This window comes from Patagioenas fasciata, chromosome Z (genome assembly GCF_037038585.1).
Source record: "Patagioenas fasciata isolate bPatFas1 chromosome Z, bPatFas1.hap1, whole genome shotgun sequence".
In the NCBI taxonomy this organism is placed as follows: Eukaryota; Metazoa; Chordata; class Aves; order Columbiformes; family Columbidae; genus Patagioenas; species Patagioenas fasciata.
In genome coordinates this window covers 7,204,120-7,326,015 of record NC_092560.1, presented here as the reverse complement: position 1 = coordinate 7,326,015, position 121,896 = coordinate 7,204,120, and the positions used below count along the sequence as shown (strand labels likewise).

Here is a 121,896-nt window from a genome sequence, read left to right as displayed (position 1 = left end):
TAGTCTTAACACTCATTTTATGCAGGGACACAGTCAGCTCCACCACAGGAATTAACTGTTGCAAATTCACACCGTAACTTACCCTCCAGTGACTTGTCCATGTGTTCATAACCCAAGGCAATCTGGCTCAAGACAGTGTCATACGGAGACCCTTATTGTCCCGAAATGGAGATGAATGACTTCCTAGCCATCGAAACAAGAGCCAATTTTGTAAAATCAGGTTCTGCTATAGGCGTATATAGGAATAAATGTTTTAGTGGATGTAAAGCTGGGTCATAGTAGAGTCTCAGCTTGAGAAACCCAAGTCACATGCACCAACAAATCTAATTGAAAGAGTATGCCTCCACAGTAGGTATTTTTCAGCAGATGAAAGTGACCACACAGTTTGAAACAATTCATTAATTTGCAAGTTCTTCTTAGTTCAAAACAAACATAGGTGTATCATTTAGGGATTAGATCTCCTGTTCTCTTTGGTTCTTTAATGTGTGTCAGTACTCACTAGAATTGGAAGTTTCAAATAAAAGTTCAAGTAACCGTCAGTAAAGATGTGTCGTAATCTGCGTAATATCTGTCTTTATCTTACTTGTTTATTCTCAGATTGAGTGAAGATGCGGAAACTGAGGTTTTATATCTCTTTCTGTACATGTTTGTTTTAGTTTATCTATTATGGTTTTGAGTGTTCTTGCTTCTCATAATAAAAATTGCTTTCTTTTGTAGCCTGGAAACTACTTGACCTCAGTTATCTATTGTGGCAATGCGTTCCCTCATCTAAAATCATGTGGTTTGACAAAATGTTTTCTTTCATTGGTAGCAAATTTGTAAAATTTCCTTTTCAGCGACTGTTCCACTGTCCTTATGTATCAAGCAGTGGGAACAGAAGCTCTCCATCTTTTTTTCTGCAACAGATCATGAAGTCAGCATTGGCATAGCAAGTAAGGACAGAACAATCCTTATGCAGATATAACTATCCAAAATGCTGCCCGGCTACTGCCAGTAGGTCATAAATCTTTTGGAAACAGTATCTTAAAATGATTGATTTTCAGTTATGACTAAATCTTAGAGGCTCAGGAAAAACACTGCAGTACAGACTCATAAGGGGTCCTATGCTCCCCCGTGACTTTTCAGTTGTGCTGTGCTAGTTTCTAATGGTGTAACATGAAGAATTGTTTGGCTTTGGGTGTTAGGACAGCCTACATGCAACTCCTCATACCTACACCCTCCTTAATCTGCACATGGAGGTTCTTGCTTACAGACTGATCTGCAGGTTCCTGTAGGACCACTGCCTTCTCCCAGCATTATCAAAAAGACATGGCAAAAACCTCCTCCAAATCTAAAACCGAAACAGTACATGTCATAGCTTGTCTCTAGCCAGCCTGAGACTGAAAATGCTCTTTCTTTCCAACTCCCAGTTCCCAAATTCAGGCTTTTGATATGCTAGGTCATCGTGCTGTAGCATTAAGCCTTAGGAGTGAATGGTTTCTTCTCATGGACTTCAGGATCTTTGGAGTCCTTGGAGAGCTTCTTGGAGGTTCTGGATCAAACTCTTCTCTGACTGAACTCCAGGTATTGTTCCAAGTTCCTTGTTATTTGCACATGAGAAAAACTTGGACATAGAGCAGATAAATGCTTGGAAGCTACTTGCGTGAAAAAAAGATGGCTGAAAAAGCCAGGCAGCCAATTCTCATAAACTTCAAATTGAGTGCTTGGAGTAAGCCTCTAAATTTCAAGAACAAATACGTTAATTCTTCTGAGGTTGTAGAAAAACTTGAAAAAAAGAAACGCAACTCAGTTTTGTATAGGTTGCAGTGCCAAGGATTTGGCTCAGGAAAGTCCTTGGTTAGTGCAAACAAAATACTTATAGGTGCTTCATCAGAACTGCAGAATTAAAAACTAAGACTGAATTAGGGTAATGGGTGAATCTGAATTAGAGCAATGGGTGAGTCTGAGATAGAAAGGCTGAATCAGGGTAATGGGCGCCCATCTGTGTGATGTGTGATGGTTAAAGGTAAATAGCTCTGGCCAACACATGTGAAACACCACGGAACTTAATGGGAAATCTGAACTGATACTTCAGCATCTGGATTTCATGTCACTCATTCTTTGGAAAGAGAAGAGTTAATGTTGGTATATGTGTGTGTGTCTAGTCAAAGAGCTGTCTTTTTTGGATAGCAAAAAATCAGGCATTAATTAGCAGCAAGTAGTGGAGTTGGGCAAAGAGCTGTGTGGAGAATATAGCTGAAAGAGCAAAGTGGACCAGTCGAGAAAAAGCAGCAGACAGAGCAGAGTTCACAGAATGATATAAAGCGATAGGCTGGAATAGTGAACCATCCTGGACAGGGAATTAAGGAAGAAATGAAATAGGCGAGCATGCCAGGAGGCAGCAGGGCTTACTGGACAGCTCTGATTTTAATGAGTCTCTCACAAGCCGTGTTTGCAGGATGTCAATAGTACTCATGCTACATTTATTTTATTTATGAATAGACATCTCTGTGGTGACGGTGAATGCATAAATATTCCAAAGACACATACCAGTCGATACAACACCTTCACATGATGGAACTGTGTCACAACACGGCAAAACGTGTCATGACATTAAGTGGCGGCTGGCGCGGTGTTGAAGCATCAGGACACTGCAGTTAACAGCAACTGCAACTCTGCAGATAGTGGGGCTGATCTGATGTGCATTAAATGTGAGCAGCCTTCTCTAAAAACAAGACTGACGCCAACATTACCGCTCCCCAACATGACATTCTGCCCAGTTTCCCTAAGAACAGGTGCTTCAAGGTTGGTGCTGCTGGACCCTGGTCCTCAAAAGGTGCTGAGCAGCTGGGTCAGTGGGAATTGTTAAGCTTTTAAATTCAAAATGGGCCTCTGAGCACGTACCCAGAAAATTAGTTTTGGAACGCAAACCGCCGTGCTTTCCCTCGGTGCCGCGCAGCAGCTCAGCCCTGCCGGGGCCGGACCCACCGCAGCCCGCCTGCGGGAGACCTGCGCTGGGACTCGGCCGCGGGCGGAGCGGGGACGGGGCTCACGGCCAGAAGGGCCTCCGGGCCGTGCGGCGCCCACGCTGAGGCACCGCGGGGGGTGTGAGGGAGGACAGACCGGGGACCCAGCGGGGTGGGCGCTCCCCCGGCACCGGGCCGGGAAGTCAGCCCGGGGCGGGGGGCACCGGCCGCCCCGAACTTGTGGGCGGGGAGCGGGGTCCGGCGGAGGGCGGGCTGGGTGCCCGGCAGCCCGCTCCGGGCAGCGGTCTGCAGCAGGCATCAGCCACCGCCAGCAGATGCGGCGCCGGCCCTGCGCTTGCCAGGCTCCGTGAGGAGGGAGAGGGGGAAAACAAACCCCCGCTGCCCCCTCGCCCCTCTGCCTCCCCCGGCTCCCACCCGCCGGGGCCGCCCGCCCCCCGCGGCCGGGCCGGCTGGAGCCGGGCTCCCGCTCCCACTTCGTCTTGGCCGGGCACCGCCATCAGACGGAGTGGGAGGAAGAAACATTAACTCCAGCAGCTGTTTCTTGACCCCGGCTGTCAGCCTGCCCGAGAACACGTTCGGGGTGCTTTTATTTATTTTATTTTAAATTCGGAGAGTCCTACTGGGGTGGGGGGGGGGGACAGGGACCGGGAGGGTTTATGGAGGGGGGGGCAAAGTTTGGCGCCCCCGTTCTCGCCCCTCTCTCCTCCGCCGGCTCGGCGGCAACTCCGAGCTGCCGCCCGGCGCGCGCGGGCACACGCGCACGCACACACCGCCTCGCACACACCGCCTCACACACACACACACACACACACACACACGCACACACAGCCAGCGCTAACAGCCGTAGCTAGACTACAGTAATTCCCCAGCATGGGCGGCTTGAAACTGCTCGGGCTGAATAGCATTTGCTGTTCCGTCCCCGCGGCCGCCTCCCGCCGGCCCCGCGCGGCGCTGCCTCCTCTCCTCCTCCCGCTCAAGTTGTGCTGACACAGGCGGCTGCCGCACCAAGTTTGTCAACAGCCCCGCGCGCTCCTCCCGCCGGCGGGAACGGGGACACCGAAGTGTCCCCTCAGCGAGGGGTGCACCCCCGGCAGTGTGTGTGCGGGTGGGGGGTGTCCCGTGTGGGGTTGCTGTGGTGGGGTGTCTTGTGAGGTGAAGTGAGAGGCAGCTGGTGAACAGCGGCCCAGCAGGGTGGGAGGAAGGCAGGCTGGGTTTGCCTATTCGTATTTTGGAGGGTTTAACTTTTTTTAATTTTTTTTAGTACGTGGGGAAAGTGACAGGGCTCCCCACTGCGTGGCTTGGCCAGGGTGGCCTGGCAGAGAGCCGGGGAGGGGTTCATGTGGAGGCCGCTGCTCCCACCGCGTCCGTTCCTCAGACAAAGAGACGTGCCAAAAATGCCCATCCTCGGCTCTCCAAACCCAGCAGACCTGAGGAATGCCGAGTGCACGAGCACACGTGTGCAGACGAGCAGGTATGCCCGCACCTTCGTTGTCGGGCAGGCTGGAGACTTCAGTCTTCTGCTCGCATCGGACCAAGGTTGCTTCGAGTTGCTTCTACACAATGTTACGGGTTTGGAGGTTTCTGAGGGGTGGTTTTCTGTTGGCTTGGTGCCCTCTGAGTCCTCTGAAGGCTTTGTGAAGGGAGGATTAACTCTTTGCAGGGCTCAAAATGCACATACCACACACATAGCCCTTTGCAGCACTGACCTCTTAACAGTCGTCTTTGGCAAAGCCACAACCTGGCATACCGAAAGGTCTTGGTTGAAGAGGTGGAGAGCAAAGTGGTAGTGCTTTGAACTACTGGTGATGGCTCTTTTCCCTCCCTCTCATTCACTGACTTTTACAGGAGCAGAAAGCATGCAAGCATACCTGCACCACTGCCCTCATCTGCATTGAGAAAGCCTAAAAGCTGGAAAGCTTTGGCCTTCCCGGTGCTGACCATCAGCACGGCTTATGCTGAGGAAGCGCCTGAAGGACATGTTCGCCTTTCTTCAAGTGAGCAGTCCCACTTGCTTCGGAAGCATGTGGACCTGAAAGGGAGGAATCACAGTACTCTCTGTGTAGTAACCCCTATGCTCACGGTGCCCCAAATGCATATTTTCAGTTGAAACCGAGCATCTGTCCACGGTGTTCTTGTGTCTAGTAAGGATGCAGCAGTGGTTTAGTCCTCCCCAGCAACTATAATACGGGAAAAGGAACTCAGAGGAGAAGATGAATATTGAAATTAACATGCCTGTGGGTGTTGTGCGTAGGGAAAGAAGGTGTGAGTGGAGTACTGTGAGGGCTGGCTGAGGGCAACCGATCCATGAGGGACCGAGCAAGATGAGCTTTACTTGCTGTGCTATAGACCACAGGCTTTTAACCCTGATCAACTTCTGCTATGAAATAGTAGTTGTATATTCTGCACTAACCATAAAAAAAAAAATCCCAAACTGATATTTTATAGATGGATTGAAGGGTATTTATCTTAAACTAGCAAATAATAGTTTTCCCATTCAGTTGAGAGGGAATACTTGTATCTTGACTCCTCAGATCTCTTCCTTATTTTGGGATGATTGAAGAGATACATTTTAAGTTCCTATAAACTTAATTTGATTAGAACTGGTAAATAGTAGTTGTTTTTTTTTTTTTTAAATAAAAATTATTGTTATACAAATGGCAAATCAGGGATGCATTTTGAAATGTCTGGAGCTGCCTGAACAAAAAGCAGAGATGCTCTCACAGCTCTTTAAGAAAAAGCTTACGATCCTCTAATAAAGATTCTGGAAAATACTGTGCTAGTGCCTAAGATGATCATGCTGACCTATTTTTATTTTTCCTCCCTTCCCTTCCCTTCCCTTCCCTTCCCTTCCCTTCCCTTCCCTTCCCTTCCCTTCCCTTCCCTTCCCTTCCCTTCCCTTCCCTTCCCTTCCCTTCCCTTCCCTTCCCTTCCCTTCCCTTCCCTTCCCTTCCATTTATTCTTTCTTTTTTCTTTTTTTTCTTTCATTTTCTTTTTTTTTTTTTCCTCCTCTTCCTCCTCTTCCTCTTATTTTTCTTTTTTTCTTTCTTTGCTTTCCTTTTTTTTTTTTTTTGGTGGTGGTGGTGTGGGTATGGACCTTTCTAGTTAGTACTATTGTGCTGGCAAGGAGGAGTTGTAGTTCCTATAGTAACTTACCCAGCATATGCTTCTGCCAGCTGTGGGACGCAGGTGAAACACAAGCAACAGGATGAGTTTCCAAAGACACAGACAAGTAAGTAATTTTCACCAGTCCTTATTTCTAACCACAATAAACTATATGAGCAATGAAAACTGTGCCTAGTTTTTAAAAGCTTCAAAAATCGCTGACTGACTCAGGAAAATAATGAGCATATAACTCTATACATTTGAAATATGCACAGTTTCATATTTTTGCTGTACTTTTACCTGGTTAATTGCATTTTTCTCCAACCCTAATTGCCCAGTCTTTAAGTGAAAAGTATCAGCCTATGTGAAAACTCTGAGCGCTGTACTTAATACTTATAAGTTAAATAATAAATTAATTTGCAGATGTTGGTATCAGATGCCTTAGTCAATGTAGGGCAAAAGTAGGACGCGCAAGTACAGAAGGTACGTGGGGCTGGGTGCTGGGGATATAGAAAATATATTGATAATTGAATATTTTCTTGGAACTTTTTATCACATTTTAAAGCCATGTGTTAATTACAGGTTGTAATTATATTATTTTTATTCCCAAAAGTTTTACTTCAAAAAAAGTTTTGTTTTAAGGCCTATCTTAAGATACCATCAAGTCACGGTACTGATGAGGAATTCACTCAGCTTGGGGATCTTAATATGTACCTTCCGTTTGGAACTACATACCCGTGTGAATCGCAGCTGAGGGATCGTTCCATATGATCCTTCAGATGTATTTGATTTTATGTTGCTCTGATGGGACCAGTATTCTGCTTAAATACCCTGCGAGCTGTTCAGGCCTCTGGCAAAACTGATATTTTTTGTCCTTTTGACCTGTGCTGGAACCAGCAGTGGTCTTTGTGCACAAGGTGATTGGCACGTTGATGGATTGGGCCCTGGGCTCTCCTAAGTCTCTTGCCTCAGTCGACTGCAGTGGGTTTGCCATTAGGAAACTGTGGATAATATAAGGTTTTAGCATTGCGGATAAATAGTGACTTTTGCGTGTTTGGGTTTTTAAATCTTCTTGGAGAGGCACAAATTATCTGATCAAGCTGTTTATCAAACTGTTTGTGCGTGAGGTCTCAAGACACACATTAATCATAGTGAGAAATTTCCTTCTGAGACTTTTAAAGGGTTCCTTCTCTAATCTGTACCTGTAGAAGCATTTTTGTAACTGAAAATGAATGACGAAACGATTTTGTAGTTTCATGCATTCCTATGTAGTACATAATGTCAGTGATTGCTAAGATGACCCATCCTCTAAATTGGCAGAGGCATATTAGAGGCTGTATATGCAAATTTCTCTGAAAATGGCAAATGAATGCCTGTACTCTAGCTCCACACACTCATCAACATTTTCTTTAGAGGGCACAAAACCAGGGGAGCAAAATTTTCACTTCGTACCCACAAGGCGGCATAACTTGTGCCTGCAGGTAGCACACTGAACTAGCAAACATGCAAATTTTCTTGTCATTAGTCACACAGATGCCATGACGAATTTTAGTAAATTTAGTCCAGCTTGAGGTAAACAGGAAAAATAGAAGTGTGGGGCATAAAAGGTAACCGCACTGTGATACCTTGTCTTCAGTAGTCTTACTTGGTAAATTCCCATTGAAGCCCAATTTCACTCCAACGAACTGTGTTTATAAAATATCTGCCTTTATAACAGTGTTGACAGAAGCTGGTCATCAGCTCCAGTGGAGAGCAAATTGACACAGGGTTGACCAGAAGAGCGTAATCATTATTCTCTTGTTCTTGTCAGTAGTTGGCACTTAAGTGCACACTTTTTTATTTTTCATTTATTTAGTGTTTTCATTTAAAACACTGTTTAAGTGTTGAAATAATACCTGGAATTATTGGGATATTTTGATATTGAATTTGATGCTTAGTATTCTCATGCTGTAACTTTTTAACTCTTCTTACAACAAACATCCAGGTACATATATGTTACCACGTCCTTCAGGGTTTGTTTTGTGCATATTTGATAATAACGCAGCTGTAGAGAATGTGTTCCATGAGAACAAAGATAAATCTGGTGCAGCATTGTTCTGCATAAGAAAAATGTGGTGAGGCAGTAGGTACAGCCAAGATAAAAAGAGTTTTTGTGCTGCTGTCCACAGTTAGCTGGTGTAATGGTTTAATACGCAGATGAAATGAAAGTAAATAACTGAAGAAGATAGTATAATCTCTTTAGAGTGCAACCACTGTGTATTCAGTGAAGGCTAAATCCTAAAATCCTAACTCAATTGCAGCTGAGGAAAAACGTCAGAATTGACTGTGTTGTAAATAACTGACTAATATTTTAAAAGAGTCCTCAAAACAGCAGAGGCAACTTATTTTCCTTGTACATTACCCGATGGTAACTAGGTAGTGTCCAAAACTTCTGAAATTAGCTAAGGGGTTATTCTCAGTCTAATCTGAGCTATAACCTGTTCCATGTTTTACACAAAAATTACTGTTATTTTAAATGCCTTGTAACTGTAAGTGCATTGTGTGTATCTTTTTAATCCAAATGCAATATTTACCATTCATGAAGACGGTAGTGTGATATCTGGGCAGAATGGTGATAATCAAAGTTCTTAAAATAAGGTGTATTTGCAGGACCCTAAAACTACTTCCACTGAAGTCAGTGACAAAGTTCCCAGAGATCTCATGGGTACAGGATCACTTTTCTAAAAATATTATGGTAATAAAAATAAACAGAAATAATAGTAAAAGGGGAGAGGAGCAAACAGTTGGAAAAACAAGTTGTTCCATGTCCCATGCAGATTAAATTAATGTTTTTCTGAAGTTTTCATGCTAACATTTTGTTCTTCACTGCAGTTGATAACCATCTCCATGATGTTTTCTGCAAGAGTAATTTTATGTTAGTGTTGTTGCCAGTTTTAACCCAAGAATACCTTGCCTGAAGTTGGAATATGCGGCTGTTTTATAATGTGTATCATGTTTTTACATGCTTAGCAGCAGTGCTAATGAAGGTATGATACGTAGAGGGTGTGCGAATTTTATGTTTAGCTAAAATATGTATAATGCTTAGATTTGAAAATCAAGGTGGTAAAAACCAGATTAATGAGGTCTGGATAAACTGTTGCTAATGGAGTAAATTCTAAAAAAATACTCTGTGTATACTATTATTCTGAAAAAAAATTGCATTGTGTTGTCCAACTGTTAGAGAAATTCTTACCCTAGAAGGAACACATACTGAAAAAAGTAATTTGGTAACTTATATTTATTATCTCTTGAATTACCTTATTTTTTGGATGGCAGTTTATTTATTGGTATGGTGGCTACCAATATTCTCATCATGAATCATGGCAGAGTATTTAAAGTATCCCTATGGACAAAATCTTAAATATTTCCTTCTTATGGCAGAGATTACAAAATGTTTTTGCTTACTGTGCATTAGGAAATTACTTAAATAGTGCACTACATGCCCATTTAGCATGCGGCTTGATTCATAATGGGAACAATAAGAAAACATAAATGCCTGAAGTGTGGATTTAACATTTCAGTGGTGCTCTGAAATGCGAATACCATACTGTCAGCAAATGAGCTCAGTAGAAAACTCAAATCTATGTTTATATCCTGCTAATGATACAGGTCTGAACTACAGAGTAAAGGATGCAAATAGTGACGGCACAATCCTTTATCCAGGAGTCTGTATGTAAGGTAAAACTTTTTGCTTGCTGCCCCGTTAATTACTATTTTCTGGGCAGAGTCTTACTACTATATTAATGATGATGCATAAAACTAATAGATATCCAACTTCTCCTGTTCTTTCTTCATGCACATTATCTGCTTGCGTTTATTTTAGCTCCGGAAGTTAACAATTGTATTAATTTTTTTTTAACAATAAATCCAACAGAAGACAGGAGATAAATACTGGAACTATGAAGATGCAGCTGCTGTCAAGTAAGTTTTTTGACTATTTAAAACATGTCAGTGAGTAACATATGTCCAAAAATTTCTTTCTGAATCCTGTCTTGACTACGAGTGAGTTAGGGTGATGCTTTGGGAATACTTGGTTTCCTCTGATCAGTAGTTAGGGGCCAGATCTTGATTTCAGAGCCATGTTGCACGTCTGTTGCTCAGACACACGTCGTGGCTGAGAAATCTCAGTCCAGTCTTGAAAGAGTTTCTTCCCCGCTGAAAAACGGGGTGATGGTCTGTATGTAGCTGACCTAGAGAAGGGGAACATGTCATTTGGAGGCCTGATGTGAACGTGGCTCCCCTGGAGCCGCCTGGAAAAGGTTGTTTTAGAGTAGTACAAAATGACTATTTCTCTATAGCTGTGTGTGCTAATGCAGCTCCCACAAACTTCAGCTGGAGCTGCACTGTACTACACCAAGGTAAATGGTGTGCCACTTGAAAAGCACTTGCAATTTTTTCGCCTCTCCATTTTTTGAAGGCGTGCTGTGATGCTCTCAGATTGCCTATTGTGTCCCAAAATTAAAATTGTTTTTTGACTGATGATGAGGAAGGCTAAGTCTGTCATCTAAGAGCTGAGTTTGATAATACAAGGATAGGGATCTCAGCTAACAAGCAAATTTAGTATTAGGTTGTTACAAAAATGTACCAACACTTCACAGTACCCAGAGACAGTTTACGAATGTCCCATGAGAGCCAACCTGTTCTCTGTAGCCTTGCAAGCATTAATCTTTGGCTGCCACCCCATTCAACCTTAACTTTCTGTGGCAGTAAAAAGTCGTATCCTGTTAGTTTTGTATACCAGTAGTTACATGTAGCAATGATGTAAAAAGAAATAATTCTCCAAAGTATATTAATGCACACCAGCTTAGGTGCACACCTGCTGACATTAGCTAGTGTAGTAAAAGAATTTTTTTTAATGGACAGAATTAAACTGATCTGCTTGGTACTAGGAAGTGTGTTGATTATATTATTATGTAGCTATTGCAGACTAGCATGCTTGTATTTTTAACTATTCTTTGTTACCACTGTAATTTATGTGGACTGTTTTGTGTGTCCTTCATTTTTTCTGGGTATTTTGGTGGTGGTGGTGGAGGAGAATGGTTACTGTTATTGTTATGCTGTTAAGCCTAGATACTAGTATTTTTGATCAGGGAGAAGAAATGGCTGTGACATCATCAGACTTGTGTAGATCTATGTGAGTATTCTAAAAATGTACGTGTTGTAAATTGGGAAGGAATAATATGAGCACAGAAGACTGCAGCCAGTGTTAAAGAAGCAGATTACTCAGTTGTACAGTGTAAGCTGTATTCCTTCTAGAAAGATTAGCTGAGCAGGGTCCAATAATCACAGACTTGTTTTGGGGAGTTGAGGAAGAAGTGAAACTAAAGCAGTGCTAGTGGTTGAGTTTTTTAAAACAGGGTGTGTGAGGAATTTGGAGAAAGAGAATGTTTGGGCTTTTTTTTTTTCCCCTTAAAACAACAACAACAACAAAAAACAAACAAAAAAACCCCAAACAAACCAAAAAGACAAATTAGTTCCTTTAAGGTGCTTTTTTTGTTTTGTTTTGTTTAGTTTTGCTTTGTTTTTAAAGGGAATAGTTAGAACTTCTGCTCCTTTTCCTAGAAGGGAAAGTCGTCTTGATATGTTAGTAAGTTTTTTCTTGCACATCGAGGAGGACAGCAGTGAGAGAGGGATTGCTGAGGGATTCCTGAGGGGTCCAGGATCCCCCCCCACCACACTAGCCCTGTGTTTTCTTGTGGCTTTGTGCAGGACTGATGATAGCACCAGAAGAGCATTTCCCGGTTTTAGACACCTCTGCTGGAGTCTTCATGCATTTGTGGGTTACAGGAATATTTATCAGAAAGCCATGAGGAGATACTCAGTGATTCAGAGAGACTGGGAATGACAAAACAGCTCCCAAAGTGACGACAGCCTTGCTCCCTCCGTCTCTGAGGCTCTGGTTACACACCAGCTCAGGTTGTACCACTGCTTTTCTGCTGGTCTCATTGCAAAGCTCTGGTGCTTGAACTGCAAAGGAGCTGCTGCAATTCAGTCTCAGGTTGGTTCTCCCTTTAATTTACTCAACATCTTTGTTTCTGTGGTGAAAGTTTCAAGCCAGCCCGTCCTGTGACTAGAAAACCCCTCATCTGTGAGAACTGCCTGCTGTCTCCCATCCCTGGTCCTTGCCTGTACACATCTCTTTGCACCTCTGCTTTCTGAGCTTTGTGTCCTCACCTACTGTGTCACTTCTGTATTTCCCTCTAAGCCAGGCCTAATAGACTCGGTTCATGTGGTCTGGTAATCCTGAGTATTCGATGATTTATTTCAACAATATTTACGTTACTAAAACTTTATTGTAAGTAGTATGGTATGGATAGTAACTTCTTTTTACTGAGACTCACATCTCCTGCCGATACAAGTGTGTTCAGTTGTTCATAACTCCACCAGTCTTCTGGCTGAAGATTTCCAGGCCACCTGCCACACATCCAACTTAAGACACATGAACATGCTTATATATTTGAGCTACATGATCATGGGATCATGTAGCATTTTTCACAGGCACTTTCCTTTTGTCAGCACACAGGGAGACCTACCTGTAGGTGGGCCATGGCTTGTAAGAAAGGAGGATGTTTTCTGTAGGACTTCTAACTCATTTGGTCTGGATGGTAGAAGGTAGTTGGTTGATCAACCAGGATACTGGTAACACAGAAAGGGTGCTTTAATGATTTAAACCATTGAATGCGACTTGAGCAAATCCCAAGACAGGACTCTGTTCCTGTCATGGGATTCATATGTGACATGAAGCAAGTCATTTAACCAAACTTCTCACAAGTGGCCATTATCTCTGCCTTCCTCTTTTTCTGGCTTCCTGACTGGAGGGTCCAGGACCTAATTTGTGGAAGTTGTGGGTGCTCCTGATTCTAAACAAAATCAGCAGGACTGTCCTTGGCACACACAAGTTCTCTGAAAAAAACTGAGGTCCTAGGCATACCAAATTAACAGATGTTTCTGGTTTTCTTCTGTGCACTGCAGTTCTCTCCCATACAACCCTGCATGGTGGTAGGGAGTACTGCCTTATCTCACACAGGAGCTCTGAAGAGTCCTCCACTGAAGTGGAATGCTTTCTTTATGAGATGCCCCAAAAACCGATTAATAATTCAGTCTTGCAAATAGGGTTTAAATCCAGTACAGTAAATAAGACCTGGAACAACATATTAGAGAGTGAGGAAAAGCATAAAAAATGTATAGTTGCTCATTAAAAGAACATAATCTATTCTGTGCCCCCAAAAGGTGGGCAAGTCCTATACAACTCAGTCACTAATTACTAAGCCAGAATGCTGATGTGTAAGGCGGACAAATTGAAGCTTAATTCTGTATTTTGTTACTTTTGAGTGCTTGACTTTGCAAATGTAATAATATTATTTTAACATATTCTTTTGTATGCAATATGTATAAATGCTGGTAGTATTGCTAATATAAATGTTCGTCTTCAGAGGGCCACTTTACTAGTGGGGGGTCACTTAAAGCCCTGGATAAATCCTGATTTTATAAAACCAAAGAAATTAATTAACACAAAAGTACCCAGAGAAATTAGCCTGTATACATATTTTAATCCCTTACTAGTCTTCCTAAAATATTAAAGAGCACTCCTCCTTAATGAGGCAAACACAACCAAAATTGAAGCAAAGATTCAAGTGAAAAGTTCAGCCAAAACAAAGCCAAAAAGAACTGTCAGCTTGTTTTCAAAACAGGATTTTATTTTATATAATTTACCAAAATCTCCTTTAGAAACATATCTGGAAGTGAAAAAGGATGCAATATATTAGGGGGAGTTGGTTTATTACACAGAAGAAGAAGAGGCCAGAGGGGTGAAAATGCTTAAAAACATGTTTATATCAAAAAGCAAATTCTCACCTTATCTGGAAAGTAGCTATTGCAACCTTTTAATGCAAGATCAGCACAAACAGGAAGGTAGAGATAATGCAAAGGTTATAAGACTGGTTTTGCTTCACATGGCAGGTTTTGGAAAGAGAGATGCAGTGATTTTGTATTTGATTGAAAACTGCACCTTTTATGAGGCATTATGTTTTAATTGCATGTTAAACAATTGTACAATAAAACTGAGCTCTGTGACAAAAGTCTTAAGATGTTTGGATATACTGGGTGTTGTTCGGGAGTGTAATCCTTACTGCTCGAGTGCTGATAAACACACTGCCAACACCCTAATTCAGGTCACCAAAACATCTCGTCGTCTTGTAGGATGATCCGTGCTGGGAGAGACCTTGGGAGGTCTCTAGTCCTACCTTCTGCCCAAAGCAGGGTGAGTTATGAGATCAGACCAAGTTGCTCAGGGCTTCTCTTGCTTGAGTCTTTAACAACTCCAGGGCTGGAGACCAGAAAACCTCTCCAGACAACCTTGATTGTCCTCACAATACAATGTTTTCTCCTGTTATCTAAACTAGAACTTATCCTGTTTCAGCCTATGCTCACTGTATTTTTAAAAAGGGTGTTTTAATTGGATTGAAAATGTTATACCTGACTCCTCATTGATAAGATTTTAAATAAATACATAATTTCAGCTGTGGGTGAAACTGATTGACATTAAAACTGATTTTAGTGTGAAGTAGTAAATTTGTATGATTAGAACATTTCAAATTCCAAACAGAATTGTAACACTGAAATATAAAAATCACTGGATGATAAAATATGTTTGTTAGCATCATAAATGTAAATGATGAACTACGCAGGTATTCCCCAGTGGGAGTAAAACTCAGCAAAATGAATCTAAATGAAAAACTAAACAAGCTGAGATTTGTACAAACTTGTCCTGCACATACCTTCAAGATATATTATATACTGTTGCGATCAAAAGGATCATGTGCAGTTTCCATATGATACTATCACTTTATGACTGGCATTTACTGTTACAGCTCATGGATACAAACTTTGAAGAATATTAACAATATCCCATCTAATGACCCTGTGTTTTTTCTGTTCTCTGTCTCGGCATGTCTACTCAGTGAGAGGCTTTCTTCTTTCTAAGAGGCTTCTCCCAGTGCCATTCAAAAGGTTTGTAACACTGTTAGTTCACAGTGACAGAAGACATACCTGGCATTGAAGTGTTGAGTAAATAAACCAAAAAAAGAGCACAGAATGACTAGGAAGGAGGCATTCTCCCATGATACCAAACTTTCCTTACTTGTCCATCCCATTAGGCAGCAGGTCAGGGCTAGAGCAAAGCACATTTAGCACATGTAGGACAGAAAAGTTCCCTTTGTGGAGTATATGCCTTTTCCAACATGCATTTCTCTGAGTAAAATCTGAGTCAGAACATTCCAGTGTTTCAGGCTTTTTAGTGTTTCTTATAAAGCTGCAGGGCAAATAATGTCTAAAACATGCAGTAAGATTTGACTACCTATAGCCAGATGCTATAGATGGTGTAGCCTTAAAAAGACTAAATGCAAATAGTACAGCACAAAGGGATCTATACTTACGAGATGGATACATGCTGCAGAAGTAAGACCAAGTGCCAGTAGCGTCATGAAGTTTATGTTAAGCATTGCACTGTAACCACATGCCCTGGAATGAATTATTGAGCTGCTTAAATGGTCATGCTAATGTTTTTACTTATGAGTTCTTACCTGTAGAGGTATGGTCTCGTAATTACTGTAATTACAAGGCTTATGAGTCTCATCACTCAAATCACCTTGCTCCCTCAAGACATTCTCAAAATTGCTATCTGTCTGATTCCCACACACTAAAAGGGTAATTTTGGAGTGAAGTTTCCACACTGAAAAAACAACCCAGACACTCAGAGGGAATACGCAGATATGTCATTCGGCCCCCTATGTGCTCACAGGTTTCCTTTCTAAATTTCTGCCATGTTGTCCCCGCCATCCTCAGCTGACATACTGACCCCCCTGCCTTGAGCAGGCACACCACAGCACATGCAGTTAGGTTTTGGTGATAAGCACAGTTAGTGTAGATCACATAAATTATATGGCGAAAACTGCTGTGCATAGTTTTCTTAACTGGTGTTGGATTTAATGTCGGGCAAGGGATGGTGATGAAGAAATGTTTATCTGTAATGCCACTCTTGATACTTGTAATGGCCTCAGCTACAACACAGAGAGCTGCACTAAGGGCTGAGCTGGCAAGTGTTCTCAGGATTAAGATTGCTGAATATTTGTTGTTTTGGTTTTGGTTTTTTTCCCTTTAAAATTGTACAATCATAGAACGTTTGGGGTTGGAGGGGACCTTTAAAGATCATCTAGTCCATGGGCAGGGACATCTTTCACTGGATTAGGTTGCTCAAAACCCCATTGAACCTGAACTTGAACACTTCCAATGAGGGAGCATCAACAACATCTCTGGGCAGCCTGTTCCAGTGCCTCGCCACCCTCACTGTATGAAAAGTATTCCTTACATCCAGTTTAAACCTACCCTCTTTCAGTTGAAAACCATTTCATCTTGTCCTGTCACTACAGGCCTTTGTAAAAAGTTTCTCTCTCCCTTCCTTATAAGCTGCCTTTAAGTACTGAAACCCACAGTAGGATCTCACTGGAGCCTTCACTTCTCCAGGGGCCTTTCCTCACAGCAGAGCTGTTCCACCCCTCTGATGATTTCTGTGTTTCCTCCTCTGGCCCCTCTTTAACAGATCCATGTCTGTCCTGTGCTGAGGTCTCCAGAGCGGAGCAGAGGGGCAGAATCACCTCCTTCGACCTGCTCGCTGAGCTCCTTTTAGTGCAGCCCAGGATACGATTTGCCTTCTGGGCTGCAAGTGCACATTGCTGGCTCATGTCCAATCTCTCACCCCCCAGTACCCCCAAGTCCTTCTCCTCAGGGCTGCTCTCAATCCCTTCATCCCCAGCCTGGATTGATACTGGGGGCTGCCCTGACCCAGATGCAGGATATTGCACCTGGCCTTGTGGAACCTCAGGAAGTTCACACGAACCCATTTCTCAAGCTTGTCCGGGTCTCTGGATGGCATCCTGTCCCTCAGGAGCGTCAACTGCATCACTCAGATTGGTGTCATCTGGAAACTTACTGAAGGTGCACTTGATCTCAGTGTCTGCACCATTGATGAAGACATTGAAGAGTACTGGTCCCAGTACAGACCCCTGAGGGACACCACTGGTTACTGGTTTCAACTTGAATGCTGAGCCATTGACTGTAACTACTCGAATGCAGGAATTCAGCCAAGTCCTTCACCATCTAAGAGTCCATCCACCGAAACCATCTTGCACCAATTTAGCGGCAAAGTCTGACTCTAGTTAAGCATCACATAGAGCTATGTAGTTCCCCTGGCTATCATGACAGAAATAATTTAGAATGCAAAAGAAATCTTCTGTTCTACAGGGAATAGCTGTGTGCTTAATTTTTTAAGTTCAGAATTGCCTTATGGCTAAATATGTGCATGTGTGAAATCCTGAATTGGTGGAGATGGTGGCTGTTTAGCCCCAAAATACATAAAAGAAAGCCAGGAGAAAATGTAAGAGAGGAACATTTAGAAATGTACCCTCTTTCACAGTCCCAAAGAATTATAAAAAATGTTTGTCTTTTGAAAGAATACTGGGTAAAATTTGTATCTAAATTAAATTATTAAAGATATCTTAATTCTGCTTTAAGGGCCTAATTAATGCCTCATTGAAACTAATGCAGAGGGGCATCCAATGAAGAGAGAGTACGCTATAAATAGCAATCCCAACTAGAGGGTTGCTACTGGAATGTTTATGATACTGTGTAATCCAAACAAGCAGATAAATTAAGGAAAGTTCAATAAATGAAATGTAGGGTAATATAACTTCCACTCTTTTAGCATTATATCTCATTTATGTCTGACTTTATATCATGCACAGTACAGTTATAGTTAAATCTGATTTGTGGCAACCTGCGCTTTATAAATGTCATCCTTTTAGCCTTTTCTGGATTGAGCTGTATGTACTCCATTTCATGAAGTACTAAATGTTCTCTGAAAAAGAACATTAGTTGCAGAAGAAACATTGGTGCTTTTAGGAGCAGCCAGGGTATTTGAGGGCAATGTGGGTTAGTTTGGACCTTTCACCTCTAATAAATCCTAATATGGTAAATCTTCAGGTACTTTTTGATTACATAATTATTAAAAAGTCTTGCAATTATAATAATCTCATATTGTCTCCAGTAGACCTTTATCTGATGATATAACCAATAATAATAAAACAGTAAGGACCTAAATCTGGATTTACCTTGTTAATGTTGTATTTGCTGGGACTGTGAATATGGTTACAGCATTGAATCCTTAAAATACTATTTTACAGCTTCCTATTTCCAATCATACTGCAACATCTTGTTTCAGATACCAATATGAAAAGAAAAAAAAAAGATGAAGGAGATGAGCATTACTTGCTAGGAAATCCCTCCCTGAGGTCAGTTAAGTGTTCCGCTTTTCACTTATTTAATATCATGTCTCAAAATCCTTCAGTTCCAGTGGTCTGATTATTTCATCATCCTGCCTTCAATTCCCTTTTACTCTAAACAATAATGTACATTTTCATAATAATTATACTTTGATTTTCTATACATGCATGTTTTCACTTGAGTGTCTGAAAAGGCCTTAAGTACTATTGAGATAATCTTCAAAACACCTATCACATTATCATCCTTGTCCTCATTCTGCAGTTAGACGAAAATAACAGCAAGAAGCAAGTAACCTGCCAAAGGTGACAGAGGGAGGTAGTGGCAGAGATGGACCCTCATCACTTGCCTCCAGTAATGCTCCAGGTGATAAAACAGGTTACAGCAGCTGCTTCTCAGTTTCTGTATACCTGTCATCTCCCAGGGTGCTAACCACCATTTCTAGCTGCTTCCGTGTCTAAACATTTTCCTAAAAAAAAATAAGAAGATGTTTACCAGACAGACAACATTCATAAGTGCTGTTGAAAACATATATCAAAAACATATATCAGAATGTTTTTTACATAAACAAAATCATAGAATCATAGAATCACAGAATATTTGGGGTTGGGAGGGACCTTCACAGCTCATCCAGTGCCATGAGCAGTGACATCTTCCCCAGCTCAGGTTGCTCAGGGCCCCGTCCAGCCTGGCCTGGGATGTCTGCAGGGATGGTTCATCCACCACCTTTCTGGACAACCTGGGACAGGATTTCACCACCCTCAGTGTCAAAAAATTCTTCCTCATGTCCAGCCTGAATCTCCCTCCATTAGTTTAAAACCATCACCCCTTGTCCTGTCGTCACAGGCCCTGCTGAAAAGTCTGCCCCCCATTTTGAGTATAGAAATGCTGCAATAATGTCACCCTGGAGCCTTCTCCAGGTTGAACAACCCCAGCTCTCTCATCCTGCCCTCACAGGGGAGGAACAATCCATCCATAACCCCAAATTTCACTGTGAGCAGGTTGGAGAACAAGAAAAATTACGAAGTGTGATAATAAAGGGGATGAAATGACCTGGATTTGTGTCAGCCTGCAGGATGGCAGACAAAAGAAATGGGACTGGGAAAACACTGCACTCCAGTTCACTTCTGCAGGGTGGGTCTCATTTGGACTGGTGCTTGGGGGTACATTCCACTATTGTCACATTTGGAATTACTGCCTCTCTGGCTTCTAAATTATAGTCACATACAATATGTGTACTTTGTACATGGGGGATCCACAATTTAAATTTACATCTTACTTTGGCTTTGCATCTTGAATTTGGCTGTTTTCATGAAAATTCCTAGAAAAGGAAATCTGTCTCTTAAACATGATTTAGTTTGAATCATATCCAGTTAACTCTCAATTATCTGTGGACAATAAGTACCAGATGTGGCCCATTTCACTTTAGAGCAAGCTTATAAGCTACACTTTAGCTATATATCACCTAAACCCTATAATCCATGTTGGCACTGTGCAAATCCAGCCATCATGTCTTGGCATTGTCCTCCAGCTACAAGGACCACAGGGGTGCAGTTGATTTTTTGATTCTGTGTGGACCTCGAGAAGTGGATCCTTATGAACCTCATGACGTTCAACCAGGCCAAGTGCAAGGTCCTGCACCTGGGTCGGGGCAACCCCCAGTATCAATCCAGACTGGGGATTGAGAGCAGCCCTGCTGAGATGGACTTGGGGGAACTGGTGGATGAGGGATTGGACATGAGCTGACGATGTGCACTTGCAGCTCAGAAGGCCAATTGTACTTTGGGCTGCATCAAAAGGAGTGTGGGCAGCAGGTGGAGGGAGGTGATTCTGCCCCTCTGCTCCGCTCTGGTGAGACCCCACCTGGAGTCCTGTGTCCAGCTCTGGAGCCCTCAGCACAGGACACACATGGACCTGTTGGAGAGGGGCCAGAGGAGCCACAGAAATGATGAGAGGCTGGAACAGCTCTGCTGGGAGGACAGGCTGAGAGATTTGGGGTGTTCAGCCCGGAAGAGGGTCCAGGGAGACCTTATTGTGGCCTCTCAGTACTTAAAAGGAGCCCATAAGAAAGAAGGGGAAAGACTTTCTAGCACGGGCTGTTGTGATAGGACAAGGTGATGGTTTTTAAACTAAAGGAGGGGGATTCAGGCTGGACATGATGAAGAAATTTTTTCCAGTGAGGGTGTTGAGAGCCTGGCCCAGGTTGTCCAGAGAGGTGGTGGATGAACCATCCCTGGAGACATCCCAGGCCAGGCTGGACGGGGCTCTGAGCAACCTGAGCTGGTGAAGATGTCCCTGCTCATGGCAGGGGTGGCACTGAGGGAGATTGGAAGGTCCCTTCCAACCCAAACTATTCTGTGATTCTATTCCATTACCTAACTGGCTGATGCTGAGATGGAGCTAGTAAATCCATCTAGGCGCAATCTGATTCCTCCACCTTTGCCCTGTGCTTCTCTGTGCCTGCGGAGGATATGCTCACTCTGCAATGTGTGCTGGGCTGGCAGCACTTTGGAGTTGTGTACAGAAACACCCAGAAGTTCAGCAGAAGTCATTTCACCTCCAGTTCTGGGCCTGCACTAGCCACGCCAGATCTCAGTGATTTCCAAGCATGGTGACATTGATGCTGTCAGCTGTGTGCCACAATACCTGTGTTATCCAGGTTTGTCATTCATCAGGTGGTACAGCCCCACCATTACTCCAGATAATGGAGTGTAATTGCTGGGCTAATTTAACTCTGACATACCTTCATTGACTCTGGTGTAGTTACACAGAGTTTGTGAGTTTGGCCCGTGGATTTCATTGTTACGTTAAGAAGCTGTCAGTGCCGTGTACAGATTAGGGGAGCTGACACGGATAAGCTGGTGAAGCTAAAGTGTGCCATTTCGCACTTTCATTAAATAGATCATGCCAATTTCAGTGACAGTCTGCTCTTCATTCCCTTGTCTTCCTGACTTTCCTTGACTCTTATTGTATGATTTACCTTGTGAAAATGCTGCACGTGGCTAAAGTACAATGGCTGAAGCTCAGGACTGGCAGTGGTTTGGATAACCTCTACGCCTTCCCTGCATGAAATATTCCACCGCACTGCCCCCGCGTTATAGGTAAATACAACCTCAGTGAACAAAGTGGAGTTACAGCCTCTTACGCCAGGGTAGATTTGGTGAGCTGTCTCAGTGCATTTGGGAATTGTACACAAGAAGTAAGAAATTACAAGGTGAGTGTTAGGGGGGGAAAAAAGAGTACAGAGACTGCAGGATAACTGATTTTGAAATCCTACTGACAGCAGTTTGGAGGACTGGACCCCTACAAATCCTTTTTTGTGCTCACTTCTTTTGATGGTAATCATCAGCAGTTTTAGGGCCAGGAAAGTATTCCAGCATCGTTCAAAAGATTGTCTTACTTGATATATGCAATGAAAGTTAAACTTTGTCTGTATAAATGTATTTTTTTTTTTCTGGGGGAAAAAATACAAACTGGATCTGATAATATCTCAGTAAGTTAACAGCTGACTTGAATTTTGAAGGTCTGGTGAACTTCTGGAGTATAATAATTCAAGGGAATTTAAAAAAGCCTTTAGCTTTTTTCAGATAAGGATAAACAAAAGCACGAGTGTCATGTATTAACTAATGTTAGTTGAGAGAATTTTGTGAAGCCTAGTACATGGATGATCTTTTAGCACTTGCTTATCTGCTCGTTTTAAACAGCAGGTCCTTTCTGCAGTGTAAAGAAAAATCCTTTCATTAATAGCTCACTAAGTCGATTGAATGGTCAGTTGCTCACTACTGACTTCATCATTTTATCAGGATGGCTTCTGATTTTTTTCCAGTCTTGGCAGATGACACTTATCTATATTTTTTGGACAACAAGGATTTTTTGAATCCAAACTGACGAAGAAACAAAGTTAGCAGACTGATTTCTACACTCCCTGTTGATTGATATGATGTTATTCCACTGGGCTTCTAAAAATCTTTGTATATCCCAATGAAAACCCCATCATGGGCTGAAATGAAATTTTTGTCTTGCATTCTGAACCACTCAGTAAATTTATGATTTTGGTAGTAAGTCTAGAAAGCAGGAATCATGACTATGAAACATGATGTTTTAGGAATCAGCCTTATTTTCAACATGTAACACATGCTGTATGATGAGAGTAATTTTAGAATTATAATGTTCTTCTAAAGCTGAGGCTATTCACTTGCTAGATTTCTCACAAATGGGAGAAAGAGGTAAACTAAAAATGTTAAGATAGAGGCCACAATCTTATGCTGATGAAGGTAATATAGTTTGGAGCTTTTCTCCAGTGCTTTATGTATAAATACCTATAAATACTATTTTTTTCTTTTTTCCCCATTTCTTGGGCAGGCGCTTCCAAATAAGCATAGGTAGCTATGCCATCCAGAGGGCTGAAAAAGTGAACAGTCCAGCTGTACAAAAAAATAAGAATGAACTGCAGACAAAGTGTTTGAGAGGCGACACTGAGTATGGAATATGGGAGGTGGATTTGGCAGCTATGAAAGGGAATTTACAACAGAAGGTAAAAACCGAAGAGGCAGCCTGGTTGGTGTGACCACGGGCCCATGTAGCTGACTTGTCCGCTCTGGAAACAGCAGCCGGAGAGGCCGTTTCAGAACTTGGCAGCCCCAATTGTTGAGGGTAATAAAACATTAAAAAGCTTTAACATCAGGGAGGAGAGGCCTGAAGGAGAACTGTATAGCTGTCAAGTAAATTTCCAGTGGATCTCACCGAGAACCAGAGCTACGGTGGTTTGTGCAAGGGCTGTGCAAGCGCAAACCCCTACCGTTCCTCGCTGTACACAATGGTGCAGGGTCTGGAAATCCTGTGAACCCGGCACCTTCAGCCTTGGCGTGGACAGAGGGCAGGACACTCAACCTCCTGCTTGGACCAGGGCAACACCCATGAGAGGAGGTGTTGGGAAGGACAGGCAAGGGACACACTGGGCAGCAGACACAATTCTCATTCAGTCTGGTTGCAGTTTTAGGTATTGCTTTCACTGTGGCTTATTAACTTCAAGTTCAGTATTTTAGGTTACTTTGTTTCTGCACCTATTTAGCTTACATTTTCAAAAGTGGCTTTGAACTGGCAACAGAAAGATCATCACCAGGCTAATGTCCTGCACTTGTGGGGTATTTAATAACATGTTTTCCTAGTAAACTTGCAAATTTCTTACAGAAGTATCTCCAATCCACCATTCAGAAACTTGCACTGGTGTTAACAGGGATACTTTCTGACCAGCACAAATCAATATTTTAGCTTCACATTCATAGCCTAACAAATGTTTTTTTAGGATACTGAAGTCCAGAGTCATGTCCACAGCTCTTACCTAGGTGACATCAGAATGTATTTTCACAGCAGCAGCGTGTCTTCAGTCAGCCAAATGCACGCCTCACTTCTGCTGTTCCATTGCTAGGTACGTAGCTGATTTTTCTCTGGGGACCTATGCAGTTACAGAAGGATTTCATGATCTCTAATAAGAGAAATTATTTGTTAATAAAATAACAGGGAGCAGTAATACTCAATGGGTGACAACATTCCTGGGAAAGGCCTCATTTTGCCTGTGAGCTTAAGTGTGAGGGTTCATTACTTTGGTGTCACTGGCCTTGCCATAGTTCCTGCATTGCTGTCCAAAACACTGTCCTGATCGTCCCTCAGGCCTTTACTGAGCTGGAGCACATTGCTCTTTTGTCTGGCCTAACTCTTTTAAGAATGAACTGGAGGCATCTGCAGTGCCTTAGGATCTCCAGAGTGATCCAGGACCTTGCTCAGCTACAAAAGCATTTGTCTCTGAAAGCCATTTATTTCCTTCTTTGGTCCTATAAGGGGAAAATCAGGTAAAATGAAACCTGAGGAACAATCTAATTCCTGGAAGGACAACTGTGATGATCCCCAGATATCCTGAAATCAAACATATAGATCATAGACATCCCTTGTATAGGATGTTGTATGGTTAGAATGCTGTGACATGAATAACATACATTAAGTCACACTTGCTAGGATACAATGTGCACTGAACTGAACATAAATACATTTTAACAGGCATACCTCCCATGATGATGTTGGCTGTACGTTAAACGGTCAGTGGGGGTTCCGAGGCAGGAAAAGGGTTTGGTATGGACTGGAAAACAGCCTTGAAGGGAGTGTTTCAGCCAGCAAAAAGTAGAGTGACTGTAAGGGAAAGTTTGTCTCCCAGACAGCCTGAAATGAGGGTTCTGAGTATGTTCTTGCACCGGTTGAGAATGAAGCACAAAAGAGTCACAGCAATAAACCTCCCCAGATGAGGACGCACACCCCGGTCAGGAATGCCTGGTGACAGACAATGTCACCTCTTGATGTCCTTTCCCACTCAACAATTCCTTAGTAGCTGCACACCAGTCAGATTGGTCAGAAAGAGGAACCCGCAGTCTCTGAGTAAATATGACCAGGTGTTAGACTCATGTTATGACTTCTACCATATTAATTAAAACCTAGCATTTGTTTAATGTGATGTTTTATGCATTTTGGTGGAATTTGAATTTTTGTCACTATTCATTTGTTCAAAAGCATCTGTCTTGTAATGATAGAAATTAATCTGCCATTTTTGACCAATGATCAGTAATATTAAGTGATGTCCACCCCTACTTGTAGTACTTTTTGCTTGGCTTCTACATGGACGATTTCTCCATATCTTTTTCTCTGCAAAGGTGGTAGTGGAGGGTGAAAGCTATTTTCTTTTCTCTTTTCTTTTCTTTTCTTTTCTTTTCTTTTCTTTTCTTTTCTTTTCTTTTCTTTTCTTTTCTTTTCTTTTCTTTTCTTTTCTTTTCTTTTCTTTTCTTTTCTTTTCTTTTCTTTTCTTTTCTTTTCTTTTCTTCTTTTCTTTTCTTTCTTTTTCTTATTTTATTTTTCCTTATTTTATCTTATTTTACCTTATTTTATCTTATTTTACCTTATTTCATTTATTTCATTTATTTTATTCAGTTTGGGATAGTTGTTGAATTGCTTTACAAAAAAATGTACCATCTGTCATTCTTAATTCATGAAGAAATTCCCTTCCATTTGTCAATTCAGTTAGTCTCCTTAAATAACAGAGTTATTAACTGTTACAATAAACATTCAAGTTAAGCCCTACACAAGGTAAATGATAATTGGTCTGCTCTTGCCTGTCATTTCCTGTCCAGCCAGCTTCACTCTTGACCTTTATCATCTGAGGAAAACACTCTCAAAACACAACTTTGCATGTTACATTATATCATTTTGGGTTCCTAATATTTTGGAGGAATCAGAATAAACCCCTGTTTTCCTAGCATCAATCCTGTCTGTCTTTGCTCACTTCAGTGTTAATTATGAGCTGCTAATTTTATATGTGGGCCTGCAGACCTGTACCAGTTGAATAATTAGGATCATTTACTCTGGAGCTTAGCACTAGGATTTATTTACTTTATATGTGTAAAATGCGTCCTAGTTCTGATCTAGCTAAGCATCCTGAATTAAAGTGTTTCACACATTGTACTTTGAACTGGTTTCTGATTTGCTGATTTTAGCAAACTGGACAGTGGTAGCATAGGCTTGCTGGTTTAATACAAGAGATAAAGACAGTAACTTGCTTATTTATTACAACAATATATATTTACTATAGGTTCTAATAGTATTCTTTTATTGTACTTCCATATGATCCTGTGTTATAATGACCTTTTCTCCACCATCTGCAGATATTTTAATGCCACTTTGACCATGAACTTGTAAGCTGATTTAAAAATGTATCACCTTTCTATATCAATTAGACCTCTTCATTATTCTCAACATCCCCTAAATCCAATTTCACTGCTTAGGAGCAACATTTTTGTGGTCTTCAACTGCTATTACCTTTTATATTAATGACCTGACTATTTCACGTGCAGCCTGTTTCAAGTTGATTTCAATAGGTATTGGTCTAATAGGAAATAGAAACAAATAAAACAAGAATGGAACATGAATAACAGTAGCAGAAAGAGAATACAAAACAAATAAAAAAAAATCTGAAGCCTGGAAGAATTATTAAGCTTTTCAATAAGATAAAATAAAATACTGAGAAAGAAGTAGGAAAAATTGCCAAAAACCAAAGGTGGCAACAATTGCTGCATTATGCTAGCACTGTTTTCAGGGCTGCTTGGACGCTGCTGGAGTGGAATAAAAATACTCATGAAAAACATATGCTGTTTGTACACCTCTCAGTTTGTTTGCTTTTGAACTTTCCCTCAGAACAGGGACCAAAAGCAAGGATGTTGAAGGCACAGACAATGCATCTACAAAATTCAGCTCATTTGTGAGCCCAACGCTGTCACCACAGACTCCAACAAGTTACTTATTTCCACTTTTTCTGCCAGCAAAAGGAAAATAATGTTACTTGTCTACTTGATAAGAGCACTGTAATATTACAGTGATTACTGGAAAATAAGGTTTGTTAACAATTTTGAAATAGTAACTCTCCACCTACCAAGTTCTATCAGGGGAATTTCAACTATTAAGTCTCCTAAACAAATGAAGCAGAAGAATGCAGAATATCTTACTTTTAGTTCTTATGTATTATTGGTGCAAAATCTCCATAAGCGCTATTAATTTAATGACAGACAATGAAGAGATTTATATTAAGCAGTCAGCCATGGTGAATGTTTGCTAATATCAATTTTAACTGGAATGAAGTCTAGCATTTCTCTTTTTTTGCAGATATTGCCTGTATATGTAATCCTTCTTAAATGGCAGATATAGTACATTTGCTCCTGGTGTATCAGTACAGCAAATTAAGCTGCTTGTTACTGTACAAATGGTATGTTGGGTTTCAGCAGTCTGTCCGATAGCCTCACAAGACATTTTCACAAGTATTTTGCTTTGTACTGTTATTTCTTGTTTGGCTTACCTGGCAATATGCATTTATTACAAAACTTTGCAACCCAGGTACTGCCAGGCACTGGCAATAATAGATTATTATCTCCTTTTGTTTAACAACGTTGCTCAGCATTAGAAATTAAGAGCAATCCAAAAAAAAAAAGTGGACAAAATAGAATTACTGTGAATTACTCTGGATGTGAACCATACTAAGGAGGATTTGTGAAATTGAATGCACATCATATTAATTCTGTTGTCTGAGAGCTGTAATGTTACCTTTTGTTTTTTTTTTGAGAGTGCAGTGTTGCCTGAACTGCTCATCTGATAAATGGGTTTTGAATGAATGTTTCTTGGGACCAAAAAACAGGATGAAGCGATGAAAAAGACCTTTTAGAGATCACACAGTTCACTGCTGGGCTGGTGAAGGATTATTCTCCATGATCTTTGTTCAGTTCAGCTCTAAAAGTTCCAGCCAACAAAGTTCCTACAACAACTGTTATTTTACTCTTAAAAATTATCAATATGTGATAATACATATTAATGTTATATATTGAAATATGTATATGAATACAAATATATATTAATGCAAACAGATATAAGTATGTATATATTGATATATCTAGAATAAGCCAAACTGGTCTGATGAGCTATTATGTCTATTTCCTTTAACTATATTAACATCTAAGAAGTGACACAGGAACAGGACTACTAATGCCTTTGTAATGCAGAGACGAGATGGAAACCCAAAGCATTTACTCAGAGTACAGGCAAGAGATGGAAGAGAAAGGTGAGAAATGCCCCTGTTGGGACCCCTTCTCACGTAATTTTAGAACTACAGCAAATGTATTTGCCTGGATAAAGAGTCAATCACTGACATGTACTGAAATGCCCTGGCAAAAATGCTGGAGGTGACCAAGCTGATATGAGATGGTGTAAGAGTTTACCATGAGTCTGATCTGCTCTGAAAACAGGCAAAAACTGAAACGGACAGGGAAAACTGAAACTATTAGCCCAAATTTGCCAATAGGATTATTCTAGAGTCCACCTCTAGTAGGTGCAGTATCCTGTCTACATAGACATATATTGTATTTCTGTTTGCATCAACATATGGATACTAAGAGTTTTTCAAAGATCAGTGTTTTAGACCTTAAGTTCTGTAACACGAAGAGTTACTTATGCTCGTCATGTGGAGGCCATGAAGTCCTGAAAAGGCATATTCAGGTAATCAGTTTATTATTTTTAACAATACATAATTACTTAACATTGTACCTGTTGAGTTTAAGGTCCATAGATAATATTGCCTGTTTGCGATACTGCAGCTGTATGGCTAAAGCCTATATAATCTTTAAAAATAATCGCTGGTGTTGAGATCCTAATTACTGGATGTCCTTGATTTTTACAGGGCCTGTGTACTCACAATTTTAAATAAGGTAAATGAACCTGAGTATATGGAAACTATGGCTTAGTTTTCTGGAAACTACCAGTCATGGCAACTCCTTTTGCTAACTTCAATGTAAAATCAGGGCCCTATCAGCCACTTTTAAAATGAGCTATGTCTTAAACCCTATGATTCTTCCCTAAGAAAATCCAGAGAGACAGTAACAAAGCTAAAATTAGAAATCAGGAGCTGTAGCTTCCAAGGCAGTGCACATTACGTGACATTTTTTCAATACCACAGGCATTTTCTGCTAGCAAAAATGGCTTACTGAATATATTCCACAATGTAAAAGCCTTATTTCAAAACTCAGGGCTGGATGACAACATGGTGTTTACTTACCAAATTTCAAACCCCCAACATTTAAAGAAACAGTGAATAACAATATAAATAATTAATTCTGATGATTAAATAATGACTATAGGATCACAACTTGTAGTTATAATGGCGTCACCCAAGCTATGCAAACTGCTTTCAAAAATAAGGATAAGCAGTCAAAATAGTAATCTATGGTGGTATCAAAATCTGTTCAAAGCATATCACATAATTAATCTTTCTCCAGAATACCTTTATGAAACAAAACTTTTCTTATATATATCTAGTGTTGAGAACTACAGACTCAGATGGAACATTTAATTGTTAATAAAGAGCAGTGAAAATTATCTTTAAATATGAGTCATGGCAGATGTTGGAAGAACTAGGCTGCCAACAGCCAAAATCTAGAAAACAGAATTTTGAGAACAAAGAAAAATTGGTTTACCTCAAGAATATTCCAGCAAAAATCTTTGGCCCTTGTGAGCTCTCCACACCCAGCAAATTACAGGCAAATTAGGAATTGCACAAGTTGGAGAATGTCACATTACAACCAGCTACAGCAAAGCACCGTTTGCATGTGGAGGCTCCCCCTGGGCAGCACGGTTTCCAAAGCCAATGGGACAGCTCTTGTTTACTCTTCCTGCAACAGGCCAAAACTCTTTAAAACGGCAGTTCGCAGCTAAATGGGTAAAGCCAACACGTTACATGTCACTTAAGTCTATCCAAATATAGTGCGTTCTGCACATGCTACAGTTTGGATAGCTGAGTCACGCCAGACAAGACCTTACCACTGAAAAATGTATGGTTTAATAGACTCGTAAATTTAAAAATCAGTTCTTCTAACATTTATGTAGCAAAATAGCTGCTGTGCACCTACTGGATTCTCAGATCTAAAAGCAGTTTCTAAGAGAGGGCACAGCTGGGGAACAAAATAAACACTGGCATACGCATCAGGCATCTCCTGGAAATAGCTCAAGCTTACGGTTTTGGTGAGACCCTGTATTTATTCTTATTTTCATGCAGGCTAGTTTGAGTTACTTACCCCTTACATTACCTTACAAGACAGCGCTCAGGTGACATTTTAATTTCACATTCCCCTCTCCTCATGTTCATTAGGGAAAAGTAATAACATTATAAATTTATATTGTTGGGAGAGGAGGATGATTAAGCCTGCAAAACGTTCAGACAACGCTGGCATTTTCGAGCTTCTGGAGGGAGTCCAGACTCGACTCAAAAGATCTCGCACTAACGCTTTATGGGGACGGGAGGAGTGAGCTGACAAGACAGCAGGGCAGAGGGGGGCCCTTCCTGGGGGCGCTCACGTCTCATGGCCCCATAAATCGCCTCAAACACCGTGGATGAAGAGCTGGCGACACCGCCACCCCCACCGTCAGCGCCGCTTCCCGCCAGCAGCTCCGGGCAGGCCCCGCCCCCCGCCCGGGGAGACCCCGCCCCCAGCAGGTCCCGCCCCACCGCCCGGACAGACCCCGCCCCAGAGCAGACCCCGCCCCGCGACTGGGGACCACTCCCGCCGCGCATGCGTATCCCGCCCCACCGCCGGCCGCCGTGCGCTGAGGCCGCGCATGCGTGCCGGTCGGGGCGGTGCGCGGCACGGCGGGCGGAGGCGGGCACGGTACGTGGGACGCCTTGCGGCGGGGCCGTTCCCGCCCGCTCTCCCTCTCGTTTTCCCCGTCGTGCACCCCTCTCTGGGGGCGCGACCCCCTTTCCTTCGTGCGAGGCCTCCGCCGGGCCTCGCCTCACCTCCCCTCACCTCCCCTCACCTCAGGCGTCCCGCGCCTCACCCCGGGCCCGCCGCCGCACTCGCCCCACACACGGCGCCAGGCTGGCCCGGCCGGCAGCCCCCGCCGCAGGGGTCCGAGGGGGCGAGGGCCGCGGTGGGGGAGCCGGCCCAGCGGGGCGGGTCGGGGGGAGAGTGAGTCGGCCCGGCTCGGGGGTACCCGGCTTCGCTGGGGCCCCTGTGCGGATGAGTCTGGGTCTGCTTGTCCCCCTTGTCCAGGGAGCTGGAGAAGGAGATGCGTCCTGCACAGGTGCCAGCAGCCTGGGATCTCTTTGTAGGGGCTGATTTCCCAGAGAATACAGCTCTGCTTGAAGCAGACATGAAAATGCTGTGTCCAGTTCTGGGCCCCTCAGTTCCACAAGGCCAGGGACCTGCTTGGTGAATGTCCACAGGGCAACAAAGATGCTGAAGGGAGTGGAGCATCTCCCGTGTGAGGAAAGGGTGAGGGAGCTGGGGCTCTGGAGCTTGGAGAAGAGGAGACTAAGGGCTGGCCTCATTAATGTTTATAAATATGTGAAGGGTGAGTGTCATGAAGATGGAGCCAGGCTCTTCTCGGTGACAACCAATGATAGAACAAGGGGTAATGGGTACAAACTGGAACACAGGAGGTTTCACTTAAATATGAGAAGAAACTTCTTCTCAGTGAGGGTGTCAGAGCCTGGCCCAGGCTGCCCAGGGAGGTTGTGGAGTCTCCTTCTCTGCAGCCATTCAAACCCGCCTGGACACCTTCCTGTGGAACCTCAGCTGGGTGTTCCTGCTTTGGTGGGGGATTGGACTGGATGAACTTTTGAGGTCCCTTCCAACCCCTGACATTATGGGATTGCAGTGTCTTGTTTTCCATGTTCCCTCTTGACATCCAGGTAGCATGAACAGATTAACAGGGACTTCGTTTAGCTGCCATTGAGAAGAATTTATTTTAAAGCACTAGATAAATAATCTATGTCATGGGCAGACTGGGTAATGTTATTTAGGGCCAGATCCTGAAAAAAATGAATATTTCATGGGGCACCATGTCCTTTATATTTCTTGTTAAAAAATGATCTAGTTCTAATAGTTGCTGAATATTCATATGCAGTGATGCCTGGTGTCTATAAACACATCTAAGTAGCCATCTTTGTGGTACATCCTCTTTGAAAGGGCGGGGAAATCAATCTGGCTATGTTCTCTGAGAGAGTTCTGTTATCTTTAGGACCCTGGGAAGGAAGCATTCATGGCGTAGGTAAAATGCTTATTTGAAGCTTTAATCCCTCAAAACCATGTTGTTGGGCCATTGAGAGCTGTACTGCTGGCATGCACAGGAACAGTTGCTTCAGCTGAACTCTGGTTGCCATCCTGTGGACTCTGTGTCCACGAACGCTACAGTTGTTAACCGTCTGTGGAGTTGCTCAGTTCTCCAAGGAAAAGGTGGTAGGCCCACAGAAGTATCCCATAAGTGAGTTCAAGTTTCTGGTTGCTGGTTAGACAATACTGCTAAGGAAGTGGATCAGAAACAGCAATACCCTGTCCAGCTATGGGCTCCCCAATACAAGAAAGACAAAGTCTTACTGGATGAAGTCCAGTGAAGGACAACAAAGATGATTAAGGGTATTTGACATAGGAGGCAAGGCTGAGAGAACTGGGACTCTTCAGCATGGAGAAGAGAATGGTCAGTGGGTTCTTACACTGTGTATAAATACCTGGTGAGCGGGAACTGGTACATATTTTTTTTATTGATACAGAAGAAAAATTATTAATTGCTATGGTAATTGAACATTGGAACAGGTTCCCTAGAGGAGTTGTGTCATCTCCATCAAAGCCCAACTGGAAATGAGCAACCTGCTCTACCTGACCCTACTGTGAGCAGGGGGATTGGACTAGACAATCTCCAGAGATCCCATCCAGACTCAGCCATTCTATGTATCTGTGATTCTCTAGCATACTTGAAGAAACATGTCTTTTTAAAGAAAGAGGGTTATTTTGCCCCAGTCCTTTGATATTTTACTATTCAATTGCTGTAATTCAGTGGAAGTTTTAAGTGTTTGTTTTGTCTGTCGGTACTAACATCTGGTTTGCTCTGCAGGTGTCCTGTAGCATGGCAGGTGAAGAGGACTTCTTTCTGGAAGAAAGAAGATTCAAGGAGTACTGTGAAGAATTTATTAAACATTCGCAGCAGATAGGAGATGGTTGGGAGTGGAGAACTAGCAAGGTAAAATAATAATAGTGTTAATTTTTAGATAGCCTTGCTGGCCTTTTTGAGCTGTTGACAACCACCATAAGCTGGAACATCCTTTAAGGAGGGTTTACAACACGTGAAATAAATGGCATTTTACACAGCTGGTCCAAGAACAAAATAGTGCATTGTTGGTTTATGAGAGCGTATAGTATTGAATGTATGTACGTGTATTGAATATGGTTCATGAATCCAGAAACAACTGCTGGGATGGTCTAGTGCCACTGGTTGTGTAACAAAGGGATAGAATTACCTGAGATGATATGTGTTTTAATCAGAAATGTCTTTTTTTAAGACATTACAGAGTCTTCGTTTTCAGAATTCCCAATGGTAGGAAAACAGTCACAGTGCTCAACAAGCTATTCGAACGGTTGGCTATGCTTAAAATAGAATTTGAAAAAAACAAACAAACAAGCTGTTACTTTTACTCTTATACTGCCTGGCTTCATCTTCCAGCCATTGGTAGCTGTACCTTGTCTACTAAGCTGAGAACTCTTCTTTTATCAGGACTCCCTGTGTTTTGGTACTTTAGATTTAGATCAATTCATCCCTAACCTTGTCATTGTAAAACCAAAACATGTTGAGCTCCCTGACTATTTGACATGTTTTCCAATATTTTAATAATTCGTGTTGATCTCCTCTGCATCCTTTCCAGTATATAAAAATCCTTTTTCGTCTGTGGGCAGAATTAGACAATGAACGTTGTATCACTCTGAAATTCAAACCTTCCTATTCTTGGCGAGTGCTTGTGGTTATATATTCAAGGATCACTTTAACCTTTTAAGTTGAAATATAACATAGTTTTTTAAAATACGTTAGTTGCATACAGCAACCAGAACAATCTGTGTGAATGATCCATCCTCATGTGCTGCTTCCCTGTAATTTTCAAACCTCACCAATAATAATTATATATTGTTTCTAGGTCATTAATCAAAATTTTAAATAGCACAAGACAAGTCCCACAGGACCCCATTAGAATCACTCCTTTTATGATGATTCCACATTTCTTAAGTTACATTTGAGATCCGTGAGTTAATATTTTCCTCTTTTACTGTGTGTCAGATTAGAGTGGAATTATTTTATTTTTTTAATTTCTGTTCATGGAATCAACAGTTACCTTGTGGAAATCTGAGCCTATATTGTTATGACTTTCATGTTTGTCAACAAAACATGTCTTTTTAAGTTACTCTGAAAAAATCTATTTTTCTTAAAAAATAACTACATTTACTGCATATATTTCTTTAGTGACTGAGTTCTTTGTGACAACTTCTGTTGTTTTGCTTGGGAGGATGTCAAGCTAATATGTGTACAGTTGCACAAATTAGCCCATGTATAAAGATATATGGATACATGCTGGCTTTTTCCAAAGTTCTCTGGAACTTCCACTGTCCTTGAAGACTTAAAGAAAATCAGCAGTTCTTACATACTAATTTAAAAATATCTGATGATAGCCACTTAATGCTAGTGTCCTGCTTAACCACCGCTGAAATGAAATTTTTGTAATAGTTATGGTTTATGGCTACATAATTTGTATTTGTTCTATAATAACAAAAGAAATAGTTCGAATACTTGCTTTTTCTAATTTGAATACTTCTGTTATTTTCCATCTAATAATAAATCCACACTATTCTAGGATTTCCTATAGCTACACTTTTTTTGATGGGTGGGCAATGTAGGATTTCGTATATTCTCTTGCTTCTCTGACTGGTTTTCAATAATGGAGGGCTTGTATTTCTCATTATCTGTGCATTTCTTCTTTCTGCTGTAGAAAATTTACTTCTCTAGCTATTTTTTTTCCTTCCTCTGATGGCTTCAGTGGTTTCCCATGCTGTCATGAATTTTGGGGAGAAGAGGCATGCTTGTACCATTTTGAATTGCAAGAAGTCCTGGAGTAAATGTATGCATCTACATAAGTAATCATACATTGGTATTTGTAACCCTTTCATCATGGATGAAACAGAATTTCAGTAAGAACCCGGGTCTTGGCCTTAGATGAATTCTGTTTAGAAGTTTTTAAGAGAGTGCAAATATTAACCAAGAGTTACAATGCACCCTTTCTTACAGGCAACCATTTGAAACTGTAGATTTCAGTCGAAGGCTATATTTGTGAGGATTTATTCAACAAAGAAAGATGCTCTGAGCTTCTATCGGGAATTTAATACATGGGTCAAAGTTTGAACTTGCTGTGAAATAAGAAGCTTTGCTGGAAATAGCAGAATGAGATAGATTTTTGTTCTCCCATATAAAAAAAAAAAAAGTAAGAGTTCTTTCTTTAATGGGTCAAGTTGGCGACACTGTGATTTCAGTGTGTGATTAAAAACCTGGCCATTGAGACCATCCACTTATAGTATGTAGTCTTATGTAGTCTGGGAAGGAAGCTTTTCATTAACCAGATGTCTCATTGTCTTTTTGCTTTTTTTTACCAATGTATGTGTTGTGGGTAGTTTGGGGCACTCTCATTTTGCTGATGTAATGCACGTGGATCCCATTCCTCGTTCCATACTCACGTGAATAGGCCCATTGATAGCAATAAGACCACACAAGTAATCCAGGCTTGTGGAACTGTGTTCTTGTGTTCCTGTGTTTTCTGCAGAGATTAAATTTAGGTGATGAAATACTCATTGTTTTTGTGGAGCTGACTCTTGTGCCATAAGCTCACATGGCCCAAGCAGAACCCTATATTTATAGCTGTAAGTGAAATGTTCTAAACTATGTTATTTTTATGATCTGTTTTTTTTCCCCTGGAATAAAGCTGTAAAAAATCCAAGAACATCTCTGCTGTAGGACCTGATGGAGCTAAATGTGGATGCTGTTGTTAGTGATGGATAGTTAAAATACTGGCTGTGAAGGCTGCCCCCTGTTTGCTTTCTGCTTTAGGTTTCTTTCCTTTTTAATTAGGTTAATCTAGGTAATAATATCAAAGGCTATATCAGTTTGCTTTTGCTTATAATACTCACAAGACAGCTGGAGTAGAAATGGACTGTTTTCCACTTAAATGGGATCAAAGTCCTGCCAAAGTATTGATTTATTTATAGGGGCAGAAGTGTACAAAATACATAACCCTGCAACAGGAGGGATGTTCCTCTTTCCTGCTGCCTCTCCCCTAGCCCCTCACAGCTGTCAAATACAGAGACTGCCAGCTATCCACAGATAGTTTTTTCGCAGCACTCGAGCACTGCAGAATGCAAAGGCTGTGGAGCTTGGCTCCTTTCTGCTGACAGGAAGAACTGGTTCGGGGAGGTGAATAATCCAGCCCTTCTCTGGCAAAGCTTATTGTGCCTTGGGGCCTTTTACCTCTGTGGGTGGCTCTAGTACTTTCTTTGCTGCTTTTAGGGGGATAAATACTAATGCAGGTAGCTTTATTCCTGCTGGCACTCACAAAATACTCCACAAGGAGAGACTTCGATGTTGAGAGTGAGAGAAGTGACTTTTGTATCACCGCTTCAGGGTTAATGTTTCTGTCACTGTTTTCCCCTGCATGGTTGATTCTTCATTGCACAGGATGCAGTTGGTTCTACAGCTGGGACATCCAGCCAAGTTTGGCGGATTCACGCTCTTCGTGAGATTTAGTGAGAAAATGAGGCATACGGTAGGAGAAGTTATGAGCAAGATAATTGCTGATGGTGTGATTCGTACTTAAAAATTCATGGGCAAAAATAAATGTAGAGAGCACTAGCATTTTTTGTTAGGTGTGAAACTTGATAAAACCAAACAAATAGCTCATAGCAGATTTCAGAGGTACATGTATTCTACAGTGTCCTTGAAAAGAGAATTTATGTGTCAGAATAAAATGTGTTGATTTAAAGGTCAGAACACATGAAATAAACTGTGTCAGCAATGGCAGATTAACTAAAGAGTTAAAATATCGTTACATTTGTGGCCTTGTCAAGCAATTCAATGCTGCATTAATTAATTTTGTAGAGACACTGTTTTGAATAGAATCCTTCTCTATCAGATGTTGCACATATGCTTTCTGTGTTTGTCTAAAATCAAAACAGCTAATAAAACCCCAATTTATTTGTTTCTATTGAAAAATAAGTTCTTAGCATGCAACTACTGTTCTTTGTGTTCTGCATACTCTTTGTCCCTTTCAGCGTGTACATTTTTCCAGTGATCTGTTATTAAACTTCTCTCGTCCTACTTTTAATTAAAAAAAAACAGTGTTGATGTATATATGCAGCTAGTCAGGGCAGCGAGGGCTGAAAGCTCCTAAAACCTCCTGCCACTCTGAAATTGCACAGGGGCCTTGGGGCCTGGAAGCAGAATGATAAAAAGGGAACTGAGAGAAGGTACATCTTTTTCTGTTTCCTGGTACGTTTGGCCCTCAGAGGTGACCAAGAGAAGGGAACAAATTGTAACTTTGCACAATTCAATTCTGAAGTGGTTGGTTTGTTTGTTTGTTTCCAGGACTTTAGGCAAGTTAGAGGGGGAGCAGAGCAAAAATAAACCAATCTGCCAATAATTGGGAGGTTTATTCTGGTGTGAATGCATTGCTTGAAATAGATAGGACAAAATCATTAATAGCTGCTCATCTCCTTGTGACCTTAGTGCACTGTCTTCCAGTTCTTTGGCACTCCTTCTGATCCACAGATAGCAGTTGTCTTAATTAATAGCTGTATTAAATTTTATTTTTTATTGTTCAGATCTTTGACTTCCTGTAATAACAAGAAATAGTGTAAGCTACCTGTGAGAAACTGAAGAGCAATGCAGTCATTGATGCCTATAAAAAGACTGGGATCTTATGCCTAAATACCATGCTCTGTTTATTTTCTAGAGCAGTGACAGCATTTAGCATTTTGGTTACAGAATATTTTTTTCTTTCTTGTTTTCTGAACACAGGACCTTGGTGATTGTTATCTTAGTAAAACACACTTCCAAGTAAGAAATAGGCACATCCCAGCAGATCTCAAGGAGGAAAACAATGATAACGTGGAACAAACGTCATTTTTACATGTTGAAGTAAGTACAGATTTTAAACTTTTGTGTTTATAAAATAAATCATGAACAGGATTTTTTAAAAATACTGTGCTATTTAATTAAGTCCCTCCAGAAAGTTTTCAGATCTTAAGTTACCAGTGGTTTTTAATTGTTCTTCTACAGTTATTCAGGTGTATGATTATATGCGTGATAGAAATTGGGACGAAATGGAAAGGCTCTAGCATCTTTTGTGTATGTATCTTCCTCATGGAAGGATAATGTTTCTTTGCATGTTGATTCACTAACATTAAAGAAACGTTTTTATTTTTGTGGAAAAAGATGAAGCATCAGGATTTAGTTATCTTAGAGGTAAATATTAATTAAAAATAAAACTTTGAGGTTAATATTAATGTAAGTGATATTTACTGAATATTTAGGTTGTGTATAAATAAAATACTGGTATTTTTTTTTTAAACTGGTGCTGAGAAATTACAGTAGATTTGGTGTTCTTGAAGGAGCATAAATTTCTTTCTTCCAGAAAATTAAAACTGTTCATTAAACTCAGAGTGAACTGATCTGAATAATTATTTGCTTGTTTATTTCCTTGTTTGCTTCTGCAATAGACCTCCAGATTATTGACTAATCAAGACATAAACAGTAGAACTTCACTTCCTTATGTTATTACCATAAGTATGAAAAGAAATCTTGGATTATAATTGACTGAAAACCATGTGTTCTGTATATTACCAGCTGTTGAATAGATGGACATGGTATATTTCCCAGTGTCCTTTTTCTGCAGCAGTTCCTTTTGTGTTTTCATCAGCACACTGATTTGTACTTTTTTCTTCTACAGAGACTCTGGTACAGGGTCTGAAATGGGTATTCTTTTGGCCTAGTTTCTAAAGGAAATGGCACTTAAAACAATCATGCTGTTTTCCAGTCTGTGGTGAAAATTTTACAACTCCTTTGCTGATACACCAGCTTTGGTACGAATTGGAATGCACATAATCTTTAGAGTCACATTACTTAGCATTTGTTTGATAAGTACCAATTATAAGCATAGTAAGTAAGTCATCTGAAGGGTAGCTGTAGCTTTTTTATTTTTCCTTTAATTTGAATTCTAGTATTTCTTAAAATGAAGGCTTCAGTGGTCATTACTTAATTGTCATTATGGCAATGGTTGCACTTCAGTCCTGGCTTCTAAGAATAGATTACTGTTTATATTTAAAATTGTTTTTTATGATCATGACTTTCTTTTTTATAATAATTCAAGTCTTCCTTACAAAATGTGTTTTAAAAGTCCTTCTGGAAAGAGGTATCTGTAGAAGAAGTGTCACAACACAAAAAAGGCTTCAAAGCCTGTAACATACTGAAACAGAGCTTTTAATGTACTGAAATATGATTGTAGGCCAAACTCTGGTTTATCAAGGTACGAATATTAGTAATAACCTCTTGAAATATTGTGCAAGATTTCTGTGGTTTGATTCTCAGAAATGTCTATGCTGAAAGGGACCTTGAACAGTAGCTGGTCCTCTTTGAGAAGAAGCCTTTGTTCATGTTGTGTAGTGGCAGTAAAGATAAAGAGTGAAGCAAGAGAAAGGTCTCAGAAAATCATGAGGGTTATAAGACAGGAGGTTATCCACTAGAAAAAAAAAAAGAGTTTCTTTTCCAAAATGTTCACTGCCTGACAGAGATTATGTCAAATTTATATATTCTTCATTGAACTGAAGAGTAATCAGACTGTTAAAGTTATTTAATCTAGAAAATGGCAGAAGCACACCAATAAGTTGGAAAGTGAAATTTGCTATGGATACCTGAAGTAAAGCTATATACTTAACACTAACGGAAAGATGGATGGGATAAATTTGCTCAAGCACAGCAGTGCATGTGTAAGATGCATGTTCTTTTCCACAGATGTTGAATGTGAGAGTTCTTTTGCACTGTTCTACTAGTATGTTATTTACGTAGGTTTTGTTTCTATAAAAACAGATGTTGCACTCCTAAGTCAAATGATGTTATGGACTTACTACAACCTCTTCCAATAAGTTATTGAAATATGTCCTGATTAGTAGAGTTCAGGAGAAGTTGAGATCTTGGTAGAACTTGAAAGAGTTTCCACTGATTGTATGGTCTTGATATTTAGTATTTTTTCTTAGAAAATTCATAAATTTTATGTTTATATATTTCAATTCTAAATGAGTGCTAGATAATAATTTTAATTTCTTTTGGAAAAATTGTGGCCATTGTGTGGTAGTTGCAGATGTCACAGTTTTTAGCTTCAGAATGACTGTTGTGATCTAGATTTTTCTATTTTGTCTCTCTGCTATTTGTGTCTTACTGAGATACCTCCATTTGTCAGTAGTCTGATCTTCTTCAAGGTATGGTAGGAGACACAACACATAGTTTTATGTAAGATAATTAACCAGGAACAGCAAGAAGGGAAAAACCAGGAAATTAAGGTTCAAGTAATCAGTACCTATTGTTAGAAACAACCAGTATTGACAGAAACATGGGGAAAAAAATGTACTGTGGTATATATGACATGGCACAAGAGGCCAAAAGATTTCCCTCTCCTGTTCCTGGGGATCCAGTTCAGAGATTACAGATAGAACACTAGTTTTGGCAAGCAAGGTGAAAAATAGGAGGAAAATTAGAAAACAAATTTTTGAAGCTGAAGGGAAATACAGGAAAGTTTTTGTTACTGAGGATGTAACTCCTATTTAGGTAACTGAACCAAAGACACATCAGGGAAGGGATGATGTTGAATAAATCAGTGAGTACATCCTATTGTATCAGAGAGTACAATTAGGATGTTGAAACTGCAGAGAAGCAAAATTATTACTCTTCTGTTTGTCATTAATCTGTGAAGAGATACTGATGTATGATGCTACAGAGCAGAAAATGCTCCGAATAGCTGAAGTAACTTTATTCAAATGGAAAATGAATCAGTTATCACAGTGTCAAAAATGCGCTAATCTTACGAGATCTCCATGGAACCTGATCAAATTATTTGAGAAGTTTATTTCAGCTCATTGGTCATATGGACAGTTCACATTTCTAACTTTCCATCTCATTGTCTGGTATCTAAACATATGGAGCCTTCCTGGTGAAGGAGTGATGAACAGCTATGTATTGTGGTCTTTTCTACAGAGCAGCGTGTATTATGTGGTGTGCTTAGTTCCATTTGCACAAGTTGTGTTCTCATCTGAAAACCAAGAATAAAATTTTGTGTGGGTTTCTTTCTGCTTATTTTAGATATCTGCAATATAGAGCTTGTCAGTTAAATCTTTGTTTCAGCCTGAAGAGGCAAAAAAGCATTTTTGGATATAAACCAGTCAACCTATTTTAGGTGTCTTCTCTAGGAGACGATGAGTCTAAGTGTCAGTTTTTCTTCACTGATGATCAAGGGAAGCTAGATGGTTAACTTGGATGTGGATGTCATTTTGTCACAGGAGTCTCGTACAATAAAGTATGGATCTGGGCTCATTAAAAGCAGTAGTGGTTTTTGCTGGTGAGTTCCCTGAGGCCGAGATTCCGCTTTGACGGTAAAACTTACAGTGAGGACTGTATTTGGTGAAGTCGCAGCTCCATTAAAAAAAAAAAATTAAGGATAAACTTGGAGTGACTGACATTGCATTAAACTTTGATTGAAATCTGTGCATTGAGACTGGTGTGTTTGTGCAGTGGAACGCTGTGGCCTTTGTGATAGCAGGACTCAGAAGTCGGTCAGTACAGGCAGCAGATCTGCACATGCTTGCATGCCAGAGTACCACCCTGTTTTGGGGGCTGGCGGTGCATGTTGCAGTATTCCAGCTCTCGCTGGAACTCCTTGCTTTCACGGAGGTTCCTGTGTTGCAGGTGTTGTGAGGTACTGAACAGTAAGTTGCTGCAGTGAGAGGCAGCCTGCGCTGCAGGACCAGCAGGAGCGCAGCAGAAGCCAAGACCAGGGCTGGGAACCACTGTGCTGCACCGCAGCATGTTGGTATGTGATCTAGTATGAAGCAGGTTGTCAGTTTTCTGCAACTTGAAGGCTTCTGCCATGTACATAATAGTTAATTGATGGTTTCTTCACCTTGTTGGCAAGCCTGCAGAATTCAGACTGTCTCCTACTTACCCTTTCGGATGTCAGTGAGCCTTTGATATCTGCTGGTTTGCAGACGTACTCTTGCTGATTCCTGAGCTGTGCTAGGCAGTAGAGGAATTTACCTTATGAACTTACATGAGGACTGTGTAGGATATTGGGAGCTGTGGGAATGCTTGCAGCTTCAAGTGGGTTCAGTATAAGCTACATGACTTGCATTTTATTCTTTACATTGAAATGACCCTTAACACAAGCTTAAGATGAAGGTAAATGTAAAAGGGGGATTTATGCCCACATGGGTGCAGTGACACTATAATGGCAAAGTATATGGAGACAGGTATGCTTAAATGCTAATTTTTACTTACAGCAGTTTAAGAAAGTTTCTCTCTTTGTACTTGGCAGTAACTGAGTTCTCATGTCGTTTATCTGACCTGGTGCCTGGGGATCCTGTTCTGTGCAGTCCCTGTCTTTCTATTCGCCATCTTGCTGGAAGAGCATTGAGAATGTTCTTCTGGAATGCCATTCTCTGATTTCTGTGGATTTAGTTTAATCAAGATGTTTGTTTTAATGTCCAGATTGGTAAACAGAAACTACTAATGACATTTTGATTAACCATAAGCAAACTTTTGACCCGGTTTGTGGAGGACACCCTTCTAAACAGTGAGATCACATTCATTCCCTAGGATATGAGCTGAAGAGATCATAAATCTTTTAGAGTATCTTCCAATAGAATGGAAATAGCATGAGATGCAAAGCAAGGAACTGATACAAACACACAGTGCCATTTAAAATTTTTTGAGTTGTGTTTTTGTTCTGGTTCAATTTTTATCAAATCAGTTGTTGTCTTTCTGTGCTCTCCTGACTTTTTGCCAGATGAGTGTCATCTATACTTTTCTGCAGACAACATAAATTTTCTGTAACCACCATACTTGTGTTCTGGCAAATTCAGTGACAATCTTCAGTGTATATTCTTTCTTGATTCAAATAAAATCTGTCCTGCCAAGAGATCTGTCGCAGTCTGTATAAATGAACGTGGAATTGTGTCCTCTTTTGTACGACTTCTTTTATATGTGGAAACACGTTTAAAGTATTTCTGTACTGACAACCTTCTATTACTCAAATTTATAAATGAAGTTTATGGAAGTTGTTCATCAGAAGCTCTTCACCAAGACTACATGCAATGATGACCAGCTGTGGAAGGTTGTAAGTTTGATGAACTTAACCTGGGCTGGGTTGTGAGAAAGACTGTAGCACTGGTATCTTGTCTGCATGAGGCAGTAGCTTTTGCTTCCACCAAAACTGGCATCTTACCCTTCTATTTTTGTGGGTTTTTTTATTCCTTCTTCAATCATCCTGCTTTTTTTCCAGTCTAAGTAAATCATAGTGAACAGAATGGTTTTCCTTCCCTGTGATTTTAACTATTCAAATGCTACCAAGTCATATATCACTTTATTATGAGCCCAGGTAACCAACTGCACTGAAACCATGTCTTTCATTCTAGATTTTAGTGTTTACTGTCAGCTGTATCCAACTCCAGCTTTTGTTAGGTGCTATATAGACGCATTTTAAACAAGGACAGGACAATTACATGTATTATTATGTGAATTGTTGATAAGGTGAAGAATGCTGTACAAAATTCAAAATGGAGGTAGGCCTTCTGTCTCAAAGAGCTTATATTCTGAAAGAGTAAAATAGGAAAATCTGGATTCACTTTATGCATTCTTTTTGTTTATTATTCAAATAGCTCAAGGGAAGCAATAACTTGGAGTAATAATTCTCTGTGTGTGGTTTGTCTCAGTTCTTCTGGGTATTGCAGAAGAAGTGAGTCAGCGTGGAACCATTTCTGAAGCGAGAGCCATTGCTGCTTTATGAAGGAGTGGGCAGGTTGGGAATGTTGAAGGTCTGTTAGTACCTGATGTTGCCTTTGGAAAACGAGCACTAAGCTTCACAAACTTGTTGATTAAGTTATGTATTTACTTTTACGTAGGCTCCACCTTTGCTGACGGATGTTCCCTAGTGTTAGTGAAGATCTGCCTGATGCAGTATGTGGGAATGAGTCTTACGTCTGTCTTAAACTTCATAATATCATGTGATTTGCTGTTCAGCTGGGCTGTTCAGTTTACAACAACTACAAAATTATAGTTTTTAATATTTATTAATCATTTTTTTCTCTAAACAAATCCAGTATTTTTAAAATTAAGAACAACTCCTTTTTTGTGCTAAAGTAAACGAGATGAATTCAGTGTAAACATTTGTATAACCACAGTATTTGTTGGATGGTTAAAACATGTGAACTGAAAACCCAGCAAACAGTACTTAAGAAGAAAAAAATGTAAATACATTTAACGGAATTCAGCACTCACTGCAGAAAATAATGAAAAGACCTTAGTAAAGAGGGGGAAAATCAAGTATCACATACTTAGTTTGTAATGAATGATCCAAGTTTAAGAGCAGTGCAGTTGCTTAGAAACAGGTGAGTTTAACCCTAGTCTTTTTGATAGTTTCCCTGTTGCTTTGAGAAGGGAAGTCAGTCATGCTGCATCTGCATTCAACCCAAAATATGTTCCCTTGAAAAACTGATGTGGAAAGCTTTGGTAGCTTTGGTAGGAAGGAAGTATTCTAATTTCAGTTTGTCTCGCATCTGCTCAGAGCCTTTTCATCGTGCTTGGCTTTCTATCCCAATTCCATTAGGTCTCTCGGGAAAGAGCTCTTTCTTTGATGCGGCTGCCCAAAATGTTGCTGGTCAGCCTTAAGTGGGCCACAGTACATGTTTGTGCCCCTTAATTAAGTGTTAACCAGGCCAGTGTTTGGCCCCATCTTCCAAATTGCCTTAATGCTTCATTGTCTAGCATATGTACCAGAAACCTTTTGAAATGCCAGGTCACAGAAAGAAAACCCAGACTGTTGATGGAAACCTGTAAAAAATGAATCGAGAAACCACTTATTCTGAGGAGACCTAAAGTGTGTTGCAAAATGCAGTGAAGATGCTTGTGATTTTGCTTAAAAATGTATTAATCTGAAAATAGAATTAGCCTTTATTAGACCACAAGAAAATATTCTGGTGTGGATTTTATTAGCTGTGTTCTATGTGAAAAGGCTTGGCAAAAGAATGACATTGTTTAGAAATATCAAGGCTGGAAGAAACTTTGGTGTAGACATTACACCCCTTCTTGAGCTGGAGAAACCTCAATAAAGGGATGATGCTGTGGTGACAGAAGTCATTTGAACCCCAGATACGTCCTGCTTCTGGGCTCCATTGATGAGGTGTCTGTCTTCATGGAAGAGGCCAAATGATTGGTCTCTGGTGAAGTTCTGGAGACATGGGAAGTTTTTTGTCTCCTGCGCGCAGACCTTTGTAGATAATTTTCTGTGTGTCATTTTGGTATCCTGGCAAATCTTGGTAACAGTAGTTACATTTAGTTTTCAGCAACTTTCATGACATGCTGTTGGCTTGACTGTCATCGTGGGTGGTGGGACTCTGATCTTAATTCTCTGTCTTATACATTCTTTGATTGCTGTTCTGTTTTACCAACTGGGGTGATTTGTCACAAAGCTTAGAAATTATATCAAAGCACATACGTAAACTAATTACGAAGCTTTTGGGAGAACTGAAGAAGCACATTGCTTGACCTTCAAAAGTGATTTCTTTTTAGTTTAGATGTTAGTGTAGGGTGACTTCAACTTTTTATCTGCTCTCTTAGTATTCAGAGTTGTCGCTTAATATCAGCAAATAAATGCTACAACAAACACGGAAAAAGATTCTCTAGTTCAGATTGGGTAACTGAATGTGACAGTTTAGTTAGAGTTACCGTGGCTGAAGGCATGGCATAATCCCAGCAGTATGTTTTCTTGCTCCAATAAATAAAGCTGTTTCCTATGGAGCACACATTGAGACTGTGGTAAGTAAAGATGGTTTTCCCAGAATCTTTCACAGACTAGTAATACTACTCACAAAATTACTTGTAAGCTCCCTCACTTGTTCTGGTGATCCCGCATTTCGAATGTTAAAAAGAAGTATTGTTTTGCTTCAATTTAGTACATTTTTTCATGACATCTAGAAAGTTGTTCTGAAAAATGTGTATGAGTGGTTTTAGCCCATCTAGAGAAAAAAAAATGCAGAGAGAAGTCTCTAAAATTTTAATTACTCAAGTTAAAATTTAACTAAATTTTTGTGTGAGTTAGTTCATAAATCTACACCCTCGTTTTTGTTTTTGTGGGCCTTTTTAATACAGTAGGTCATTATTATGAGATTGTAAAATATAATTTTTAAAAATGGTCGCAGATGGGACTTCAGCAGCAGTTGTCTTTGCCCTGTAAATTATGCTGACTAATTTACCTTAAACTGTGTGTAACTGCTTATACAGCAGAAGTATCAGAGATATATAGGCCACTCATTCAGTTAGTTACCTACCTGGGTTGTTTGTTTCCTCTCTCGATTTGCCTGGGTAATGTCTTTTTCTTCACAAGGCTTGGTGACTTTTTGATAACTGCATGCTTGACATGCCTTGGTACTGGAGCAAAACCTCCAGAGATTCCAGTTTCTACAATTTTGTCAGTGGAAGGGCTTGTGAGAAATTAAAATCTGTTTTTCTAATTTAAATTTTAAAATATTACTGTAGCAGTCTTAAGAAGAAAAACTGTTACAAAAAGAGACATTTCTTATTTGTTGTGTTACTATTAAAAATGTATATTCACGATACAGTGGTTTGTTGTTACAGTGTATTGTTCCCCTGTTTTGTTTTTCTTTTATCCTCCTCCAAAAAAAGTTCAAGTTAAGCTACTGTGAGTGGAAGAAGATAGTGAAGTCAGGCACCTATCCACAGTGGCATGTATGGTCACACTGTGGCATCCTGTTGTTTTATTTAATATATTAAAACTAACATGCATTGTAACACAGTACCACTGTGCCATTTACTAAGCAGTACTGTACTTGTGGGTAGCAGCAATGAAGAATTTGCGGGGAGCATTTCAGTAGGATACAACAATTCTGTATCATGTATGAGCAGGTAGATACCAAATGGTTCCCCAGTTAAACCTCCAAAACTATTAGATTGTTATAAATCATTCAGGAATTGAGAGAGGCTGAACATTGCAGTGTTTTTACTCTGTACGACTCATATATTGGGACAGACATGTGGTTAAAAGCTCACTAAAATGCGTAAAAGACACACGTGTTACTCTGAAGTATGCTCTTGCAGTTTGCTTTATCTGTAAATCACATCTGTTTTCTTATTAGGGCTATATATTTTAGGATTCAGTAGAACACATGGTATGTATTGGTGGTGGTTGTTCAGAATCAATTAATCACTGCAATGCGCAATGCAAAGGGAGTATGCTCCAAGCATGGACATCAAAACTAGCACTGATGTTAAATATATTTTTAATGTTAAAATTCTTGCATTCCTAAGAACAACTCTTCAAGTGTGGTTGGAATAATCTAGCCTTAAGAAGGTAAAGGGAAGGGATTTTTGAGCAGTAGAAATACTTCTGAAATTAACTGATACAGAAGTATGCTTTGGCTTGGCCAGTGTCGGGTATGGAGACGTAAGAGAGCTGCCCAAGTCACGAGCATTTTGAAAACCTGGGTTTTAAAGTGTGCTTCTGTTCTATGCCCATACATACCTCATGAGTTAGTGATGGTGGAAGGAGGGATGGACAAAGTGAAGCAGAGTGAGCCTTGCTCCCAGCACACAGGTGAAATTGCTGCACCAGCATGTTGGGCGGTACGTGCTGTACCAGGTGTAGATGAGTTTGCTCTCTCCCAGAGCGGCCAGGGAGTCCTGAGGGAGATTGCGACACCCAAACCATCATTTCAACATGTGGCGGCTCCAGGGACAGTGATGGTGTGCTGCCCTAACTCCAGGCAGAGCATGGTCTTTTTGTCCAGGCTGTGTTTTTCAAATGTTTATGACATTAGCTCAGAAACAAGAAACATAGCACTATAGCATTTGTCAATATTGTTTTACACAAAGGGAACAAAATCACTATCTAGTCAATCGTTAGCATTTTACTTTTTATGATGAACCTCTAAATACTTGATATTGCCAGGCTTTCATATATGCCTTGCTTTTTCTTTTACATTAAATCGTACTGGTACAGTATTATGCTTTAATTTCTAGGGACAATTCTCATCTGTACTGGAGCGATACTCCTTATTTTGGCCAAGTGCCTGCATTTTGTAGCAGCATTATGTGATTCATCTTCTGGTATGTTTGGATTATTCGCCTGCAACACACAGGTCATGTTGTCTTGGAGTGAATATTGCAGATTTAGGGCCTTAGAGTGAGCACTGGTTTCCTGAGAACCAGGCAAAATGACCAGACTTCCACATATTGCTGTTGCTTAGAAGATTCCAACATTAAAATGCTTATAGGTTGCTTGCTTTATTTGTTTCTGATATTTGTTTTTTTAACTTTTCTGACAAAGGTTGTGAAGTAACAGCCTCTTCTGCTATGTTAAATTGTGTAGCGTCAGCTGCATCCAGCAGACCATCAAGGGAACTGTTCTGGGGGACATGAGGAGCAGGGGAGTGCCAGGCCTGATCTGGGGCTGTTGAGGTTGGACCACCTTCAGTTATACCACTGAAACTTTAAAGTATCAGAAATGCAAGCAGTGAATTATCTTGACAGTGAAGAAGAATACGCTGTCTTTAAATGTGCTTGTCATTGGTGTTACGTCAAAGTTAGACCACACAGTTGTGGTCACAACTTCTCGTTTGTTCACCCACCTTAAGATTCCCTGATCATTGCTGTTGTCCTTTTAGCTGTGAGGCCTAACTGTGAGTTTTGTTTCCTCTCCAAGACCATCTCACCATTGTCTGTGAACTTCTTGCATGAGTCACTCTCAAATGCATGAGACAACTCTTTGTTACAAAGAGCAGTTATTCTTTCCTACTCTGGAAAAAGATGCAGTTCCATACTTCTTTTTTTTTTTTTTTTTGAATGCTAAATCTTTCTTTTTTGCCAGCCTTATTTGTTAGCCTTACTAATTAAAAAGTAGCCACTGTTGGCTTTATGTCAATATTGTAAAGATAGCAATTTAGCTTTCTTCTTAAGGTCAGAGCGTGGTGTTCTGCAGGAACATTGTAGAGTTATACTGTGTGATTGGTGTGTGATTTTGAGGTCTAGTCCTTCCTAGATATAACAAAATAGCACTGAAGTTGATTGAGATGTAGGAACTTTTGCGGCAGGAAAATAGGTTCTAGAGTTACAAAATATTTTGTTGTCAATAATAACAATAAATTATCTTTCCTCATGCAGACATACACAGAGTGAGGAGACACTACTCTGTTACCTTTTAAGAGTTGATTCATAGTATATGTCCTTTAAAAATGTAGCTATGAAAACAAGACTTTTTTCATACTGGACTGGTACTCAACATGATACTACCAATGCAGAGTGTTAAAATTTGGTACTAGCGTGATTATGAATACCCCAATTTCAAAATTATTCTAGTTTACAGCAGAAATTAATTTGATTCTGTTAACTCATGTGATATACAAGTGTTTTCCTGCATGAGCAAGAGAATATATCTTTAATACACAGCAGGTATTTTTTTGCGTGAATTCTGCTTGCTAATATTGTGTAATCTTTCTGCCCCGGTTTGCCAGGGACTAGTTCAGACATTGCTCAGACATGCTTATTCACGATTTAAATGAGACACTCTCACTTCTCCTGTATACAAGCTACAGAAAGCACATTCTGAGCATAGAGAACATGTTTAAATGTTCATATATGTTTGGAGACAGGAAAATATACTGCTTAGCATAAAATGGAATGTTTGTAACTGGGAGTATATTGTTCAATGGGTAGCTTTCACATGATCTGTGGTGGTATCAATGAAAATAAGTAATGTTAGTTGACTCAAGTATCTTCTACCAGTTTACTCTGAATTCTGAAGGAAGACATAATGTAATATGCTAAATGAGATTTGCTTTCTGAAAAAAAACCCAGAGAAATAAAGTGTAAAAACTCCTTGGGATCATGAGATAGACTTCTCTGAGGTAAGTGATAAACTAAGATGCAGAAAGGCAGACGTGGCTATTATAGAAGAGAAAAAGCTGTGGCTTGTGAGAGGCGAAAGACTTGTGCTGTAGGTAACACATCATACTTTAGAACGTAAGCTCTGTGTCTGTCTAGGGTTTTTTGTAATACAATCATCAGTATTTATTTCCATCTACATTTTGTATTTTTTCCCTATTTGATAGCTTGCCAATAAAATTTCTTTCCCAGACAGCTGAACCTAACTTGCGGAGTGACAGGGCACAAAAAAACACCTTCAAAGGAAGGCACATTAAAAAGCTTAGAAATCACCAGAAAGCGTTAACGGCTCTGTTGGCTGTTACACAATGGGATGCAGGAATTGCAGTAATGTTCTTCTTCCATCTGGTGCCTGCAAACTTGCTGTTTTCAGAGGCATTCATTGCTGTAGCAAACTGTTCACTTATTCATTCATGTGTAGCTGCCCGTTATTCTTTGGAAAAGACTTGAGTTGAAATCGGCTCAGTTCTTTGTTACAAAAGTGCTCAGTGTCAAACATATTACAAGAAGATGTCAGTCCAAATGCAAATATCATCAGATTTCGAAGCATCTCTGCGTGTTGTGTATATTTGGAATGTACTGTGAAGGTGTAGTCCCAGGAGTGAGGATCTTGACTGACAATACTCAAAGGAAAATCATTCAATATCTGTGCCAAAATGTCTATCTTAAACTGAAATTTTGATTTCCGTTTTACATTTCCTGGCTTACGTTGCCCAACATCCCAGCCATAAAATTCCTTCTTTTCTTAGAATTTCTGTAGTTATTTTCTTTGTTACATCTGGACTGGTTAATTTGCAGGACTGTGAGATTGCTGCTGACTGAAGGCGTCACTCTAAGAGGGAAGTATAGTTGGGAACGGAAGGATGGGGAGGAGCTGAAGCTGGCACTTTTGTCTCCCAGTAGCAAAAGAGGATGACTTTATTTTGGAATGTACTTCCTTGCCTGTTGGGGCAATATCAGGATTTATTGCCAGTTTTGTCACTTTACTGCAGAACAAGGACCATCTGAGGTCCTTATGATGAATATTGGGAATGAAGACAGAGAAAGGACACTTATTTCTTGCCAGACCATGAGATAAAGGGATTGTTATGTAGTTTCTGAGCACAAACCAGTTAAAAATGTCCAACTGTTGGTCCTCCCTGAATATCTGAAATAACCATGTTTGTAAGGCAAGAGTCTCTGATGGTATGTTCGTGGCAAGACAAGCTTACCACATTAGCTATCGCATGTTTTACGTTCTGTTCTCCCGGGATATATGTCTTAATATCTTCAGTCCTGTAATAGTGAGCAGGTAATAGTTTCCCTGAAAGGAATATTATAGGATTTCCTAGCATTCTGCCCATTTTAGTTAAATGACATATAGTAATATGCATTTATGTAAATTTTGTCTTGCTTTTAGAAAGTGTGAGCAACGATGGGGTTAATTGAGAGTACCTGGGAAGTGTTCACGTTGGCATATGGAAGCTTTTAGGTGCTTTGCCATGTAACTTGGTCTTTCTTGCCTTTTTCTTGAAGGATTTGGTGTTCTCTGTATTGATCTAACTGTGGTAGTTGTTTATGGATTTTTTCCTTGTGTATTGTATACCTGTATGCTACAGTTGTAGTGACAGAAATACTAACTGCTGTTTGCTGGGCCGAAGGACTCTTGTGAACAAGGAGCTGTTCATAGCAGCTAGAACATCACTGCTATTCATCTACTATTGATAGGTTACTTGTGGGGAAAAAAATAATCAATATTTCACAGGAATGAAAAGGCTTAATTAATTGAAACTTATTTGGTCTTCTAGGTAATGAGGGAAGTTTGAAGAAATAAGCTGTAGTTGGTAGGATGGCAGTACTGCAGAAAGCAAATTGGTAAGGTGCCTATGATGTGCAGATATATGTCACAATCAGTGCAGTACATGTGCTTATAAAAGTTCCTCTGAAGTTCTCCCTGCTCTGTTTTACAGTGTTCACATCCTGACTCCTTTTTACAGTTTGTTGTTAAAATAGGCTACCAGGCACATTTCTATTTCAAAGAGTCAGTTATTGTGTTTCAAGACTTCAAAATAAATAAATGTGAAACTTTGTCTACAAAGTACGTTTATGCTAACTACTTCTCTTGAGACTTTCAGTATCAAGGACATCTAGGCAGTAATGTTGGAAAGCCAGTGGTTGTGAGTAACCGTTCTTTGATTTCCTTTGGAAATGATCTGAAGAGGTCGCACTGCTGGTCTGTCACTCCACTACAATGTACTCTTGAAGCTGTTTGCCAAGATCAGTTGCATCTGGCAGAGGTTATTCATATTCTGAAGATGCTGAGATCCTAACAAGCTTTGCAATACCAGTCAATGTAATGGAGAAGAAAGATGCTGGTAATAACTCAAATGCCGGATTTCCACACAGGGATGAAGAGGAGGAGAGACAGGGATGGAAGCCATAGTGAGAGCCTGAGATTTATTTAGCCTGTGCTGTGGTTTAGAACAATGCCATAGTTTTGGAGGAAACTCAATTAGAAGGTCTGTTCCAGGTACGCGCTGCATGATCACCAACTCCTAATGGAGGTGTAAGAACACAAACCAATGACTGATTTTCATATACAGCTTTGAACCACAAGTAGTTGGTCTTTCAGTTCAAAGAATCGGGCTGAATCCAGTCACAGTAAAATCTTGGAGCTGCGTACACTGTAGGTTTTGCGGTCACTGCACCAACTACTGATGCCCTTGATCTGTTGCTGTAGTTCTGTATTTCTTGGGAATGCAGGTGTAGCTCTAAGTACCTGAGTGTACCAGCACTTGTGCCTAGAAAAGTCTGAAAACAAGGAGCTAAGTTCCTGTCTAGTCAGTGGAGAGCAGTATGTGTTTTTGAGTATCTTTAAATAAAGATCTCGGCTGCTTGAATTTAGGCAGCAGAAATGGTCTGCTTTTGGAGACCTTTGTTCACCAACTAAGTTGAAACTTAGACCCGGAATCTGAACTAATGAATCTGAATTAAGTGTCTCTCTTAAGCAAACTGAATTCCATTTTCCAGCTTTGTTAGTTCTTCAGGTTGTGAAATTTTTGTTTTCCTTTCTTTACGCACTGCTCAGTCAAATCCACACTGTTTGGATGTTAGCAGATAGTATTAATCATGTTAGAAGTGAGGTGTGTCAGAAGGATTAGTTAAACATGACTACAGATCATACCATTTTTGGTACCTAGGCTGTACGATTTGAGCAATCTTGAGAAGCTGAGTGTAGCTTTCTGAACTGACCTGATACTTGGCAGTGGTGAGTCCTTTGGCTGTCTTTAGTGGAATCTTCTGAATACATAATGCTGTGGAAAATCAGGCCACATAGGCACATAAATAGAAACCTGCTAATCTAAATGGAAGTTTCTGATTTTAAGGGTTTTGTCCAAGATTTAGAAGCTAAAGCAAGGTTAATTGTCTTCAGTAGTTCTGCAGGTTTGCAAGAATGAACATGAGAGCAAGAAAAAGCTTGCTATATGAAATCCTAAATCCTAAGTCCCATGTAGGATGCATGGAATACACTTAACTATGTAGGAATACATTTAACTGTCATCTTTGTAGAATCCTTGTGCTTCAACAGCATTACAGCATATGTTTTAATGTATGTTTGATGTATGTTTAACTAGACCAGTGATTAAGATGTAGAAGTGCGGTTAAAGAACAATCGAAGAGAGAATGCAATCAAAATTTTGATCGCGTGATATGGCATTACCTAGAATTATTTAGCTTTCAAAAATAAATATTACAACTGCAGCGATTTAAATACAAATGTAAATGGTAGAAATTCTCATGAGTTTCTAGTTTTCAAAATATTTTAATTTCCTACCGGTTGTTAGATGCTTGTTTTCATGTTCCCCAGTTTTTCTTCTCAAGTTTTGAAAGGGCAGAAACATACTTGCCATTTAACATCAAAGACATAGTTTTTGTGTAAACCATAGCTGCACTGACTTGAATTCTAAGAAAAGTGTTAAATACTGGAAAGATGAAATTGCAGAAGGTCTGGTATACCAAGAGTTAGCAAGGTATAATACTCTGCTTTGGATTACACTAGAAAACTGTTTTGATCTGATTTTCTGTGGTGTGTGTTTCTGTCTCTACGCATGCTACTACTCAGAAATTCTTCCATCAGTGGAATGATATTAACCACACTTGAGCAATGTAGAGGTTTTTAAAGATAATTAGCTCCTGTAAGTTTTAGGGAATTAAATGGCTGAGTAGAGGACAGAGACCATAAAAATTCTCTGCCTGAGGGAAAATTTGCAGCCTGTGCTGATAACTTACTGTGTGCCAGAGAATCTACATGAGAAAGACGTTACAGACCTCCCAGCTGAAGGAAAAGCCCCCGCCCTTCCTTGGACCTGAAACTCAGCTGACCACAAGATTTGAATCTGAAGGAAAGAAAAATCAATCAGACGAAACAATTCAAAACAAGCTAATTCTGAGTGTACTATATTTAACAAGCAAATTGATGAGCAATTTCAAAATGTTTTGTCATGTGGATTTGATGCAATATGAAAAAACAAACATGGGTTGATTAAAGAACTATGTCTACATCAATAAAATATTTTTTTTCTCCTATTGATTTTTTTTTTCTCTCTTTCTTCGAGGACCTATGCTTTGGGAAGACAGAGTGCATGTGACTAACCACGTGTAAAATCTCCTGATGGGCAGCCTTGTAGCCCTGTCAGAATATGCTGAGTATATGGATACTAAAATATTTCATTCTTTGGTGAAGCCCAGCATAGCTTTAGTTGATACGTCTTGCCCTGTGAATGGAAGATTTGAAAGAAGGGGAGATTTGAATGTCTGTCAGTAGTAAAACACTGCTGAACCTTTCTGATAGCATTTTTGATCCTACATTGTAGTCACAGCCCCAGGCCTGGCAGTGTTCAAGAAGCGGTTGAACGACACCCTCAGACACATGGTGTGAATTTTGGGGTTGTCCTGTGCAGGGACAGGAGCTGGACTCGGTGATCCTGGTTGGTCCCTCCCAACTCAGGACATTCTGTGATTCTATGATTATATAAATATTCAGGACTTTCTAAGTCTGTCCTAGATTTCTGGGCATATATGATCCTATCCAAAGCTGCTCTGTGTGTGTGGTACTAAAGTGAATCAATAATCTATACAGCAAGTCCCGTGATTCCACCAAACTTTATTACCCAGTTCTTCATATATTCAAAAATTCTTTACGCTTCCAGAGAAACTGTTGGACTTATTGTGAAGGCATCTCTCATGGTTATGGTAGATGGCTATCTTTGAAAAACACATGTCATTGAAATACTCTTTTTAAATTCAGCATAAGGAATGCTTATTTCCCTGTCTCTTTGCCTATTTTGTTGTTCTGGTTGATGTAATAATTCTATAACTGTAGTGTTGCCTGCATGTGGGTTGCTCTACCAGAGCAAAGATACATTAAATTTCTATCCAGCTTTCACCAAAGTTAATGTAAGGACTCACTGTACTGTGAACTGTATCTGATTCTGCTTTACAAGTAACAGTCTTAGTAGTCAGAAATGTAAAGCTCTTTAATATCCAAGTTTTTGAATCAAAGTGAATCATACCTTACTGATGAAGTAAAGGTGTTTCTAAACTGTGTTTCCAAACACTGGAGCTAGTCTAAACTTCGTTTATATAGAGCTTCATGGGCACCTGGAAAAATCTGGCCAACAGTAATGTAGACAATATATTTTTTTGCCACTGCTAATCAGATTTGTTGTATTAGACTTTATTTAGTGCTCTATGTAGTTCTGCAGGTTTTTCACCTCTTCTACTAACATTACTCATTTTCTTTGTCTCTGCATGAAAAGTGCATTCTACTGGCACAGTAGAGTCTCGCTACAGAATTTTATTTCAAAACTGTCTCTAGAAATACCTCTAAAAATAGCTAGACCTTAATGTACTTTTTTTAAAAGTCTTCTTTCTGAAAACTACCGAGATACTGCTGTGATGGAGATATTGGTAAAAAGGAAGAAACAGAAAAATAATGAGTGGTGGTGTTATTGGTGTCTTTCAGTTAATGCGCTTAATTATCTTCAATTGAAATCCCTGTTGTATTGTGATACACTTATTGTTCTGGAAGGTGTCCTCGTGGTATTTTATTTTGTCCACTGATATTATTATAAACCATATCGGAGAAGTAACTTCTACCTGATGTTTTTCAAAGGCAGCCCTTTATCGTAGATCTCCTAGCCATGTGTAAACATTCATTGTTACAAGAGTCTGATGTACTGACAGCTGTTGATGTGGTAGGTGTTTGATGTATGGTGTCTCAGTCAGGTCAAGAAATCTTGCTGTGATGGGTTATGTGTGAAGTCCTTCATAAAGGGCAGCACTCTTCGAAGATGTAAATAGTATGTAAAAAGCATAATCAGTTTTGTTTAGTGATTGAAGAACATATAATAACCACACGAGTAATACAACAAAGTGCTTAAGCAAATCAAAATCGAGTGCCCTGAAAAATTTTAAATAATAATTAAGAAGAACTGAATACTTAACACTTTGAACTGAACTTACTCATCATATGTAGAAATACAAGGAGTGAATGGATGAATAGAAACAAGTGTTAAGAGTAGGAGGGAACTGAGCTGATGCAATACTTTGTTAAGGAATGGGATGAGCCTGTTCTAGTCAGTTAGAGACTATTTTAGAGCTGTTTCAGAATGCTGGAACTTAGATTATGAATAGTTTCATTTTCAGGATCAGCAGAACGGAATGGAAGGTTTTCCTTTAATTTTTTTTTTTTTCTTTGTCTTTTGATCAATCTCTTAAGGTTTCCCCAACCTGTATCTAAGAAAAGGTATTTAAAAATTTGTCTCTGACTGTAAATACAGTTGTATTCAGCTGATTCTGAAATAAAATGTTTGTCCTTAAATAATAATGTAGTAAAATGCTAAAAATTCAAACCGTTGATTACATTTTATGGAATGTGTTGAATTAGGCAGTAGGAGATGTGGACAACTCTTGCAAATAGATTCTTCGACTACACTCACACACTTTGCAGTTGTGTATTGTGTGTTGTTGCAAATAGCAGAGAAGAGATACAAAGAGAAAACATTTTTCATCTGTTTCAAACATGGTTATAACAAGGAAATAACTCGGGTTGTAAGCTGTTTCTCAGGGAGCTTCTATTTATTTTCTTTTTGAAGGCGTAAGTGCTTGCTTCTGGAGGCAGAGTAGCTATTATTCATGCATTGCTTTGTTAGACACAATTAACCTCGCGGAGAAGTAGGATAGTATGCTAACCCAAGCAGAGTATTGTACTAATATACTACATTCTTTTTGGTATCTGAGCCTTCTCTCTAGAAGTTGTGAACGTGCCTTTGCAGAAACAGGTGATTCAGCCTGATAATGTCAGGAAACCAAGCACTGTAATGAAACGAATAGTTTCCATCTGTCCATACTTTCTGTATTTGTGCTCAGTAATGTGTTATTCCCTCAGTCTTACTGTAAAATAATCAGAAATATATGTAATCCTTATTTTCATCTTTCCTTTTGCTTCACTTTATGTTTTTCTTGACTATTTTTAGTAATGGTAGATAAATAGTGATCATATCCCTAGTATTTGGAAGAATACAGAAAGCTTCCTCAACACAACTCTCCAAAAATAGGTTAGAAAAATATTTGTTGTGGAACTGGAAATCAGTTCTGGAGAATTTACAACTTTTTAGGTTAAAAGAAACACAGTTTTTACCATGTCAGTAATAGCATTTGAAGGCAAGTGTGTAGAATTATTTTTCCCCACTGGTCTTTTGCAAGTTGTTTGTTGATAACTGTGGCATTATTTAATTTAATAATTATTCTGTTTTTATTTGTAAAAATGATAAATGTCTTCTGTATGTAACAGCTGATGGATTTTTTCAGCAGTTGGGTTTCTTACTGAGCAAAACCTGAAACTCTCAGTTTTGGTTATAACACATAGTAAGAATTATGGAATAGCTGGCCTTAGAATACAAGCTTGAATGGATGTATCATTAATTGATCCTGTTTAAAATACATAGATGAGCAACTGAAGTATTTGAGTTTCTTAATTTCAAAAAGGACGAATTGTAATTTCTTGAAGATATTTAATGGTTTTGGCTGAAGGATGCTTTGACTTCCTTTCAGTCAGAAGTGCAGAATAGTCTGAGACCTAACCATTGCTGCAAGATCAGTAGGAAAATAAAGCAACCTTAAGGAATGGAGCAAAGGTGTAGCTTAGACATTTTAGATATAAAATAGAAGTCCCCAAAAGAGAATGTGCATTGTATCTTGAAAATAGGTCTGAAAAATGCTAAGACAAATGTCAAAAGGTTCTTTAACCCTACATATAGAAAGATTAAAGGAAGAAAAGCAAGCTCAGGGAAAAGATTGGAGACAAAATTATATTTTACTCTCTCCACCAGGTAAGTGGAAATGAATTCTCATTTTCAGTAAAGATTTCAGAAAAGGCAGGATGGCTAATGAGTATGGGGGTGTTTGTACACACAGATTACTTCAGTCGAAGGGGAAGCACAATTTGAGAGGAGGTCGTAAAGTAGAGAAGTTAGAAGGTAACTTCCACCTTAGAATTCCTGTCAGGTATCTGCCTTGTTGGGTGATAGCGCTGAAATGCAAAAGAAAAAATACCTTTTTTTCCTTTTTAAAAAGGCAGAAAGCTATAGGATTGTTAGCCTAACATCAGTGATGTTTGAGGTTTTTGAATTAATTCTTATAGAAGAAATAAGTAAAGGTTGAAAATGGAAACAGGATAGAGTGCAAGATGGTTTTACAGAAGAAAGTGAGAATATTAAGGCGTGACCTGTTATTTGGCAAAATAACTGACTTGTTGGAAAAAGAAAATTCAGTGCTTCTAATCCCTTCAGAGTTTTGTAAAACATTTTATATTAGTGGCACACCAGAAAACAAAGCTGTGTGATAGTACCACAGAAAATTGTCCTTGGACAAATCTTGTATTTTAACTAGTGGCTGTAGTACAGGAAGTAGAAGAGGGTTAATTAAATTTGCTGATGGCAGAATATCTGGAAGCATTGTCAATACAGCAGAAGATAAGAAATTCCTACAGAGAGAGCCAGAAAACCTTGAGGACTGGCTTAGCAGAAACTGGACAGAATTTAGTGGTGCAAGCATAAGGTCATGTACTTGGGGAGTAAGGGTAAGATAATGCTGTTTCAGAAGCTTGTGGCTCATTAGTTGGAAATGACTGAGGAGGAGGAAGAAATGGGTGTTTTAGTTGATAGGAAGATAACTGTGAGCTGCTAATGGGCATGAATGAAATACAGTCAGTTTTTGGTTCTCTCTGGGCGTTGTTCTCAGCTGAAATTGGTATTATACAACAAGGATGTTGAGTGCTTGTCTGTTGTGCTGTGTTTTTAAATTCAGTTACTTGCGCTCAAAAAGAAAAGGGGGAATTAAAAAAAATAGTAAATTGTGGTGGTGATTGGGCAAAGCCCATTTTATGAGAAAAGACCAGAAGAATTCATCTTGTTTAGCCTGGAAAAAACACAAAGCCTGAAAAGAAATATGATTTATCTCTGTTAATACATTGAGGGGAAAATGGTTTGAAATGCCAAGGAATGAAAGAGCTTTTTAAACTAAACTAAGATGTTGGCACTGGCATTAAAAGTTATAAACTGAACTTGGATAAACTTGCACTAGAACCAGAGGAGAAGTGAATGCTGAAATTACTTTCCAAAAGAAGCAATAGTATCCTGAAGCCAGTTAGTTTTCAGATAAAAATGTATGAATTCAGTAAGAGGCATAATATAATATTTGATACTTGCGATAATGAGATACTGAACTTAATGACCCAGAAGTTCCCTTGCCCTCCTATTTAATACATCATTATTACTCATTTTATGTTATCCATGATTGTAGTGAAAGATGGACGGGTATTTAGACTTCATGCCTTTGGTGAGATGTACATATACATCTATCAGATTTTGCAAGGCTGCTTGGAGGGTCAGGAAATTAGAACAAGAATGCATATTTTTCCCTTGTAAAGCAGGACTGTCATCTTTGCATTATGTGTGAGACAGATTTTCACTTTTGCCATAGATAGAGAGTCATAAAAGCCTGGAATTAGATTTTGAGAAAAAGCAATCCTCAAAATCCCTCGGATTTCGTTCTTTCAAAATCTGTGTCTCAAGTTCTGTTTTCATGTGAAGTTTAGCTTCTTTTAGGTCCTTCCCCAAAGGAATCAGAGAGATATGTTACCTTCATAGTAGAGGAAGCCAGAGGGGCAGAAAATACAGGAAGTTTGTAGGGAATCAGACTAACAATTCACAGTGCTAGATAGCATTTTCCCCTTATTAATATTTAGAGTCCTACTTCATCACTGAGACTCCAGTGTACCACAGGGAATGCCTGTCTTAGGGTGAGCTTTTAAAAGAAAATGAGGAAATAATTTGTTTTACCTAGAGGAAATGGGCTGCGAGTTTACAGGTGAGATGTGTGAGGAAGAGGGGCAGGAGTGTTTGCTGTGGTTGGACTGCAAAGAGGAACAGATGGAGAAAGTCAAGGATAAGCTGACCCTCATGGGCATGGACTAAGATTGTTCCATGCTGAAACTTGCTTAATGATGGTGCATATTGCATTTTTCTTTTTCCCCAAGTGCTGAACAGAGAACTTTTGTGCTGCCGTAGTTCAGACCTGATACTACTGCTCCAAAGTAGTAGTATTATTAGTAGTAATGCTAAGCAGTGGCCATGGCCCTCAGGTAGTTTGTGTCCACTGTGTAACGAGCATTTAGACATTTAGGAATTGTGATGAGATGAGACAACAAATGGTTAAATTGCCTTGGTTGGCTTTTTTTCCCCCTTGGAATTGGATGTGTGAGTTGTCATAGCAATTTACAGTAAATCAGTCTAAAAACTGCATTCTTATGTGATAAAAAGAACCAGGAAGCTATTAGCCTCAGAGAACAAAAACTTGGTCACTGCTCTTGCAACTTATCATTAAAGCTGAGCTCTGATGGGTTAAAGAGGGAGAACGCTGCGAGGTTAGTCATTTATTTCACCTTTGTAGCTGAGCTTTGCCTTGAAGCAGAGAAAAACCCTGGTGGTTAAAAATGCTATTTTTAATGAAACGTGACCTTAGATTATCCATAACTTTAGATACTTTTTCTTGGTAATCTTGTTTCCAGCTTTCTTACCAAAAACATGAATTTTCCCTTTCCTGAGTGAAATTTGTTTTCATTTGTATGTCATCTGGTGTTACAAATGAACAGAACTGACACAAATGCTTCTCCAGAGAAGATCTATCCTAGGAAAGCAGCATGTAAAACTGCCAGGCAGCGGGGATCTGCAACCTGGGGTTTTCTGGAGCTGTGCATGAGTCCTGCCAACTGGAGGAGTCCATATGCACCTGGTATCAGCTGCTGACTGGTAGCGAAATGTCCTGACGGTCAAGATGCAGGTGCAGTAAGGCTGAGCCCTGGGCAATCCCTCAGCTCGTTGCACACTTCTGCACCTTTACAGCTTCAGAAAAGCACTTTCTACCCGATCTTTGCGAATGGCTGGTATTCAGGAACCATGCTATGAGTTGAAGCATATGTGCTATTAAATGGTCCATATTACTTACCTTCTAGTGGCTGAAAGTGCAGTCGTTTGGGAAAAGAACAAATGTTTTTCAAAGTGCTGTTTTACATATCTGTGCTGAAAGCTTGCCCTAGTGAAATAGGTGAATTTTGAAGATTAGCATTGTTCTTAACTTCCCGTGGCCTTGTTCTTAACCCCAAGCATCTTCAAGAACTTGGTTGAAGCTTATTATTTTACTTTCATGTTAGAAAAATGAGCCAATATGTAGTAAAGAGTTTGAGGTGAACACTTTTTTGGTGATGGTAAAATGAGAGCTGTGCAGAACTAATCTACAAATGTCTTTAATTTTAATTTCCTTTTTCCTAAACCAGAGGAAGACTGTGCTTTTTTTTTTTTTTCAGAAATATTATCTTCTAAATGCCCAACTGCTCAGCAGGCTTTATCTCCTTATTAGGGCTAAGATCAGTAGTTCTGGGTTTAGTGTAGGCACTAATCTCTTGGCCCGTATGGGTGTTGTTCCCCTAATGTGCCTTGAAGCCTCAGGAGGGTTACGAGGAGACAAAACTCTGGCGTATATAAGGTTTGTATATGTTCCATACAGGCTTGAGTAAGTCCCTCCTTCGGTCAAGTGTGCCTGTTAAAGCACATCCATGCAGCCACAACTGGGGAAGAGGACAGGCTGTCTCTATAGTCAGTGTCTCAGGAGAGGTTTGTACTGCCAAAAAAAAAAATACACTAACCTTGGTTATAGAATTATGATTTTATATGAGAAAATCTGATATTAATGTGCTCCTTTTTAGGTTAATTTTTGTCTGAGTGACTCAGACAGTTCCCAGTTGTGATTGGCAATCAATAGCAATAATGTGAGCACTAAGTCATGTTTCTTCATCAGGATGACAAGCCTCAGCGCAGACAGTATAATTGTTTGGTTTTCTGCACAGATAGAGACATGATTGCTCTGCTTTTCTCTGAAGAATGAGTTCATGGGGGCTGAAGAAATTAATATGTAAGGTACCAGAGACAAAGACTTACATAAGAATAGGAAAGTGTAAATATAAAACAGAACGCACATTTAAAAAGTCATGCTAAACATTTGCAGCAGTATTTAATGACAAGTATTTTATAAATACCCTTTAGAAATTTGAAACAGAGTGAAGCTTCTGCGTGGCATGTCAGAGAGGCTTGTTAGCGTGAAAGCATGAGGTATTTCAGAAAGATGGACCCAAGCGTTTGATGCAAAGTGCTTTGAAATCGGGTCCATCTTTTTGAAACACCTTGTAGAACAGCGTTAGGTACATACAAACATGCTCTTTTAGGAAGAGAAACAAGGATTTTAGAGTTCATGCAAGTAGTACAAGTTATGTAACTGCTGTTTCTCAACACTGCTGTAACAGTGAACCTTAAAACCAAAATAAAATCTCTTCTTGTAACTTCACAACATGACGTATGATTTTTCCGGTTTTCTAGAGTCTTATATCCATAATGAAGAATTAAGTATTACTATATTATTATATTATTGCTATTTTTAGTTAGCAAAGTTATGTATTTCTATCTAGCTTTTTGGGGGGTTGTGTTCCAAGTTACATGTATCTTTTGGCTCAGTTTAATGTATTTTATTTAATATCTACAATATCAACAGTTTCTCCAATGGCAGTGTGATTATGAGTGAAGTCAGAAAAAGTTATTTATTTTGAGAGCACCTGATAGAAAGAGATGAAAGCTGCAGAAACCTTGTTGGAAATCAGGTTGTTTTGGGACCGTCAGGGGGGGCCAGGCAAGGAGAATTGGTAGGTTTGGAATGGTGCGAGCATCTCTGGGAGAATAGGGGAGATAAGATTGCTGTGCAAAACCAGCGCTTGGCGTCGCATCCTGTTCCTTGGTCGGGATCATCTAGCTCACATTTCAAGTATTTCAGTTAACATGTGGACCTGAGTTTTATCTAACATTTATGCATTTTGGAAAAACTGGACCTCATTAAAACCCAACGTGATCTGCCAGGCTAACATGATTCAGGTATTCTGCATTTGTTTGTGTGTTTATTCCTTTTTATTCCAAATCAGAGTGTTTAGTAAAGCTGTCCTGTATCAAGAAGGTTGCTCATGTACAATCACTGTGAACTGTGGCAAAAAAACCCTAAAGCAAGTACAATGTCGCTGTTCAGTCATTTTTGGTAAAGCCGATCGCAGTCGTATTTTACACACACGTCATCCTTCATTGTTTTAAGGAAATATATGTATATTTATGTGTTGATACAAATTTTTTTTTTTCCCATTTTCATCTTTCCCCCAAAGATCTTGTTAAGAATTGAAATTTTCCACTACTGTTTTGTGTAAATAAGATTAAGATTCTTTACCATAAAGAAAACCTGTATGACTGAATAACTAACAAATGCTAACAGAGGAAAATGCAGGAAGAGACTTTTTAATCAGAATATGTTAAACTATGTTTTAAGTATACTTTCATATCCTGCTTCTGTAATTAATACTTATTTGTATTGAAGGTGTATTTGTCAAAGAGCTAATAATCTCAGTGTTAAGATTACTTGTAAATTAAACATATAAACACATCTTGCATCTGCTGTTGTTTCTCTGGCATCAGGTTCTGTGCCTGGGTTTATGCTGGAAGTTACTTTACTTATTAGCATGATAATATTAGTTTTACAGGCACAGATTCTCCTTGGTTATATCTAGTCTTACACCAGCTGAAGAAATTTACAAATCTTGGTGTTATGAGGTTCAAGTGTTTGTTCTTCAGGGTTCCTGAAAATTAAATTTTTCCCTTGCTGTAGGGACATCCAGCTTTTGAAGGCACGTTCTCTAATAGTTCACAGAACAATTTGGTAGTATTTTTTTCTTAAACTTCGTTATTTAGTACAGAGAGTTCTTCTTCTTCTTGAAGTTATTTTTTAGATTGTTTCAAAGCACAGGTTTGACAGTGGCAAAAGCTGTGAAGGTCACAGGATGTATTGTGAGGTTGTCTGAGATATGGTTGATGTTGTCCTGTAGCACTGACCTCTGATAAACCATTAAGCATGGTGTGTACTGACTTCACTTCTAAAACTAAAAAATAATGAAAGGATGTTCTAAACATTTTAATATTTTACCACTGGATGATTACAGCTTGATAATAATTGATCTTCGTTTTGGAATGTTTGGTTTTGAAGACAAAAACATGTTTAACATGTTTTGTGTATTTTACTGCCATCCGTTGTTTTAAAGGTTGCTAATGTTCATAAATGGTTATGTACTGAAGCTTCAGAACTGGTTTTGAAGTTATTTTACTAAAACAGTGAGTTGTAAGGTAGCTAATTATTGTTTTGAGTGTTTAGAAATACATGGCATTTTGACACTAGGAGTCAGAATAATTAAGTTATGCTCTTGAGTTCTGTTGTGAATTTACCATGAAAGTTCGATCAAAGCACTTCACTTTTCTGTTTCAGTTTTCACAGAGTAGCTTGTGTTTGTAGGCGGTAGAAGTCAACAAAACAGAATAACTTTGTAGAAGACTAATCTAGATGCAGAATATGCAGTGAATTTTGTAATGCCACTTGATATTGAAAAACCTCCTTACAATACTCAACAAAACTACTGAGGCAGGAACTTTAATTAATCCATCATTGCCTTGTGATGTTTACTTTCCTTTCAACTACTCCTGTCTTAAAGAAGGAATATATGTATTTAGGACTTTCCCTTTCTCTATCTTGGTTTTCCTGAGCTTATTACTGAAAATTTTGCCTGATTCCTAAGCTGGAACTGTAAAGTAAGCAAACATGGTACAACTTAAAAAAGAAATCATATGAGTGAAGACTGTGAGGATAAAAATCTCAGGACTGAGCTGTTTAGTATTTATGTTACAGATGTTCGACATGTACTTTAAAGTTAGAACAAACCGTATTTCACAGTGAAACTGTGTATAACAAATGTTACTGCAGTGGTCTACATTCTTCTTCCATGTGACACATTAAAACATGTAGAATTAAGCAAGGGATAAATTTGACCCCATTTTTATTGTTTTCATTGTCATCCAATTTTAATTTTACTGTTTTCCCTGAGCAGAGGAGAGGAGGAAACATCGCATTGCCTAAATGAAGCGCAGAGTATGATGTGAGGATTCCTACTGCATGTTCTGTAGTAATGAGAGCATGTTTATCATTATGGATTCCCCTGCTGCAGGTTGTTTATTCGGCTTCAGTAGCAACCATGCTTTCTGTTTGAGTACTAACATACTGTATTGCAAGTAGTTACGCATTTCTCTGGTGACCCATATCTGCGAGCGTCTGGAGGACAATTTGAAAATGAAGAAAAAGAGGCAGCGTTAGATGGGGATTAGAGGGCTAGATTAACCCCCTCCACCCTCAAATTTAGTTTGAAATACAACTTCCTGTTGGAGGTCTGCATCTGTCGCGGGAGTGGGAGGAAAATACAGTTTTTTTCTTACTGGATGTGTTCTAATTGCTGGGAAGGATTAAATGGGTTTGTCTGAACGTCTGTACCCCAGGGAAAAACAGGAACATTGTTTCTAATTCCATTGAAATACAGACAGTTTTAAAAGCTCTTTTAGAAAAGTGTAAGGAACTATGTGGAAATTTCTCAGTAATACTGCAACTCTGCACTAAGCGTGCTCTACCAGCAGGTCACACCAGCACAGTGCTGCTGGTGTCAGTGTAGTTCAGGAGCCATTTTTGCTCTGACAGTAGGTGGAACCATCCCTGGCCCCAAACAAAGCACACGTGGATTGATAAAACCACAGGTTTGTCCATGCGCACATCTTGCTCTTGTCTTCGTATTATTGAGTAGTTTAGAATCACAGAACAGTTTGGGTTGGAAGGGACCTTCAAAGCGCCCCCAGTGCCACCCCTGCCACGAGCAGGGACATCTTCACCAGCTCAAGTTGCTCAGAGCCCCGTCCAGCCTGGCCTGGGATGTCTGCAGGGATGGTTCATCCACCACCCCTCTGGCCAACTTGGGCCAGGCTCTCACCACCCTCAGTGTCAAAAATTTCTTCCTCATGTCCAGCCTGCATCTCCCTCCTTTAGTTTAAACCCGTCACCCCTTGTCCTGTCATGTTTCAGATGATCTGTAGAGGTGGGTAGATGCTTTAACTATAGACTTTGGGTACTGGGCTGTTTTGAAGTTAGACCTCTGATTTCATTTTAATTCAGATTTGTGTATCATTAGTTGTTTTCAGAGGCAAAGGGCAAAACTGAATGTACCCTTAGCCTTCTATGTGGTGAGCTGCAGTATATTGATTTTGGTTTCACGTTCTGTCATGTAAATGCGTACTTTGGCTCCTGAAGTACTTTTTCAGTGTGCTTATATGTGCACGTAGTAAAAGCCTTATAAAAGGATTTGAAGTGTCCCTGATATTGATATGAAATAAATGGATTTTCTGTGACTAGAAAGTGCCTTTTTCTTTTTTCAGAGTTACAGTTGCAGTCAGATTTAAAAACCTGCAGTTCTTTTTTGCTTACTGCTGCATGGGTACTAGGGCAGAGGTTGAAGGTGTTAGAGAATTTCCTAGTGAAAAATTCATTTTCTACACACTCACATTTTCTTCACAAATTTATTTTTCTGATTAGACAAATGAAAACAAAGTAGTTTACCTAGGATCAGTTTAATGCTACTGCAAGTGTGACAGTGTATTAAACTTTTCTAAAACCTACTTTAGCAACAGCTCAACAATCTGCTGTGTTGCCCTGCAGAGCTGTAGTTTTTAGACCTTTCCCCACCAATGCTCTAGTGGGGGAAGCGGCATTATACTTTTGGTGGTATAGTATTTCCTTTGACTTTATGGCCATTAGAGTAGTGAGGTGTCTTCAAATGCCTCAAGGTAGAGATAGGCTGGGTATAAACCCTGTTTTATGGGTGAGAATCAGATGTGCATTGGGTTGTGCACTCTGCTAAGATTATCTGACCAAATGTCCAGCTGATTCTAAGTGAATTGGTTCAGCAGATTTATACAGCACACCTTAATTTGGAAATACTGACATTTTCTGTCTTAGTATTTACCATCTCTAACCAGAAGGTTTTTGTCATGTGAAAAATGTTCATATTTAACTTTTATGTTGATTAAAGAAAAAGACAAATGTTAAAACGCTGGAATTGCTTGTGGAATGGAAATTGCAGTATTTGGTTAGTTCTCAGCATTTCGAGTTCTCTTTTTCTTTGTGTAAAACAAGGTTGAGCAAATGAGATCTATGATGTGTGAGGGGATCTGTAGTTGCAAGAGGAGAATGAGGGGCATTTGTGTTTTGATTTGTTGATACTGTCAGTGCTTTTGAGACAAAGGGAGAGCAGAGCTGAGATCATCTTGTGGGTAATCTTGATGTGGCAACACTTGTGTTATAACCTCTGCTTCCTGTAACTGTTTCTTCTGCTGTATTGACTGTGATTCCCAGCTTTGCATCATCAGCAAAATTTGCCAACAATCTCTTTTGTGCTCAGGTTATTAAGGAATATTTTAGCTAAGATTACTTTACAGACCAGTTTTAGAGGTGCTTACTTAGTCAACTGTCTCCTGGTCAATAGTTCTCTTGGGGTATCCCATTATTATCTTACCTCTTTGCAGTTTCTTTCATATTACATTTTTAACATAATCCCTATGTTCTGCAGTTTAACTAATGATTTCCTATTTAGTGCAATATTGAATGTTTTACTGAATTTAGACAGGTTGAATCTCCTGCATTTCCCTGTCTGCTAATTTAGTTCTCTTATCAGAGGAAGACAGCAAGTTAGTTTGGCATGCTCTTTCTTTGGTAATCCAATATTATGTTTTATGCCAGTTTCTATATAGCTCTGTATGTTTGGTTATTCTTTCTTTCAAAAATGGTAATAAACCCATGGATACACTGAGGTCAGACGACAGGTACCCGAGTAGCTTTCCCCCCCCTTTCTTAAATGCAGATACTTCATTTGTTATTTTTCATTCAGGTATTATCACACCAGCATGAATCAGTTACAAAAACCCATTGCTGCTGGATCTGTACCTTTGCATGTTGGTTCTTTTAAACTTTTAGACTGGAGCTTGTTCTGGTCCCCCTCCTTGGGTCTCCTGCCAGTGACCAAGATATGTCCACATTAACCATTATATTGTGTTCCTGTCTTCTCCGTTAGTGCTCTGAATGTTCATACTGGGCACTGAGATAGAATCTGAAATTAGTCTTGGAGCTGTTCTTCACGATTTTTAATTTGAACCCCAGTCATACTGCATTTTTGCTACACTTCATGTAAATCCAGCTTAAATTTTGGCATTTTTCACTATCTCCTTCTAACTTAGACTTGAAGACGTAGCTTTTTTTGCTTGCCATTCCTCTCTTCTGTTCTCTGTAGATTTTTTTTTGCTGCACACTCTTGGTATCCTTTCTGAGCTGATTATTCACTCAGTTAAGTCTGCAGCTTTATCCTGCAGTGAGGTTTTTTCAGTGGTTCAGTGTGTAAATATTAGGCAGTTTTAAAATCTCTGATTTAAATAAATTTAAGTCTTTCCCAAATTTCAGTCTTTGTGTTCTTTAATATAGCTGCTTTTACTCATCTCCTTTAATTTCTCAAATGTTTTAAAAATTGTAACATAGATTCAGAAAGGCTTATCATGGACACTTTCTCTCAACAGATACTCAGTACAAGAGGATTCAAAAAAACACCTATTTGTGATCATCTGCATATTGCAGGTCAAAACCCATTCCTCAGTTCATCACACAAAGTGAAGACCTGTTGTAAGGTACCAACAGCCACTTTAATTTGTGAATTTCCTAGCTGATCCTAGAAAGCGGAGCTTGCTCTGAGCTTCTGTCCAAGGCATTAAAATTTCAATGATCTCTGCCAGTCTGATGGTGGAGAGATTCCCACCTGATTTGCAGTCTTGCAATTAGCTGTTTTTGAGAGTCTGAGCAAGACATAACAGTCAAATAAGCTTAGTATTATATATGCACCTGTCTTTCTGTATTTGCTTGTACTTATTTATAATTTAAATCTTTAAGTCAGATTTATTTTACATAAGTAGGTATCCTGTAATCATCTTGAAACTTTGTTAATCTACATACAAATATTTTTTTGTTAATTCAGTGGCTTTTGGTTGAGGAAATAATTCAAGCATCTCATCTAAGAAAGAGTGAGTCTTGCCAGTATTAGAAACATCGTCTCCTGCCGTTCCTGGCAGTGCTAATCTCTCTAACAGTATTTGAGAGATGTCTATCCAAATGAAATCCTATTTGTCCTCTTTGTACTCTTACAGACTCTGTTTTTATAATTCTTCCCCCAGATGATTTTTGACCCTTAACTGAGGTGTGTTCATCTGCATTACTTGTGCTTCTCTGTAGCGTTCACAGCTGGAATATAGACACTGAAAGCATTTTCTTGACAAGGGAGAACCTGTTTTAAAACATCTATTAGCTGTATTAGACGTGGCTGTAAACGTGAGTGACCCGTGGTCAAATGATGCCTTTTTGTTGAGAGAAGTCAGTTTTGTGTGAACGCCTACCAACGATGGAACATCCCCAGACCTTCCAAAACTGACCATTGACTTGTCTGCTGATCAACACTATGTTGTTATGCTTCCACCTTCCTTCTCTTGAAAAGGCAAATCCCTAAGAATCACAAAATTTCCACCAAAAGTGCCATGAAGCCTTTGTTTCTTTGAGCATTTTCCTCTGCTTGGTGTAGCTGTCTGTGAGTCAGAAATGCGGTTTATGGTTTGTCCACAGTGCAGTTTCCCACACTTCGTCTCTATCTAGGACTTGGAACTTGCGTATTGAGAGACAAGGCTGAAAAATGTGGTGGTGCTGCTGCCTCTCTGTCCTGTGTGCTGAACAAAGTGAAGAGTCCTTTGAGAAAAAACTACCGTCTGCTATAAAAGAAAAGATCTGAAATCTGGGTATCTACACTCACACTTTGCATAGGTGTGCAAACATTTGTGAAAACATATGCATCAATATAAGAAGCCAACAACTGCCTTTTTTTTCTATGAACTGCATACAGTTCTGTAGAATTTAACATATGAAATATCCTGGTACTTGGGAACCAATTCCTAAAGCCGTAAATTCTTGATCTGCTCACATATTGCTTCCAGACTCAGCGCAGTCAAAAATGCAGAGGTCTAATTTTACCTGAAACGTAACGGAATAGGGACCTCAGTGGTACTGTTTGAAATATGATATGGACACCAGGCCTTTCTTCTACAAGTATTCCTTCAGGGATTGCAGTTGAGTTGCAGAAACCTATAAACAAAAGTTAAGAAAAAGTAAATTGTGTCTTTGATTTTGATGTAGCACCACCATTCATAGCCTCTGCGTTACGAATGAAGTTATCATATAGGATGTTAAAAATATATTTAATTTATTTTTAGTTGCCTTTTTTTGGCCTATATCCTTTGTTTTGCACATGGCTAAACTTTAATGTTCAGGGAAGCGTGCTCTTAGTTGATTCTAGATTGATGCCTTTACATAACCTGAAATAATTTAAATAGTAAATATCTTGCTGTTTCTGTGGGACCCTTTTTGGGGTGCGTGCAGCAACATGCAGTACAATGAAAGGTTCTTTCAACAAACGTTTAGGAAAATACTTTCCAAGAGATCTGCACATGATTAGAATTACTGAGTGCTCTCCTCTTTGGCTTCCTGTTTTGGAATTAAATGCCTTCGGGACACTTGGAATATCTCAGTTTTGGAAAGCAGGCTCAGTTTAACCAATTAAATACTTCATAGTCTTAGCTGTGATTTCAGTTAGTTGTAAATAGGGACAAATACATGAAATAGTCTCTGAGATACCTTAATCCAGTAGCCGTAGAGTATCTTTTGGGGGAAATTAAAGCGGATAAAATGTAGCAAACAGTCAAAGCCATGTTTTAGCTCTTTCTTTGCATAAAGTATTTTATGTAGCTTACTTATAAAGTTTGTAGGAAAATTTAGGTATGCTAGTTGAACAGTTATATACAGAACAATCTCTGCAGGTCACTCCAGCTAGTACTGAGCATTTCAACTACAAGAAGAATTTCCTAAAATTAGATAAATCCATGTATTTAATACCTCACCCATTATGTGCATCTGTGTAAAATTTCTATGGTAGCACTGTACATGAGGTTGGCCAAGTGTAGCTACATACAGCGTGCACCATTTCTTGAGTTTTGTAAATTTGCTACAGCGGTGTTGTCTGGTCATTACATTTCTGTAGTAATTTATGTAATAATCGTGTTTTCCAGTGCCTATGGAGGTGGAAGTATGTGGGTACTCCTAATTCTGTCGTGGCCTTTCTTGCCGAATAAGACGGAGTTTCCATGAAGGTGGAGACTATTACAAGATTCATTCCAGACAGAAACATTGTAATTAATTCATACAAATTTTCTACTTGGATTTAAAGAATTGTGAAGTAAATTCAAAATTCATAGTTTTGGAGCCCAACATCAAGGTGTGGTTGCATTGAGTTGTTCAAAACTCTCAGTTGTGTATTACTATAACTGAGATCCTTCTTATTTTTCCACAGAAGTCTCTTAACTGTATTATTCAGCCAGAAATATAGTATAGCTATCCTTATTCTTAGATAATGCCTTAACAGGCAATTTTTAATTACTAAAATGTATTGCATTGTGTCTTCTCATTTGCATTTTGTGAATTTTAGCTGCATTTTGTGAAACTACAATTACTTCTTTGTAAATCTTGCTAGCAGTTAAATTCGCATTGAGATCTATTATGTACCGCATTCCTGGAAATTAATAGTGTCATGTAATACGGCATGGCAGTTTTCATTTGAGATTACATTAATAAAAGAAGTCATTCAGTACGTACTTTCCAGCCACTGTGAATGTCTCCAATATACATTTGAGCTGGTTGTGATCAATGATATTTGATAACATATTTATTAATACTTAGAGTATTCCTACAGACTGTTTTGCTTGAAAGTGAACTGAAGGGTTTTGGACCTGCCAAAATCTGAATTCAGAGCTTTGCATTTCCTCCGTAACAGTGATCAGAGAGTAGAAAGTAGGTACATTTGTATTACATCATATGTTACTAAAATAAACAATTTTTCAGAGCCAGTGAAAGCTGAACTTATTTAACTTGGTAGGTTCTGGCACTACTGCATTAAAAGTGTATTATATTTGGGCATTTACAAAAAGAAAGAATAGTTGGATCCTAAAATGCTACTTGTTTTTATATACATGTAGGAGCAAATTCAGATTTTTTTCTTTTGAGAATTTACAAGTAAATTAATAATTATTTTGAGTCATAGTTAAAATTTTGGAATCGGGTGGCAGAACCTTCATCTCATGGTGTCCTGGGTGGACATCAGTGCGGCCAAACCCTCGCCTGGCCCCACCGCAGCGGCTGAGCCCTGTGCTTTTAATTGTAACCTTTAAATTCAGATTTCTTCATTTTCTAATGCCAGATTTTGTGACAATTCGAGCGTTCCTGTCTGTAACTTTTTTCACTTGGATTACTGCTAAACACTGTCTGTCAGTCTTGGCACCATTTTCGTACAGTTTCCCATCTGAGAAATTAATGAGGATTTGAGTTTGTCTTCTATAAAGTAAAGGTTTGTAGGCATTTGCTGTCAGTCTCCCCCTTGAATTAACCGTGGCCAAAACTGGGTTGCTGCTGAGATTCTCAAATCAGAAATAAGAGTCCTTGTTCTAAAAAAATAAAACTGACCTAAAATACAGCTGAACCTTTGTCTTCTACTGTAGCAATGTTTTTTCTTTTTGCCTATTGTAAGCCATATTACTATGAAGCATAGCCCCCAATCTTGGAAGCACTTCAGTTCAAAGAAGCAATAATCTTGTGAAGTATTACTTAGCCTTGAAGTAGTAACTTTTCTCAACTTGTACAAATGCAAGATAATGACAAAACTTACAAGAAAATCCCACAATTTGGTTTATGTTTGAATAAAATTCAATTATATAAAACCTTATGTGTGAATTTTAATTTTCTTACTCTAATATTGCAAACTGACTACAACGTGTATTTGTATCTACTTGATCTGTTTCTCATGATCCTTGAAAACTCTGTGCACCCCATTGTACAAGTGTAGCTTGTTGTCATGCTATTGTGAACTGGCGTGTTTTCTAAGTATTTTTTATGAAGGCTTGTGGATGAAATTCCAAAACTTCCTATTAAACAGACTTTTCTTGTTGTAATCCTAGAGTAGGAAAAATTCACAGATCTAAATTGCTAGAGGTTATACCCATCAAAGGTTGTGGATGCACTTGGCAGCTCTGGCCAAAATTTGGTCTGGAAGGAACCTTTCCCACCTGCCTCGTAACCTGGGGTGTGCTTGGGGGCCCTGGGAGTCCAGTCCCAGGTGGGTCATGCCATAAACTTCCACATCCTGTCTCGCCCTGCAGACCAGATCTAGGAAGGCTTCTGGGAACACGAGTGCCAAAATGTGGCCTGCAGAAGATGACCAGAGGAGATACTGGTTGTCCTGTGTTGCCATGTAGCCTGAAGGAGGTCACAGGTGATCCTGATTTTGGTTCTCTCCTTTGGCAGAGGGGCCAGAAGCTGCTTTGCAATAGCCTGAGTCACTGGGTGTTAAGGTATTGTGGAAGCTGTTCTGCTTCATGCAGAAAAATTAAGTGTGCGTTGGTTGAGATGGGGTAAAGGACTTTGGGCTGATGTTTACTGTACTCAGAAGAAGGGGCTGGAGTTTCTATCCCTGCAGAGGAGCCTCCATACCTTATCAGTCCTGCATGAGTTCTCTCACAGAACAGCTGGTGGCCAAAAAGAGCAGGTACAGGTGCTGCCATCTCTAATTGCTTCTTATCTCACCATACTTCCTTGGGCAGAAGCACTGCTGTAAATGCTTAATTCCAAGGAGTAATAGTGATGAAGAATATTGGTTGGAGGCAGTGAAAGCAAATTAATCCCTACAGCTTACAGATGAGGTTCCTCTGTTCTTCTGCCAGGTGTGTGTCCATAGCTTTGAGTTCACCCTTTTAAGAATTTTGGTTAGTCTGGGTTGGTCCATTGTCCCTCAGCAGGTGGGCCGTGTCCCTCCTGCTCCTTTGATCACCTTGCCTGGTTTCCTGGCCTTGCTGGCTGTTAACTGGAGTTTCCACCAGAATAGGTTTCCTAACGTATTGCATCCCAGTGCTTCAGCCCTCTTCAGAATGGCGCCTTCTACTTCCTACATAAAAAAAGGAGGAAATGTTTATTTTCGGGAGGAGAGAAGCCACTGAATTCTGCATTTTGAAAGAATTCCCACCTTTTTGTGAAGAAAAGGTTCACAACTGTTCTGTTTTTGTGGTCCATTGCTTCTTTTGCTTGAGTAGATTTTGCTTTCGCTTGTGATAATGGTTTTAAAGCAATCAAAAGACAAATCTAATTTCCAACCATTAGAAGTGATTGCTAACGCATGAGGGACTACTGCAGTTTTATGTGCTGCATCTTTTGGGGCAAGAAATCTTGGTTTTGGTCTTTTGGTATACCTTGAATAGAAAAGGTTTCAGGTTTTTTTTTTCTTAGTAGCCTGTCTTTTTGGGGGGGAAAATAACCATAATAACTGCATTAACAGTGTTATGGTCAGGGTGCTGACTTCCAGTCAGAAGATTTTCCTTTGGGATCTTAAGTATTTTGGGGATCTGTGTGCCTGTAGGAATCCATTGGCTGTTTATGTTAACTCAGCTCTTGAGTTTTTCCATTGGTGGCCTCATGGCTTTTCAAGATGTCTGTGTCTTCCAAACAAAGGCTCTAGGGACACAGCATTTAGTAACATCACCGACCTTATTTAGGGGCCACTTTCCCTCTCTGTTACTGAGGGGCAGTACCGAACCAGGTTCTTCACATGGTGAACTGAATTTGAAGAAGACTAAGATAGTGGGGAGGATTTTGTGGCTGCATCCAGAAAATAAATCCAATAAGGTAACTTCTTTATTCTTCAGAGCTGTTTTATTATCATCATATGGTCTCATTGGTCACTAATGATGGCTGTGCTGGAAAACACATGAAGGCTGCTGGTTTCCCCATGTATACTTCACATAAAAGATCAATTTGTTAATGCTGCAATATAAAAATGCTGCAGCTGATAGCAAAAGCATTTTCACACTATTTATCTTACACTTAAATTTTTCAGGAAGATGTCCACATTTTTATGGGTTTTTGCAGGTCAAGATACAGTGGTGTAAGTTTGATTAGAGCCTATAAATTTTAGCATAGTGCAGATACTCATTAGTGAACAAAAAACACTGATGATCACTTAATGCAAATCAAAGTTCTCCTACTGTATTAAAGAAATTAAGAAAAAGTGCCAGGATGGTCTTGAGGTTCTTGTAAGTGTTGTTTGTTTGTTTTTTCCTCAGCATGTTTAGTTATGCGAGGTTTTTTTATTTTTCATTTTCTAGGCCTTGCAATTTTCAAGTAATATTTTGTTTTGAGAGTTGAATCCAGGCAGTTCAGCCTTCACTTGGTCAGCCCAAATCCTCGTCTCCTGCTGTCTTCCAGCTTACAGGGATACCTGAGCTGATGGTGGGGGTGTGAGGTGGGTCTGATCCCCCCCCTCTTCCACTGGGGTTACCTCTCTGACCACCGCCATACCCAGGAAAATGTGCCGGGGCACGTTCAGGTTGGACATTTGGAAAAGGTTCTTCACCCAAAGGGTGCTGGACTCTGGAACAGGCTCCCCAGGGAGGTGTCACAGCCCCAAGCCTGACAGTGTTCAAGAAGAGACTGGACAATGTCCTCAGACACGTGGACTGAACTGTGGGGTTGTCCTGTGCAGGGACAGGAGTTGGACTCAATGGTCCTTGTGGGTCCCTTCCAACTCAGCGTCTTCTGTGATTCCATGCTGCTTGTTCAGCAGCATTTAACCTCATTAATGTTTATAACTATGTAAAGGGGGAGTGTCAGGAGGATGGAGCCAGGCTCTTCTCGGTGACAACCAATGATAGGAAAAAGGTAAGGGGTTCAAACTGGAACACAGGAGGTCCCACTTAGATATGAGAAGAAACTTCTTCTCAGTGAGGGTGGCAGAGCCTGGCCCAGGCTGCCCAGGGAGGTTGTGGAGTCTCGTTCTCTGCAGACATTCAAACCCGCCTGGACACTTTCCTATGTAACCTCAGCTGGGTGTTCCTGCTCCGGCGGGGGGATTGCACTGGATGAGCTTTCCAGGTCCCTTCCAATCCCTGACATTCTGGGATTCTGTGAAGGACAAGGGAGGATGGGATCTGGAGATTCCAGGTCTCCATCAGGGTGGGGGAGGACTTGAGACTCTGCATGGGAGGGACAAAAACCAGCAGCAAAATGACCTGCAGAGACTAGACCTGTGGGGGCTGCAGGCAAAAAAGTGAGACACAGTCCAAATAAACGTGGAGAACACCCAGGAGGAAGAATAAAGAGTGCAGATACAATCTCACCATGCTGCCGCACCCTCCACATTAAGCTGTGTTTTAGTTCTATCTGATGAACACTGTCCTACCATTCAGTTTTCATGCTCAGATCTCCCTGTTTGCCAAAGGGAAAGTGTTGAACAGGGAGGGGAAGTTCTCCCTGAAAGCTCTTGTGTTTCACACGGTAGCTCACAGTCATCTCTGGAGAAAGAAGAAATATTTGTTTTCAACTTGAAGAGGCTGAAATTAACTGTTAATGCATTCCAAGCAGTGAAATCAGGTTTGCTTACTGATGTGGATTCCATCTCCTCTTCCCCTCACCTCACAGTGAAACGAGCAGCACCAGTACCCATGTCTGTGCCACCTCTTGGTCCCTTCCCTGCTCTTCTGGACCATTTCCCAGGAGGCTGGTCCACAGCAGGAAAGAGAGATCAAGGCAACGAGGAAAAAGATGGGGAAACATGGGAATTGTGAGAAAGGCAATAGTGACTTGAGGTCCCAGGAGAAACGTGCCTTCTGTTGTTTAAACCCACTTCTCTTAGCTTTTCCCCCCAAAAAAGGGCATTGTAGGGCCTGCTTCTGCATTTCAAAGGGACTTTGGGCTGAGCAAGGGAGGCTGGCTCAGTCCAATTCTGCGGGTGAGGTGGAGAGAGGGAAATGTGGTGTCAACAGAGAAAAATCCCTTTTTTTTCATCAGGTAATTCTGTCGCCTTCCCAGTTTACCCAGGCTGTCACTTCCCTTGCTCTTCCCTTTCCTTTGGAGGCAGAGGTGACCTGCCTGAACCCACACCTTCCTGCGCGCCGGGTCTGCAGAGCACACTCACTGCTAACGATGAGCAAAACACGCTATTAACTCTCTCCTGCTGGCAAATTAACTCGTCACCAGCGGTTTTTAACTTGCTTTCTTCATCAGGAGGAATAAATATAGTGCAAGTACGTTATTTTGCCTTTAGAATGGTATTTCTTGCCTATTGACTTAAATAATTCAGCATTTTTAAAGGAAGGAATCAGCTTAATTTGTTTAGGGGATACTTAAATGTTGGGAACAATTTTACATCAAATAAACCTAGTGATAATTCATTTATGATGGAACTAATATAATTAATTAGGTTGTTGCTGCTTATCTTTTTTCTAATACATACATTGCTTTTAAGCATCTGCTCAATAGTCCGTTATGATAGCAGGAGAATGATTTTACGTGCGAGCAATAGAGGAGCAGATGCTTCCTGATGACAACTTCCAAATTTGTTTAGGAAACAGTCAGTGAGTCCTGGATTCACAGTTTTAACTTGAAGCGTGGCAAGTGTGCCAGCAAGTTTTCAAGGCAGAAACAAAAAAATACAGAAATCAAATTACTCCTTAGCGTTTTTAATGATTGTAATTTGGTCAAAACACCTTTTTTGCTAGCTTTTTTTTTTTTTTCTTAGTGCAGGTTTGTTTGTTTTGTCTTTCCAAGATCTAAGCAAAATTATGCATTTGCTTTGGGATGTGTGTACATGTGTGAATGTTTTGCAGCAGTTAGGAAATCTTATGAAGTTAAAATTGAATTTAATATTGTCTGTTACGGTAACTAAAATTCAGCGTTAGCTGTAGAAGAGATAGAACAACAGTATACATAAAAAAAGAAAGTAAAACAATTAGTTGAAGAAAAAATGTAAATAGGCTATCATATGCCATAAAAAGTAAAATTCTTTGTGTGTTTTTTCTTTGATAAATTATACCTGTGTTTTATATTTATGGCTTTATCCGTAGTTGGTTAAACAGTGAAAAATAAGTCTATTCTTTGGGCTGATACAAAACTCTTTGAGGCTCCATGTCTTTGTTCAGCCAGGCATAGGTTTTTTGATGTTCCAAAGATCACCTACAAAACTCTACTCATTTTGTTCATCTCATCAGCAGAGTTCATTTCATCAGCTAGAGAGATACCATCAAAACTTCCAGGCTCCAAAATGCGCTTTTCCTGAATAAATACTGTGCGTGGTACTCACAGAGACTGTGAAGAACAGGATTACACATCAGTGCTCTTTTTTTTTAATACAAGAGGTCTTGAAACTGCTGTTTACCGAAAGGAAAGGGGATTAGATGTAGCCATGAGAAGGATTCAGCTATTTGCCTTTGTATGCAGATAACAAATACGTTGTGCCTGCTTGTCACTAGAAACGGCAGAAAAAATCTGAGTATCAGAAACTTTTTTTTGAGTAAATGTAGAAATTTAGTAGTAGATCGAAGTTACAGAGCAGAAGAATGTCAGTTTCAGAGCTTCTTTGAGCTTTACATTCAGCTGAATGCTTGATTTCAGAAACTGCCTAAACTATCAGTCAAAAAAACCCAAATATCCAGGATAATGCAAAATAAATGTGTCCAAAAGAGTAAAGCATTAAAGCTGCTTTCCTCCCTTCTCCGCTGCCTCTCCTACCATCACACTGTGTACATCTTCTGGAAAGGCCACTGCTGGATAAAATCACCTCTCTCTGGGAAGTAACAGGATGTTTTGGGGAGTACCTCACAGTCTAGTGTCAGCCTGGTAATGGCAGAAATTCTTAAGATTTCTCAGTGGCCGTCTCAAGGAACACTGAAATGAGAAACTCTCTCCTTTACTTTTCCCAAGCCAGCAAACGAAGGTAGAAGTTGCTTGCCAGCTGAAATCTGTGCTAACCCAGTATGTTGACTTCTTGATGATGAAGCTGTTCTAGCTTAATTTATGACTTTCTGAGATAGTAAGTATGGTTTTTATAAACCATGTTTTCCCCAGGGGTATACAGGTTTGAGTTCTGAAGTTCTGAGTGAGTGTTAACTTGCTGCTTTTCCTAACTACTTGGAGGTATTAAATATAGCATCTATATCATTCAATCTAAAGTCATCTCAAATCAGATACCAGTATTTATGTGAGGGTATACAGTCATTTTACCCTTATATACAGAAGGCAGAAGAGACAAGTGTATGTATACATGTGGCTTTTTTCTAGAACAACAGTATTCAATATATAAACAGGTAGTCTTTCCATTTCCAGAGGAAGTATTATTTTAGGGTAAGGTTAGCTAGTGACTAAGCAAAAGGCAAGACCATGATATCTGATGAAACATAAATGTCTGCAAAGCAGTATGATTTTGATTCCAGGAGGTTGGTCCTGAAGGCTTTTGTGAATTTTCGTGTAGATTCAGTTCTGAATATGGACTCTTTCCCACCCCTAGAAACTTGAAAGCCAGTCTGCAGTTGTTTTTTCTTCTACCTCATGCTGCTGTTCTTTCTTTTACTATTCTCACTAAAGCATTGAAAATGGATCTGTTTTAAAGAAAGTTCATCTTACTGTAGAGAAGACATTTCTGTTTTCCTTGAGAGAATTTTTTTTAATGTGTATTTCACATCTGATCAGAGGGTATAACCCATGTGAGGAGGAAGAGAACTTGCCTTCTAGTCCCTTACACATTTACAGGAAAACTGAACCCAGTGTACCTGACTTCACCTGGCCCATCATCATTATTGTCCCTTCTGGCATGTTGTCTTTAGTATCCCTTCACATACACTATCTAAAACTAGGTTAAGACAGAGAGTACTTTCTTTAATGTTCCCTTTCAGTGCTTTAGATATGTTTCCTGATAAGCTAAAATCAACGATTCCTGCAGCTGTCTAGAATTTCCCAGAAACCTTCTGTTCTGTGAGCATCTATGATTTTCTAATTTAATGTCCAAAAGTGTATTTATAGTACCTTAGACCATAGCTTCTCAAGGTCTGGGCTTTCCATGTCTTATCTTCTGTCCATGTGCCTCAACAGCATCTGGTTGTCTAGAACACTAAATTTGGGCAAAATCATTTTTATGTGGGCTATCAAAAAACATCTAAAGTCTTTCATGTGTCATTACTGTTACAGCTTGTCAGTTCTTATATCTCTTCACAGATTGATTCATGGCTGAGTTAAGAATACGACATAAAAATGCAAAATAGCTTTGAATTTCCTGTGTGTTAAACCAGCATGGTGTTCAAAGGATGCTGGTTCTTATTTTCTGTTCAGTCTTTTCTGTTTTGCTTGGACAGAGACAGTAACCCAGCGCTCACAGTGGCTTGGCAATAGCCAAGTTGTGAAATGCACACCCAACCTGTGGGACATTATGGTTGCTTAGTTCATGCATGTAAATTTGGAGGTTTGAAAACAGAACAAGTCCACGCCCATGGTGTCTTCTTGGAAAGTTTCTTCTAACATTTAATCTTAATGACATTATTAATTTAATGGTTCCATTTTCAGAGATGTTGAGTTTCGGCAGTTTTTAGAGAAGTCCAAACAACTGTGTGCTTAGCACTGTTTGAATATTGATTTGAAATCAATAAATTGCAAAGCATGTGAGGACGTTTATACCACAATTGGGGTATACCTCAATGTAATAATATCCATCTTTTCTGATATATTTCAAATCTGCAATAAACTTTACTTACTTTACACCCGAAATATACAATAACGGCAAAAAATTGTCTCTGTTTTAGAAGTATTATTAGCAAAAACGACCTCTGGCAAAAAGGCTTTAAGGAAACTGGAACACAGAGGTTTTGGTGGATACATTTGATTTGTGTTTTGGCAAACAAAACCAGATTATTTAAGGATACACTTTTAAATGGTCTATACTAAAGGTAATGAGGAGAGATGCAGCTGTAGTCACCTTATTGTACCAGTTATTGTACCATAAAGATTTTAAAGAGCTTTTGTCTTTTGCCTACAAGATCAGCCGGCACTCGGTTCTGCAAAGGTTTACACGTGGTTCACCATTTGTGGAAATAAGTCCCTAAGACGTGTCTGTAGGTTTGGGACTTCTGTGATTTCCTTACTGGTATTGAAAAATTCCTTCAGGAATTCAAATGAGTAGTGCTCTGAAAGGGGTGACTGCCATTATTTCTGTTCTCTATATTTATTGAATTACTACTTTGTAATACTTTGTGTATTTATTGAATTACTACTGCAGCGGTAGTAATTACTCTTCCCTCGATACGAATAGGAAAATTGATGTGTTACTTTGTTTGTGTTTGTTGTTTTAGGAGTCTTTGGATGATTCTCAAGTAGCTGGAGTTTGTGCAACGGAGGAGGTGGTTCGCTATGAATATCACGTCTTGTACTCCAGCAGCTACCAAGTACCTGTGCTTTACTTTAGGGCATGCTTTCTAGGTAAGACCAATCTTCTGTTAGACAAAGGGAATAAAAAAATATGTCGGATGCAATAGATGTTAAAACCGCAGATTTTGTACTGAATTGAGGAACAGAGTAATGATCATATGTAATAAAAGAGTAGGAGATGAGGCTGTTCACCAGTAAATTTTGTAATACTCCTGACACAGAACTTCAGGAACTTGGAGTAGATGATATCATCTCACCCTGAAGGAGGCTGATCTTTGACTCCTGGCATCTTGCCTGTGGTTGACTAAAACCGCTGGTCATTTTTCTTATTCTTTTCTTTAAATGAATACAAAATCTTAAAGCTGCAGGTTTGAGTTCTGCTAGAAAATAAGAATACATAATTACAGTGCTTCAACAGAACTGTTTCTGTTTCTTTGAAGCCTGAATTAGAGCCACAAGGCTGGGGTCTAAGTGCACCTTTAAAAGTGTATGTTGTTTCCTATTTAAATTTGCTGCTTTAAAAAAAATACATATACCCACAAGGCACTGCCTTTTCCTGTCTATGAAAACTGGCTCTTGAAACACCAACTGATCTTCTTTCCTTTCTGATACGTACACCGTGTTACCCATTACTCAATTGCTACAGCCACTGTGATTTCAGTCCTCATCCTGCCAGGAAGGAAGGAGGAACACAGAGCCTCCCTCCAAGGCCGCTGTTAGTGTCACTTATTTAATCAGCAAACACAGAGCGATCACACTGCAGCACTGGCTGTGCTCTGTTCTTCTCTGCCCGGAGACTCTGTACTTAGGGCGGAGGGACTGAAATCTTCAAATCATTCTGTTCAGTCTCCTGCCTCGTAGCATCAGCATCTTTTGTGTTTTGAATAATCTCCTAACTTTATCTAGATAAAGGTGTCTGGATGTTGCCAGTGATATCTTTTCCATTTTAATTAAAAAGTGGCTTAGGCTGCTTTGAATATGTTTGGTAGATTTAATCACTCTCTGCCTTATATTGTTTAATGGTTTCTAATTTTGCAGTGTTAGCATTTTAAAAGGCACTTCAGATTTAAAATTGAAGAACAAGTTCTCATAGACTCCCTGGTGGAAAGATTTTAGTCTGAGGTGCAGTTTCAGGAATGGATAATTTGGGGTAAATTTTCAAACTGGGATGTGGGGAATTGGGGACATTGCTCTGCTTTACCACCAACAGAACTCATTTGCACACATCCTGCTGCAAATTTATTTCTAGAATTATTACAGGCATTTACATATGTACAGCATTTTGCCTTTAAACTTATTGTGCAGACAAGAAGATAGAGAAAGTTTTGCTTACAGAGACATATTAAACAATTTGCGGTCCTGAAAAATGTCATCTTGGTTTTTAGCTGAACTAATAGTGCACTGTCTCTACAGAAGAGGATGGAGATGCTGCAGGTCGAGGAAATAGGACACTATTTCTACTGTACTGTACTTTCATATAATTAGTATTCACCATAAGCAGTTAATCACCAGAGAAGAGCTCCCAGAGACAAAACAAGTTGTTTAGCTTGTCAGCATCAGGGAATCGGAGGTGTTGAAACATGACTCCTTATAGCTGGAAGTGGATTTTGCAGAAGCTGGTGGATGATCTAATGCACTATCGTAGTATTATGTGCCAACAGCTCCCCTTGCAGTACAAAACTGTAATTGTTCCTACAAGTACAATTATGTTTTGAAACACTTCTCGGGAATCTTTCACAATGGATAACAAGGACTTCTTAAAGGTAATTCCTAAAGTCACCTGGGTTCTCTTCAGCATTTAACATTCTAACATTTAACATGCTCTGACTCTTGAAGAGATAAGATACAAGATGCTGGTAAAAAGTACTTTTCCAGTAACGTTTTCAGCTAGTATTCTCTGATTTTAGTTATGGATATTTTACTATTGAAAATTAAAAATTCTGTCTCCCTGCAAGTTGTCTGCCTGTGCCATGCAGTCTGAAGGTCCCACCATGGGGTTTTCTGGAGTGTACAGATGGCAACAGTTACTCACAATCACTTGAGATATCTGAGCAAAGTATCTTTTGTCTTGTCCTGCACCTGGTATGAGGAAAACTCTAGGTAATGTCCTGAGATTTTTTTCTTTGGAGGTAGTAGTCTTCATGTGATAGCCTCCTTACCTTGTTTCTCAGACAACTAGTAATGTTCACTGCATTCCTCATCTGAAATAATCAGGGAAGAATCTCCTTCTGAGATCTACATCCATTTCCCAGTCTAAATTCCTCCCATTGTTCGTAGATTAAGTAACAGAATCGGTTGTTCACAATTCTCTTGTGGTCTGTTAGTGGTCTCCCTTGAATCCTGTCGGTGCTGATCATCATGTTAAGAGAGCTGGTTGTGGGAAGTGAAGGTGACCTGCAATCCTTCCAGGGTTTCCACAGCCCTGCTGCCCTGCCTTGCCTCCCCCAGCAGCAGGGCTCGGAGCTTGGATTCAAAACGCTGCTTCCTTTCTGGCAGTGTGTTAAGTGGCCATTACACCTCAAGGCCTGCCTAGGAAATAATAATTCTTCTGTTTGACCTGACTAAGTTGTTTTGCTTGTTTTGCAATATTCACTTCCTCACTTTGTATGTTATAATAGTGACTGGTGCCAGCATGTCCAAATCCGCGCTCTTCCAAATAGACTCTTTAAAAATGTCTCTAGAACAACTAAAGCTTACCTTTCTCACATTGTGTGTGAGTCCAGCTTTCAGTGATCGCTTTGTCTCTTGCAGTCCTTCCTGAGAAAAAGGCTTCCAAAAGAGCTGCTGGGGAGATTCCACTGTCATATTCAGCATGGTTAGCATCTTCAGGAGCTTGTGTCGTGTGGACATCCAGTTTTCACTCCTGTCTGCTAGCCCTTGTGCTCAGACATTCTAGATCAGCTCTTCCTGCAGAAGGACAAAAGTTGTATTCTATCCTTACCCTTGCTGCTGACAAAATTGAATTAAATCATTTATTTCCTGGAATGCATCTTTAGACCTCTTTTTTTTTTTCCAGTGAGAAGTTTTATATGTAAGGTAGTGCAAGGTAAGGGTTTGAAATTTTAATTGCAAAAGAACTAAACATTTTGGGAGACATCTGAACCTTTTGGTAGTCTCTGAAGACAGATTTACAGGGAAGATCTTGTTCTGTGCAAGGACAAATATTTCACCTTAAAATTATGATTAAGTGTGATGACTCTGGCTGGAAAGATGTTTGGGAACATCATAGGAGATATATATATATATATATATATATATATAGATATACATATATATATATATATATACACATAAGATTTTGCACTACCTCATGGTACTTCCTATATGTCATATATTCCTAAATTCAGACCTACCGAAGTTGCTTGCTGTCAGAAGCTGAAGGCTGTGATCCTCAATACCGCAGAGTCTCAGAAAAGTAGGTGTTGTTCCTCCAACATCAGACTCATGTATGCTACACCTTTCAGAAGCCAGAGCCCTTCTTTCTTTCTTTCTGTGGTTTCTGAGATAACCAAATAGGTAGCTGGAGAAATGCATGAACCCCTGCTGATATCTGATGTCAGCAATTAGCCCTCTTAGAGACAGATGGTATAGGCAATTAGCCTTCCACTTCAGTGCTGGCATCAGCCAGATGGGCTGGGCTAGGTCCAGTAAGCTTTCTTTAATCAGCAGAGTATTTTCCCCTTTTCTTAGTCTTTAAGATGTCAAGGAACTTTGGTCTTTTCCTCAACTGTCATTGTCTGAAGCTGTACATTCAAAAACCATTGCACCAACAGTGAGGGAGCAGCAACACAGTCACAGGTGGATGGATACAGGCATCGCTCAGAAATCACCCAGCATGTCAAGAAAATAATGGCTTTCTTGTATTTTTCCTACAAAGGTAGAGGAAGAATCAGGAGTGCTGGCTAAGCACTGAAAAGAAAGAGCAGGACTAACAGGGATCGAAACGGACTGCAGACTAACTCCTCTAGACAAGAGTGAAGGAGTGGGATTGTCATGTTGACCTGCTCAAAATACATCTAGCTCTCTGACGTATAGATAGGTCCCTACCGAAAAAATGCATGCTAATCAGTGGTAAGAGAGAGAGGGCTTGTAAGATGATGTAACTTCCTCCAGCCCTGAAGGCATCACTTTCTGTATTCATAACCCTACTGGGCCTGACTGATGCACTTTCCAGAATATAAACTTTCTGAACTCAAAAGCATGTAACCGCTATGTCCTTTCTCAGAAAAACAGCCTCTTTTAAGACCATGTCCCATACAAACTGGTTTTATCATGGCTTTTGACATAAATAAAATTTAATCATTTGTATAATCAGATATTCTCCTAAGATGTAAGGGTATTTTTTCCACTGTGGCAATGGTTTCTTAAGAGTACTAATACCTAGTACTTATTTGGAAAATGTGTGAGAATGAAGCTTCAAAAAACCCTGTACACTGTTTCACCAGAAGTATACAATAACCTTAGAAATCTAAGAAATTATCAAAAGCTCTCAGTAAACATCAAGAAAACAGAATACAGCAACATGGGAAGCCTGAAAATTTTCCCTGAAAATGTATGTGATATTTGTATGCCTAAAGAATTCCTGCTCTTTGCAGAAATTAAGATGCCAAGTCAGCTGGGAGCTGCAAATCATGTGCAATCCTAATGCCACACCTTGCTGCTGCGAGGGGGCACTCAGCCGTCTGCTTTTCAAATATTTCTTGTTAGTGGTGGCATAAATTAGTTAACCCCATGTGGACCATCAGTAAGTTTTCCCAGAAAAGTGTGTTACAGTCTACGCAGTTCAAATAATAAAAATGTGAGTTTGTGATAGAAAGGCTGTAGCTGTTCTTGCCTGGCAGTTAAGGCAGATGAGGTGGTTGATTGGAGTCCCTAGTTAATTAATGGCAGAGACAGAAGCCACACTTAGAAGCTCCTGACTCCCACCCTTAACCTCCTTTCTCTTAGCAAAAATCTTGGTTACTCCCAGGCTGCTTTGGCCTTTCTTGCTGGGTAGATGTGAGGATGATCGTGTAAGAACCTGTGTTTAGCAGAGCCTGCGTTAGTACTGGTGATCTGGTGACTCGTCATGTCCCAGACTGGTGGCATTGCAGGCGCGGAGCTTTGGAAAAGGCACAGGAGATCTGGCATGACCCACAAGCAGCTATTCCCTTTCGCTGTCTGTAATTATTTAATGAGCTGAATCATACAAAATGCACATATAACCGCAAACTTTCACTTCTGCCTGCACGCCCGCTCCCAGCTAGACTTGGGGTAAGACTTGGGACAAGCTGCAAGCACCTCAGCAGCTGTTGTCATCATGGGTGGATGGTGAGTAAATGGTTGATGAATAAACGGGTGATGAATAAATGGGTGAGTCTGAAGCCTCCACCTCCCTCTCCTGCCACTTCTCTCAACTTGATGCTGCTGTTGCTTTATTTCTCTGCCTAAACTTTTTGAGGTCAGCTCCGTCATGGGGAAGAACAGGAGGAGAAGCAGAGAGGCTGTTTGGCTCAGCAGGTGCCTCAGTGGCCCCTTGTTGCCAGCAGCAACAATTACAGATGCTCTGTCAGCCCAGCTGGGTGTTTGAGGTCTCAGTGGGTTGCGAGAACGTGTAACAGGGCTGCTAAACATGTGAAACCTGGCAGCCCTGGAAAAAGCGGTCTACAAGTGCCCAAAGATTACAGATGTGTGTTTTGTGCGAATCTGGGAGCTCGCGAATAAAATGGACTCAGTTATATCATCCTAAGCGTATGACCACTCAAACTGAGGAGGTTTAAAATATAAAACACACCTCTAGCCAGATTACATTAAATGTGTCCTTCTGTCAGCCCTTTTAAGATCATAGTGTAGTTGTTTAATTTTGTTTTATTTCATTGGGGGAGAAGCTCTTTCAACAGCCTCTCAGTCCTTAATCCCACAAAACATCCGCCCCATCTCCTTTTGCAAGGGTCTTGCAGTTCCCATCTGTGTAGCTGAACCCTCACATCTATTTTAAGTGTTGGTAGCTTACTCTTTCATGCTGCATCTGGCCTCCCATCTTCTGAGCTAGTCAATTAAATAAGAATTTACAGGAACACGGTACTTGGGAGTGTGCATGAAAGCTTACTTTAAAAAAACACACTGAACACAAACTCATGTAAAACTTAGTGAAATATATTAGAACAGTGCAGAAAATTCAGTGAAATTTAAATCCAAGCATATTTCAATATATAACTGCATAATCAGAATGCCCAGATAATTTTTTTTCCTATGTGGAGGATTGCAATTACTCTGTATTAACTATTTAAGTGTTTTATTGTGTGTGATCTCACTCCTGTGTGAAGTGAACCTTTCAGTTTGGATGGATTTGTACTTTTCTCTGAAATGAAAATAAATCTATACTGAAATATTATGGACGATATACTGCTTCTCATACATGAAGTAATAAAATCCACGAGGTAAAGATGAAACTTGATTTTAACGATAATATGATTAATGCTTCAATAATACTTGATCGTTTCTGTAAATGAGATTAATGGTTAAGAGTCAGAGTAATCCATTCCATGTGTATGATCTGAATTTGCGGAAGTGCTACTATAAAAATTAGAGTGTACAGGACAAAATCTAGAGCGGCAAATCAAATTTTGCACTAGAACATGCGTTGTCCTAGATTTTACATTTGGACATTGGAAGTTGAATGGAAAACAGAATATTACAAGTATGTATGGCATCTCATACGACCTGCACACATGTGATCTCAGCGTAAATATGTCCTTCTTAAGTTAACTTACGCTCTTGTAGCAAATTCTTTAGGAAAATTTAGACCATCTCTGGTATCTAACAAGTCTCATGTTCATGAGGTGGCACAGCATAGATAGCTCATATGCTGTTACCCTCCCAGGTACTTCATTTGCCACATGGTTCTGCTATATGGCACTTATAAGTTCAGTGCTTTTTTTATAAATACATGCAGAAAACAAGATAAAAAAGGTTATAGGCAGCTGGTTTTCACTTATATCTAAACATGGCATTCAAATGTTAATCGAGTGAATAAATCTTGTTCATTTTACAGACATGAAAATGTCAGTAGAATAAAGCTATTTATCACAGGATAATAGTTTCTGACACCTAATAAATGCCAAGATGAAGCTGCTTATTGAAAGTATATCAAAATATTCTATTGCTGTTTGCCAAAACCAAATACTTGGGAAAAACTGACATGCTTATTTTCTAAGTGGTTGACACCAATATCTTGGCATAGTTTTAACATCACAGCTAAAAACTTAATGCAACAATGCTATACAAATTCAGCTCAAAAAATAAATATGAGCATGTGGGTTGCTAAAATATAGTAAACTTTATGTGCAGAATTTTATTCCTTAATTTTTTTCCCCTCTCACTGTGGATTTCATGTAATTACGTGAGATAACTGTTCATGATATTATTTTGTGGTTTTAAATTAACCTTACCAAAGCATTGTTTTACAAAATTAGTTTAACTTCACACCTTACAAACCAAACAGTAAGTTGTTACTCTCAGGTGCCAGAGAAGAAAGCTGAACAGGGAATTTAGGCTGGTTTTATATGGACCTTCAGTCAGGATTTGAGCCGTGCTGTTTCAGACTTCTGGGTTCAGAAGTGGCTCAATCTCATTTTGCTGTTATTTTTTCGATCTGCTTCCTCGTAATCGGTATTTTCAGATTTACGTTTGCAATTCTGTACTAAAGATACAGCGTGCTTAAGAGCTTTAACTGTGGGTGGTTGTTTCCCCCTCCTCACAGATGGAAGACCTTTAACTCTGGATGAAATATGGAGAAGTGTTCACGCGTGCTACCAGGCTCATCTGCTGGAGGGGCCCTGGGACACTATTACACAGCAGGTGAGAAACCGCTGGCCCTTTACAAAATTGGTGAAGGCAATATATGCCTGAGTCCTCAATGGCCCTATTCCCCTCTTGGACACAAGTGAAATGTATAAAAGTCTATCTGAGGTTGTGCTGAACCAGTTACCAACAATAGTTTTCATCGATTTTGAAGGATATGTAAATGTTCACCATGTAAGACCTAACGTGACAATGTCTCTTATTTAAAATACTTTTCCAAAGCCAATCCTGAAAACTCGAGGCAATTTCTGAGTAATCATAGATTTGGATAAATACAAAAGTAGACTTATTTATGTAAGTAAAACACATTAGTGTAACATTTCACAGATTGTCTATTAATCAAATTATCAAAAAAGACTGTGTAATTTTCAATTTTAAATAGACTTGCAATCCTTAGGATTGAAGGAGAGAAAATTGACCTCTCAATCGAATAATGTTATTGCTGACAAATGTCCTTCACAATCAGTAGTTAATGAATGCCGCATTTTACAAGAGGAAGCAGATTAGTCAACTGTGATATCACTGCTTTATTTTAGAGCTATTAAAATCACTTTTATTTAAAATGGTTGTAAAGTCACCAGATGATTTCAGCAAGCATTCCCAGACTTGTGATGATGGCTGTCTTGGAAGGGACCACTTGTTCAAGGAAGAGCGAGATACAGTTCAGAGCTGAGTTGGTTGCTCTGGTTTCTTCCCTCGTCTCCAGGATGAAGAATAGAAACTGTCCAGGTGTGGACTTTTTGTCATCAGACAAAGATACTAATGTGTCCTTTCTTCCTCCCCTTTCCTTCCTTCACTTTTTGATTTCAGCTGTTTCCAAGTGCACAAGTCTCTTACCACAGCAGCTGGCACAACAGGGATGTAACCTCAGCTGAGTTCTACAGGTGTTTCCTTAATTCAACTAATACAATTTAATTGCAGGATGCTTTTTTGTAAATGATACTCAGTCATGGGGACACAGGCAGCGTTCATGTTTTTGCAACCATGGACTATTATTTATATTATAATAGCTCCCTGAGAGCCTAACAGGCATTGGTTTTCTGATGTTTACTGTGCATGTCTGAATTCCAGGTGTGAGTTTGCAGATTCTTGTAATACATGCTTTTATATAAAGTATAAATTACTTGTCTACTGCAGAATAAAGATGAGAAAATTAGGTTTTAATAAAATAATATATTATGGTAGCAGATCAGTGATTTTCTGCACAAGTACTGCAGTTCAGATTTTTCAGTAAAGTTTTACGATTTATAGCTGAAGTTTCAGATCTGTAGCTAAATCATGACTGTTTCTGTGTAGGGAGGCAGAGTATTCAGTCAGCTTTAGCTTCTCTGCATCCACCTTCTTGCATTCCTGGCAGACAGAGCCCAGTCGCCCTGCGGTCAGATGCTGGGTATCCTTTAGGGCTGACATCTCTGGTATTTCCCAGCAGAGCTGTTCTGGCTTGTGGATAGTTTATATTCCCACCTGCAAAAATGTACAGGAGAGTCTGCTTTTTGCACTCCAGAGGTGGCGAGCCTTTTCTACGCTTGCATTATGCTGTGGCCTGCAGCCACGTTCAGGCTCCTGGAGAAAGCTCAGTCTCTTTCTGTTCATCTGCAAAGCACTGCTCTGTGTAGGTAATAAATCATAATGCATTACTGCTGCGAATAAAGCCTAAAAAATAGGTTTGGAATGTGTAAAATCAAAATAGTGGAAGCCAAAAAGTAAAACCGGGTCAATCCCACCCAGGGATTATTTTTGCCTCTTAAGGAACAGTGAAGTAAGACTGTCCTGCATCTAGTAACTAGACCTGTGTGTGAGATACGTACAGACAAAGGCTTGCAGAAACGGGTTTTATGGGTGATGAAATGTGTGGAGTGCTGAACCCGTTGTCTCTGTGAATCGTCTCCAGAGGTGGTTCAGCCAGTGTGAGTCCAGTGACAAACACAAACTAAAATGTAAGGAAAAATATTTTGGATAAATTAGGAACATTACAGCAGCAAAATACCATTGAACATAACATCAAGGTGACTTTCCATAAAATAAGGATATTATAAACTAAGTTAAACAGTTTAATCTGGAGTCATACAGACAGATGGCACAATACTGGAACTGCTTGCGGGTAGCAGAAGTTAAGATCCTCCAGCAATCCCACTGCATAAATTGAGATGATTTTAGCTTTTTCCTACTCTGTTTGTATCTGTGCCTTCTCCCTGAAGACCGTGTACCTGTGGCTCAAGGCCGCTGAATCCCTCTGACTTCAGCATTGAACTTGGTCCAAAGGCCCCAGCTGCGTTCCTGGATTGGAAATGTACCTTCCCACAGGGCCGCGGGAGAGAGCCTCCGGGAAAGCAGCGTTCAGAGGTCTACAGCTTTAATTTTAGATGAAAGCAGAAAGGCACCAGACGATGAGGGTGCATTTGCTTATGGTCATTCAGTCAAGTGATAAGAAGACAAAGGAATGCATGTTTAGTGGAAGTGTACATCTCTGGAGCGGAATCAGAGCAGGGGAAAGCACCAGTACAATTAGCAGTGTCAACGCTGTCATATTTTCAGTGCCAGCAACCACTGGTGCAACAAACACTTCCCCTTGTAAATTGAGAGATGCATATGCCAATCCAAATATAAAACAGCAGTAAACATCAGAGTATCCTCAAAGGAATTATGAAAGATAATAAAAACATACTGTAAGCACTAACCTGCAAGCCTCAGATCAAAGCAAGAGTTAGGTCTACAAGAAAAAGAGTATTTTTCCCCCTCGACTGAATCAGGGTTCTGAACAGAAAAACAGCTTTTTTTTTCTTCCCTTTCTGCTTTTCTGCTGACCCATTTTGTTATGTGGGTTAGGCTTTGCCTGCAGGGACACAGATCGTATAATGCAAGTCATTGGGCAAGCTCACCAAATCAGGCTTGAACTCTCAGTACACATGAATAGCAGAGAGAAAAGGTTTAGGATTTTGCTCCAAAACCGATAAAAATTTTAAATTCTACAAGCCACCAGTGGAAAGAAAAATTGAGCTTATCACTGTCTGTGCGTAATATTACTTAACTTTTAACGAGGGCTGATTCTGCACTTCGATTCAGAAGGTGGCAGATTAGGAAAAGAAAGTCATACTGCCTTTTTTCCCCCCCCAGATCCAGGATCTTACATTAATAATTTGCAATATTCCCTGCATTTTATGAAATGTGTGTACCATACCTGTGCATGTTTGTGATACAACTGTATTTTGGCTTACACTCTCCCTGGTAAAATATACCTGCAATCAGGATCTGAGACATTGCCTGAGCTCCAAAGAAAACTGTATTTTAAGTGAAATGTGAACATTTCTAGTTAATTTTGATTATTGTGGAAAGTCATGCTCATTTTCAGAGAATGTGTCTTCAAGTATTTCTACTGACTAGATTATTTTCATTGCAAAAAGCAGAAGTCAACTAGTTACCTTCTCATAAATAAATTAACATGATAAGGTTGCACAGTATTTTGTAATGATAATTGGTAATGATTTAATTGCACTTCCTCTAGTAATAATCTTAAAATGCTCAAATGAAGTTCCTGTGATTGGCTTTCTTCTGAGTTAAATCTCCCTGGAGTCTTCAGTCATCCCTTTTTTACATCTGACGATAACTTGCTTTAGCTGTTTTAAATAATACAAATCAATTATAACACACAGCTGTTTAACAAAACTTCTAAATGTTGCTAGAGGTCTCTGTGGGTATTTCCTGATGGCTTATAATGACATCAATTTAGCACACCTGGTAAGATCTGTGTGAGCTGGAAGTAGCTTAATTCTGCAATGACAGGAAAATTAAGGAGTATTTATGGATTACTGTTGCGTTTCAGAACCGCTGCCAACTGTGATTTTAGCTTCTTTTTACACTGTCAGAAATGGAATTGCAGACATTGCGTTCATGTCTTCTGAATAGTTTACTTGTGACCCGGTGGGTGCTTTTGAGGATATTCTGTATTAGTTATTTCTCTCTACACATTCCACACAAAAAGAAGGTCTCTTCGTATTTTTGAATTAATGGATGCTAGGAATGTACTCTTCACAAGAAGCTCCCTTCCATGTCTCTGTAGCCTTTCCTGAACTGCACACGGAGCTTTCCTCAGTTGTACCTCAGTTGGATTTCCCCTTTCAGCTTGACCGAGGATGGAATCCCAGCCCTGCATCCCTTCCAGGCGCCCCAGGCTGCCAGCCCTGGTGTTTTTCCCAACTGCATTGCTTTTTAAAAGTACTTATTAAGCCGGTTATGTATCAGCCGGGACAGCAAATAAGAGACCTAGATGTTTGGAAAAGGGCAGGGGGAGAAAAAGACAGATAAGTCAGACTAAGAGAAGCTGCAAATAGGATGAATGTAAAAATAAAACTTCAGCTCCTGGGGAGCTTTCAGTTAGTAGTGGAAAATGGAAACAAGACACATTCTCCAAAAACTCAGGCAAATGTATCCAGCCAGAAGAAAGTTAGAGTGAATGGGAAAAAAAGTCTAGACAAAAGAATGATGAAGTAAATCATAGTGGTAACGGATGGTGGCAAGAGAGACACATAATTCTCTCACATGTACTCTGATATTAAGCAGAGAAGTCCAGCACAGTTTTGGGTAAATACACCATGGCATTGTGTAAAACGGCTCAAACACAATGGTCCTTCTTTGTGTAACTAAACAGCAATGCAACACATTAATGTCCAAGTATGATGTACCAGAGGCATAGCTAAGTTGTCAGCAGTCCAAATGTGCCATGGCCAAATGCCAAAGGATGAGACAGTTTGAAAGTAAAAAACCACAAGAATAGCAAAAAGGTTCAAAACCAAAGAACAGAGAGAATAGAAATGAAAAGAAAGGGAGAAAAATCTTCCTAGTTTTAGAGGTGAATGTATTTTACCAGATGGTAGTGCATGTTCTACCAGGAATTTACCAGGTTTACCAGAAGTTTAAAAAACAGGGATAACCAAAGTTTAGTTAATCTGTAAATGCTGCATTATTTTACCTTTTATCATTTTGGAAATCTCTCCCAAGATGAATGGGAGTCTGAAGCAGCAGAAGGTGATTATATGTTTATAGCCAAAACTTCTGTCTTCAGACTATGTGGTATAAGGTCCTTGCTTTGGAAACTGGAAATACAGAGTACCTGAGAATATCAGATTTTGTCCTCTAATTCTTAGAAACCTGAGTTTCAAAATTATGGCCTGGTAATCATGAAGATTGAAGAGCATAATAGCTTCACCAGATAATATATACATTTCCATATAAACTATACACATTACTGTATACAGCAGTAAAGCTGCCTTGAAAATTTTCATTTATGTCCAATGGTCAAAATTTCAAATAATATAAATTAAACAAAAATGAACAGAGATGCTCAGCTATCTTAGAGATCCATGTTTACATTTTTCCAGCTGTAAGAGAACTGATTGTCCGTGAAAAGTTGCTCTTCAGTCTTTAAGACTGAAGCCCATTTTTGTAGGAATGAGTATGGGGTAGGTGTTAGCAGTTCGTGAATTTTCATCCTGGTGTGTCTGGGAGCTCCAGACCTGCAGCAAGGACCAAGACAGTTGTGTGGTGTCCACATCCCCTTGAGTCGTTGTTCTCTGCAGAGAGTGTGAAATGGTACTGGATGGGTGATGTGTACACTCACTTCTCACAAGGTAAACAGAGACCCGTTTATTTTTTAAAATTTTTTAAAAATTAGTAGAATATTTATTGGATTGAAAACAATCAGTACTTGCACTAGTAATTTTTCACCCTTTCTTCACCCTGGTGGGTATTTATGAAAGTGTATATGTACAAAGCAGAAGGGCTTCAGCAGGCGGAGGTGAAGCATTCGCACCTCAGAATACTGTGTTGACCAGTGGTAAACTGCTCTCCTAGGAAGCAAAAAAGGTTAAATCAAACAGAAAATAAATTTGAATCTGGGTCTGTTGTGTCTCAGGTGAGTTCTCTGCTTTCTTGTAGAGGAGAGGGGAGGTGTAACTGCCTTTCTTTCTGATATGTTTGTGCAAGACCTGCTTTGGTAGGAACGCTGTGGATGCCTACCGCTGTGAACTGATCCCCTTTTTGAGATGCAGTTGTTCGTGCACATGCCTAGTCACAGAAATGTGTTTGGTTTCTGTTTTTCTTTGTGGGAAGAGGCAGCATTCTGAGAATCATGCATTTCTGAACCTATGATGAAGCTGAGTAATAATTTTGTGCATTTTAGACACAAGCTCTTGAACATGTGTTACGAAGTCCATTTTTTATTCTTGTCACTTTTGCCAGTCCACGTCTTAGTTATTTTTTTTTCTCCATGTGGAAGCAAACTAACAAGAGAATTTTAAAAGCTGATGAGTGAACCTGATCACAGTATCAGCAAAAATGTTGTTTTTAACAGTGTGATGTTGTCATAAAGCCTGACCTTCCCCTGAGAAAACAAAGTCATAAACACAATCGAGTATATGTGCTAAGGCTTAATCAATGCTTAGTGATGATGGAATGTAAAATCAAACACCCAAGGGTAGAAATCGAATTGCATTATTACAGGAGACTCAACAGTTGAAAAACTGCCCAATAAAACAAGAATGAAAGCTTGGTGACCTGAAGGTCCTGCAGAAATAGTCCAAAAAACTAATCAGAGTCAGGACTCCGAAGGATTATGGAATTTCCAGAGCACATGTGTCCACACATGCCTCCCCTCCTGCCCTTTTAACCAAAACTGTTCAGACACAGTTACTTCTCTTACCAAGATGTGACTTAATGGTGTGTGTGCAGGTCACCCTCTCAGCTGTGGAAGTGGACACGTTTTGTGTGTGATACCTTGGGTTTGGATTTACCAGCAATAAATCAGCATTTTGCTTCTTTAGTGCTTTGCCGTCACTCCAGAAAAAGACACTCAGAGCATTCTGCTACTGACAGTGAATGCAGCAGTTGTTGAGGACAGTGCGGATCTAAACCTTGGGATTATATTAACTCAGATCTTCTACCAGTCTGGGATTCTGCTTGCAGAATGGTGCGAAAGTCTTCTGAATTCTTAAGAATCAGAAGTTTCCTGTGGTCGCGTTGACTGTGTTTTTCTGCCACTCTGTCTTCTCATAAAACTTCGTTTTTGTGAACCTTGCCTTCCTCGCACTGCGGAAAAGATAAACCTAATGGTCTAACTTATGAATAGTGATCTCAAAAAATAAACAAAGTTTTTTTTCTGCTTTGGTGCATTCCTGCTGTTCTATAACCTTGAATAATTTCTTAAATATGGGTGGTTGTTGTTGTGTATGTGGTGTTCTATTAAAAGACCCTCCACAGTGCTTCAAGTTTTAGCTTGAAGGCTCACTTTAAAATAAAAAGGTGTGGACTGTTGATACTAATGCCCATCAAATGATGCCTGAAGGTGGTTCTGCTGGTTTCCTTCTGTGTCGTTCATGCCTCTTCAGATGCACGCCATTCAACCTTTTTTTTGAGTCCTCATCCACAATGAATAAAGCTGTTTCCATCTACTAATCGCACTTCTACTACAAAAAAGGACGAGTTAGCAAATCTGTCCCACAAAGTACTGAATAGGAAGTGATAAGGAAATGATAAGGAATGTGTCTTTTTTTTAATCAACATTTATTTCTAAGTTTCATTTCAATGAGACATTTTTATTCTGTCATTTGATACTTAACAGGTAGTTGTAATATCATCTCTGTTATGTGTCCGTTCTGTCATATAGAAAGTAGTCAACCAAACCTAAACTACCCAAATAACAGTACAGAACTGCGCTATTTCTATATTAATTCAGAGTCCGCTCTTTTTCAATATGTAGTTAAGAATCTGGAAGACGTATTCTTTATAGTACTTCAATAATCCTGTCCATTACATCACGTAATTTATAGCAGTGTTAACAGAAAAATCAATAAACATTATTTCTAAAATGTCAGGGCTGTTAATGATGTGATTTAAAAAAGGAGAAAGGTTCAAAACTCTGAAGAGAACACACTGATGTAGTGTTGTAGAGGCACATCTTGCTGAAACTGTGGTAGGGAGGATTTAAATCATTACGGCTCAGTCATCTTGAAAAGCGTGTGTAGGTAGCTATTCTTAGACATACAAATCTTTCTTGCCATATTGTGGGATTTTGCTAAGTGAGGGAGGCTTTATACAGTATATCTTAACAGAAGGTTGCTAAGATCGCTCTTAAATAATTTTGAGTCGTATCAACAGTTGCTATGGATCCCCTGCTTATATTTTTGGAAAATTATTAGTACATCTTCCTGAGGAAAGGGAGTCTCACCAGTATAGACTGGAGGGCTGTTCCACAGGGAAAAATCCAAGAATGGGAAATCTGGGTCGATATTTATTTCCAACTAAAATTTTCTGTGATGTATTGAATTTCTGTGGTTTAAACCAAGTGGTAGTGTTGTACAAGCTAGCAAGTAGGTTTTATTTTAAAACTGAGCATTAATTAATAATGTGTAGCTGCCCTGCAGTTTAATCATGCTTTTCCCAGTAAGGTTTTACGGGCATCAACCTAGTCTGACTAATTTCACAGGAGGAAAAGACCAAATAACAGACTAATACTAAGTGATGTAGAATAAATACAGAGGCTAAAAATATAGTTTATATATAGGGATGAAAAGCAATATGAGGATCCTTGCTGGTTTCTGGGGCAGAATTTAAGATAGACTTTCAAATCTTGTTACTATTGTTACTTGAGTTGATCAGTTATTCTGAAATGAAGATTGAATAATATTTTTTCACGCAGATATGTGATTAATTGAACAAATTGCAACATAATAGTATTGATTCTCTTGATTCTTTTCTGCTTCTGTAGAAAAACTGTTTCAGTGCTACACATTGCATTTACAGATAATTTATCTAGCAGCGGCTTTGCTTCCACAGAACTTCCCAAGCAGAGATTTAGTGTAAGTTTTTGTGTAAGAAATCGGAATAGTGTGTTCCCTCCCTGGTTTGGCATTTCTGTTTGTAGGCTGAGGTGGCTGCTCTTCTGTTTTCCCCCTGCTATGATCTTTGACAATCCACTACTAGACTGAAGTTGGCTACTGAACATTCCCCCTTTTTGAATGTTTTTGTGGAAAATTCTAAAATACACAACAACATGGACTGCACAATGTGAAAGAACTGGATATCACATATGACACATTCAGCTCCATTTGAGAGGCAACTGGTATGGTCACAAGGTGTTGGAAACTTTATAGCAATTTCCCTTTTTGTTTTCTGTGGCGAGGGCTTTTGGTCAATCCCTTTGTCAGATGAAGCATTCCGAGTGCCATTTATGTGGAAGTTAGGTATCCATGTTGACAGAAAGCAATTTATGCCTAAGCACCTGTGCTCTCAAGTTGTGGAAGCAGACGGTATCAGCCATTCAAAAGCATTTAGAGGAGTTTCATGAGACCACTTGTCCATAAATGGATGCACAGCTACCAGGCAGGAATGTGTCCTCCATCATCTGTAATGCAGCAGACTCGCTGGGGCAGAAGAAGGGGAGGGAACTACAGAAAGAGTCTCGTGTTCTCCCAAAACAGCCATTCCCGCTGCTGCTGCTGGGATGGGGTGCATTGCTAGATGCTGCAGTCCAGTCAGGCAGTTCTTACATTCTTAAGGCAGCCAGAGGTTCAAAAAAGAAAGTGGATTCATCCAAGGAGGTCACTTTACTCTGTGTAGTCAGACTTGTGTATGAAGCTCTATACAATCTCCAAGAGTCACAAAAGCAGCTGAGAGCCCTTGATGTTGAAAGTCAACCCAAGTCCCTTTTTGGCTGCTCTTTTTATATATTGTATTTCATAGCAGCTTGATTCAAGAGTAAGGAGACCACCCAAAATCCCTTGCAGAGTGGAAGCTATGGCTCCTATAGAAATGGTGTGTTCAAGCTTCCATAAGCTGTAGGTCTCCTGTGGTCCCAGAGAAGAGCTTGGGTTTTCAGTCCTGTGTTGACCAAGACACTGGTGTGAACAAAGTCTTCTCTAAACTCTGAATACTGGTTTCACCAAAGCATTTATTGCAGTCCTGAGATGGGTGCTTCAGCCTCGTGGGACACAGTTGCAGTGTCCTTTGGCCATTTTCTGTTGCCCACTTTTGTTGTTCCAGCATTCATTGTTCTAGTCGTTGCTAATCTTTGTCCAAACCTCTGACTCCACCATCCTGTGTAGAGATATCCATAAACACCTTGGGCACACTTGTGGCAGAGCTAACTTTTGGGTGGTATGAAGTTTGTAGCATTATATTGAGTCTGTCATTAGGAGAATTACCATGAATATTGACAGTCCTTCCGTGCTTGTGCAAGAACATTGGATATTCAGTTTCAACAGTGAGACCTTGACAGGCTGGAGGACTGGGCAGGGAAGAACCTGATGAAGTTCAACAAGGGCAAATGCAGGGTCCTGTACGTGGGGAGGAATAACCCCAGGCACCAGTACAGGTTGGGGTTGACCTGCTGGAAAGCAGCACTGCAGAGAAGGACTTGGGAGTTCAGGTTGACAACAGGTTGACCGTGAGTCAACAATGTGGCCTTGTGGCCCATAAGGCCAATGGTCTCCTGGGGTGCATTAGGAAGAGTGTGACCAGCAGGTGGAGGGAGGTCGTGCCCTGGTGAGGCCACATCTGGAGTTGTGAGTACAGTTCTGGGCTCACCAGTTTAAGAAGAACAATGAATTACTGGAGGGAGTCCAGCGGTGGCTACAAAGATGATTAGTGGCATGGAGCACCTTTCTCATGAGGAGAGACTGAGAGAACTGGGTCTGTTCAACCTGGAGAAGAGAAGCTGAGAGGGGATCTCATCAATGTTTATAAATATCTCAAGGGTGGGTGTCAGGAGGATGGACCAGACTCCTTTCAGTGGTGCCCAACAATAGGATGAGGGAAAATGGGCGCAGACTGAAACACATGAAGTTCCACGTGAATATGAGGAGAAACTTCTTTCCTTTGAGGTACCAGAGCCCTGTTACAGGCTGCCAAGAGCGGGTGTGGAGTCTCCTTCTCTGGAGACATTCAAACCCACCTGGACACCTTCCTGTGTGATCTGCTCTGGTGAACCTGCTTTAGCAGGTGGGTTGGACTGGATGATCTCCAGAGGCCCCTTCCAACCCCAACCACTCTGTGATTCTGTAGCAGTGATTCAGAGTACTTGGTCCAACTAATGTTTTTTCAGATGATAGGTAATAGAAGATGCTTTGGCTGGAGAAGGGGAGCACAGACATCTGCTGCTACAGGGAGAGATGAGAAACAAAGAAAGTCTTCTCTTGGCCTGAACCCAAAATGAGGGTTGAGTCACGCTTCTGTGGACACGTCATTGCCTCTTCATATTTGATATAGTTAAATTAGTGTTCTGCTGCTCTGCTGCAGCAGAAATTTGCTTTCTGTTCATTACCTTGTGGTAATAGTCTGTCTTCTGTTATAGTTATCAGTCACACTGCCTCTTGATACTGTGAAGAGGAAGTTGGAATATATGCCATCCCCCATTTGCTAGTTACAATATTTCAGACTTAAAATTCTTATGAAATTGCTCTTCCCAATATCTTTTTGTCCAGGAATTCTTGGGATTATAAAATGAACCCTTTCAGGGCACATTTGTCAAATGCCACTATGGATTTTTTTCCTTAACTTACCATTTTTTAATAAGGGTAGGAAATCTGTCTCCAGTGTATTTTCCATAGTTCCACAGCTTGTTGTATCTTTCAGTTTTGCACCTTAGATGAATCTCTTCATTTAAGAACAGATTTTAAATAGTAATTAATTAAGACTATATGCTACATAACTAAAATGGTGACAACTGAATTAATCTTATTTTGGCAAGCATGGAGGAAGAATCATCTGTTTATTTTCTTAGGAAAATGGCTGAGATGCCATTTCTTGACAATGTAACTATGGTCCTGCCAATTTTAACTATAAACTTTTCTTAAAGAATCATAAATGCAAGTTACATGCCTGTGAGCAGTTTAAGCTTTAAAAACATAGTTTTGTCTGAGTGTCACCTAGTGCTTTTATTCCTCTTGCTCTTAAAATTAATATAATTCAAACCTTATTCCAAATATGCATCACCATATAATTATGTAACTATGTAAATATCAACAGTGTTGGCTATTGATTAATTTTGTGCTGGTCTTGCATTACCTCTTAGGTATGCCTTTCAAGGTTATTGTGTTAGCTATTCAATAACTTTAAAAAAACCCAAACAAAATTATGAATTGTAAAAAAGGATCATTACCCCCTCAAAACTGTAAACATTCTAGAATCAGGGAGATAAACTGCTTTTAGGGATGAAATATCAAATAGCTCTTGGTCATCTAGTTATTATGTTTTATTCTGTAGTATCAAGTATTACAATAATAAGTTAGTTCTGCACAAAATGTGCATATACACAAGAGATCTTATGGCAGTCTTTTCTGTTGTTACCATTGTCGTCGTTATAGAAATCACTGTATGGAGAATGTGCTTATCTTCTGAATACACTTAAAATAGGAAGAGCCTAAACATGTAAAGTAAACTAAAGTAAAACTTTGGATTTAAACTCATTTCCATCTGCTACCCTTGGAAACACTTCTGGTAAACTGGCTTTGTCTCTGACTTTCTAACTTGCACTGTGTGTTGTACAAGAGAAGTAAAGCTGTCCTTGGAGATTGTGGATGGGGATACTGTTCCTGTTTTGGATGCACCCTGGTAGTTCAGATAGCTTGAAAAATGGAAGAGCAAGATTGATGTCTTGGTGGCACTGACCTGTAGACATATCCAGCTGTCACGTCCAGCAGAAGCCGCAGGTGTCAGTGCAACTAGCGGTAAGCTAGCAATATAGAACTGATGTGAGCGTGGAGCATGGTGGTCAGGGCTCTGTCCTAAGGAGAAGATGGTTTTATTGCAACCTGTAGTCAAGAGGTGTCTTTCACGCTGTTACCAGCCAGGCTTACTGACATCAGCAAGGTTTTAAGATATCCTTTAAGAAAAGAGCAGTTTGTGTTTGTTTCTTCAGGACCTGCATTTCCACCTTCATGGCTGTGATGGAATTGGAACAGCAGACACAAAATTACTGAATCCCAGAATGTCAGGGGTTGGAAGGGACCTGGAAAGCTCATCCAGTGCAATCCCCCCATGGAGCAGGAACACCCAGCTGAGGTTCCACAGGAAGGTGTCCAGGCGGGTTTGAATGTCTGCAGAGAAGGAGACTCCACAACCTCCCTGGGCAGCCTGGGCCAGGCTCTGACACCCTCACTGAGAAGCAGTTTCTTCTCAAATGTAAGTGGAACCTCTTGGGTTCCAGTTTGAACCCATTGCCCCTTGTCCTACCATTGGCTGTCACCGAGAAGAGCCTGGCTTCATCCTCATGGCACTCACCCTTTATATATTTGTAAACATTAATGAGGCCATCCCTCAGTCTCCTCTTCTCCAAGCTCCAGAGCCCCAGCTCCCTCAGCCTTTCCTCACACGGGAGATGCTCCACTCCCTTCAGCATCTTTGTTGCCCTGCGCTGGACTCTCTCCAGCAGTTCCCTGTCCTTCTGGAACTGAGGAGCCATAACTGGACACAGTATTCCAGGTGTGGTCTCACCAGGGCAGAGTAGAGGGGCAGGAGAACCTCTCTGACCTACTGACCACCCCCCTTCTAATCCACCCCAGGTACCATCGGCCTTCCTGGCCACAAGGGCCCAGTGTTGGCTCATGGTCACCCTGCTGTCCCCAGGACCCCCAGGTCCCTTTCCCCTACACTGCTCTCTAATAGGTCGTTCCCCAACTTATACTGGAACCTGGGGTTGTTCCTACCCAGATGCAATATCACATCTACAAATTGTGGGTGTGGTTCATCTTACAGAAATTCTGGCTGCATCAGCTGTCCTCCTATGTTTGTATTGTGGTTTGTATTGAATCACCGTCCCTGGATGTGTCTAAAAGATGCATAGATGAGATTCTTAGAGACATGGTTTAGAGCTGAACCTGACAGCATTAGGTTAATGGTTTACCTTGGTGATCCTAAAGGTCTTTTCCAACCAAAATGATTCCATGATATTACGATCTGCCAAAACATCTCCATTTTCCTCAGAAAAAAACATGAACATTTGATTAATGTCTTCTTCAGCTTGGACTTCATATTTGCTGAAAGAAAGGTAGAACCCAGCTTAGTTGGCTGTCTGGGGTTAGTAGTGGTAAAAGTATTAGTGAAAACTTTTCACTAAAGTTGGTATGTCTCTTGAAATACACGGGGTGCAGATACATTAATCATAAGGGCAATTGCAACTGCTCGTCTGCAAAGAAGAACCTGAGCATAAATCAAAATCCCTCTGCAGTGTTCTCCTCCAAAAAGAGCTTCATTAATGACAAAGATTTGGTTTTTTGGCCTAGTTTGCACTTCTTTGTCTCATCTGGGTCCCTTCAAGTTTTTCTTTGCCCAGTACCATTGCAGACTTATTTTGATTATCTAGGAAAATGGGGGAGAACAGCGGTGATTGCAGTTTCACAGTCGTTCTTCAGTGCCCATCACAGACAGGAGTAGGTTATTTCATCTTCTGCGGGCTCAGCAGTGTGAATGCGTCTCTGTGTTTTCTGGCAAAGTTATAGAAACTTTTCCCAGTTACATCAGTAGGACGGCTTGGCTCCTGCTTCTAAATTGAAATCAAGGCAACTATAAATATGTCACCTGTCTCAGGTAATAAACTCTATCCCGTTTCCACTAGGATAAATGACTTTTGTAGTTGATGACTTCTTTTTTAGGCTTTTTTTTTGGGTTGATGGCTGTTACGGCAAGTAGAGTTATTTCAACAGCCATTTTGCTTTGTCTGAAAAGATTTTTTAATTATAATTTCTCTGTAGCCAGTACCAATCCTATTACTAAAACATTGTTTTTATGAAATGGCTACATTAATAGAAATGTTGCAACCTATGTTGGTAGGATGGAGAAGCCCTATACAATTAGTATCTTCACAGCAACTTTATTACTATGATCTATACCTTCTCTCAGGCTGATAAAAGTTCCCTGTATAATTACAGTTTCTTAATGTTGCATCTGCAACATAGTAATAGAGTTTCTGTAGCTGTAATTCCATTATTAGAGGAAAACCTTCTGTGAGGAGAAGGTGAGAGAGAAGTTTGGAACATTTTTCTTGGACTTGTAAACACAGCCTGAAAATGCTCACCTGGCTCCAGTGCTCAGTTTTAAAGTCTCCATAGTCCTCATTCATTAAAATGTTGCTCACTTTTACACCTAAACCTGCGTGCATGTCTAATTTAAGTGTAAAGTAATCCCTTTAACCTCAAGTTCAACACAGTTTAAGTTCGGCATGTAAGAAGTTACTGTTCTGGTTGTGGGATACATAGTCAATCCGAACAGCAAAATTTTCTTACTTTGTTTCTGAATGAGTAGAGTTAGATTTTATTGACAAGTAAGTTATTGTTGCTCTATATAAAAATAAGGAATGAAGAAGAAGATAGACTGCGAATTCAAGAACATAAAATACTTATAGTATCATAATCTCATGTGAAGGATTTTCACTTAAAAATGGGCATTTCTTTCAGTGTGTGGTCAAAAATTGGTGAAAAGGGAAGAGCATGCAACTTGTTTATTCATTGCATCACTATTTCCATCTCCCTCAATGGAAGAGATTACAGGGGGCTTCTTTTTCTGATGCGATGACTGGGATTGTGAACACTGCTGGAAAATGTCTGGAAAGTGTTGGTCCTGTCTGTGGTGTGTGGTGGTTGTGTCCTGCGTGGAAGTTCTGACACCCCCCCATGAATTTATTTTTGCAGAGCATCATCATGCAAACTGCATCAGGGAAGAGGCAGTTTCAGGCGCAGATCCCTTGCAGTCTCGTAAATGGAGAGCCCATAAATGTTTTGATGGATGCTCGAAGGCAGTTTAATGTAGCACTGGAGAAAACAGAAACCATTACTACTGGAAGAGCTCCAGTTATCACGGAGAAAATAAATGGTGCTGTTACAAGAGATGTACTGACAACAAAATACCTGCTGGCTGGGGAAGAGAAGAGCAGAGCACAGTACAGATACCTACGGGCAATTGCCCGTTACCTGAAGTAATGTTTATTTTTAATTTAGATCTGACATCAATAGTATTTCCTATACACACTGCCTGATAAAATGACATAATCCAATCCGATGGAAGTTTTAAGAGTACTTGTACTTAGGAACTACCCAATCTTTGCCAGTGTTCAGATTCATGTTTTAACATTTCACTGTGCTTGGCGCAGGAGAGGGGGTGAAGTTGGTTCTGTACCTCATAACTCTTGATCCTGTGAAGGACAGCCCAGTTTTGTTAGTAGATGATGACAGGACAGGGGAAGGACGGTTGACCAGCCCTTCACATCCCTGATGGACCGTATGGAACAGGCTGTCTTACATCGCACAGAAAAAGCTACAGCTCCACTGGAACATTTTTCTGTCCTCTGGGAGCCTGTCTGTTTCGTGTGCTGTTGCCAAGGTTTATGTTTATCCAATGTAAACCTCAAAGAAAAGCGTTTAAGCTTCACCAGTTTAACCTCACAGCCCCAGCAGCTCAGCACCTGCACACGGATGGCTGTGGTTGCTCAGCTAACAAATGGTAATCTGCCATGCTCAGTCACGTCCCATCATGTGTAGCATTCCGAAAAAAAACTTCGTTCATTTTCAAGCTACCCAATGGAACATTTCACATCTTTCATCCATCTCTTGCATGGTTTTCTATGAGAGGAATGGAGCCAACAACTACAGAAACGGGTACGGAATGTGCTTACAGATCTTTCTTGAAGTCACCTGGAAAAGTGGTCTTTCTACAGAAAATAAGTGAAGGAACGTTCTGAGCTTTGAAATTCACTGGAGCTAGTTGCAGCCTGTAAAAATGGTATTTCCCATGAATGTTGGATAGACTCTGGGGGATAAGCAGAGGTATGGTGGACTCCAGTGTATGGTGCTGAGCGGACCGTGTCATGAATCAGCCTCACAGATGGATAGATACAAGTTCATAGATACGAGAAAATCGCGCTGCTGATTTCAAGTAAACTCTGTATCACTGTATTACTGACCAGAAGAGCTGTGAGAAACCTGCGAATGGGTTCTTGCTGTACAATGCCACAGAGTAATTGTGAGAATTGACTTGAAACACTCACATATTACTCTGTAACATGCATTACTACAAGACTGATTGGAAAAAGATTAATTGTAAACTCAGAGTGGGAAGACCGTTTTATGCTATTAAAAGTAGTTGTTGTTTGTGTGGTATTTTTTGTTTTGTTTTTCCTTGAGGTCCCAGTAGGATTTTATATTTTTCATGTAACTGGCTCATAGCGAGCTGCAGGCTAGTTTTGCTGCCATAATAATATTTTGCTCAGGATGCATGTCACTGCATGTGGAGTATCATCCTTTCCACCAGGTGACTGCAGCACGTAGTGAATATGTTCATAAAGCTGATGCACCACAAACTTACATTCGTTCTTACACTTCTGTTAGTGTTTGAGAAGGGGTTGGGCAACAGAGATGCTGAAGGGAGAGGAGCATCTCCCTTATGAGGAAAGGCTGAGGGAGCTGGGGCTCTTGAGCTTGAAGAAGAGACTGAGGGGTGACCTCATTAATGTTTACAGATGTATAAAGGGTGAGTGTCAGGAGGATGGAGCCAGGCTCTTCTCAGTGACAACCAATGACAGGACAAGGGGTAATGGGTGCAAACTGGAAATTAAATGTGAGAAGAAACTTCTTCCCAGTGAGGGAGACAGATCCCGGACCAGGCTGCCCAGGGAGGTTGTGGAGTCTCCTTCTCTGCAGACATTCAAACCCGCCTGGACACCTTCCTGTGGAACCTCAGCTGGGTGTTCCTGCTCCGGCGGGGGCATTGGACTGGATGAGCTTTCCAGGTCCCTTCCAACCCCTGACATCCTGTGATTCATCATACTGCAGATGCACAGCCCTGTCTCAGGGCACGTCCTGAGCAGCAGAAATGGAAGTTTCCTGCTTTTCCTGACTTCAGAGCTGGACCACCCTCCTATGGTGACAAGATAAACCACCGTCTTCCATTCTGGACTCGTCTGTAGTGACTGTCACCAGCAAGGGTACTAATTAACAGCGCTTTGTCTGTGCGAAACCTGACAACTGCACACACAGCCCTTGTACAGCAATGAGTCCTGGCTGCCACCAGCCTGGGCCAAGTCTGAGCTGGTGACCTGGCAATGAAGAAGCTCTGTAGCCCATTACCAATGCAGAAATCATTCTGGGCTTTGATAACTCTAGCATTTTTATTGGCAGCTGTCTGGCATTTCCTCCTGAGAGCTGCTGTGTCAGTGATTTAGCCTTGAGTATACATTAAAGCCTTGTGGGGATGCGATTATGTACAGGATTTGGAATTTAGGATTTGACTGAATCAGATCTGATGCTTTCGGAGTGTTTTCCCTGATGCTCAACAGCTTCTCTTCCCTGCCTCAGCCTTTTCCCTTTTTAGAGACTCCTGCTTAATGGGTCTTGGCTTGGGATTTCTTCTAATCTCTTGTGCCTTTGTGTTTTTGCTGTCTGTATGACATATTCCTGTCCTTCAGGCTTTGAGTAAACAGGATGGCATTCTTCTTGCAGTTTCATGCCTTTTGTTTAGGGTAAGAAAGGTACACACAGCAAGCTGATGGAAAAATTCTGACTTTGGACCCAGCTCTTTTGCACGACATCGTGGACTTTCAGTGCTGAGGATCCATGTAATAATGAAATTCGGTTTCCTGGATTAGAGGTGAACAGGTGAGAGACAGTGCTCAGTTTTCAGAAATACCCTGCTAAATAGAAACCAAAGCAACTCTTCCTGAATGTGCAGATACGCAGTTTTAGTGCATGTGCCGTTCTCAGAGCCTGGCCAAGGAGCAGCATGAGTTTTAACTAACCCCCTGCGTCATTTCATAATTGCCATTCGAAACTCTGTGGATTACAGTGAGATTTACACCACCGTGGCACAGCTGGTACTTCAGGAAGTGTATGAAGCAACCTTGATAATTCGAAGAACAGGGAGACAAGATAGGAAGAGGGTTTAATTAACAAAGACCAAGTGTCCTCAGAGCCTTCATATCAACCCAGAAAGCGATGGCTGGGCAGTGTAGCAAGAACTTCTCAGTTTACATCTGCTGGATCTAGGAGGGAAAGAAGAACCTTTCCACCTCTTCAAGAAGAATGGAGGAGAGATTGCAGGGAATTTGGAGTGTGAACAGATTTCACCTCTGTCACATCCTCGTAAGTCACTGATTGATGCCAAAGATGATGGGACCAAGGATGTCACGCCTTGGAAAAAGTGAGCAGCAGTGCACTCCGCTTTTTCATGCAGACATCTAATTGTTAGAGTTTGGGAATTTTTTCAGTGTCACCCTATCATACCATAAGAAGAGAAAAGACTAAAAGAAGGAAGATGTATATATAAATATATAACCTATTTTAAAAAATCAAGTCTGGCCTCCATTTGTCACTCACTAGTGGTTTGCTGAAGCAGGAGGTGCAGGACGGAATCACATGTGACAGGATGGTTGAGAATGACTTCAAGCTGAATATTCAGCTTTGGGAATTGTCTTTATGCCTTATTCCAAGTGCTAAGTCAGTTAAAGCCCAGGTTATCTTCTCTGTTGAGTGTAGCTACTTTTTCTTTTCTTAATAGTTTTGTAAATATTGTTTACTATCCTTTTTTTTTGTATCTTTGAGCAATTGGCACAGTCTATGTATTTTCTAGAATTATTTAGAAGCCTTAGCTGATTCAAATTAGCAGACCATTAGAACGGATTTTTTATTCAAACTACCACTTTTTCTCAATGGAAAACGACATCATCAGTTCACTTTCACCAGCAGCAGATGGTATTATAGCATTCTTGCGCAAGTCATCTGTTTACACTCCAATGTAAGACAAAGCTTTCTGAACATTGTTTTTTTAATGTTCTGAAGATTCTGGAAAAGTTGTCTTAGGCACAAAATGATTGATCATTGGGTACATTTTCAGCATAAGAACCAAGTGTGCTTCAGCTGTAAGAGACCCTGTTTAACATTTAATAGTATAGAACATGTCATATTTGCTGAACATGACAGGCCAGGATTTGTGTTTTTGGAGAAAGAGTTTTTACTGTGTAGCTCAAAGACTTTGTGAGCATCTTCTCTTCAGTGCACGCAGTTCAGTATGTGCTAAGATAAGATGCCATCAAGAATTAGGGGGGTCTCGTACAACTGTATCAGCTGGGACAAGGGAAATCCGTGTTGGAGCGTAAATTGAATATTCTTTCTTCTTTACCATCAAGAAACTGAGCTACCACAAGAAGCGCATCTAAGGACAAGGGTCTTTACTCAGGATAGGACACCCGTCGCATTAATCCTCATAGTCAGTTTCTGCCGTGGTTCTGGTGAGAAGCACAATGCAGTGGGGCAGGCTTAAAGAAAAGTGCGACTTAATGGAGTTTCATGGCAAGGTTTGCTCTGTTACTTGGAGGAAATATGCCAAGGGGAATTGGGTGGGAGTTGATTCAGAGTGATTTCTGTGGGACAGGAGATAGGAAAAGGTAGAGGAGGCCATCCCGTTGAGTCACAAGGTTCAGAGTGGACCACCTTGCTTTCTAAACTCCTTCTCGAGGAGGAGTCCAGGTGTGGCTGGACCCAAACTCAGCCCCAGACTTGATCAGAGGTTCGTGTCTGAGAGACACAAAGGGTGAGAGAAAACAGGTAAGGGTAAAGAGGCTTATTTTGGTGCAGAAGTGGTAGCAGTGGCCTCAGCAGCACCAGAGGAAAATCACTTATCTCAGGCATGGTGTGTGAGACAGTTGGTAACGCTGCTCTCATGGTGTCACCCATGTAGGAGCATTGAGATCACTGTTGCAGCTTTGCACTGAGTGCAAGCTTGGTTAAGCCAGAACACATATTCTGTTTGAGTACTGGCTGGAGAGTGAAAGCTTTGTGGAGCATTGGGTCAAGTTTTCGGTGGCAGTGTGGAAGTGTGGAGGATCGACATGGGGTCCTGTCACATCACAGGGAGTGTGTCTGACTGCAAACTTTAATGTCACTAAATGGTTTCCTTTTTTCTCCTCCTCAGGACAGTTTTGACTGGGCTTCTTGAACAACCCTTTTAGGACATTTTTCTCTAGAATAGCCTAAAATGAGGATATGCCACCTAGTGGAAGTTAAAGCTACCTTGGATGCTTTTGCTTCTTCCCTCCAAATTAAACTGTGTTGACTTCCCAGCACCAGGCTGAGAACATGCAAGGATCTTAAAGAGCTCTACTGTGGAGCAGATTTGTTTTATGTATTACATTTGATCAAATACTTGTTTACACAGTAGCTGTGCCTACTTGCATTCAGGTAATGCTGACACAGTAACTTGAGTTACTTTTGAAAAACATTGCATTTTATTAACTAAAAGGGTGGCATAGCCTGGTTGGTGATCCTATTTCCCTTTTAAGATAGGAGAATATGGTCTCAGATATTAATTTGTCAATGACTGTTGGTAGAAGAAGAGCAATGTGGGTTAGATTCTGAAATGAGGAAAGTTGCATCAAGGATTAATGGCCCCTGCTTTGTCTTTTCCAAATGCAAATGGTGTGTTTTTTGTTTTCTTCTTGCATGATAAAACAACTGATATTCCCTCTTAGGAGCATCCCTTGCTTGGGCAGCCATTTTTCGTTCTGCACCCTTGCCGAACTAATGAATTCATGTCTTCTGTACTGACCGGGACACGGACACAGAACAGGTGAGAAACAGCGCTGTGCCTTGCCAGGCTTCATGCAGTGCAGATGAAGTACATCAGCCGGGAAGTGGGAATGGTAAAAACAACTTCCTTGGTCCAAATGGAATAAAATTCTGGGTTGTCACCTAAGGGCTGAAAGTTAAAATACATTTGAAATAGATAAAGTGAAAGAATAGCCCCATCTGAAGTTATTTTCTGACTGACAAGTTTGTTTGCAATTCAGAAAAGGTTGGGATAATATGTTTATGGTGCCTTTTTTTCGCCCCCTAGACACACGAATTACATTATATTGTGGCTCAGTACTGTAGGCCCAGTTGTGGGTCTAAATCTGCCCCTGAGTTACGCAAAACTAGCACCTGAGCAGAATACAAATGCTGTTTCTGTTGAAAGGTAAGAGAAAATGAACTCACCTTTTTTCTTCCCATCCTCCTATGAAATTAAAAAGATCAAATGGATAACTGACAAAAACATTATCTTCTCCTTTGAAGCTCTTGGTTCAGTCATTTAGGACTCAATTTTCAATATTTTGCTTACATGGCTGCCTTATTGTCTTACTTAATTTGCAATGAACATTTGCACTGAGAGGGATGTGCTTGACACGTTGCTGACACCTACACGACTGTCAGAAGGTTCCCCGATGTCCTGGGGTCTTTCTTAAGTGCGTAAAAGCATTTTATGGTGGTCCCTCCAGCATGTGGTTGGCAATGATGTGATCTAGCATAACTCTGCTGCAATTATTTTAATTTCATGTTTTTTCTCTATTTTTTTTTTCTGTCTGATGTCTCCAGAGCTCTGAGCTGAAGGATGGATGATAGTTAGATGCAGTAAAGCTGCTGCAGACTTTCCTAGGGATGAAATCAAACAAAGGAATCCTCCCTGACTAGTAAGCAATGCCCTATGGAACGGTGACTGCTCACAGCTCTTTCTCTGGCAAGAACTTGCCTGGTTACAGTGGAAGAACTAAGAGCCAACTGCAGTTGTGACAACAACTCTCAAGCACCACCGAGACCTGAGTTCCCTTGCGATTGCACCGACCCGTCGCAGTCACTTAACTCCTACCTCGGTTGTACTGCGGTTATGGCCTTAGTAACACTGCACACAGATGCACAAGCCCGTGGTTCCTTGAGTTGAGGTGCTGAGTTTGGATCTACCGAATTTATCTGCTAAAAATCATGTCTCTAGAAAAATCCACACCATCTATGAGGATATGTACAGCAAAACACTTGCAGGATGTGGTTTAAACTTGTGGCCATCAGTGTGTGGGCTGAGACTGCTTTGCCTAGGGGCCACCTTCTGCATCACAGCCTTGTGCATGGACCATCCTCGTCTTCCCCACCAAACACAGGATATCCTGATCCGAGAGCTGAACAACACTTTGCTGAGAGTATTTTGTGTATGTCATGCTCCAGGGCACAGACAAGATCAGGATTGTAGGCAGAGTACTTGTAGTACTTGATTAAGGGAGTGGAGCATCTCCCTTATGAGGAAAGCTGGGTCACTCTAGCTTGGAGAAGAGAAGGCTGAGGGCTGACCTCAATAATGTTTATTAATATGTGAAGGGTGAATGTCACGAGGACGGAACCAGGCTCTTCTTGGTGACAACCAATGATAGGAAAAAGGTATAAAATAGGAAAAAGGTATAAAATAGGAAAAAGGTATAAAATAGGAAAAAGGAAAAAAACACAAAAGGTTCCACTTAAATTTGAGAAGAAACTTCTCAGTGAGGGTGCCAGAGCCTGGCCCAGGCTGCCCAGAGAGGTTGTGGAGTCTCCTTCTCTGCAGACATTCAAACCCGCCTGGACACCTTCCTGTGGAACCTCAGCTGGGTGTTCCTGCTCCATGGGGGGATTGCACTGGATGAGCTTTCCAGGTCCCTTCCAGTCCCTGACATTCTGGGATTCTGTGAGTCTAAATCTAAGCATGTACAGTTCTGGCATTCAAGGTGCCTCATACTATCGTATGAGAACATCTGGCTTTTCTGTGCTTCACTGCCTCCAGAGGAAGCTTTGCCATACCCTGTGGGAGTTACTGTTGTAGTCAATTAGTATTTCGTGTTGTACTGGTAGTTGTTCACAGGTTTGGTCCCTATCCCGCAGTCTTTATGCAAACCTCCCCTGACAGCTGTTGAATTTTGGACAAGTAGGAATTGCGTAGTGGTGCAGTCATCAGTGAAAAACAGATGAGGAGTAACTTCCATACAAGTCAGCTTGGATTCTTTCCTAGTCACGTTTTATTTGTAGTGTAACCAGACCACAAGTCCTGAGCAGCTGAGATGGAATTACAGGTTTTACTTTATGTGTTCAGCAGTATGTCACTTGCATCCTGAGCCCAACCTGTGCCACATCAGACGTGGAAATGTGAAATGCATTGGGTTTCAGATATTTTGATTGGTTACATATATTTAACTTAGACCATACGTATGTTACGGGTGAATTTAAATACAGTGCAATCTTCAAAATTCCATTGTTGCAGAATTCTTTTGCCAGCCATTTGGAATTAATGAAGGCACATAATTTATCCCATAACAACCTGAAAAGCCATATTTCTATGTAAAATTTATAAAACATGGCTTTCTGTTCATGTACAATGACAGTAGCTACATTGTCTTTTTTAACACTTTTGGTAGCGTATGCTTGATAATTTTATCCATAGTTCAATTCAAGGGAGGCTTACACAGGAGGAAAGCCAACCAAACAAAAAGATAACAGCAGTTTTAAGAGTTGGTAAATGTTCATCCCTACTCTGATTTTCATTATTTATACCCTGGAACAAGGATTCCTGAGCTGCTCTATCAGCTTCTCCTGCCTCTGTGCAGCATCTTGGCTCACACTGTGCTGGCTGGCTCTTGGGACCTTTACTCCCAGTCTAACTTAGAACTGGCCTTGGGCAGCTTTGTTTAAACCAAGGTCTGAATTAGCTTCTGCTGACCTTGTGATCGGGGAGGTGGAAAGGACTGATGGAGTTGTTCCCTGTAGACCGTCAGTGCTGACTGCTGCGTTGGTATATCTGAGATCAGCTATGCTCGTTGTCGCAAAGCATCACAGATCTTACCTGGTACTGCACTGAGGGTTAAATACACAGCAGAAATTCCACTTATAAGCAACAGAAGTAGTAAAATGCAATGCTGAACACAGAATGCCTTCGGAATAACTTACAGCTGAAACGCTGGGTTGAGTCTCCTCATACACTGGACAATAGCTGTTCCTTGATAAAGGAGAAGAAAAGAGCCTGGAACAACATTTGAATATATTTTCCAGTACTAGTTGTTAGACCTTGAGAAGTTTCAGCTGCTAAGATGCTACTTTGCAAAATTTATAAGCATAGTTTTGTAGGCATTTATTGGAGACCAGCCCTTCGTGTTTCTGTCTTGGGAGCAGGAACTGCGGTACAACAGTGTTCGTATAATAGGATTTGGCTGGTTGGGTTTCTCTACTACAGGCAAGACTTCTTGTTGCAAGTGTGTGAAAATGTCATTGCTTTACTCAGAATGTCAGCGTCTCATCCATGTGACACTGTACATCAGGCCCTGTAACTTACAGCTTGTAATTACAGACGAAAGACAACAAATATGAAATAAGCCTGGAACGATATCCTCCACTCACTTTCTCTGCTCCATCAGCCTTCCACTGCACTTTAATCTTCTCTTATTTTTTCTTTTTTTATTTTTTTATCCAAGATTTACAAGAAAAGTGGAATTTGTATGTCAACAAGAAATAAATATTTTTCTTTCACGTGGAGGAATTCTCACCACCCATCTCTTTCTACCTTAATTTATCATTTATAAACAAACTCGGGTATTATTTAGACAGGCCATTGCACGTTGTACTGAACTTAAGATTTCTTCTGTCAGAGACAACCCCAGGCACTTGTTGAATGGATGGCTCAGACAGTGGGGTGCTGCTCTGTCACACTCTTAGCTCCTCCATGTCCTCTCCTGGCCTGCCTCCTGGATATCTTGTATTGGCACATTCACGTGGCTGGACACTCCAGTTGTTCCCAGGTTCTGAAGCTGTCTCTGCCTTGCTTCCTTCCTGCTGATAACTCCCCTCTGGGTTCCTCTTCAGTGCCTTGACCCTGTTCCTGCAGTTACTTGGACACAACGGTAATAGCGAGGAGTGTGAAGTGGATGAGCAGACCGGCCGTTGCCCTGCCCTGCTACAGTTCTGAACCGTTCAACACCACAAAGAACAAACTAACAGAGCGGAGTCAGCATCATAGAGTCGTAGAATCAGTTTGGTTGGAAGAGACCCTCAGGATCATCGAGTCCAACCATAACCGAACTCTGGCATTAACCCATGTCCCAAAGAACCTCATCTAAATGCCTTTTAAACCCCTCCAGGGATGGTGACTCCACCACTTCCCTGGGCAGCCTGTTCCAATGCCTGACAGCCCTTTCCAGGAAGAATTTTTTCCTAATATCCAATCTGAACCTCCCCTGGTGCAACTTGAGGCCATTTCCTCTTGTCCTATCACTTGCTACCTGGGAGAAGAGACCAACACCCTCCATTCTACAACCTCCTTTCAGGCAGTTGTAGACAATGATAAGGTCTCCCCTCAGCCTCCTGATCTCCAGGCTGAACAGCCCCAGTTCCTTTGGTGTTGATGTTCCCCTGAAATTTGTCCAGAATAGCTCTAGACAAAAATTCAGCTCAGTTCGTACAAATACTCTAGGCTTAGATTGAGGAACAAATACAGGATAACATAAATATTTGGGATCAAGGGGAGCTATAATCCTGTTCAGATATCTACTTTCTAATGGCTTAAGTGGGAGATAGGTGTCTGATTTCCTGTTTACATCTGTGCCTTTGTGACTTATAGGATATTTTATACTGACTGATTATGTACAATAATCCTATTGTACTTAAAAAATTAAGTTAATACCAGCACTATTTTGTAATTTTATTTAGCTAAATGTATTGAAGATTCTTAGGTCTGAACTAGACTTTTGGCTACATACATTATCTGAAATCTTGTAGCCTACCAACAATAAAATTTCTTGTTCCAAACAGTTTTGTAAATGTTCTCACTTGTTCACCCTTGTTAATCTGGGAAGACATATTGAGGACCATTGCTTCTGGGGGCTTCTTTTTAAAAAGGAGAACTGACTCATACCTGCCCTTGGTTACAAGAATCAGCAAGAAGAATGAAATTTTTGTGTTCAACTAAGCCAAAAATATGCTTTTCTTCGGAATGCAATTGCTACCTACATAATCCCACGTTTGTGTCAGCATGATCAGGTTAGAATTTCACCCCCATCTGGTCTGCCAGAAGGTTTGCAGTTGGTTCCTTTTGTTACTAAAAGAAACATTTCCTTCGGTCAAATTGCATGTTTGTTTTCACAACAGTAAATATTGAGGTAGTTAATTAGAGCTGAATATAGCAAAATAATCGATATCGATTCTTGTTGCAACTGCATGAATTGCAGCAAAACCTTTTCAATAACTTTTTTTCCCCCCTATTTGCTATGATTACAGTGTAATGAGTTTGTTCGGACATCTATATTTATATTGCATAGTGTTTCATTTCCAGTGCAAAGGGCAAACAATTGCTCTTTCCTCTGAACTGTGACGTTACAACTATTTGCTCAAAAATAGCCTCTTCTAGAGAACAGTGTATGTATGAACCTGTGCATATTTTCATTAATACTTTTAGAAGTGATTCAGACATTTTAGATAATTTCTTAGCAATATATTCTAGAATAAAAACGTGTATCTGAAGTTCATAGCTGCAAAACTGCCAGGTCGAATAGCTTTAGTTCCTGGATTTAAAAAGCCAGGCTGATACTGATGAGTGCTAGGAGGGTAGCCCCAAAGAGATTAACCATGAACTGAGTGCTCGGGAAGAGATAGGAAGGTGTCACACCTGTTATGTCCTGGATTTTGTAGGAGTCTTGAAAAACCTGCACCACAAGGAAGCTTTCAGTTCTCCACTGAGAGCTGCTTGTAGCTGCCACCCGCTGAAGATAGATTCCGACTTAAGGCAAGAGAGGGGTTTACTGCTGTGTTCAAGCAGACAATGGTTTTACAGAGTCTTGCCCTGAACAGCTTTTTCCTCAAGAGAAGAACACATTTTCCTGTAGTATCGCTTCTCGGTAGCGTTGTTAACACAGCGTGCTGGCAGGGGTGCCGCTGCCCAAGGGGATGGGGCCATGTCCTCGTGCACTGCTGGGTCTGGCAGCAGAGGACAGGTGGAGTTGGGTGCTGTTCAGGTGCTTTCTTTCCCCACCGTTGTTGCTGCCCAGGATTAGGCTATAGATAGAGAGGAATCCCAGTAAGGTTATTTTGACCAGCAGTCATCTGCATCACCAGAAACAAACCCCAATGTGTCTTCTTCTGAAATACATCACCTTAAAATGCAGAAGTGCGCCTGGGGAAGAACAACCCCAGGTTCCAGTATAGTTTGGGGAAAGACCTGTTGTACAGCGGTGTGGGGGAAAGGGACCTGGGGGTCCTGGGGACAGCAGGGTGAGCATGAGCCAGCACTGGGCCCTTGTGGCCAGGAAGGCCAATGGTACCTGGGGTGGATTAGAGGGGGTGGTCAGTAGGTCAGAGAGGTTCTCCTGCCCCTCTACTTTGCCCTGGGGAGACCACACCTGGAATATTGTGTCCAGTTCTGGCCCCTCAGTTCCAGAAGGACAGGGAACTGCTGGAGAGAGTCCAGCGCAGGGCAACAAAGATGCTGAAGGGAGTGGAGCATCTCCCGTGTGAGGAAAGGCTGAGGGAGCTGGGGCTCTGGAGCTGGAGAAGAGGAGACTGAGGGGTGACCTTATTAATGTTTACAAATATATGAAGGGTGAGTGTCAGGAGGATGGAGCCAGGCTCTTCTCGGTGACAGCCAGTGACAGGACAAGAGGCAATGTGTTCACACTGGAACACAAAATGTTCCACTTAAATTTGAGAAGAAACTTGTTCCCGGTGAGGGTGTCAGAGCCTGGCCCAGACTGCCCAGGGAGGTTGTGGAGTCTCCTTCTCTGCAGACATTCAAACCCGCCTGGACACCTTCCTGTGGAACCTCAGCTGGGTGTTCCTGCTCCATGGGGGGATTGCACTGGATGAGCTTTCCAGGTCCCTTCCAACCCCTGACATTCTGGGATTCTGTGAAGCGGGTCTTAATGATTTTTGTTTCTGCTGAGCAAGCGCCAGGGTTGACGCCACTCCACTTCCAGGGGCAGATAGAGCCCGCAGCAGGGAGAACATGGGCTGAGCACAGGTGGAAAAAGATTTGGCAAACTGTGGAAATGAACTAATCGTTCTTTCCTTTGCACCTGATCCAAATCAAAATCCTGAGCGGAGTTTTGGTGGATTCCAGCCAGGCCTCACTCTGCCAAGCATTGATTGCTTCTGCAGGTTTGTGAAGTTCATTCTCCTGCATCCAGCAGTCAGGAATTGTTAGCTTCATATGATTAGCCAAGCCTTTTAGTATTTACACTTTGCTAATGAATTAGAAACATGGATTTCTGTATCGATTGCACGACGTTCACCTCTTCTCTGATCTCTCTGTATTCCCGTCCATTATGGCTTGTTTGGCTTGTATAACACAAAGCTTCAATGCTTCTTTATTAGGCTTAAAAACCCCTCATCAACCTGTGGTGATGAGGTTTGGTTGGCTTATCTGCCTTTGACTTCTTTCTACCATCATGAGTTATTCCTGGGCACTGACAGAATCCACAGACACATTTGCTGGAATAATCCCGGTGCCCAAGTGTTTACTCGATGTTACATGCTAAATGTGCTTGTAAAACAAATAATAAAATGTGACTCAAAATGTGCAACTAGCTGTAATAACATTGTGCTTTTTTTGTTCTGCTTCCAGTTCTGTGGCGTTTTCCTACTCCTGGTAACTATTACTATACCTTTGCCTTAATAGCAGTCTCACGTCTGATACATTGCAAGAAGTTTAAAATAAACAAATAAACAAAACAAGCCCCTAATTCAACCCATACTGTAAAATGTACATGTGCTTGATGGAGTAACAAGCATCCCGTGTTCTTCTGTTCCATGTTTTGATCTAACAAGATTTCAGGTGAATTTGCTCCATAAACTCTTATGCTTCTATTTAGCATCTATCCACCATGTAGGTACACAAAGGCAACAAGGCTGTGTCCCTTTTTTCTACAAGAACTCACCAAATCAGTTAAAATTTAAATTTCCGATTTTTAAGATTTCCTTTGTTAAAGTCCATGTAAACAACTTTTTGGCTTACGTCTTTTGGCTTTTCCTCTCGCTGGGCTGATAGCAACATCTAGTGGCAATATTGCCTCATGACAACGCCATAATTCTGGAAACTGGTCGAGCTCCATTTACCTCTGGATAAATCTCGACTGGCAGTTTGCTGTAATAAGAAGAACAAAGCTACTGATTTTCTTAGCTGCTGTACCTCCTGTAGAAACTGAGTGGGAATCCTAACACCGGCATTTGTGTGGGATAACATCGGCATACGTAAGACCGTGATTTCTAGATTAAATGAGCTGACTGGGATCTGTCTCTTCCACCAGGAACGACCATCAGGTCTGCAAGCTGTGAGTCAGGGTTCAGTGTTCATGTTTGCTCCTCCAGTAGCTTCCACCTGGAAAAAAATTGTGATGTTCTAGCTGTTGTGTGTGTAATTGCGGAGCTGACTTCTCTCACGCGTATACAAGCAGTTGGTTTAATATGTATTATCAGTAAATACAGCTGTACTGATGTCAACCAGTGCTTTGAAACCTGGCTGTCTGTTCATGCTGTTCTGCTCCTAGATGAAGGCTGGATTTTGGAGACTTTGTAGTAGAACATATACGTGTCTCTAAGTGTGTACCTCTGGTAACTACGCACATATTCCAGGTTTCACAGAAGCACTAGACAGCCACAGCAGATGTGATAGGGACCTATCTGAGATTTCTGGGCGTACGATAGCATGGTTGAAGTTCCTGTGCATAAATAGTGTCTTAAATTCAGTGAAACTATAAGAAATACTGGGCAGATGTAGAAGATCCTCAGAGTCCATCCATGTAACGTTTTGGGTGAAAAGAGGACACATCCAGAATACACAGGTGGTTGCACAAAAGAGAAAAAAATCACAAGAAGTTAACCCTTCACTATGCAAGAAAACAGGAGGGTTGGGAGATCAGAAACTGTAACAATGTCTATATGGAGTACCCTGGGGAGTTGTGGGGACAGCTTGTGCTCCCACCTGCTCGTTGACAAGGGCAGTGCAGGTCCTGGCCATTTACTGTGTCCAAAGCTGCTCAAGAAGTTGAAGCCTCGCTCTGAAAATGTTAAAAGGTAATTAAGCCAGGTTCTGACAAAGGGAATCCTAATTTTAAAATCCCAGAGCAGCTTCTCCCGAGTTCCCTGATAAAGTGGGAAAGGGCTGCAGCAAAAGCTGGTTTATTTATGACGGGGCTACTGCATTTACGAGGACAAGGGAAAGCCAAATATATCATTGCTTCTGCGCCCCAACGAGGATTTGAATCCAGATCTCACAGATTCCCAAATGACTAAGCTGCAGCATACACAGTAGTAGAGATTCTCAGTCTGATCTCTAAATTTTACTCTGTTTTCCTTCAAATTAATTAAGACTAGTTGAAGCAGAGCCTTTGGGTGAACACACATATTGTGATTACAATGAGGGAATTGTGTACATTCTCACTTCAGCCAAATAAATACTTTGAAGGTTATATTGCATAAAATAGCTGTATCATGAAACAAAGAACACAGTCCTCTGCTCTAAGCTTTATGCAAAATGTGTTTCAAGAAGCCAAATTCAAGATAAAATATATGACTGCGAGTATTGAGTCCAGAAGATCTCACAGTGGTTTAAAGGCTGATACACAGGGATACGTTGGCTTCTTGGTTGATGTTCTTTTCTGTAATTCTGTATTAGTGCTGGCATCTGTATTTTAAAGTGATGTTGGAAAACTGGACAATACAGAGAGAAAAATGATTTGAAGATAGATATGAACTGATGAAATACTTTTCAAATAGCCTGGAAAGGTTTTTTTAAATCTAGTGAAGAAAGCCAAAAAGCCCTACGCAAAGACACTTTCAAGTCAGTAATACAGCAGTTAAATGAGAACAGCTGGGATGCACTAAAAGAAACGTGTATCTTCAGATCAGGCAGACTTGTCCAAGTCCAGCTAGTTAATTTGCACTCAACATGAAAGCCACTGGTTGAAGTTCTACATGTTGAGCAGGACAGAGGTGAGATTTGATAAATGGTTTAATAATTGCTTTCAGGACCTAAACCTGATGAATTGCATGTCAGGTGCCATTGCCTGTCTTCACACCAGGAACTACCACTGCTGCCATCATTTGAAGACCATGAATAAATACTATTTTCTACATTTACAGTGACCATTTTCTATTTGAGGAAGACTGTTTTCCAAAATACACATTAAAACTCATGCAGTTTGTCCTCCCAACTTGTTTGAGGGGATATTTTGATTTCTGATTAATTTTAATAGTCCCAGAGAAACATAAGG

General features: G+C 40.3%; 2 protein-coding genes across 9 annotated transcripts; both read left to right on the top strand.

Moving 5' to 3' along the window:
* Positions 1-1,932: 1,932 nt before the first annotated feature.
* On the top strand, positions 1,933-15,254 carry LOC139826460 (uncharacterized). The gene is made up of 7 exons (XM_071802342.1): positions 1,933-1,936; positions 3,101-3,546; positions 4,228-4,437; positions 6,069-6,195; positions 9,717-9,779; positions 9,980-10,028; positions 11,817-15,254. The coding sequence occupies exons 1-7, from the start codon at positions 1,933-1,935 to the stop codon at positions 11,950-11,952; spliced, it is 1,035 nt and encodes a 344-aa protein (XP_071658443.1). The 3' UTR covers positions 11,953-15,254.
* Positions 15,255-31,008: 15,754 nt separating this feature from the next.
* Positions 31,009-119,208, top strand: ATG10 (autophagy related 10). 8 transcript variants are annotated; one of them, XM_071801749.1, is made up of 8 exons: positions 31,009-31,094; positions 32,904-33,029; positions 37,893-38,012; positions 81,926-82,052; positions 89,743-89,840; positions 105,518-105,801; positions 111,343-111,440; positions 112,226-119,208. In XM_071801749.1, the coding sequence occupies exons 1-7, from the start codon at positions 31,080-31,082 to the stop codon at positions 111,416-111,418; spliced, it is 846 nt and encodes a 281-aa protein (XP_071657850.1). In that variant the 5' UTR covers positions 31,009-31,079; the 3' UTR covers positions 111,419-111,440; positions 112,226-119,208. The 8 variants fall into 8 exon arrangements, 7 of the variants coding, with proteins under 7 accessions (XP_071657850.1, XP_071657851.1, XP_071657854.1 ...); XM_071801750.1 differs by lacking the exon at positions 112,226-119,208 and adding an exon at positions 111,708-111,827 and having other exon boundaries at positions 31,013-31,094; XM_071801752.1 differs by lacking the exon at positions 105,518-105,801 and adding an exon at positions 111,708-111,827 and having other exon boundaries at positions 31,021-31,094.
* The last annotated feature ends 2,688 nt before the right edge of the window (positions 119,209-121,896 follow it).

Coding starts and splice junctions, on each gene's coding strand:
- LOC139826460 (XM_071802342.1), top strand. Junction 6,196..9,716: donor GTTTCCAAAGACACAGACAA/GTAAGTAATTTT, acceptor CTAATGATACAG/GTCTGAACTACAGAGTAAAG. Junction 10,029..11,816: donor GAAGATGCAGCTGCTGTCAA/GTAAGTTTTTTG, acceptor GGCTTTGTGCAG/GACTGATGATAGCACCAGAA.
- ATG10 (XM_071801749.1), top strand. Junction 33,030..37,892: donor GGGAGTGGAGAACTAGCAAG/GTAAAATAATAA, acceptor TTCTGAACACAG/GACCTTGGTGATTGTTATCT. Junction 38,013..81,925: donor CGTCATTTTTACATGTTGAA/GTAAGTACAGAT, acceptor TTGTTGTTTTAG/GAGTCTTTGGATGATTCTCA.